At 28.4% G+C, this 120,703-nt stretch overlaps 27 protein-coding genes across 27 annotated transcripts; 9 read left to right on the top strand and 18 right to left on the bottom strand.

Annotated features, from left to right (window-relative positions):
* Nucleotides 1-2,640: 2,640 nt before the first annotated feature.
* On the bottom strand, nucleotides 2,641-2,901 carry OCT59_026374 (uncharacterized protein; the record flags this gene model as incomplete). Its single annotated transcript, XM_066143126.1, has 1 exon — nucleotides 2,641-2,901. The coding sequence occupies one exon, from the start codon at nucleotides 2,899-2,901 to the stop codon at nucleotides 2,641-2,643; it is 261 nt and encodes an 86-aa protein (XP_065992674.1).
* Nucleotides 2,902-15,312: 12,411 nt separating this feature from the next.
* Nucleotides 15,313-17,397, top strand: OCT59_026373 (uncharacterized protein). The gene is made up of 6 exons (XM_025314878.2): nucleotides 15,313-15,504; nucleotides 15,590-15,695; nucleotides 15,760-15,933; nucleotides 16,002-16,090; nucleotides 16,277-16,481; nucleotides 16,561-17,397. The coding sequence occupies exons 1-6, from the start codon at nucleotides 15,409-15,411 to the stop codon at nucleotides 17,202-17,204; spliced, it is 1,314 nt and encodes a 437-aa protein (XP_025184202.1). The 5' UTR covers nucleotides 15,313-15,408; the 3' UTR covers nucleotides 17,205-17,397.
* On the bottom strand, nucleotides 17,267-19,842 carry OCT59_026372 (T-complex protein 1 subunit theta; the record flags this gene model as incomplete). Its single annotated transcript, XM_066143125.1, has 8 exons — nucleotides 17,267-17,572; nucleotides 17,647-17,961; nucleotides 18,028-18,215; nucleotides 18,306-18,971; nucleotides 19,069-19,213; nucleotides 19,333-19,469; nucleotides 19,549-19,639; nucleotides 19,786-19,842. The coding sequence occupies 8 exons, from the start codon at nucleotides 19,840-19,842 to the stop codon at nucleotides 17,504-17,506; spliced, it is 1,668 nt and encodes a 555-aa protein (XP_065992673.1). The 3' UTR covers nucleotides 17,267-17,503.
* Nucleotides 19,843-19,954: 112 nt separating this feature from the next.
* Nucleotides 19,955-20,590, top strand: OCT59_026371 (uncharacterized protein). The gene is made up of 3 exons (XM_025314879.2): nucleotides 19,955-20,096; nucleotides 20,161-20,216; nucleotides 20,289-20,590. Exons 1-3 carry the CDS (start codon nucleotides 19,979-19,981, stop codon nucleotides 20,439-20,441), a joined length of 327 nt encoding a protein of 108 aa, XP_025184204.1. The 5' UTR covers nucleotides 19,955-19,978; the 3' UTR covers nucleotides 20,442-20,590.
* A 59-nt stretch (nucleotides 20,591-20,649) lies between these two features.
* OCT59_026370 (uncharacterized protein) lies at nucleotides 20,650-22,829 on the bottom strand (the record flags this gene model as incomplete). Its single annotated transcript, XM_025324821.1, has 2 exons — nucleotides 20,650-22,521; nucleotides 22,593-22,829. The coding sequence occupies 2 exons, from the start codon at nucleotides 22,827-22,829 to the stop codon at nucleotides 20,650-20,652; spliced, it is 2,109 nt and encodes a 702-aa protein (XP_025184205.1).
* Nucleotides 22,830-22,967: 138 nt separating this feature from the next.
* On the top strand, nucleotides 22,968-24,075 carry OCT59_026369 (40S ribosomal protein uS10). The gene is made up of 3 exons (XM_025323421.2): nucleotides 22,968-23,110; nucleotides 23,178-23,432; nucleotides 23,517-24,075. The coding sequence occupies exons 1-3, from the start codon at nucleotides 23,060-23,062 to the stop codon at nucleotides 23,568-23,570; spliced, it is 360 nt and encodes a 119-aa protein (XP_025184206.1). The 5' UTR covers nucleotides 22,968-23,059; the 3' UTR covers nucleotides 23,571-24,075.
* On the bottom strand, nucleotides 23,631-25,087 carry OCT59_026368 (uncharacterized protein). The gene is made up of 6 exons (XM_025314880.2): nucleotides 24,899-25,087; nucleotides 24,763-24,827; nucleotides 24,538-24,681; nucleotides 24,327-24,472; nucleotides 24,068-24,251; nucleotides 23,631-23,996 (listed from the first exon to the last, which is right to left on the bottom strand). Exons 1-6 carry the CDS (start codon nucleotides 25,038-25,040, stop codon nucleotides 23,784-23,786), a joined length of 894 nt encoding a protein of 297 aa, XP_025184207.1. The 5' UTR covers nucleotides 25,041-25,087; the 3' UTR covers nucleotides 23,631-23,783.
* Nucleotides 25,088-25,281: 194 nt separating this feature from the next.
* Nucleotides 25,282-26,898, top strand: OCT59_026367 (uncharacterized protein). The gene is made up of 4 exons (XM_025314881.2): nucleotides 25,282-25,495; nucleotides 25,603-25,828; nucleotides 25,903-25,959; nucleotides 26,031-26,898. The coding sequence occupies exons 1-4, from the start codon at nucleotides 25,352-25,354 to the stop codon at nucleotides 26,546-26,548; spliced, it is 945 nt and encodes a 314-aa protein (XP_025184208.1). The 5' UTR covers nucleotides 25,282-25,351; the 3' UTR covers nucleotides 26,549-26,898.
* Nucleotides 26,899-27,136: 238 nt separating this feature from the next.
* On the top strand, nucleotides 27,137-28,249 carry OCT59_026366 (RNA polymerase subunit AC19). The gene is made up of 4 exons (XM_066143123.1): nucleotides 27,137-27,234; nucleotides 27,319-27,422; nucleotides 27,485-27,561; nucleotides 27,636-28,249. The coding sequence occupies exons 1-4, from the start codon at nucleotides 27,145-27,147 to the stop codon at nucleotides 27,758-27,760; spliced, it is 396 nt and encodes a 131-aa protein (XP_065992672.1). The 5' UTR covers nucleotides 27,137-27,144; the 3' UTR covers nucleotides 27,761-28,249.
* Nucleotides 28,250-29,470: 1,221 nt separating this feature from the next.
* On the bottom strand, nucleotides 29,471-34,763 carry OCT59_026365 (uncharacterized protein; the record flags this gene model as incomplete). Its single annotated transcript, XM_025314883.2, has 21 exons — nucleotides 29,471-29,577; nucleotides 29,658-29,814; nucleotides 29,881-30,093; nucleotides 30,161-30,670; nucleotides 30,736-30,923; nucleotides 31,002-31,306; nucleotides 31,369-31,465; nucleotides 31,533-31,605; nucleotides 31,689-31,822; nucleotides 31,899-32,020; nucleotides 32,100-32,596; nucleotides 32,666-32,873; nucleotides 32,961-33,151; nucleotides 33,227-33,368; nucleotides 33,435-33,558; nucleotides 33,631-33,761; nucleotides 33,860-34,017; nucleotides 34,096-34,277; nucleotides 34,344-34,402; nucleotides 34,475-34,553; nucleotides 34,643-34,763. The coding sequence occupies 21 exons, from the start codon at nucleotides 34,761-34,763 to the stop codon at nucleotides 29,471-29,473; spliced, it is 3,798 nt and encodes a 1,265-aa protein (XP_025184210.1).
* Nucleotides 34,764-61,796: 27,033 nt separating this feature from the next.
* OCT59_026364 (uncharacterized protein) lies at nucleotides 61,797-63,651 on the top strand (the record flags this gene model as incomplete). The annotated part of the gene is made up of 4 exons (XM_025314884.2): nucleotides 61,797-61,871; nucleotides 61,946-62,254; nucleotides 62,326-62,389; nucleotides 62,462-63,651. 4 exons carry the CDS (start codon nucleotides 61,797-61,799, stop codon nucleotides 63,532-63,534), a joined length of 1,521 nt encoding a protein of 506 aa, XP_025184212.1. The 3' UTR covers nucleotides 63,535-63,651.
* On the bottom strand, nucleotides 63,539-64,464 carry OCT59_026363 (uncharacterized protein). Its single transcript, XM_025310251.2, has 2 exons — nucleotides 63,941-64,464; nucleotides 63,539-63,864 (listed from the first exon to the last, which is right to left on the bottom strand). The coding sequence occupies exons 1-2, from the start codon at nucleotides 64,364-64,366 to the stop codon at nucleotides 63,763-63,765; spliced, it is 528 nt and encodes a 175-aa protein (XP_025184213.1). The 5' UTR covers nucleotides 64,367-64,464; the 3' UTR covers nucleotides 63,539-63,762.
* A 1,050-nt stretch (nucleotides 64,465-65,514) lies between these two features.
* On the bottom strand, nucleotides 65,515-66,189 carry OCT59_026362 (uncharacterized protein; the record flags this gene model as incomplete). Its single annotated transcript, XM_025310252.1, has 2 exons — nucleotides 65,515-65,619; nucleotides 65,695-66,189. The coding sequence occupies 2 exons, from the start codon at nucleotides 66,187-66,189 to the stop codon at nucleotides 65,515-65,517; spliced, it is 600 nt and encodes a 199-aa protein (XP_025184214.1).
* A 28-nt stretch (nucleotides 66,190-66,217) lies between these two features.
* On the bottom strand, nucleotides 66,218-66,999 carry OCT59_026361 (uncharacterized protein). Its single transcript, XM_025314885.2, has 2 exons — nucleotides 66,634-66,999; nucleotides 66,218-66,561 (listed from the first exon to the last, which is right to left on the bottom strand). Exons 1-2 carry the CDS (start codon nucleotides 66,949-66,951, stop codon nucleotides 66,475-66,477), a joined length of 405 nt encoding a protein of 134 aa, XP_025184215.1. The 5' UTR covers nucleotides 66,952-66,999; the 3' UTR covers nucleotides 66,218-66,474.
* A 518-nt stretch (nucleotides 67,000-67,517) lies between these two features.
* On the bottom strand, nucleotides 67,518-67,953 carry OCT59_026360 (uncharacterized protein). The gene is made up of 2 exons (XM_066143122.1): nucleotides 67,725-67,953; nucleotides 67,518-67,634 (listed from the first exon to the last, which is right to left on the bottom strand). The coding sequence occupies exons 1-2, from the start codon at nucleotides 67,917-67,919 to the stop codon at nucleotides 67,614-67,616; spliced, it is 216 nt and encodes a 71-aa protein (XP_065992671.1). The 5' UTR covers nucleotides 67,920-67,953; the 3' UTR covers nucleotides 67,518-67,613.
* Nucleotides 67,954-68,124: 171 nt separating this feature from the next.
* On the bottom strand, nucleotides 68,125-68,762 carry OCT59_026359 (uncharacterized protein; the record flags this gene model as incomplete). The annotated part of the gene is made up of 2 exons (XM_025314886.2): nucleotides 68,125-68,282; nucleotides 68,373-68,762. 2 exons carry the CDS (start codon nucleotides 68,760-68,762, stop codon nucleotides 68,196-68,198), a joined length of 477 nt encoding a protein of 158 aa, XP_025184216.1. The 3' UTR covers nucleotides 68,125-68,195.
* A 599-nt stretch (nucleotides 68,763-69,361) lies between these two features.
* Nucleotides 69,362-70,696, bottom strand: OCT59_026358 (uncharacterized protein; the record flags this gene model as incomplete). Its single annotated transcript, XM_066143121.1, has 6 exons — nucleotides 69,362-69,696; nucleotides 69,779-70,037; nucleotides 70,122-70,259; nucleotides 70,331-70,385; nucleotides 70,457-70,561; nucleotides 70,650-70,696. The coding sequence occupies 6 exons, from the start codon at nucleotides 70,694-70,696 to the stop codon at nucleotides 69,362-69,364; spliced, it is 939 nt and encodes a 312-aa protein (XP_065992670.1).
* Nucleotides 70,697-70,930: 234 nt separating this feature from the next.
* On the top strand, nucleotides 70,931-75,810 carry OCT59_026357 (uncharacterized protein). Its single transcript, XM_025324823.2, has 12 exons — nucleotides 70,931-71,182; nucleotides 71,270-71,393; nucleotides 71,477-71,718; nucleotides 71,798-71,944; nucleotides 72,029-72,199; nucleotides 72,286-72,517; nucleotides 72,583-72,899; nucleotides 72,984-73,280; nucleotides 73,383-73,511; nucleotides 73,596-73,876; nucleotides 73,951-74,762; nucleotides 74,838-75,810. Exons 1-12 carry the CDS (start codon nucleotides 70,982-70,984, stop codon nucleotides 75,221-75,223), a joined length of 3,339 nt encoding a protein of 1,112 aa, XP_025184218.1. The 5' UTR covers nucleotides 70,931-70,981; the 3' UTR covers nucleotides 75,224-75,810.
* Nucleotides 75,811-76,732: 922 nt separating this feature from the next.
* On the top strand, nucleotides 76,733-77,820 carry OCT59_026356 (uncharacterized protein; the record flags this gene model as incomplete). The annotated part of the gene is made up of 3 exons (XM_025324824.1): nucleotides 76,733-77,085; nucleotides 77,171-77,371; nucleotides 77,457-77,820. 3 exons carry the CDS (start codon nucleotides 76,733-76,735, stop codon nucleotides 77,818-77,820), a joined length of 918 nt encoding a protein of 305 aa, XP_025184219.1.
* A 4,091-nt stretch (nucleotides 77,821-81,911) lies between these two features.
* On the bottom strand, nucleotides 81,912-82,788 carry OCT59_026355 (uncharacterized protein). The gene has a single exon (XM_025314888.2). The coding sequence runs from the start codon at nucleotides 82,720-82,722 to the stop codon at nucleotides 82,072-82,074; it is 651 nt and encodes a 216-aa protein (XP_025184220.1). The 5' UTR covers nucleotides 82,723-82,788; the 3' UTR covers nucleotides 81,912-82,071.
* A 1,316-nt stretch (nucleotides 82,789-84,104) lies between these two features.
* On the top strand, nucleotides 84,105-84,704 carry OCT59_026354 (uncharacterized protein; the record flags this gene model as incomplete). The annotated part of the gene is made up of 2 exons (XM_025329567.2): nucleotides 84,105-84,418; nucleotides 84,500-84,704. The coding sequence occupies 2 exons, from the start codon at nucleotides 84,105-84,107 to the stop codon at nucleotides 84,702-84,704; spliced, it is 519 nt and encodes a 172-aa protein (XP_025184221.1).
* Nucleotides 84,705-86,065: 1,361 nt separating this feature from the next.
* Nucleotides 86,066-87,013, bottom strand: OCT59_026353 (uncharacterized protein). The gene has a single exon (XM_025331664.2). The coding sequence runs from the start codon at nucleotides 86,997-86,999 to the stop codon at nucleotides 86,247-86,249; it is 753 nt and encodes a 250-aa protein (XP_025184222.2). The 5' UTR covers nucleotides 87,000-87,013; the 3' UTR covers nucleotides 86,066-86,246.
* A 6,320-nt stretch (nucleotides 87,014-93,333) lies between these two features.
* Nucleotides 93,334-94,674, bottom strand: OCT59_026352 (uncharacterized protein; the record flags this gene model as incomplete). The annotated part of the gene is made up of 3 exons (XM_025314890.2): nucleotides 93,334-93,953; nucleotides 94,033-94,200; nucleotides 94,289-94,674. 3 exons carry the CDS (start codon nucleotides 94,672-94,674, stop codon nucleotides 93,896-93,898), a joined length of 612 nt encoding a protein of 203 aa, XP_025184224.1. The 3' UTR covers nucleotides 93,334-93,895.
* Nucleotides 94,675-100,263: 5,589 nt separating this feature from the next.
* OCT59_026351 (uncharacterized protein) lies at nucleotides 100,264-100,978 on the bottom strand (the record flags this gene model as incomplete). The annotated part of the gene is made up of 2 exons (XM_066143119.1): nucleotides 100,264-100,435; nucleotides 100,512-100,978. 2 exons carry the CDS (start codon nucleotides 100,976-100,978, stop codon nucleotides 100,264-100,266), a joined length of 639 nt encoding a protein of 212 aa, XP_065992669.1.
* A 2,527-nt stretch (nucleotides 100,979-103,505) lies between these two features.
* OCT59_026350 (uncharacterized protein) lies at nucleotides 103,506-104,438 on the bottom strand (the record flags this gene model as incomplete). The annotated part of the gene is made up of 3 exons (XM_066143118.1): nucleotides 103,506-103,551; nucleotides 103,628-103,831; nucleotides 103,927-104,438. 3 exons carry the CDS (start codon nucleotides 104,436-104,438, stop codon nucleotides 103,506-103,508), a joined length of 762 nt encoding a protein of 253 aa, XP_065992668.1.
* A 7,698-nt stretch (nucleotides 104,439-112,136) lies between these two features.
* On the bottom strand, nucleotides 112,137-113,043 carry OCT59_026349 (uncharacterized protein; the record flags this gene model as incomplete). Its single annotated transcript, XM_025331665.2, has 2 exons — nucleotides 112,137-112,587; nucleotides 112,664-113,043. 2 exons carry the CDS (start codon nucleotides 113,041-113,043, stop codon nucleotides 112,137-112,139), a joined length of 831 nt encoding a protein of 276 aa, XP_025184226.1.
* A 4,355-nt stretch (nucleotides 113,044-117,398) lies between these two features.
* Nucleotides 117,399-117,693, bottom strand: OCT59_026348 (uncharacterized protein; the record flags this gene model as incomplete). Its single annotated transcript, XM_066143117.1, has 2 exons — nucleotides 117,399-117,444; nucleotides 117,521-117,693. The coding sequence occupies 2 exons, from the start codon at nucleotides 117,691-117,693 to the stop codon at nucleotides 117,399-117,401; spliced, it is 219 nt and encodes a 72-aa protein (XP_065992667.1).
* Between the last annotated feature and the right edge of the window lie 3,010 nt (nucleotides 117,694-120,703).

Genomic DNA, 120,703 nt, shown 5'->3' with positions numbered 1-120,703 from the left:
CAGACGCTACAACCAATAGCGTGAAGGTACAGGGATTAGTGTAGTTGGACTGCATCATGGTGAATTAGTGTGTACGGTTAGGCCGCACATTTCAACTAAGGGTCGTATGTGTTCTAACGTTCCCTATGAGGCCATTGGTATGTGCGCAGTCCTGTCTTTGAGGTCACTACTATACCTTTGGGGGGGACTTTCTGTTCAGGTGGTCACTACCCGATACCATCTTGGGGTCAGTAATGGCTAGTATGGTCGTCCATCAGATGGTAAAGCTGAGAGTGCAATGTCTTAGTGGTAGTTTGACCTTCTGTTAGGTCTTAGACCAACCAAGGTGTTCGTGCACAGAACAGGTAGTATGGTTATGGGGTTCGATTCCCCACTTCTTGGGTCCTGGTTGGTGATCCCTGGTGGTTGATACCCACCATAAGGGGTGATCCTGGACAGAAGCCTGCTACCTTCCCGTCCGAGTGGTCACTACAAAGTATACCACTTGGGGTAAACAACTGTACTATCGGTGCTAAGTAATCGCGGGCTGTAGTGGCCCTTTGAGTGAGACTTAGTACCTAAAATGGTGGTATGAAAAGTGCTTAGATGGTTGATGTTACCTGTCGAAAGTCCTCCATGAAAGTAGATGCTCTCTAAAGGTTGTTAAATAAATTAAGTATCAGTATCATACAATGAGTATAGGATGAGTAGGCAGCGTGTACCTAGCTTCAGATCAGCCTATAATGGCCCGATGGGGGATGTCTTCTATAGTGGTGCTGTTACCTGAGGAATTAAGTGCTCGGGGTACTAATGGTTGCTATTGAAGATGATAGGGCACATTGGCATTCCGTATTAGTCTCATAAGAGGCAATGGGGTGTCTGGCCGTAAACACTAGCAAAGGAAAGGATAAAACTACCACCATTCGATTCGTCTCAGTGAGACGATTCTAACAAGCTATGATATATCTTTGTACGATTATTAGATGCCAAGTTATTTAATATATTCTTTATATAACTGTGATTATAAACGGTTCTTTTTAATATAAGATTTTTAAGGATAGGTGTAATAGTGACTATAGATAGATTGTGACTATATAGGATAGATTTTAATAATAAAGTGTTTTGAATATTCAACTGGTGTGACTATATAGTAGAATGTGACTATAACGGGAGTAACTATAGAGGGAGTTGACTGTATATCTAAATATTACTACAGATTTATTAATATTTTAAATATATATTAACTAGTATTATAATTTTTTATTTTAATTATATAATAAAATTTATTATTATTCAATTAAATTTTGTATTGTTAAAAATAAATATAATATAATTATTATATAAAAAAAAAAATAATTATATAAATTAATTGTATTTATTAAAGAAAATTACTAAACTTAACCAGAAAAAATTTCTTTTTCTCTCCTTTTATTTCAATTTTTAATTAAAATATTGACTTGTATAGTAATTTAAAAATAAAATTATATATAAATTTATGAGAAAAAGGTTTTATTAAATTAAAAAAGGTAGTTGTTCAGATGGTTTTTGAGAAAATTACATAATTTTAATTTTTATAATTAAATTGTATTTTTCATAATAAAAATTTTTTTTAAAACCAAAAATTGCTAAATTTTTATGTGATTAATATCCAATTATATTTATTTTATATATTTCATAAAAAAAGTTTATTTTTTTTTAATTCTTAAGGAAGAAAAATTATCCCTTTGGTTAAGATTAGCAACATTATTTATTAAAATATATTTCTTTTTTATAAAAATAGTAATTATAATTATATAAAATTTTAAATATTTATTAGTATAACTAAAAATTGCAATAGTTATCCTATTTAAAACTTTTATTATTTAGAAAAATATATATAAATTACTATGGTGGCTGTCACCTATAAACTACACTAATATTATATAACTTCAAATTTTTATAAATTGTAAATTGAATAGTAAAAAGAAAAAACTAAACCAATAAAATGATAAAGCAACATGTACTGAATATTTTTATCAGATTATTTTATAGAATTTAATAAGAATTTTAATTAATATTATGGGTTAAAGTTGGATAATTTTATTAAGTAGCAATAATAAAAATATAAAATTTTGGACTAGTTTTCATGTAATTTTTATGGATTTTACAAAAATTCCATGGAAATCTATAAAAATTTCATGTAATATGACAAAAAAAAATTTTACCACTCACATGATAATTAAAATTTTAACAAAGTACTTTAAAAAATAAGTTACATTATACATGCTGCCCAAATTATTTTGAGATGTCATAATTATAATTTGGAATGCTGTAATTCATTCAGTTTATATATAATTTACTATGTAAAGTGCTAAAATAATTTGGGATGTTATAATTGAATTTGGAATTTTACTTATAATTACGGCATACAGCAGTCCAAAATAATTTGGATGGTATGTATAAGTTATACAATATAAATAAATAAAATTCAAATTTTGAACTATTTTTCAAAATTGTTATTTATAGATTGTAATTTTGTATTTAATATTTACAAATTATTTATTAGCATAAATCTTTCTACTAATTAGATGATATAAACCTATTCTTAAAACAATAAACATACAACTTGACTTTACATTGTGTTATTTTTTTAACAAATCTAAATATTTACTACTTTTTTTTTTAATCTTTAATTCTAAAGCTTGCTGAACTGTTTTTTTGGTTTGGATAATATCTATCATTAATTTCAAAACTTAAAATTTCATTATCTGATTTTTCTAATAATAATTGTGAAATATCAGTTACTTTCTGCCAACTACTTTGAATTCCATCCAATTTAACACTTTCTATCTTAATATTATCAAATTCAATTGCTATCACTTTTTTAGTATTTATCTTTACTAAATTAATTACTTTTTCAAAATTTGAACTTTGAGAAAACATCTGAAACTTTGGTTTAATATCTGTGTAAAGAGTAAGGATGGTGCCGCAAATATGTAATTGCGGAATAATTGCGATTTACGGTATTGCGAAACATTGCGAATTTTAATCTGCAAATTCGCAAATCCGCAATTATCTGCAAAACCGCAAATATTCTGCAAATCCGCAAATATTGCAAAGTATCGCAAATATTTTACAATTGAATTGCAGTACTTGCGATATTTGCGGATTTGTGAAATATTTGCGGATTTGCGAAATGTTCGCAAAAAAAACTATTTTTTTTTTAATAAAATATAATTACTATTTGAAATTACACAAGAAGACCAAACAACATCATGGCTGTCTAGCATATTAGATAGAAACACTCACGCCAATATAGTTATAGATAAGGATGGGTCTGCAAATAATTTCCAAAATCTGCAATATTGCGGATTTTAGAGTTGAATTGCGGTTAGTAACCCGCAATTCCGCAATTCTGATTGGCTGATAATTAAATTTTTTTTTAATGTCTTTAAATGATAATTTAATCAAAAAAAATTTTTTAATAAATTTATTTATTATTTATTAGAAACAATAAAACCATAATTTCTGAAATGGCGCAACTGCACCAAAAACTAAATCAAACACAGATAACAATGACGAACTTAATACTACTAATTAAAGTTCCAGCCAGAATCTACAAAAAAAAGTAGTGAAAGAATGTTAATAACGTTCTTTACATAAGAAAAAACACAAAAAAACGCTTATCCTCTAGAAACACCTACCGGTCTCATTTTCAAGTTCAGGCTGGAATCGCAAAAAAAAGAAGAAAAGAACGTTAATAAATGTTCTTACATAAAAAAAATAAAAAACCCGCTTCCCCCTTGAAAATACTCACCGGTCTCCATTTCCAAGTTTCAGGCTGGAATCTACAAAAAAAAGAAGTAAAAGAACGTTAATAAACGTTTTTACATAAAAAAAACAAAAAAAACCCCACTTCCTTTCCTTTAAAATACTCACCGGTCTCCATTTCCAAGTTTAAGGCCGGAATCTACAAAAAAAAAGAAGTAAAAGAATGTTAATAAATGTTCTTACATAAAAAAAACAAAAAAACCTGCTTCCCCTCCTTTTAAAATACTTAGTACCGGTCTCCATTTCCAAGTTTCAGGCCAGAATCTACAAAAAAAAAGAAGTAAAAGAACGTTAATAAACGTTCTTACATAAAAAAAAACAAAAAAAACCCACTTCCCCTCATTTAAAATACTCACCGGTCCTCCATTTTCAAGTTCCAGGCCAGAATCTACAAAAAAAAAAAAGTAAAAACATTAATCATTAGGAAGTCATGGGAAAAATATTCATCACATGTATATTTTTGCAAATCATTTACATCATAATTTTTATTATTTTAAATGTACATGTAATATTTAATATTAATAAACATCACCAATGAGATTTTTATCATGATATGCATCATTTAATAATGAAAATTCAATGTTTATCAAATATGATGTTTTCAAAAATAAATTTTTATGATATCAGCCCCTATTTATTATTATGTCACGTGAAATAATCTTAGCAACATGATAAACGAAACTTCCTCTTCTTTATCCTTTTATTTTTCCCTTTCCCACCCTTTCTCTTCCCCACATTTCCCTTCTCTTACTACAAGTTGAAAAAGGAATATTCGGCCTTAGTAAAATTTGGCCTATATTTGACTAGTACTTAAAATTAAAAAATTCGACCATGATCTACAATTAGATGTTGGTCGAATAATGCACTAATTAAACATCACGTCGTCACACATTACGCGTATCAAAAGTTTAAAAAAGGATCATCTTTTTTAAACTTTTTCCTTTCCCTTCCTTTTTCCTCCTTTACTCCTTCCCTATCGTCTTTCCCTTCCCCTTTCATTCTCCCCTTTTTCTCACACCCTTTTTCAGTTTTTCTCACACCTTTTTTCTCATACTTTTCTTCCGCCTCTTTAGTTTTCTTGAAAGTAATGTAAGTTTTGTTTCTAAACTTACATAATTTTTTTTTTTAATTTTTTTTTTTAATTTAAGAAACCACTTAACATTTCTTATTTTATTTTTTTGTAGGACACGTACTAGGAGGACGCCGGCTTGAATACGAAACCAGACTTTAAGGTAGTGATGGGAAAGGGTTGGGATTTTGTTATTTTTAATTTAAGAAACGATCTAACATTTCTTTTCATATTTTTTTGTAGAGTTCCGGTTTCTTCGGCTTTGGGACTTGGGTCTGGTAAGTTTCGATTCGAAACTTCTGTTTTTTTAATTTATTTTTTTTTAATTTATTTTTTTTTTTAATTTTCTTGTTTTTTTTTGTAGGTATGATTCTTTCGGCTGGAACTTGAATATATGGTAAGTTTCGATTTGAAATTCGAAACATAACTTTTTTTTTCTAATTTATTTTTTTTTAAATTTTATATTATTTTTTTTGTAGGTATCGGTTCATTTATTTTTCGATTAAATAATATAATTTTTTGATACCTTCTTTGATATCTAACTCATTAGATGAAACCAATAAACTAAGAATATCTTTACATGATGGCTTCTTGAACTTCTTCAGTTGGATTTTTTGACGTTGAATGGTTGGCTTTGGTGGTTTCTTTTTTGTAGAACGGTACCTTGCTGTAGATTAGCGTCTTGGAATGAATTGTTAAGTTTTGAAGCAAATCTTTGCTTCAGAACTTTTTTAAAATTTATTTATTTTTTTTGATTTTTTTTTGCAGGTACCGGTAGATTGAGTTCCCGGATTTTAGACGATATGATTTGTAAGTTTCAAAAGTAAAGTTTACTTTTGAACTTTTTAATTTATTAATTTTTTTTTCTTTTTTTTTGCAGGTACCAGTAGATTGAGCTTCCAGATCTTAGACGATATGATTGGTAAGTTTCGAAAGTTTAGTTTACTTTCGAAACTTTTTTCTTTAAATTTTTTTTTGGTATGTTTTGAAGAAACTAATCATTTCTTCTTTTGTCTATTTTGTAAGAATCATTTTTGAGATTTGGATCGGCTTCTCAGGCAAGTTTCGAAGTTTCTCTTCAAAACTTTTTCTTTTAAATTATTTTTTTTTATTAATATTTTTTTTTATCTTTTTATTGTAGGTTGTACTTCCTGGATAAAATCAGTTCGAAGAATAACTTCGAAACTTTTTTTTGTGGGTTCTCTGGAGTATTCAGTTAAATTAATTTAAAAGTGGTAAGTTTCGTTGCGAAGCTTACCATCTTTTTTTTCATTTTCTTTAACAGAAATACTAAATTTTCTTTTTCTTTGTTTTTTTTTTGTAGGTTTCAAGGGATTTAATTAGAAATGTTAAAATTTGAAAATGGTGAATTTCTTTGTGAAACTTTGCCATTTTTTTTCTTTTTTATAGAAACGTTGTTGTTTTTAATAGGATTAATTAGATTAATATAGCTTTAGTATAGATTGTTATAATGTAATTTAATAAAATAATTTGTTATTCAATAACATTTAACATTAACATATTAACATAAATAATAAAAGATTGATATGATATAAAATAATGTATATTGTAATGTACGGGCAATGAACATCTTGATTTGGTGATGAACATCGAATGTTGTGACATTGGTAGTACATTGCAGGGTCCGATGTTCAGCATTTCTTTATGATGTACATCAAGTGACCGATGTACGTATATTTGATGAACATTTTTCCCGTGACTTCCTGATGATAAACGTTCTTATATACATGCCACCCAAATTATTTTGGATTGCCGTAATTATAAGTAAAATCCCAAATTCAATTATGACATCCCAAATTATTTTGGCACTTTACATAGTAAATTATATATAAACCGAATGAATTATGGCATCCCAAATTATAATTATAGCATCCCAAAATAATTTGGGCAGCATGTATACGTTCTTACATAAAAAAACAAAAAAACCTGCTTCCCCTCTCTTTAAAATACTCACAGGCCTCCATTTCCAAGTTCCAGGCCAGAATCTACAAAAAAAAGAAGTAAAAAAACGTTAATAAACGTTCTTACATAAAAAAACTCAAAAACCCCCCCAAAAAAAAAACCCCCCGCTTCCCCTCTAGAAACACCTACTGATCTCCATTTCCAAGTTCCAGGCCAGAATCCACAAAAAAAAGAAGAAAGAACGTTAATAAACGTTCTTACATAAAAAACAAAAAACCCCGCTTTCCCCCTTTTAAAATACTTACCGGTCTCCATTTCCAAGTTTCAGGCTGGAATTTACAAAAAAAAGAACGAATTTTTTTTTAAAATAAAAAAAAAAATATTTAAAATTGCGCAATGCAATTAGTTGATTTGTACTATGCTGTCTGATAATCTAATCCAGATCATTAATAACTGTCGAATTAACTGGTCGATATGTTTCTTCTAAAAAATAAACTGATTTTTTTAAAAAATTTTATTAATGAAAAACTGAATTTTTTTTACTTTTAGTAATAAGAAGAAATTGGTTTCTTTATTAGTTAATTAAAAAATTACATTTATTAAAAATAATTATTCTTTTTTTTGCGGGCAATTCGCAATTTCGCAAATATTCCGCAATTCTGTAAAGTACCGCAATTCAACCGCAATTGAATTGTAATACTTTAGATCATTTGCGGAATTGCAGAATATTTGCAGAATTGCAGACAATTGCGAATTGCGGATTTGCGGATATTTAGACTTCAAAATTCGCAATGTTCTGCAATACCGCAAATCGCAATTATTCCGCAATTGCCTATTTGCAGCACCATCCTTAGTTATAGATAAGGTGTTAGTAAACGAAAAATCAGAAGGTTCGACTAAGAGACTGGCTACAGAATCGGGAGAAGTTAAGGAAGCAGTGGACAATGATTTCGCGAGTATGTTTAGAAAAAGGAACACACTTCAGAATTCTTTAACGCCACTTTGGCAACAAATTTACGAACCTGCAGGTAAATTCAAAGAAATAATGGAAGCTACAATAGAAAAGATTACTATGGAAAAATGGAACAATAGTACTGTTAAAGAATTAAATAAAAATTTGACTGCAGGGTTGTCCAGTATTAACTACAAAATAATTCTATAATTACCTGAGAAATTAGTCATCCTCTTAGTCAAGTTCAGAAATCTGACATTACAAACTGGACTTGTACCAAAGGCATGGAAAATATCGATCATTTTCCCTATTCCTAAGCCTACCAACTTTGAATATAATATTTTGAATACTCAACCTATTGCATTGCTGGACTGTTTTTGGAAGACCTTCACAAAGATGATCACGAACAGGTTGAGTTCAGTTTTGAAACGATATAACATACTACAGGAATACAATTGTTGTGGTTTACCCAGAGAATGTACAAATGAACCAATACACCTGGTTAATAATTTTATTGAGGATGCCAGAGAAAATAAAAAAGAACTATGGGTCCTCACATAGGATATGAAAAAGGCGTTTGATTCAGTTAGGTTAGAAGTACTAAATTGAGCATTGCTTCGTATTGACATTCCGGCATCACTGGTTGAATGGATTATAGCCCTTTTCAAACACAGATTCCTTAGAATAGCCACAGCATATGGGTTAAGTGATGGATTTATTGAAAATAACGGAATAGATCAGGGCGATGCACTATCTCTGTTGCTATAGCGAATTTTTTATGATCCACTTCTAGTAGAAATACAACAAACTAAAGATAGTGGATATAAAAGAAAGTTACTTGGCCAAATGATATTAATAACCCTACCACATGGACACATTACAGGCTTCAGGTTTAGGTATGTGCATATATGGATGATATGGTATTTTTAGAATCATCAAAATCCAGGATGCAAAAGATAGTAAATATAGCAAATGATTTCTATTTGATTAATGATATTGATATCAATGTTAAGAAATCAGAAATAATAATTATCAACCCGTCAGTAGAAAGGCATGATCAAATTATCGAATTAGGCTATGATCGCTCCATAGTTCAAGACACTAATAATGAAATAAGATACCTTGGGGTCTAGTTTTCTAACAAACCAAGTAGACGGTGATAGATGCAATGTTTGTCTATGATGGTCAAAAACTTTTGCGATACAGTTCATAGTAAATTTGTTCCAGCTGGACAATGTATTTACTTGATCAATAGAGTATTGATTCTCAGACTAATATATATAGCCCAAATCATGACACTGTCAGAACATGACTGGAATCAACTGTTCACTCCTATAATGAAATTGGTTAAAAACTGGATGAAATTACCCAAGAATACACCATCGTTTCTATTATTTCATGAGGGGTGTTTAGGTATAGATCACTCATGGAAAATCCATTGTATCAATATTATAACGGATTTAATGATTAAATTGAATAGTAATTCATACGTAGCGATAGCTACACAGATTAGGCTTAGAGACGCGCAACTTAAATCACTTATCATTGATCCAATTTTTGACTGTGATCTTCACGCAACGTCTTGGATAAAACTTCAAGCCCAGAAAAACGTCTCATTCAACGCATTAGTAATAGCTAAATTTCTTGACATTTCAATGGCGATAAACCTGATTGATAGATCAACTTGGAGTATATCAGGAGGGAAAGAGCTGATATTAAAGTTCTTTAAACAATATCAGCTTACAAAGTATATATATAGGATTAACCAAAGCTCACATTACCCAATATTTTATATTGATCAATTATTTATTAGGGGAACATATCTTATGACATGGAAACAATATCGTAGTTTAGCACTACTCCTGGTACAAGGAAGGACAGCTAGATGGTACCGTGATGTGGCCCATTTGTGCACATCAAGGACAGATAATTTAACAGTAAGCAATGATTTGGAGATTACAAAAGTTAACCATTAGGCCTTTTTATTAGATATTATACCAGATGCATGACACAAACAAGTCATTTTTGTTAGAAAGCCTTTGGCTAATTCAGATGCATGGTTAATTGGCAAAGTTAACAAAATACATCATCATGAACAGGGGATTTCAGTGAGCTATTGTCCAGGATTAAAGTTGTTTGTCGAAATTAGTGAATTTCGTCATATCGAAATTGTCAAAATTATTTTTCCATTTCGTCATTTGCATTTTAGTCAATTTTAATAATAAAATAATTTCGTCATTTCGTCATGTCGAAATGTCGAAATTATTTTTACCATTTCGACAATAGCCTTTTTATTTTTGGCAAGCAACTTTATCCAGGATACAATGATAATAGAACAATTGGATGGCAGGATACCGGACGAGTTATACTGACTCATTGCTGTAAGAGAGCAATTTTAGATAGAGTCTCTAATTCGCGTGGTTGGAGTTTTCCTAGTGAATGGTTATCTTCAACTCATCATCCTGACATTTTATTATCCAGAGATAGATCACCAACATCAACGCCAAGTCCTATAATTAACCTACCACTGGTTCAGGACATATGGATTCACAGATGGATAGATGATGATGACTTGAAATCAAAACTTAACTTATGGATATTAGAAATATATTAGAAGAGAGAACATCGGTAGAATATTACACAGATGGTTCGCTCAGGACAAGTATCCCTACATTAAGGGATAAACAAGATCCCAATTTAGTGTACACAAAAATGGGTGCAGCGTTTTGTGTCAATAATGAACCTGCCTTATCTGCCCAAGCAAATTTATCATTATGGTCCTCTTCTATACATGCAGAACTAGTGGCTATTTTTCTGGCATTACTCACAGGTCCTATGAATGCAAAAATTAAAATATATACAGACAGTCAAAGTGCCATCTATATGATTAATAATAGACATAATAAATCGGATAAAAAATTACTGAAACAGTTTAATTCTTTAATTTTACTTAAGATAGATATTCTTTTACAGGAAAAAAAGATGGATCTAGTGTTAGTGAAAGTTAAGGGACACAGTGAAGATGTTATGAATGAAATGGTAGATAAATTAGCTAAAAACACAAGTAACAACAGCGGTTACTTTAACAATAGATTTAACTATAGCAATAAGAAAGTCAGATTTTTTCCAATTTTTAAACAGATCCCTATTGAATACAACTTAAGGAAATTTATCAAAACTCTAATAAATACTAAAGTGGCAGCAGAATGGTCAATGTTAAAATCAAATGGACATGAAACTCCAATTGATTGGAATATAACTTGGAACTTAATTTATAGATATAAAGGGTTTAATTGTATTTCAATTAAAAAACAGGACCCCGGATATTTAATATAAAGGTCATAATGGACTTTTGGCCAAAAACACCCCTTTTTGCTGAAACTCAAAAATCGTTTTTTGTAAATATCTCAGCATCCAGTAATTCAATTTTAATGAACTTTTTTTATTTTGTAGCCCTCATTTAGCTCTACAATTTAAAAAAAAGTTCATCAAAATTGGACTACTGGATGCCGAGATATTTACAAAAAATGATTTTTTGAGCCCTGAAAAATGGGCCAATCTGCCGAAAGTGTGACTTATGACCTGTTTTGGAGATATCCGGGGTCCTTAAAAAACATTGGCACTTAATATTTATTGTTAAACTATTTGCTAAACTTCTTCCTATAGGTACTATTCTTCTACAGCGAAAACTAAATCTATACAAAGAGTTTGTCTGTCCAAGGTGCAATGCTAACAAAAAAGAAAACAAACATCATTTCATTGAATGTGAGGCCAATAAGGACTTATGGCCTATAATCAAAAGCAGAATGCAAAATGATATGATTTCCATAATTCAAAAATGGAGTAATACAACAGAGGATACACCTAAGATTATAAATAAGAAATTAAACCAGATACTAGGAGCACAACATGATGATAAAAAATTTTTTGATTTTTGCTTACTGGCCTTGGAAGCTAAGATTAACACTAATTTTTCCAAAATATCAAAACAAATATTTGGATTCTCAGAGTCAAAAAACATTTTATTTTTGGTTTCACTTTTGGATTCCTTCATCATACACTTTAAGGAATTAATTTGGTTGCCTAGATGTAATGCTACTAATGCATGGGAAAAGGCTAAAAATATTGGAAAAAAAGACAAATTAAATGAATCTGAAAATATGGATCATTATTTTAAATTCCCTCATCAATAAATCAAGCAATTAAAACAGAATAAACAACAATCAAAGAAGCATAATATAACAAATTCACAGGAAGATCAAATGGTAGAGTTTGGTGATACATCATTGGAATTGGATTCAGTACAGCTTGAAAACTTAAAAAATGAAAATCTCATATTATCAAAATGCTATAGAATGGGAAAAAAAGCTCAAGATCAAATGTGTTTATTAATTAATAATAACTGGTGGTTTAGTTGGGCTTATAAAAAGACAAAAAATGTTGTTAACAATGTTATAATTGATTTAGCAACAGTATAATTAAACTTGGAATTATACATAAATTTACCAAATTTGAAAGGAAAAAGGGAGGGAAAAAATAATAATAATAATAATAATAATAATAATATTTATAATAATAACAACAATTTCTATAATATAATCAATAGATATAATATTAATTATTTTTATAATCAATAGATACAACACTAATTATTTTTTATTCTATATTTATTCTTATCCATATTTTGATGATTGCATCCTACTGGGTGGATATAGCTTATGATAATTTGTTTGTATGGTATATAAACTACATATCAATAAAGCATATATAAATCATTAAAAAAAAAAAAAAAAAATATATATATATACAGTCAACTCTCTTTATAGTCACACATTTGGAACAGTTTATATTTGGTGATTATAATGAGATGTGACTATATAAAAAATTTCTTATATTAGTATATCATAATTCTGGCCAAAAATTAACATAATTTTAGCCAGAATTATACTTAAAACTTTATTGTATCATAACTCTGCCAATATTAATTGTAGAGAGATAATCTTTATATAATATTTGTTCTAATTAAACTTATATATACCTTTTTTATATAATATTTATAGGGTTTTGTTTTTTATCGCCATGGCAATGCATCACCAGTGTCACGTGATTTTGTAATTCCGGCCGGAATTAAAAGATCGTCAAAGAAATTTCCTTTTTTGAAAGTTTTGTGTAACAAAAACTTGGAATTTTGCTGAAAAATAAAATTGCTTTTTTTTGGATTGTGTAACATTACCTAAAGCTCCAAAAAAGGATATTTTGGCCAGCGTTATAAAATTTGGCCGAGATTAAGCATGTGATATATAGGGAGTGACAAATAGTATTTTTTGCACTGAAAAAATTCAAGTCCCCAGAATAAATAATAAAAATGGAAAACTAAAGGATGTGATGCGGGGTGACAAATTATTCACATATGTAAAGTCACGTGACACTTGCGACACATCGCAATGGCGATTTTTTATAAAATCCATATTTATATTTAATATTTAAATCAGATTTTTTGTATAAAATTTTAATATTTATATAGTACTAAATTATTTAAATAGTAATATATATTATTTCTTTTACTATATAAATAAATTAAATATTTTTATAGTTAGTACAGTTGGCCTCCTTTATAGTCACACCCCTTGGGACCAAAAAAAAAGGGTGTGATTATAAAAAAAGTCATATGTTGTGATTATAGAAGAGGTTTTTCTAATATATTTATTAGTACATTGGGCCAAAATATGGTGTGCTTATAAAGGGAATTTTATATGATATGATTATACAGGGGGTGACTATATAGGGGGTCGACTGTACTTATATTTTTATATTGAACTATTTGATATATAAATTAACTAATAAAATATTAATATATAGTTACTAGTTATTCTAAACATTACAGTTATACACAAAAACAATTATTATATAGTAGATTTTAATAATATTATTATAAAATTTTTTAATACTTCTATATACTTTTTTCTTTCAAAATATTAGCTATTATTAATTTTCCAATATAGTATTATTGTATAATGTTAATATTAAAAAGAGTTGGATTTTTTTGTAAAATTCATATTTTTATATATAAACAAAAAAAATTAATATATTAGAATTTTTTAAAAAATTTTCTATACTTTAATAAAAAAAATTATGATTAGTATAACTAATTTATATTATATAGGCGCTTTGCAGTAAAAAAGAATGAAACTACTGAAAAAATTCAAATTTTTTTTTATATGCCAAAAATATTCTAAATGCTATAATTTGTTCAGACTTTATATTAACTTATTTTTTATTTTTTTTAGTAGTTTCATTCCTTTTTACTGCAAAGCGCCCAATTATAATATTAGAAATATCAAATATATAGATTAATATAATTGTTTAATTAAAATAAATTTAGATGTAATAATTTTATTATATAGTTTATTAGATCCAGCATAATTAGTTATAAATAAATTGGATTTGTAATAGATAATTTAGTACAGTATTTAATAAAGTTTTAACCAAAATTTAAACATGTTTTAAATATATTAAAGGTTATTCAAAATCTATCCAAAATTAATAGTTTTGAATAAACTTCTCAATATTAGTTTAGTATATTCAAATTTTAATTCATTATATTCAGAGTTGACTGTAATTTCTTTTAAATGGCAATTGTTAAACTATATTGTAAAGTGTATATTTTTTACTTTTTAATCTATTAATTTAAATTTAAAAGAATCTTTTTTAATTGAGTTAGTTTGTTATTTAGCTTTAATAAAATTAGTAAACTGCTTTAATTATTAAAAAAAAGAGAAATAATAATAAAAATAAAATATATAAATAATAATTGTTTTTATTAAAAACTTTTTAAAAAAAAAAATAATAAAGAAAAAATCAGCTTAAAATATTTTAGAAAAAAGTTTTTACCCAGAAAAATAATTACTATAGAAAAAATAAAATAATAAAGCTAAAATAAATTCAAAGTATTCTAAAATGCAAAATAATGATATAAAAATATATCATTTAGCAAATAGGCAACAATTTACTAGCAAATAAATAATAATTTTAGTATAAGATATGAAATATTTTATATGGGTTTAAACTAAAATTAATTAAATTGGTTTATTTATTTATTTTTTTTTCATTTCATATTTTAAATTATGGATAAGTGGCAACATAGATATTAAAGAATTTATTTAGCAATGTCTAATATTATTATCATTTATATATTTATCGATATTTTATAAAACAGAACGTTTAATTTTTAATTTTAAAATTGAACTAGGCCTGATTGTCACGCCAATGCATGACATAAATAAAACATTAAAACACTATAAAGCCGGCATGCTGACATAAGAATGAGTATTTTCTTTGAATTATAAAGATAAAAAGTTATGTAAATATTGCTCAAATATAGTTGTATTTTCTCCTTTTCTTATTTGATAAAAAAGTGACTTGTATCAATTAGCTGCGAATCAAAAACGATATTTTGCTCTAAATTTCAGTCATAGAGACGCATTGTATGACAACATATTTGTTTACACGAGTGTCACACGCACGCAACAATAAACTCAAAAAACTCGTCTTCAACTTTTTTTTTTACATTGTTTCTTTTTTTTTTTGATCTCTTTTTTTTTGGTACTTGATCTTTTTTTTAGTTCTTCTCTCCTTTTGGGTACAAAACAACTTTTTTTTTAGTTGAAAAAAAAGTATGTCGAACGCTTCATTAAATGCAAACGGTAAAGTTCCTTCAACAGAAGGACGCGATCCTGCCTATTTTTCGTATTATGCCATGCTCCAGCATCAGGTGGTTTTCAAGAACTTAGTTCCAAACGCGTCTCAAAGAAAACTCCTGGTGGCTTGTTAAACAGAGAGTTTTGTTTTAACAACAGCAAAATATGCTTCAAGATACAGTACGAACTTCCACTTACCGTTCGGCAATACTTTTGAATGGTCCTGTATGTTTCCATGATAAACTGGTCTTAGACGTTGGTGCTGGTATGTATATATTTGAGCCTTTAATTAATACATTTTAAGCTTACATTTTTTTGGTATTATTTAGGTTCGGGTATTCTATCATACTTTGCGGTTCAAGCTGGAGCGCGTAAAGTATATGCCGTTGAAGCTTCAAATATGGCCGAGAAAATGCAAAAAATTGTCGATGCCGCTAATGCTTCAGGAAATGAAGTCCCGGGAAAGAATGCTTTCTTAAAAGACAAGATTGAAGTTGTTCAAGGTAGGCCCTTCCTGTTCTATAACCAAAGTATAGTATAAATAACTAATTCTTTTTCCTGGTTTCATTAGCCAAAATTGAACAACCGAATCTTCCGATTCCTCAAGTGGACACAATTATTTCTGAACCTATTGGAGTTTTGTTGATCCATGAGAGAATGGTAAGATAATATACGCAAGAATCTTTCTTAATATTAAGTTCTTGCGTAGATTAACACTATATGCATATATAATATACCGTAAACAAATAAATTTTTTTCTCTTAAAGTCAAGTTACTAACCTTTTGTAATAATTTCTTTAATATAAATATAATCTAATCATTGATTCTTATGCATGTAAAATGAAGCTTGAAAGTTATCTTTATGCTCGAGATCATTATTTAAAACCTGGGGGAACACTTTTTCCTTCAACTGGATCAATATTTCTTGCTCCTTTTACAGATGCTGGTTTATGGAGTGAGACTATGGGTAAAGCCAGATTCTGGGAACAACAATCTTTTTATGGTGTAGATTTAACTGCAGTATATGCTGATGCCAAAGATGAGATGTTTGGTAAGTGCACATTTTTTTGAAAGCGTTCTCTTTATGATTTAATTAATAATTTTCTCTGTAACAAAACGAATCGGTAAAGGCATGCCGGTTGTTGGAGGATTTGATCCACGTACCTTAATTGCGCCAGCTAATCCTGGTGGATATCTTGTTGATTTTTATACAATAACATTAGAAGAATTGCGAGATTTCACAATACCATTTATTTGGCAAGCATCATACACGGGAATTATTCACGGTATAGCAGGATGGTTTGATTTACAATTTTCACCACCGGCCACAATACAGAACGGTAACCCAATTACTATGACAACAAATCCAACAGCAGAAAGAACACACTGGCAGCAAGTTAGATTCTTGTTAAAAGAGCCATTAGCGGTTAATGCGGGGCAGACTATACAAGGGTGGATGAGATGTATTGTAAACGAAATGAGATCATATACTATAGAAGCTGAAATATTATTGAATGACGGTACTAGTCAATTGTCAGATCCATTATCGTCTCCATCACCTATACTTAATTTAGATTATAATAGAAGAAGAAATAAATGGAGATTACATGAACAAACTTACAATTATAGTTATTATCCACAAACTGGTAACGATAGTATTTTTAGACCTGAATATAGTTGTTTATATGAGCCCGAACAACCTTTAGATGTTACTGTTGTAGTTGAAAATAATCTGTTGGATGATGCTACTAATAATGGTCAATTTGTTCTTTAACTTTGCGAAAATTTTTTTGCAAAAAATTGAATTTGATGTTACCTATATAGAATTGTTATTTTAAGGAAGAATTAGAAATAATATTTTTATTATTTGAAGAAATATATTTATTCTTTAAGAATTAAAGTATATAGAATAAATATTCAACGAAAATATTTGTGAAATAAAATTTTTTCATTGTCGTCTGATTATACATGGAAGTTTTATCTAAGTGATATTGTAAAGTTACTTATAAATAAGTTTCACTTTAGGCATTACTAATCAATCAGTGTTATAATTAAAATAAAGCTATATACAAGTTAATCTTCATCCCAATTAGAGTTCTGTTGAGGAGGTTTAGGTCCACCAGCAGGTTTACTCATGATAATCTAGTTCCAAAAACAGTAATTATGATATTAGCAGGATATCGCGACAAAAAACCAATTATCGATATGTGAAATACCTGATCAACTCTTAAAACAGTCAGTGCAGCCTCAGTAGCAAATTTAATAGCCCAGTGTTTAGTTATTAAAACATCTAAGACGGGATTAGGTAATTTAGTAACATCAACAATATCATCATTTTCAATGTCAATACCAACACAAGCGCCGGATTTATCATCCTCAGTGGCTGAAGTGGATTCATTGTGGTGAGCCGAATAAAGTTTCGGTAAAATTTCTGTAACATCTAAACCACTATTTTCACTTAAAGTACGTGGAAAAGCTTCAAGTGCTTCAGCGAATGCTTTAATTGAATGTTGGTTGATACCGGGAGTTTTCTATCAAGAATTGACAATTTTCAATAAATTATTTTTTTTATCGCAAATGCTTTAATTTATATATACCTCTCCGAAAGAAGTTAATTGTTTAACTAATTCCATTTCAGTAGCACCAGCGCCAGGAACGAGGCGAGGATCTCTTGTAACAGCTTTAACATTATTGACACCATCGTCAATAGCACGTTCAATATCGTCAAGAACATTTTGAGTAGCACCACGAATAACAATAGTAGCAGTTTTTGATTTTTCGTCCTCTGTAAATTCGCGTAATTATTCGTATGCACAGAAAAAAAATTAAACATATTGTTTGAGAAAAAAAGGCCTCACAGTATTTGTTACCTCACCTTGTCTAAAGACCGTTACTCTATCACCACCAATCTCAACAGTTTCAACAACATCACAATGGCCCATTTCTTCAGCAGTAGGTACACCCAATCTAGCTAAAGCTGTAGCACCAACAACTCTACATAATCTTCTTAAATCAAATTTTGACAAAACCTTCACTACCATAATGTTAAATCTATTTAAATAATGTAAGGCCAATTCACCAACAGAACCCCCCGTCACTACAACTTTTATACCAGCTGATTCAAATTCTTTAAAAATTTTTTCGATTTGTTCCTCTTCACCTTTAGTAAAATTTAACATTTCTTTTGCATTATGAATTAATACTGTACCTTTTGTTTCAGTTTGAGCTAAGTCTAATGGGCATGTAAATATTGCTATTTTTGATTTCAATGATTTATTTACAGTACCTTCAGATTCTCTACCAAATACCATACCTTTTACTACTTTACTTTCATAAATATTACTACCCATAATTTTTACTATACGTACGCTATCTACATTAAAATGTTGAGGATTTTTTGGTAAAACCATTAATGTCGCGTCAATAACTAAATTAGTAAGTAAATTTTCATATCCTGATTGTTTTGATGCAATTGATGTTTTAATTGATTTCTCTAATTCACTTCTTGATTTACAATCGTTCACACTATCAACCGATAATCCTATATATGTTTTGAACAAATAAAGCACATAATTAACGTAAAATGTATCAAGTAATGACTTTAATAATCAATACAATAAGATCCCAAAATTCCTTACCATCTAAAATTTCAGAAGCTTTGTTACTTGCAAGTTCATACCCTTGAACAATTTCACTTGGATGAAGTCCCATTCTAAGAAGATTTGCGGCTTTTTGGAGGAGTTCTCCTGCAAAGATCAAAACAAAATTTGTACCATCTCCGATCTTTAAATCGAGATAAAAAATAAAAAATAAAATTTTAATTAAGCTCAAGTTTAATGCCAAGCATATACGCATATAAAAGGTGAACCATCAATACAATTAATTAGTTCCAGAAAACATACCTCCTGTTCTTGTTGCTGACTCGCCATTACCAATAATTTTGCCGCAGGATGTACAACTTCTAATTCACGAATAATAGTAGCTGCATCATTGGTAACAAAAAGTTTCTCAAGATGATTGATAACCATTTTGTTTCGCCCTATTAAATTTAAAAATTAACGATTTATAATGTTAAAATAAGCCTAAATACATATATACACGTCTTAACGTGGCCATACCATTTGGTCCAAAAGAGGTTCTAACAATTTCTGACAATTCATGGACAGCTTGAATATTTTTCAATACAGCTTCTTCAACACCTTGAAGGTTCTATTTTAAACCGAAATATGTATTTAATATTATAAAAATACGCGGCATCAAACAGTAGAGCGTTCTATATTTATTACGACTTATCGGTATCCTATCACTACTACTACCAGTATAAAAGTTTACTCGTGTCAATAAAACATACATACCTTATAACCTTCTTTAAATAATTGAGGATAGCTACTCTTCGGGACTTTTAAAGCCATCTTTTTTATGAATAAAAACTATCCCAATAAGATACTCCCTATATATAGGCGAAAGATCTATGATTATGTAATTAGATCCTCCAATAAAAAATGTTTAAAATTTTTCTGTTGAAAAAAAAAACCTCTTTTTTAAAAAATGGCACAAGGTCCTCTTGCGAAAAAGTTCAAAGGCTCAGTCAATAAAAGAATTATAAATAAATCAAAATCAAATAGTAATAATAGTTCAAGTCACGGACTTGGGCCAAAGAAAGGAGGTAAATTTATTCAGTTTATAAAAAAAAAATTACGTGTTTTAATTTTTATTTATTTATTTAATAGCAAGATCAATCGCACCAAAAAAACAATCATTAATAAAACAAAAAAAAATGCATAAGGTACGTAATATATATTTATAATTAAATAATCGTTGAAAAAGATTAGTAATTTTTAATTAAAAAAATTATTAGAAATTGACAGCTGCTATAAATAAAAATATTGAACAAGTAATCGCATCTAGAGCTGAAGCTGTCGATGGTGGCCAGAAATTTAGTATTATAAAATTAAATAGTGATAAGGATACTAAGAAACCAAATCAGGAAAAAAATAAAAGTAAAAAATAATAAGTAAATTACTTGAAAACATAATTCTGTTTGGTTTAATTATAATCACTTATACATTAAAAATTAATTGGTTATACTGATTCTATCGTAAAATTTATCTTAATAAAATAATCTAGGAAATTTGCTTCTAGAAAAATTTATGAGGATAATTAGGCATTAAAAATATCTAGTGTTACATATTAAATAGTTATCACTAAAAAGTAAATTTTCATTCATCACAAAATGACCAGACCTTAACTATTCCTATATCTTCCATACAATTTAATTGAGAATCAACTTTTGTTTCAGTTGATGATAAACCTACCCATCCTGGTGGAGGACCTATTGGCCCCTTTCTGGAACCATTATTTTTAATATTGCTTTGTAAATTGTTCTTTAAATTAGTACCGCCACAAACACTAACAATTCTTCCCTCGTCAAATCCGACCCATTTAATCCCTAAATTATACTTTTCAAATTCTCTTATATTATTTGAAGAATCATTTAAAGTCACAATACATTCACCATGTTTCTTTCTTTTTGCTGTTATTCCAACTGTTGAAAATTCAGTATCTCGATAAAGACTATGGTGATAATTTATATCTTTTGCATCATTATCATAATCTTTACTTCTTCGACGTTCATTATTTTTCACTAAATTCCATCCTAAATCCCATATCTTAATTGAATGATCCATAGAACCGGTTATTAACTTACCATGTTCATCCAGAGCAACACTCATAACACTTCCTGTATGTCCATATAGTGTACATTTATGTTTACATTCTAATTTTGTTCCTTGTTCTAGAACGTAATAAACTTGTAAAGTGTTATCGCAGTGTGCTGTAACTAATTGACCACTATTATACGTGATAGTCGTAATTGGAGCAAATGAAAATTGCTCTATATTATCAGTGAAATTATTTTCTGAAAGAATAGGGATAAAGGATGGTAAAGATGAACAATGACGTGTTGATATCAACCGTGTAGCTGAAAATTTTATTTCCTGAATACCCACTGTCCAACCACCACCATATAATGGAGCCGAATAAGCAACTATTGCTTTCCAAGAATCTTGAGGCTCATAATTCATTGAAGTACATTGCGTAGAATCTGTTGTAATGCACTCTACAGATATTTCTACTGGTGTCCAGCAAACAAAACTTCTTAGTTGATGAACAAGTCTACACTCGACTCGTCCAATCGATTTTTCATCGGAACTTAATAGAGTATTAACTTCTGACTTATAATCAATAAAGTATATTGACAACTCAAAATCTTCAGTACATGTAACTAAAACTGGGAAATGTAATGCACATGCAATAAGTGGACTTCGTGTATAAGGCAATCTATGCGAAGACATCGTTGGCAAAGTATAGATTTCCCGGTGCCTCCATTTTCCTATGTCATTATTTGACCTTTCTAATGAATCAATCTCCCAGATAGTAAAACCTCCACTTGAATATCCAGCTACTAATTTATGTGTTTCTGTGTCATCTTTCCCTTCATTACTATCTAACTTCAAACAAGTAATGGTAATTGGGAATTTAGACTTCTGTATTTTGATCTCTTTATGCAAAACTTCACTGCGCAGAGTATCTATATGTTCATTCTGTTTCCCAACACGCCAAAGATGTACTTCAGGTATACTATTAATATCATTAATACCAGAAAAAGAAGCGGTTAAAATAACATGCCTGGTAAACTGGACAAGAGGATTAGAATTAGTATTAACGGGAGGACTTGAATGAAATCGTGTAAAGAAATTAATAGGTGAAGGGATATCCCGCGTCTCTAGCGATTCTTCATGCGAAACTGAAGATGATGATGAGAAAACATCTTGTTTTCGATCTTTGTTCAAATTAACGTAAGGTTTGAAATCAATCACACGACAATTTCCCGTTTGCCAATTGTGGCTGACTCGATATATATTTTTCCAATCTTCCTCATCTGCCTTATTAGTGCATGTCTCATCTGGTAACATCTGGGATTTAGGAAAGCCATTAATTTGTGATGGGATCATTTGAAGACTTTCAAGGCGATATGTAAGATTGGGACGTTTTGGAGCTTTAAAACGTGATAGGAAAAGATCTTTCCATAACTTTTAAATGCGAATATATTACAAATTAGTATTTTTTTTCAAAATTACCGCATTTAAATTATTAGGCTTACTTGACGATCGTTTGTCAATCTCCACCATTGCCGAGAAACTAGTGCGCAAATACTTAAATCAGCAGCTGACAAATACTTAAAAACATGAAGGTTAAGTTCATCAGAGAATATTTTTACAAAATCTCGTTTATTTTCTTTAACACAGTCAATTCTTTTCTGAGCAACATGATTCTGTTTAGAACGTTTATATATTGGCTCATGCTGTGCTATATCTAGTTTTGATTTTTGGTAGGACATTTGAAAAAAATGAAAGAACTACCGACAGAATTACATAATTTACGTGTCTGTCTAACTTTTAAAGCTTGACAGTCCCACGTGGTTCACACAAGTATCCAACCAATCATTAAACAGACCAAAAGAATAAATTTTTTTTTTGATTCTGATTTCGGTAGTTTTTTTTTTAATAATTTCTCCCTTGGTCACCGCTGTCTTCCATTGGTTTTTTTCAAAAAAAATCACAAGAAACCATGAGTTACGTCGCTAAGGGTAAAGATGAATTTGTTGACGAAGCACCTAAAGTAAGAATCGTATTATTTTGTTGCCAAATCTAAATTAATTTTAATTTTATTCAAATTAAAATTCTAGGTGCATCGCATCCGTATTACTTTAACTTCTCGTAATGTTAAAGCTCTCGAAAAAGTTTGTTCGGATCTAATTGGAAGAGCAAAAGAAAAACAATTGAGGGTTAAAGGACCTGTACGTCTTCCTACTAAAGTTTTGAGAATTACTACTCGCAAATCACCTTGTGGTGAAGGTAGTAAAACTTGGGATAGATATGAAATGAGAATTCATAAACGTTTGATTGATTTACATTCTCCCAGCGAGATTGTGAAGCAGATCGTATGTTAATTTATATAACTTTTTTTTGTTTTTTATTATATTTACATATATCTAATTTATTGCTCTTAACCGTTATTTTTTTAGACCTCCATCTCAATTGAACCTGGTGTTGAAGTTGAAGTTACTATCGCTTCTTAAACTATAAATATGATTATTAATCTTGATTATATCAAAGAATGATATAGTTGAAAATTGAATAAAATAGAGCAACCTTATTTGCTTTTTTATTGATTATACATAGCATATTGTTTATTTATTGATAAATCTGTAAAGAGTTGATTAAATGCATTTATGATTAATAGGAATCAATTTCATGTAATTTGAAAATTAAAGAAACGCATTTTAATTGAATTATCTGACAAGCCAGTCACTTATGACGATTTTTATTTCATTCGCACTATTTCCACCACGTTGATTCTTTGAATATATGATAGATAGACGTTCTTTAGCTAGGCCATTCAAATCAGAAATCGTCTTCATATCAAGAGAAAATGAAGAATTCGTTGAAGATGATGCTGATGAAGTGATAGCACTGGTAGGTAAATTTAAAAGACGGGACGTACACTATAAAACAAATAAATTAATTTATAAAATATCAATAATAAAAGTTGACACGAAGAAATTTATATAAATACCAATTTAATTCCTAATAATGCTCTAACATTATCCTCGCACAATTCTACCACACGACAAAATTCTTTTAATGCTACGGTGATATTATCGCTAGTATATAAAATTTCAGCATATTTAAGATGATAAAAGTGATTTTGTGGTTGAAGTAAAATAAGTTCTTCAAGACAAAATCCTGCCTGTTGGTACCTTAAAAGAAAGAAAAGAAAAATAATAATATTAAATTAAAATATTCGTATAATTATTTTCTGATAATTTACTTACAAATGAAAACTTAAGTATAAAGCTGATAATTCTAGCCATGATTCAGCATCACTATAAAATGCGTCAAGGTATTTCGTTAAAGCTTCAATTGCTTGCTGATCCTGTCCCTTGGCTTTATATACTGCAATTCGGCGCTTTATCGCCGCCTGAATAAAAAAGGAAAATATTAATGATAATTAACAAATTTTATACTTCGGTTTTTGTTACTTACTACATTTGCATCATCGTCTTGTAAAATATTTTCGTACATAGACAAAGCAGCATCCAGGTTGTCTTCAGCTTCCAATTTCATTCCCTTCAAGATCTTTACGCGAGGCGATTCTGGAAATCGTTTATCTAAATTTTCAAGACATTTCTTTTGATTTTTCATAAACAACTATTTAATTTTCGTTCGTACTAAAATCAAATTTGATTTAAATATTTCTCGATCACGTACAGTGGCCAATGTGTCATTTCCTAAGTCAAGTGCAGCGATGAATATCTGTTCATATACCGCCCAAACTAATTAACAAATCATTCGATTAACTATAATAATAAGTGAAATATATAACTCTACGAAAATCTAAACGAACCTTCATCACCGAGTTTGCCAGCATAGCCTTGGTGAATCAAGTTTTCACCTAAAGTAACAACAAGATCAGATTTCCTCTCTCCACTTTTGCGTAGTTCATGGAGGGTTGTAACTGCTGTTTTATAGTCAAAAGACACCATCATTAAATTTAAGAGATAAGTATTGATTTGATAGGTAAAGTATCGTTAAGTAGATAATTGTACAATTTGTACAATTAAGCTAAAAAGGCAAATGGCGGGATGATGAATAAGCTAAATTCGGTCAATCAATAAATAATTATTAATAATAGATTGATATTTGTCGTGAAACTAATACATGCAGGGAAAACTGATAATTGATGAATCTTTACACGTTATTTAGGTTATCAGTTTTATATTATCAGATGGAATTTTACCTTGTATACAATCACATTTTTTTACTGAGAAAAAATAATTTTATTTAATTTTCTGAGCTTATGAATAAATTATTAGAAATGCCAGAAATAGAACATGATTATGAAACTTTACCCGAAAACTCTCCTTTGACTGCAAATCTGATCGCTGGTGCTTTAGCTGGTATAGGTGAGCATGCGATCATGTATCCTGTAGATAGTGTAAAGGTACTTTCATTTTGATCTCAAATTTATTAAATCATTTTTAGTCATTTCAGAGTATTTGTATGTATTCTTATAATTTATTTATAGTATTTATTTTGTACATATGACAGACTAGAATGCAAATCTTGAATCCAACACCGCAGGCAGTATATACGGGTGTTGGAAATGCATTTTCCCGTATTGCTTCAACAGAAGGCGTTCGCACCTTATGGCGTGGAGTTAATTCAGTGGTTCTGGGTGCTGGTCCTGCACATGCCTTATATTTCGGAACATATGAATTTTGTAAAGATCTATTTGGGGCAAATGCAACGCAAGGACATCATCCATTTGCGACAGGTATTTTTCTTTCGAGATCTTTATTAACTATCACCCTTAAAGAGTTCAAAATTGACGAAATCAACAATTTCTAGGAACAGCAGGAGCATGTGCAACAATAGCGAGTGACGCATTAATGAATCCATTTGATGGCAAGTATCATAAGTTCTTTATGTTTTTTTTAGTCAATAATTCATTTATTTAAAATATTGTTTTTTTACAGTTGTTAAACAACGAATGCAAGTCCACGGGTCAACGTACCGTAGTGTAGTTGAATGTGCCCGTACAGTATATGCAAATGAAGGATTGATAGCTTTTTATGTATCTTATCCTACGACACTTACAATGACCATTCCCTTTCAAATGTTTCAATTCAGTTCTTATGAATATTTTCGCAAGGTATTAAACCCGAAGGGGCAATACGATCCAAAAACTCATGTTATAGCTGGTGGTCTTGCGGGTGCAATAGCCGCTGCTGCAACAACTCCTTTGGATGTTGCTAAAACCTTATTACAGACACGGGGGAACGCTACAGATGTTCATGTTCGAAACTGTAGAGGTCTCTTGGAGGCCTTTCGAATCATTTACGAACAAAATGGTATAAGGGGTTTCATTAGGGGTTTAAGACCAAGAGTATTGTCTCACATGCCTTCAACTGCTATCTGTTGGTCGGTGTATGAATACTTTAAGTGGTTTATTAATTCGCATGATCGAAATAAAATACCTATAATATCCACTTGAAAAATTAGAATTCTAGGAAGTAAAGGAGAAAATGGAAAGGACATTTAATATTTCATTCACTTATTTTATTATTGTCTTTTGACCAATAGAAGATATTGCGATTTAAAAAGACAATTATTAATTATCCAGTTTGAAATTATTATTGTTATTATTATTGTTGTTATTATTATTATTTTTATTATTATTATTATTTCAAATTTTTTTTTTTAATTTTTTTTAATGTTCAAGAAGAAATCGGTTTATGGTTTGTTTAATTAACATTAACATATTTATACATAAATTTTGTGATATGATTTGATAATTCGAAAATCATTCGATTTTTAAATAAAAAAAAATTTCGATCATTGTCCAACAATAGTCGTGCGGATCGGATTCTTTTGTTCACTTACATGACAACCAATCGTATTTATTAATATTTTCCGGTACTAACAAACCGACCCAAGAGCCAATAATTTCGTGGAAAATTCAGCGCCGTCCAAATGATCGACATCTCTGGATTTCAAGCCGGTTGATTGGCATCCCGGGAACTATGGGTGAAACTAGTAGTAAAACCAGCTACTGTCTTTTTTTTTTCTTTACATTTTGACTGGACTGAAATGGACTGCTCAGATAATACAGACAATAATAGCAATAACGGAAACCCAGAAGAAAATTCTGATTTTGAAATTAGTGACATTTTGAACTTTGTAAGTATAAGTTTATATTTTATAATGCTATTGTATTGAATTTAATCATATTTTACACTCTTTTGTTTTTGTTATTATATTAAGTACACCGAAAAGGGGTCTGTAACTGACCCACAAAGTATGACTTTCAGCATTTCTGGCGAAGAACATACTTTGGGAAATGCTTTACGATACATCATTATCCAAAAGTAAGTGTTTATGTTATTTCATAATTTGTCTAACATAAAAATAACCTATCATTTATTAAAAGTCCTGAAGTAGAATACTGTGGTTATTCAATCCCACACCCATCGGAGGATAAACTTAATATAAGGATTCAAACAACAGGTAGGTATAATTGTTAACCATGTTCTATAATTTGTAATCATCTCTCATCTTTTACTGTCTGTGTTATTTATTAGAGAACACAACGGCAATAGATGCAATGCGTAAAGGACTTGAAGATTTAAAATCATTATGTGCCAAAATATCTGAAACATTTTATAAGGCTAATAGAGATTTTGATGAGAAAAATAATATTTCTTAACATTTTGTTATACTATTTTGAAGAGTCAAATTTCTAATAACTGTCTTTGTATTTAGCATAAAGATTCTTTCTTTAGTTCCGCTTATTTGTATTTGTTATAATTTAATGATTTACAAGATACTTTTGGTCTTTCCTGGAAACAATATTTTCGATTTATTTCTCTTATCTGTTCTCCGGGATGATAATTAGCGGAGGCTACCACCAGTGATTGGTGCAATCTTAAAAAAAACCAGTTTATTCTTAGTATATAGTACAAGAATGATAGCAGAATTTACATTATCATAGTAAATTACATCATCAAGCTTGGTACTTGGTACCTTCGGCTTTGACTCCAATATTATTAGTAATATAGCAGAAGATGTATTACTAGGCGGAACAGCAGAATTAGGAAGCTATTTATCTTAGGAACTTTGATCAGACATTTCTTGTAACACATCAATAATAGTCAATATAAGTAAAGTTACTATAGATATCTTATGACAAGATCATAGCTCTATCGAGAAAACCCGAAGGAATATCCGGGATCATTGACGTTTCTATCTATTTTTATGACGCAATTCTTGCATTTTACGTTTCTGATCTCCAAATACTCCGAATGTTTTTATACAAACTACATGTCTTTGGCGTGTAAGTCTCATAAATATTGAGCCTTACACTGATTTTCACAGGTTGCGGTCTTATGTGACTTGTTCAACCGCATTTGAAAACCTAAAGTGGGAATAACAATTTTTCTCTGTTTCAAATGAAACGGGCGCAAATTACACTTTAATCCATTGTATTTGTGATGATCATTTTTAAAAATGTCAGTTCCATAGACAAAATAAGACTTTAGTATTTTTATTTAAGTTAATAATCAATAAAATTATTTTTTAAGTTATTAACTTTCAAATCTTTTTTTATTAATACAATATAACTTCATGATATATATATATATATATATATATATATACATATTATATGTATTGCTATTCTAATCTTTCCGAGGTATTGTATGTCGCTTACTATAACTTTCAATGTCTTTTATCATTTTTTAAAGGCTTAAAATTTTACTTTTTTTAACCATTCGATATTCTCTGCATCCTTTTGCACCTTAAGGATTTTTGATGTAGATTCATTATTATTTGAATAAATTCATCAAAAGAAGGTTCTTTATCTATCTCCACATCATCTTTATTATTGATTGCATGCCGTGCCAAATGTTCCGTTGTTACTAAATGTTCATTTTCATTTGGAATTATCAAAAAAAGGTATGATTACGCTTAACTAAGGTGGAAAGAATTCGTATCTAGGATATTACCATTAAAATGGGCGTCCACAAATCCATTTAGAGTTTGAAGCTAACTTTTCTACTCTGTTTTAATTCCACAAATTAGTACGTTGCTCGCTTTACATGTTTTTTTTCCATCAAAAAGTCAAGAGAAGTACGTTTTTTAACATCCAGAACATGATTTTACTAGATTACTTGAATCCAGGTTTTTATTAAACTTTAAACTTTGGTAAAGAGATGAATATGAAATTTATTTTAGAAATGATCGACGTCACAATCACGTGAGCATTACATTTTTCTGCGGACTTTAACTTTATTAATCTTAGTAACGAGTAACCTTTGGTTAATGAAAATAATTAGTGATCTATAATTCCGATAATTACAAGTCTAGAATACTGAGATAACAAACACAATATATTTTTATTTTTGCAAAAAGGTTGAACCTAATGGTCAAGCGTAGAGGTACTTGAACCTCTGGAAGATCTTGTAGATTTTGTAGATCCTGTAGATCTTGTAGATCTTGAGGATCCTGAGGATCTTGAGGATCTTGCTATTGGTTAGATTACAATGAATTAAAAGGCAAGTTTTAAAGAAACTTTCATACGTTCAAACCTATCAATCTTAACTTACTTGATTTACTTGACTTTTTAGTCTTTTGTGCCGCTTCGGCCGCTTTTTGCATTGTCTCTTCTTGTTCTTGACTTCGCTTCCTATGATCTTCAATTTTTACTTCAAATTCTTCGATAATTTGTTTCATTTCCGGTCTTTGCCCTTTAACTGCTTTTGCCTGAAATTCATATTTTTATAATTAGTTGATAATATATTAAGTAATGTGTGCCTCAGAAGTACCAACCTTTCCTATGATTTCTGTAAAGTATTTGTACACATCATTTTCATTTAATTTATCCTGGTAATGTGCTAACCCTTCGGTTAACTTTTTGAAACTTTTTTCGGTCTTGTAAGGAAGTAATGAAAGACAATAAGCAATGTCACGCCACTGTCTTCTATCATCAAGATTTTTAAATCTTTGACATAACTTCTCCACCACATTTTCTGTTTGTTTTTCCTATTTAAAGTCGATATAAAGATAATATTAAAAAGATTTAGGAGTTGACAATTTATAAAAGCTTTACCTTTTCAATAAAATCAAATAAAAATTTCATAATTTTCTTAAATGATTCTTCGTTGACCGTATTTTCACCACTAGAAAGATTACTGATTATATCCGGTAAATTATTATATACCGCATTGTCTTTTGATGCGAGTTCAGTGAAAAATAGTTTTGCAAGATCACTGATCCTTTGCTCACTATCTTCTAAGCATTTAGCCATTTCTCCTAATTGGCCCTTAACCTTAATCATTCCGTTAAGAATTAAATGAGTGAGCACCATTAATGTGTTTTTCTTAACTAAATTGTCTGGATCCGAAAGACGATTATAAATATAATTAATGTTTTCATTAATTATATTATTAAAGCACACAGTCATGTCGCCTAGAGCTATAATAATATTACTACGGATTGTAGGTTCATTTGACCTTTCAAGAATTGTGAAAAGTAATTGCAAATTGTCTTCACAAAACCCTGAACTCACACACATTAATTTTGCTAAAGCAAGCGTTGCAGCAATTTGCAAATTATGATGCTAATAATTAAATAAATATTAGGAAAAAATATATAATATAAAAACGGAAATAATGGAGGACTTACATTATAAGTTTTATTGTTGGCGCATATGCTTATAATTAAAGGACCAAATACTGCTAACAACGAATTTGGATCGAATAACAATTCTTGTTCGCGAATTTGTGCTATTGCTTCCCCATACTCATCTTCAGTAGTTCCAACTACCTGCTCTAATTCATCATCCCCAGGATTCTTTGCTGATTTTTCTTTATCTATCCGTTTATTATAAAAAAACCCATAATATTCGTCATAAAGTCCTTTTCTTTTTTTAATATGTAATATTAATATACCTTTAGATTCGGCTTCAGCTTTACGTCTTTTCCACTCTGCTTCAATTACTTCCAAATGAACAATTTGCTTAATGGCTACATGTCCAACTATAAATATAAGTTGACTTAAATGGAGTGGATTTGCCAGGAATGGCTCTTGGCTCGTAAGAAGGCTTTCTTCATCAATTTCCATGTAATTTTCATTATCAGGTATCTTAAGATCAAAGACTAAAGTAGCTTTTCGTTTAATAATGTCACCACATAAAATATCTGGATGCTCTCCAAGCAAATATATTGCATTTATAGCTTGTTCAGTAACTCTAAACCTATAAAATAAAGGTAAACAATGTCATTATAGAATAGATTTACAATTATATTATATAATTACCATTCTTGTGATGTTGTCTGGAATTCAATAATTTGTTTTAGCCTTTGAAAAATCTGATGAGACATTGGTAAACGTATTGAATTATCGGATAAAGCTCCTATTTTAAAAACAAAGAAACACGTAAGATGTCAAATTTTTTGTACACCTCTGTTTGCGAATCTTACCTTTAACTTTAGTCTTATTGCCGGAAAGACGTTGTAAAGCAATGCAAGTATATTTTGCTAAAACCAAGTCTGTCTATAATTAGAATTCGCGCAAATTAATTATACGGATATAATTACTAAAAACAAATATTAAAATCTGGAGAGTTATTTTATTACTTTGCCAAATTGTCCAAGTCCAACCTTTAGAAGTAAATCGATTTTTTCCTGTACGATCTCCATTTTAGCTTTTGCAAGCATATTAAGTACTATGATCGCACCGCGTCTTTGCTCTTTAGATATTTCCCCCGTAGCTAAAATATTAATTAATTAAAATTAAACAGAATGACTAAAATGATTTAAATTAAGTTAAAAATTGTGAACACTTGCAATAAATGGACCATAATCTGTTGATAACATTGTCGCTTATAACAGCTTCTTCTTCTTCCATAATTGTACTTAGGAGTTGTTCAAGAGACGTCAATTCAGCAAGTGTAGCGTTATATGTTAAACTATACTCAACATTTACAACATATTAATTATTTGTTCAATACTCAACATATTTTAAAGTTTTTTTTTTATATCATGTACCTTATCAGATTTTTAGTAACTATATTTACGTTCTCTTTCTCTGATATCGAAGTGTCTGGATCGATATATAATTTTCGATAACTTTCAATCAGACGTTTTCTAATACTTTTGCCCTCATCATTATTGTCTTTTGTCCAGATTAAATGTAACATCTTTTTAATTCCTTCACCAGCTTTTTCAATCTTATATAATTGAGCCGTTTCAAAGAATTCAATCCCCTCAATCACTTCCGACTTTGTGGTAGAAGCAAGAAGTTGGCAAAGTGTTGGTATTGCTGTATGAATTTGATGAATGAATCGAACAGCGTCCGCATTAAAACGTTTTATCAGATGCAATTTCATAATTTCATCGGATGATGATAATTGAGGAGTTGCTGTTGCTTCCATCATTTCGATATCTTCACCAAGAGTCTCTACTTCACTATTCGTATCTTCATTGTCATTTTCCGTGAGAGCTTCAGCACCAAATTCCACAAGTTCTTGAGGTGGTTGAATTGCCTTAATAATTTAAAATATTCCGATTAATATTATTCGACTTACTTATTTTCGAAAGCGGCTAATTCATACCTTCAAGTCCTCTTCAGCTTTATTTAACCGCTTTTCCCATTCTTTAATAGACAATTCACCTCCGTGCATAATACCATAAGGATGTGTTGATATTAATTTAGTCAACAACTTAATAGCATTTTTACGGACTAAACTAGCCTTATCCTCCAAACAACGAATGGCCAGATTTGCGACTTTTTGCCGACGTTTTGGAAATTTTACTCTTAAGCTAAGTTCGTATAAATTCAAAAGTCATAAAGTTAATAATTAAATATCCTTTTTAAATAAATAAAAAAAATTGTGGATTATTACTTACTCCCAAATTTTAAAATATACTTGTAATACTTTAGAACGACAATAAGAATTCACATCAAGAAAGCGTTCATCAAGAATATCAAAAAACCCGCCAACTTGATGCATATTATTTGGTGCATTATCTTCCTGTTGTGCCAGATCATTGATGAGATTTCCAATTACTTCAATCAATCCACAGCGCATAGTATACGACTATAAAAGCATTAGTAAAATGACAGAACTTCCTTTTAAAATGCGAGATACCAATTTATATTCTTTATTACTTACATCACTATCTAAATGTTTTCTAAGAAGACCGATTTGTTTAATCACTACTTTTGGTGCTAGTGCAGACAATTTAATAAGAAATTTCGAAAAAGACTTCGGTCCGGTTGTATCTTGGCTATTAAATTCCTTATCACTTATTTCTCTAAAAAGTAAAAATTTCCACGGTTAACATAGATTAGATTCGGGTATGCTTAATATATTTTCATACCCTAATGTATTTTCCGCTAATTGTGTATGACCATATTGCTGAATAAGAACTTGAAGAAATTCTGCCATCGGTTCAGATAGATGTTCATAATATTGTAAATTTTGAATAATTGTAGTTTGTGCCCCTAAAAAAGAAATTTAACCAATTAATGTTTTGTTATTTCTGATATCATTTTGTGAAATTTATTATTATTTACCAAATGCATGATTATGCTCTTTGACACATATTGAAAGTATTGTATAAACGAGCGATTTTATGGATTTTATGGAAGATGGTTTAGTCATCGTAACATTTTCCAACATTCGATATGCTGATTTTGTAAATAAACTAACATTGAACCCGAAATTGACCCCGAAAAAAAGATCATAAAAGTCAATTATTTATCCAAATAAACTTTTGAACAACATAAATGAAACAATATGTACCTGACAAAAGTCTCTATTTCATGAGTTGAAGTCCAGATTTTTTTAATTCTAAGTTCCAACACCTTCGTCATTAAAGCTAGAACTTCCTCTCTTTGAGTAGACCAATCCCAATCTTCGTGATTATTTGATGTGGTTTTTGATTTAGGCTGTCTTGCTCTCTAATAAATAAAGAATAACTATGAATTCGTAATAATACATATTACCAATAGATCTAGCAAACAACTTGTTATAAAAACCTTTGTCCTCACGCCACTTCCTCCATTTGCATCATTTTTAGATACTGCTTTATCTTCTGCATTAATAATAAACCAATACAAAAAAAATCCATAAATTTCCAAGGCAACACGATGTTTGCTGTAAGTGCTTTCATCATCAGCATCTAAACTATCTGACGTATTTGCACATTCGCTTTTTAAGCCTATAATACATGTACAATTAATTAACTTATTTTTTAACTTAAAAATGTATTGAAATTATTTCACACCTGATAAGATTATATCAAGTACACGATTTAACGTAGCAGGTTTCAATGAATCAAAGTTTCTAGAAAAATAATAAATTCACTTATTAAATGTCTAATAAACTATTTGAAACAGGAAGAGATAAGGTCATTACTTTATGAAACTACATAAAACACTAAAAAGCTCCACATTTGCTATCGCATAAGAATACACGCTTATTTTGTCAACAATATCTGAATAACAATAAAAATAAAAGAAAGTTATAGCTCCAAGATGCAGTATGGTCTTATGCAAAAATTGAAAAAAAGATATTTTACTTTACCGTTCAACAACCTTTCGATTTCAGTGGCAGCCAAATTAGAAATTGGCAATTCATTTGAAATCGGATAAATGGTATCTTGTAATTTTACGATTTCCTCGCTTAAATCAAAGAAGTCAGCCATGAAACTCGTAAATGAAAATAAATTGCGAGTGAAGAAAAATCACGTTCTAAAAAAAAAAAATAACTATCGCGAATGACGTCATCATAAATCAATAGAGGAATGTGTGCCAGGTTGATGGCGCAGTGTGGCGCAGCGATTTTTCCAAAAAAATTAAATTACAATTTTTTTTTATTTAAAATAAACCCTTTAAATTCCTGCACTAGATGTATTTTCGTCCGCTCTGCAAATTTACTTAGAGAATATACAGGTGGTTTAGAAGGCCATTTTCGAGTTATTTAACAAAAACTGTTTTTTCAACAAATCCAATTTTGGAAATGATCGGCAAAGACGATAAAATTGGTTGTTATATACTAAAGTCAAAATCTACTTCCAAAACCTCCTTCCATTTATAAGTGAATTTTGTAAAACAGATGAAAATACATCTAATGCATAAAGTTGAAAGCTTTACATTAAAAAGAAAATCTTTAACTTAATTTTTTTTTGAAATTACTGCGTCACACTGCGCCATCAACCTGGCACACATTTCAGACGTGCATCAATAGATCACGATACTTACGCGAATAAACATAGAAAGTATACTTCTTTAATACATATCTTTCTTTTAAGTTGAAACCATTGATTTTGAATTCATTTCTTTTCTTTATATATACTTCTTCTATTGCTTTTAAATTTTTCTTTCTCATTCTTTTGAATATTATTTCCAAATTTACAATTTTCATTATTCTTCCTTTTTTTTTAATGATGCAATTTTGTTTAAAAGTTTGAAGCACAAATTTACAACAAAACACTTTAAATAAGCTAACTTTCTGAACAACAAAACCTTTATTTGATATTTTTAGATTTTTTATTTTTAATATATATATCTAATTTGTACTTCATTTCTGAATTATTTTTCTTATAATCCCAAAATTTTATTATTACAATTAATTTTCTAATTTTTTTTCTTTAGAATTCATAACTTAAACTTTAATTGTAATACTTAAATTATTATTAAATTAAATAGAATCCTAGGACACTGAATTTTGCTATCTAAAACTAATTTTAATAAAATAGTGATTTCAGATTTAGTTTTGGTTATTCATCAATATTTTTATATAAAAAAATACAAAAAATTATATTAATTAATGTATTATTTTTTAACTAAAAAATTCAAAAATAGTTTGGCCAGTTTTAGGTATTAATTTTTTTTTTTATTTATTATAGATGTGATCTTGTCCTAATATAACTATACTTACATATATTAAACTTATAAAAAATAAGAAAAACAAAAAATATATAAGAATTAAGCATTATGAAATAAAACCACTCCTCTAAAAAAAAAGTCAACCTGTTACCTAAATGATTATATCATCATTAAAAACAATGATACAATCAAAAAATTTTAAGTGACTATCTAAAAATTTGCCCAATAACCTTTCCAATAAAATGCTAAATCATTCCATTTGTTCCAATTAGTTTTATTACTGAAAATTTCTATATTCACATTTTTCTTATCATATTTTTTACTATTTGATTTCATTTTTTTATCTTTACTACTAATCTTATATTTTTTTTCTTTCTCTATCTACATGCTATAAATAGCATGCATGTATAATTCTTTCTTTATTAGCTGTATGTATATACTATCTGATACAAAATAATGAAAATATAACAAATAATTCAATAAAACAATATAAAAGTAGTTTATATATTTTTCTTTCAAATAAAATTTGGCATATATAAATATTATCAAATATGAAATAATGTGAGAAATAAAAATTCAGTAGATATTATATTTATATATTTTTCTTTCTAATTAAATAGCTTTATATAAATATTATCAAATAGAGAATAATGTAAAAACAAATTGAATTAATTATTTATTTTTTCCATTTTGATAATTTTGTTTTTTAAACATTAGCTATCTCATAAAAAAAATAAAAAACAAAATAAGAATGACTAATTATATATATACTTATCTATATTAATACCATAACCTAGCCTGGATTTTATGACTTTTAATTGTATATTGGGCAATTACATGTTTATGAGTAATGCCATTTACTCTCTTTTTCCTTCTAATTTCTTTACAATAAAATATTAATGTATTTAAATTTTTAATACTGTTCAAACTTCTATGAAATTCCAATTTTGATATTAGTACTATTTTTTCAGTATTTTTTGCCACAGAGCTAATTTAACTTGTTCTTTAATTTTTAAATCTTGTAAAGTATTTGTTACTTTACCTATTATAGTAATTTTACAGGACCCTGCCTACTACTAAAATAGTTTACTGAAAGAAATCCAACTTTTATATATCCATTTTTTTTTCTTACTAATTAATCTTACCAACATTTCAGTTACTTTTTTAGATTAATATATAACTTTACCTTAAATTTTACAGTTACATAAATTTTATTATTTTATTATTTATTAATCAATTATATTAGTTTAGCATTAGTAAATACAATATACAAATACAAAATACAATATAATTAGTAAAAAAATTACAGAAATTAATTATTACTAATGCTGATAAATTATTTTTAAAGTGTTCATAATTACTTCTTGTTGAAAAAAAGAAAAAATTCTGTATTCATTACTATCAAGTTTAAGTATCTTATGATTAATAAAATTAAAAGGTAATATATTACCAAGATAATAAACAATATTTTTGGCTGATAAGTGAATAAATAGATTACTATTATCTATTACAAGTAACTGACATGTAAAATAATTTTCAGATAAATAATGATAAAAAATAATAGAGATGAATAAAAGAGAATCTACTGAATTTATACCAGAACATACAAAGAAATGCTGATTACTAATCTTTTGATACTTGGCAAGAATTTAGCAAATATAAAGTCTTTTACTTATATATACAATAATAAGTCTATGTTATTTTCTAATAGGCATTTTTCAGATACACTAGCACTTTTTAAGTTTTGTACTATTGTAAGAAAAAATAATAATTAATCATTTTTTATTTAAATTAAGGTCAAAATAATAGTATATAAATTACCTAAAATTGTTCTAGAAATGCTAATACTTTCTGCATGTTTTTCATCTTCTAGCGGTTAAATTTTAGTCAGTTTTTAATATAAGAATCATTTTTTTAAAGACTGCATACAAGTTTATTTGCAGTATTTCTTTCAATTCTATTTTGCGAACCTTTATTCAAATTTACAGCCAAATGATTTCAGATTTCTCGTAAATGATCAGCTTTTAAGAATGCATTATGTGATTTATAAATATTTAGTACTTTTAATATATCTAATTCATTATTATCATAAGAGTTCTTCAGATTCAGTTACTTTTGATAGTAAATTTGCACTTCTTTAGTGATTTAAAAAATAAATAATTCATTAGAATTGATTTTATCAACATTATTACATTCATTGTTATTATCTTTTTAATTACTTGATCAGACGCTAAATATTCATTCAAATTATCTAATTTATTATTAAGAAGTTCATCATTATTACTATTAATATTAGAATTTTCAGTAAGTTAAAACTTTTTATATTAATTAATATATGCTACTCAAGCCATCTTTTTTGCTACATCAACTAGTTGATCATTTTCAAAAATTAAATTATTATTAATATTGAAATTAGTTGCAGGATTTTTTTTATATATTCAACTTCAATTTCTGAATGAAAATTATAAACATATATAAAAGAGTATAAATCTGCTCTAAATTTTAATAAAGTCATTAGCCAAGCAAATTTTTTAGCATTCGCATAAGTGATTTAAATTATTTAATAAATTTCATTTTATATTGACCATTGGCGTAAGAGTTTAAAAAACCTCAATACTCATGTTATTTGAATCAAAATCAAAAATATAACCTAATTATTAAGAGTATTATTAGTTAAAGTAAATAATATTGAAAAAATGATTAAAATAAACTAAACAAATCTATTGCTGAAATTTTTTCTTTTTTCATACTAAAATTTCCAGTTTAAAGAATTTTGTTATAATGTATAACTCGTTAGAGGATTTTAAAAAACTCATAAAAAGTAAAATCTAGTATTAATTGATATGTAATTCCAAATACATGTTTTAAAACCTTTATTTCATACTCCCATGATAGTAGCAAATAGTCTTCATAATAATTACGATATGAAATAATTAATAAAATCAAGGATTTAACAAGACTTTTAAATATATTATAACTCTGAATTGAAATAAAACTTCAATTTATAGAATACCACTCTTTAGAAGTTTTTTTACTAGTTTTTTCAATATAGGATTTCTAAAAGTTAAAAAAGAAATAAACGCGCATGGCAGGACCCTAAACAATACTAATATAACTTACATTTAAGTTTGCGTAAAGTTTATATTAAAATTTTTCAAAAGTTGCGTATTACATATATATTTTCAAAATTTTGTTATCCTACATACCCTTGTTTTTAATACAACCAGTGATTTAATTTTAATTAAATTTATGTCATTGGATTCGTCTTGATGAGAGGATTTTAATGACAGTAAAATTGCATTTCTAGCTTCAATATTGACAAAGTTATGTCATAAAATGTATTTTCACTTCAGTACTTAAAGTTTACTTGTAAGTTATATTAGTATTATTTGGGGTCCTTGCATGGTTATAATTATTCTAGTCTTATAACTAATTTTACAATTTAAATAAGCATCAAAGAACTTGCCTAAATAGAATACATTTAATAAATTAATTAATTAATCAACAAATTTATTAAAATACTAAAATTTATATCATCTACCTATCTAAGATAAATAAATACACAAATAAACTAAACTTTTCCAGATCAATAACTCCATTATCTTGGCACATCCTAAATAATTGTGAATAGAATACACAAAAAGCTGCACTATGATCCTGGTTGCCAACATTGTAAACATCATGAGTGCAGAGCACAGAATTTTCCCTCTTCACAATATTGCAGAGTTGATTATATATAATGAACTATATTATTTCTCAACATACTAAGTAATTGTATTCCATAATAAATTTGATTTCTAGTAGTTTTTTTGGCATGTTTATATTTTATTATACATATACAATTGGTCAATTATTAAAATTAGTGCTAGCACTGGTCAAAATCATTTATTTCGTCAATAAGACCTTTCGGCAATAATTTGGCAAATCAATCACATGATTCGTTACACATTCGGTTAATTATAAAAATCAGAAAAAATTTGGCATAAATCAACTGGTCGATTTTTTGTCGATTTTTGGTTGAGTTGTAATATAAAAAAAAACCATAAATCGACCAGTACTTTTTTTTATTGATTTTTTTATTAACAACACGATCGACTTGGAATATTCGGCTTTAATACAAATTGGCCTATATTTGATGATTTACAGTTGAATTATGTTACTAATTAAATGTTACACATTATGCGATACGCATATTAAAAGTTTAAAAAAGGATCTCTTATACATCCTTTTTAAAACTTTTTTAATTTCTTCCTTTCCCTCCCCTTTTCCTTCTTTCCCTTTTCCTTCCTTCATTCTCCTTTCCCTTCCTTCCCTTCCTTCCCTTTTTCCCTTTCCCCTTTCACTTCCTTTCGTCCCTTTTTTTTAATAAAATATAAATAGTTAATACAAACTATTCTTTTTTACTTTTTTTTTTAGTTTCTGCAAAGATTCGTAAGTACGAATTCTTTAGATTTTTTTCATTTTTTTTTAATAAAATATGAACGGTTAATACTAACCGTTCTTTTTTACTTTTTTTTTAGTTTCGCCACTCAGGTGTAGAGCTCCGCACGGTTCAGGTCAGATCGGGTTACCTGGTTAACCCGAACCAAAATTTTTTTTCAGGTCAGGTCGGGTCAGGTAAACCGTTCTGACCCGACCTGACCCATTTGACCCGAAAGTATTCGGGTCACTTTGGGTAACTCAGGTTACCTGAAGTTTTATTATTAAATATTTCAATTAAAAAAACGGTATGTAACATTTTTTTTTATTAATTATACAAAAAACGGCAGGTTCAACGTTTTTAATTTAAAAAAAAAGATTTTTATTGAAAAAACGTCAGGTCCCGGTGTTTTACTTTTATTTTTATATATAAAAACGCTGAAACTATTTGTTTCGGCATTTTTGTTTCGATCTTAGATGTAAAAATGCCAGAATCATTAGTTTCGGCATTTTTCATTTTGATTTTACATGCAAAAATGCCGGAATCATTAGTTCCGGCATTTTTCATATTGATTTTACATGTAAAAATACTGAAACTGATAGTTCCGGCATTTTTTTTTTCAATTTTACATGTAAAAACGCCGGAATTATTAGTTCCGGCATTTTTCATATTGATTTTACATGTAAAAATGCCGAAACTGATAGTTTTGGCGTTTTTTTTGATTTTACATGTAAAAACGCTGGAATCATGAGTTCTGGCGTTTTTCATTTTGATTTTACATGTAAAAATGCCGGAATCATTAGTTCTGGCGTTTTTCATTTTGATTTTACATGTAAAAACGCCGAAACTGATAGTTCCGGCATTTTTTTTCAATTTTACATGTAAAAACGCCGGAATCATTAGTTCTGGCATTTTTCATATTGATTTTACATGTAAAAATGCCAAAACTGATAGTTTCGGCATTTTTTTTTTGATTTTACATGTAAAAACGCCAGAATCATTAGTTCCAGCATTTTTCTTTTTGATTTTACATGTAAAAATGCCAGAATCATTAGTTCCGGCATTTTTTTTTCAATTTTACATGTAAAAACGCTGAAATCATTAGTTCTGGCATTTTTCATTTTGATTTTACATGTAAAAATGCCGAAACTATTAGTTTCGGCGTTTTTTTTCAATTTTACATGTAAAAACGCCAGAATCATTAGTTCCGGTGTTTTTCCTTTTGATTTTACATGTAAAAACGCTGGAACTATTAGTTTCGGTGTTTTTAATTTATTTAACCCAAATATATGTCAGATCAATGGGTCGGGTCAGTACGATAGACTCCGACCCGACCTGCGTCAGGTCATGAAATTGATGACCTGACCTGAATATTTCGGGTCAACCTGTCGGGTCACCCGATCTGTCAGGTCAGGTTGCAGAGCTCTAGCGATAATGCATAATTTAGTTTTATCACAGCATAATATCACATAATTTATAACTCCTATATTAAAAACGCATATTCTGCAGTAAAATACCAGTTTTTTCTAAAGTTTCTGCCGTTATCAGAATTATTTTGGTTGTAATTGTCATGTGATTACAAAAATAAATTCACATTTTTATGAATGGATGAAGCATTTTTTCGAATAATATGCACATTTCGTCAAATAATATCACATAATGTGAAGTTTTTTTGAAAAAAATTAAATCACATAATTTTGTTTTAGCACATAAATAATTTGTATTTTATCACATTATAAAATCATCATCCTTGGTACAAATCTTGGTTTTATTCTTCTTGTTTTTTTTTGTAATATTAACAAACGGTTATTAATAACCATTTTTTTCTTTATTATTTTAGGTTCAGATTGGAAGAATGGAAAAAACTAAGATTCGTAAATATATTTACGAATCTTGGTTTTATTTATTTATTTTTTTTTTAAAAAATATTATGAACGGTTTATACTAATAACTATTCTTTTCATTTTTTTTATAGGTTCAGCCGTTCAGGTGTACTTCCGAAAAATAGAAAACCAAGTTTTGTAACTTGATTTTTTTGGTTTTTTCTATTATATGAATAGTTACTAACTATTTTTTCTTTTTTTTTATAGGTTTCACTGGTAAAAAAATGGTCTATCCTACACATATCCTACACATATCTTACATATATCGGGTACTCAAAATGTAGAAAATCATACACAAATAATACACATATCATACACATATCGGGTACTTATATATATAGTATACCTATCAGGTACCTGATATATGTATGATATATATATTAGTACTCGATATGTGTATGATATGTGTATTATTTGTGTATGATTTTCTACATTTTAAGTACCCAATATGTGTAAGATATGTGTAGGATAAATCATTTTTTTACCAGTAATTTGGCTGTTCAGGTGTCTTTTAAGAACAAAAAAACCAAGTTTTATAAATACGAATACGAAACTTGGTTTATTTTTTTTTATTTTTTTTTCTATTATATAAATGGTTCTTTTTTTATAGGTTCAGCCATTTGGTAGGCTTCTGAAGAATAGCGAAACTAAAATTCGTAAGATTCTATTGTACGAATCTTGTATTTTTTTTATTTTATTTTTTTATTATTACGAACAGTTTACTAACCATTCTTGTATTTTTTTATAAGTTGGATGGACTTCTGAAGAATGGAAAAATCCAAAGATTCGTAAGGTATAAATCTTTATATTTTTTTATTATTTATTATTACGAACGGTTTACTAACTGTTCTTGTATTTTTTTTTTTATAGGTTTGGTAGGCTTCTAAAGAACAAAAACCTAAAGATTCATAAATACGAATCTTTATATTTTTTATTCTTTTATTATTACAAACGGTTTACTAACCATTCTTTCTTTCTTTTTATAGGTTCGTGGGCTTCTAAGAAACAGAAAAACCTAAAGATTCGTAAGTACGAATCTTTATATATATATTTTTCTTTTATTATTAGGAACGGTTTACTAACTATTCTTTTTTTTTTTATAGGTTCGTGGACTTCTGAAGAATGGAAAAACCTAAAGATTAGTAAGTATGAATCTTTATATTTTTTTTTCTTTTATTATTATGAATGGTTTACTAACTGTTCTTTCTTTCTTTTTATAGGTTCATGGACTTCTGAGGAACAGAAAAATCTAAAGATTCGTAAGTACAAATCTTTTTAAAATATTATTATGAATGGTTATTAATAACTGTTCCTTTCTTTTTTTTAGGTTTTGGGTTGGCTTTCAATCTTCAAAAAAGTGGAACCAAGATTTGTAAATCTTGGTTTATTTATTTTTTTTTTTAATATTATTATGAATAGTTACTAATAAACCATTTTTTTCTTTTTTTTAGGTTTCAGGTTGGCTTCTGATCTTCAGAAAAAGTAGAAACAAGATTCGTAAGTACAAGTACGAATCTTAGTTTATTTTTTTTCTTTTTTTTTATGAACGGTTACTAATAACCATTCTTTCTTTTTCTTTTAGGTCTCGGGTGTTTCAGGTGTTTTTTGAAGAATAGAAAAAACCAAAAATTTGTAAGTAAGTACGAATCTTAGTTTTTTTTCTTATTTTTTTTAATATTATGAACGGTTACTAACCGTTCTTCTCTTTTTTTATAGGTTCAGATGAATTGCCAAAGAACGATCAAAGATTCGTATATATGAATATATGAATCATATAATTGTAGAATTGTATTTGAATTAGCAATATTTATTTGTAAATTAAATAAATGCAACAATAATAATATAATTATAAAGTATTTAAACATTAATAAATATATTTATTTAATAAATTTGATAAAAAAAATTGAAATAAATTCATAAATAAATGGGTTGTTATTAGACTATAATTCGGCTTAAAGTTTTAATATCGAATATTGGTCAATTTAAGCCTAAATAACACTGGTAAAAAAATGGTCTATCCTACACATATCCTACACATATTTTACATATATCGGGTACTCAAAATGTAGAAAATCATACACAAATAATACACATATCATACACATATCGAATACATATATATAGTATACCTATCAGGTACCTGATATATGTATGATATATATATTAGTACCCGATATGTGTATGATATGTGTATTATTTGTGTATGATTTTCTACATTTTAAGTACCCAATATGTGTAAGATATGTGTAAGATAAATCATTTTTTTACCAGTGTAATGGTTGAATAATTAGTCCAAATTTGGGATGATTGGCACTCTAAATGCGTCCAAAAATTTGACCTTAATTTGACACAGATTAGATCATTATTCAACCTATATTTAACCTGGTTAAATTTAGGCTGAATTGTCCTATTTCAACTAGTGAATTTAAGTATAATTTAAATATAATTTAAGTATATGGACAAAAATTAAATATATTAGAAATATATTTTAAGATAATTTTAAATACATTTTAAGTATATTATAAGTATTTCGCAATTTTTAAATTAAAATATATTTTAAAAAGTTTTTAATTATATTTTAAATATAAATACTTTTTATAAAGATAATACTTGGTAATTTTCATATTACATAAAAATACATAAGTTTTTGATGAAATCACTCAAATTTTTTTTTATTTAAAAGATAATTCTTTATAGATTTTATAATTTAAATAAAAAGAAAAATGTTTTTAAGATATAAATTAGAGAAATGGTAAACCATTATGTAGTTCAGAGCTTATTAGTATACAGTCAACTCTCTATAAATGCACTCCCCTTAGGATCAGGTTTAAGAATGCATTTAAAGAGAATGTACATTTATAGAATACATATAACACAGGTCGAAAAGTGAAAAATCAGGCATCAATCAGTCACCAATCAGTCACTAATCAGATAACTGATTGGTAACTAATTGGTGACTGATTGGTGACTGAAAGATCCCAAAAGGACCCTGAACAATATATATATAGGTCAGATGAAAAATTCAAAATTTACTAAGGTCAATAAGCAAATATTTTTCATGTCTGCTAAGCAAACTTTTATCTAACCCATAAATTTTTTACACTGCTAAGCAATTTATTTTATGACATATATATATTTATATATAATTTTTTTTATAAAATATGTATATAAAAAAAACTAAAAAAACAAAAATTTTTGAAATAATGTATGGATAAAGCTATTATTATTTTTTTGTAATATTACAACTTATAAATGTTTCTTATTAATATTTCGTATATCTGTTCTGTGACTTCAGAGCGTAATTTAGGCACTTTAGTCAAAGGAAACATCCAAAACCGTCTTAAGTAAAGTTGTTCAGCAGTTTCGAATCTACATACATATAAATTTTTATCATGATTTAATAGATATTTATGGATTTATTCATGTTTTTTGTAACGCCACCAATACGCGGACAAAAAAAATATTTTAAAAAATTTTCTAAGTAAAAATGAAATAACTTTTATTGATTATTACAAAAATTATAGTGTAAAATTATAAAAAAACAGAAAAACACTTATTCTTCCCTTTCCACCAACCCGTTGCTTTTATTTTCAATATATATTTTTTTACTGTTATATGAACGCGTATATGATTTATAATTTTAATGTTATGCGGACGCGTATTTGTTTTATCAAATACATGTTACACAATCACGTCTAAAAATGATTCCTGTATTACGTATACAATTAACTTATTCTTTGTATTAAAAATAGTAAATTTTTTTTACACAAACATGTTTATAACTTTGTTTACATATTTTATTAAATTTTTTTAATGTGAAAAATGTAAATATATATTATATTATATATATATATATTAAAAAATTCTATCCTGCTATGCAAATATATATCTGACTATTAATAATTTAATACTCTGCTACGCATAATTAAGGACCCCAGATATCTCCAAAACAGGTCATAAGTCACACTTTTGAGCAAACATGGCATAGCAGTCTTTATCTTTATTAATTATTTATCAAACTTTACCAAATTACATAAGAGAAAAAGAAAAATAAAATAAAAACTAACTAAAAACAAAGCTATATAGTCTCCTAGAAAGAAATTAAAATTAAAAGAAAATTCAAAAGAAAAATCGCTAATACTAACACTTTCTAGATCTCCCCCCTTGATATATCCCAATCAAAGTAGAAGCAACTATGCTAACATAATAACAAATGATGCGCCCACTATTAAAATCGACACTCCATTCTGCAAAAGCGGTTATTAAAAGAAGCACGTTAGACGACCCATAAAACCCGAAATGTGATTAAACCAAGATAATCCATATTGCATCGAGTTTTTTAACCAATCAGTTCCGGAGGCACGTGAATCAATTTGGGTCAGAGGTGGCAAAGATGAGTAAGGTAGATAAGAAGATTTAGACAAACCTTTAGGCCTTGGAGACTGTTTAAGTGTTGAAGTAATGTTCATCGCATGTTCCCATAATCCTTTATCATACGAACGCGGATTCCAAATTCGTTTACGGAATTTGTTGATAAAATTGTTATGTATGGCGGCAACCACATTCATAGCAGCGAGGCAAGGAATACCTAAGGTTTCAAAAACTTCCAGAAAGGCGGTGGGCAAACAGCCACGAACCAGACTATAGGACGACCAGTTACGAGATGAGAAAGACCAACAAAGAAGGGAAGTGATTCTATCCACTAGAATAGAATAATCGCAATTGGCATTATCACCCGCTTCTTTGATTTTTTGGGTAAGGTGGTGAAGATAAGATATTAAGAGTTGATGTAATCTATCACGACGCTTAATGCATAAAAATAAATGCATAAAATCTTCTAAATGGTCTTCACAGGAACGACAAGTTAGAATTTCCACGTATAAATCTGGTCGTGTCCTTTTCAGTGATTCCAAAGTGGGTAGGTCTTCCAGAAAGATTTGAATTTTAACGTATGATGTCTAGAAACATTTTCTTTAGTGAAAGAGTTATCAAATTTGGGTTGAAACATTAACGTATGCCAAGTAAGGGCCCAGTCAATCATATATCCAGAAGGATCCGTTAAGAGAAAAATAAAACGAAAACGCGAAAGAGCTAAAAGGTCTTTCATATACAACATTTGATGATATTGTTTAAACAAATGTCTGGGGTTGGATTCGCAGACTACGTCATCATAGAACATAATATAATCATGAACTGCTGCGAGATCGAGACAGGAGATGAGAACAGCATCATCAGATGTATGGGCAGTATTGGCAAGAGAATCAGCAAAGTCATTCCAGTAAAAATTAGAGTGAGCTTTAACTTTGAAAGGCAAAACCGAGAGTTGTTTATCCACAATCAGTTGTTGGATGATGGCCCAAAGTTCAAAATTGGTAGTCTTATAATAAAGACGAGAATCTGAATAATCAGATAAGAAATAATGTTTCAAACCCTCAATGGAAGACTGTGAATCTGTATAGATATGAACAACAGAGTTGGCAGGGAAGGCTGATAAAGCAGCATAAATAGCAGCAGCTTTGGCACGTGAAGAGGAAGGCCAATCACGAATAATACCCCACTTATAAGTGGAAATAGAATTAAGAAAGCCAGAGTCTTTGACAATTTGAACCCAGCCCCATCCCATAGAAACATCACTAGTTCCTAAATTAATAAGAGAGCCATCAGTGTAAAAGGTGTAATGTGAATCTGGAGAAAGCACAACCGATGATGATGCAGCAACATCGCCAGCTGTAAATAAACATAGAGTAGGTAAAGCTATATCAACAGTGTAGAAAGAGGAATTGAGAATATCAACAGCTAATACTGAGCCAGTTGAAGGATTATAATTTGAAGTAACAAAATCCTTGATTTCCGCCCATGACACTGTAGCAGTCAAGCTGGAAGTATGACTCGTAATGGATGATTGCTTCATAGGTAAAATCCATGAGCGACTAAGAAGACCGAAGAGGAACGGCACAGAGCTAGTGGCAACAAATTTCTTTGAATACGAAGATTTATTTATATTCAAGTTGCAGCCAGGGCAAGGTTGTAGAGTGATCAAATCACTCGGACGAGGTAAGCAGTCTGAGATCCAATGTACAATAGTACAGGTGGAATGCTTGGGTTGAAGCTGAATCTGTTTACCGAATATGGGGGAGCCATCATCATGCAGCGTGACAATCCAATTCTTCTTATAACCAGAAGGAGGAGTACAAGGAGTAAGTTCTTTCGCGATATGGCTCACAGGGCATTGATTAGTCATAAATTGATCTTTTAATAAACCAAATTTATCTGGAACCGTGACGTTAACAAAAAGATTTTTGTACCAATTGGGAAGACGGGCATTACCACGCTTTTGGGAAGAATTAGCATATATGACAGGCCAAGAAAGTAAATGTGTACCCTGGGGTGTCAACAGTTGCGAAAGGTAGAAAAGGCAACGTTTTCAGAGTCTTGTTAAATTGGCCTTAAATACATCCAAAGAAAGACATTGATAAATGGGAGTATGGCCATTAGGATAAGTTAAATCAGGCACAGACGATAAATTAGCACGTGACAGACGGAAAGGAGTTGAGAGCAGTGAAGCTAAAGTATTAGCGATATAATCTTGTTTAAAAATTATAAGAGAAGACCAATAAGACCAATCCAAAACCATCAAAGGAGAAATAGGAATTAAACAGTAAAATTGAATAAACCTCAACCTATAATTAAAAAGTAACTTCATAAAAACAGAAGAAGAATTTGCTAACAAAAATAAATTAGTAAAATGACTTTGTTGTTGAAATGAAAATAAATTGATCAAACCCAAAGCTTGTGTTAAATATAACACCACATTAGGAACAGAACGTGATAGTTTGGCCTTATGTTTAACTAAAGCACGAATTGGAGAAGTAATAGTAGAACATTCAACCTCAGATAAATGCGTAACTTGCATACGATAATCCAATTTCAGGATCAAAACAGTATTATAAAGATAAACCACTTGTTGAACAGTCAATTTCGCCGGGCGGAGAATTGCAGAGAAAGAATTACATTCTCGTTTGAGTTGTTGTCGGATAAAATTCTTAGAGCCGTTAATATTAAACCAAACGCCCAAAAAACGGAAAGACGAGGACATAAGGATAGGGGTAACTGTAATATTGGTTGTAGTGTTAAGTGATGAAGTCAATAAATTAAAGGCTATAGGAGATAAATCTCGAGAAGTAGCAACTGCATTGGTGGCTAAAACATATTTGTTATGGTTGGCTGAGGTGTTGTTCAAACGATAAAATTCTTCAGTGATGGACAACATATGTTCCATTCCCTTTTTAGAAGAAGAAATCAAAGTAGAATCATCCATAAACACCAAATTATTAATCTTTAAAGCATCCAAAGAACGAGAGTTTGGTGAAACAAAATCAGAAGCCATAGGAGAAACCAAACAATAAGGGTCTTTCTTTTCATTTTTCAGGACTGTGAGCAAAGGGTCTAAATAAATAACCCATAAAAGCGGAGAGATAACTTCACTTTGGTCTATACCAATTCTAATTCTATAAGGCGGAGTAGGGCCATGTGCAGTAATGACACGATTAGAACGTAACATAAATAAAGAAAGTAAAAATTGAATAGCATTTTCTGGTAGACGTAAGCGTTGGAGAGCAAAACGCAACATGGATAGATCAACAGAATCAAACGCCTTTGAAATGTCTTGAGAGAGAATCCATAAAGGTTGTTTAGTGACTACTGAATCGTGGATAATAGATTCCAGTGTAATAATAGGATCGCGGCAAGAACCTCCAGGTAAACCTGCGAAGTTTCTTCCTTGAAGAACATGGTGGGAAGCGAGCAAAGGAGCAAGGCGATTGTAAAAGAGCTTAACCAAAGCCTTGCGAATCACTTCTAATAAAGTAATAGGACGAGTATTCTTGAGTTGGCATTTCCATTCATGCGGTTTCGGAATAGGAAAGACAGTAGCTTGTCTCCATAAATTAGGGATATTTGCATCTGATAGACAGGCACAAATTAAGTTAAAGAGAAGAGCAGAAGCAGAGGATCCTAAATGTTTCAACATCTCATATGAGATCATAGAAGGTCCGGGGGCTTTATCATTAGGCATGGAGGAAATCGTTGAAGACCATTCATCAAGGGTAGGAGGATCCATAAGTGAATCAAAAATAGCTGGAGAGACTTCAGCAAGCGGTGCATAAGCGTTAGACCATCGATCTGGCAAATCCTGTATGGAAGAAGGAGGAGTGGAGGTAATTGGAACAAAATTTTGAAAATGTTCAATGACTTCTTGATCAATAGCATCTGGAGAAGTTAATAAAGTAGGGCGTATTGGATGATCAATAAAGACACGATCAAGAACGATTCGTCGTCTGGTTCGTGACAAGGCAGATTCAATAAAAGTAGAGATATCATTGGTGAAGTTATCATTCCGAGCATCAATTTTTGCCTGAATAGAAGAAGCTTGAAATTCTTTTTCTTTAAGCAAAAGTAGGCTTCGCAAAAGCAAAGTCATATTCTCTAATATTTGAAGTAAATTAGCAAAATCATCAATTCGTTCATCACAAAGAGAGGAAGGAAGAACAGTAGAAGTAACAAAAAATTTGTTTATAACTAAAAAGGAGTTGATTAAGACGTAAATAATATGAAGACCATTTGGACTCAAAACGAACAGAATATAACGCAGGGTTTTTGTGAAGGGAGCGAATAGTCTTCGCCACTTTAGACAAAAATCGATAAGATTGACATAAAGTTTCTAGATCTTTAGGCTTCTTCGGAGCATAGGTATTGCCCACAGTAACTGAGGGTAGCTGGGATTTTGCAGCTTTAATAATTCTAGAATGAAGATATTCACATTTCTGATTAAGAGGCCAAGTATCGAAGACAAGTGGATCAATTGGGCATAACTTATCCAAGTCATCAGCAAAGGCAGTCCACTGTTCCATAGAAATAGAATCATATTTAAAAATGCGTCGAGTATTACGACCAAGTTGATGAGCACGAGCAGATTTAATAGCATCTGACAGTAAAGAGGCGTCAAAATAGGTGATAATAGGGTTGTGATCAGAAATGTGTAAATACATCGTAAAAATAGTTGATGTTAACATATAACGCGAAGAAGCGGGCGGGACGAAACAAAGTCAATACGGGTAATAGTGTCCAAGTGGTGATAAGTACCCAAGGTACTAGATAAATTAAGGGAAGTACAATCCTCATAATTATGAGAAAGCAAATAATGAAATAATTTATGAACTTTTTTAGCGGCAACCTGAGGTTGATGCAAAAATATGGGGTAAAATTTCTCCAAATTCATATTGAAATCACCACAAATAGCATGGTGGAAATTTTGTGAAGAAGTTTGAGAAATAAGAAAAATTAATTGATCAATGACTTCGTACCGAAGAACAAGATCATTTGTAGGAGGAATATAAACTACAAATATACGCAATTTAACAGCCTTTAAAAAATAAGTCTACAGAAAGAATTCGGGAAGAATGGGATTGATAAAACTGACATGGGTAGCTAAAGAGTTGTGTATGAACAAAACGCAAAAGCGAGGAAGAACGGCCGTGTTTAGGTAAGAATCAGATCAGAATGGAAAGAAGTATAATCACAAACACGCTTTAGATAAAAATTTCATTTGTTTAGGTGATAAATGAGTATCAACAATACCACAAAAGAAATATGGTTATGGGAAAAAAAGGAAAAAAATTTGGTCCATTTTAAACGAACCATGACCAGGAGTTTTTAGACCATTAACATTAAAGGAAGAAATGTTAAAGGAGTTGGGGATGGGTGAAATAAAGGATGAAGAGGAAAATAATGTATCAGATAAAGGATCATTAAAATTATCACTAAAATCAACGGGGTTGGGGATTTCGCACAAAGGTATCATAATCTATGTTATTATTCATCATCATTACACTATGATAGAAACTGCGGGGTGAAAGAGGAGGATAACAAATTAATCAGACGAAGTCTTATTGACTAAGTCCGAGGAAGAGCCACCAGAAATGGAGCTAATAAATCTATTAATAGAGCCAGATAAGTGATCAAATTTGTTATCTAAAGATCGTTGGAAGGAATAAATTTTAGCACGTTCTTTATTGATGGTAGCTTCATCGGCAGTTTCGGGATGGGGGAGGAGGAAATAGTAGAACGGGGAACAGGGACCATTGGTGGAGGGAGAACTGGGCCGGAAAAGGGCTTGGTCGAAGGAGCGGGTTGGATTGTGTTATATAAGGGGGGTGCGTTGATGATCGTCAACAAGCATATGTGAAGAATCATTAGGATCAGGTGGGAGAACATCATCTTGTATGTGTCTAAAAACACGGAGTTCCAGCCGAGACATCCTCTGATCAGCTAGATCAAGAGCATGAATTCTAGCACGTACACTAGCCATATCTTCTTGAAGGCTTTTAAGCATTAAAAGGATCTCTTGAATTTGGGAACAATTAGGATCTACCAAGGGAGGTTTATGACCAGATGAATTGGGAGTAAAGGTACTATTACGTTGGGAAGTGGAAAAAGAAACTGAACGCTCTTTGCCTTTATGCTCATTAGATCGAGGTCGTGGTGCAAATTGGGTAGAATTATTGGAGTTAAGAGAATTGGGCGAAGAAGCATTATTATTATAATTATTGTTTCGTCCAGTGTTATTGGCTGAATGATTACGTTGTCAAGAATTGGAACGATCTTTGGATTGAGAACGGGAATGACGTCTACTGCGATTAGCAGAAGAGTTTTGGTTGTTTGATTGTCCAATATTAAAACGTTCTTTTAAATGTGCAACAGGATTACGGGTGCGCGAGCGACTTCGAGAGTTGTTCAACGGGCAAGCAGTAGGAGCGCAACCAAGTTTACCACATCTGTGGCAAAGCTTGTTTGTATTCTCAGGAAGTTCCCATTGGAGCCTATGGCCTTGCAAAGCAATTGATTGTTCCATTGCATTGTCCATCATTTGCTGTGATTTGAAGGTAATATAAGCCCATCGTTTAGGTTTATAAGAATTAAGAGACAGGGGGATGTTAACAGCCATAGCGCCAATTGCTCGCACCAAGGGTGCTAAATGCACATCTTTAGTGTTAGGAGGGAGCTGAGATAGCACAGCGACGAATTCACGTCATGATTTCTTTTGATCAAGGGAGAGAGAGCACGGCGTAATGCGCAGACAAGTGGAATAACAATAGATCGCCCACTGTTTGTCCACAAAACGTTGAATGGGTGAAGCATCATCATAAACGATACGAGCCTGTTGGACCTTAGCATTGGCACGTGTATGGAGGCAACAGGATTGTATGTTACCATACTTTTTGAAAAGAGCAATGATATCATCTTTTTTGATGAAAAATGGGATGTCAGTAACTTGAATAGCCCAGAGATCTTCATCGATTCGGAGTTGCTGAAGGTTGTGCAAAAAAAATTTTAGATCAGCAAGATCATCATGTTGGAGGGAAAGGCAGGCGTTACGTTCAGTGGTCGAATTAAAATGAATAACCAATCGTTTAAGGTCACCAGAACCAGACATGCGAGCACGGCCAGTGTAAGAATGATAAGTTTCCAAAAGGAGATTGTTGACAGCATCAATCATAGCCCCGATTGGTAGGATACTTTTTCACAAATTCGGGAGAAGTATTAGGCGCCGCAGCAGCCTGATAATCATGCCTAAGAATAGTAATAGTGGGCGTGTCAGGGGGAAGAGGAGAAGTATCATTGGTATCCATAATATCCTTATTAGGAGACGCGTTTAAGGGGGAAGATTCTTTGTCTTTTGGAGCATGCATGGACGCGTCAGTACCAGACGCGACAGAACCAGGCGCAGAAGGCGCAGTATTATCTTCAGGAGGAGGAGACGAAAAATTGTCAGCATTATTTTGTTGAGGAGGAGTAGTATTGCTACCTCCAGCATCAGCCGCTGAGTCGGCGACGTAGTCAGAGCCAGAGTCTTTATTTTTGTTCCGTTTGTCTTGTCGCTTGCAGTGCAAAGTTAGGGTTATTGCCAGCCTTTTTGTTACCTTTGGGAGGCATTTTAATAGTAAAATAAGAGATGTGTTAATATGAAGAATAAAAATTTCTTTCGCGAAATTTTTGACCAAGGATCTACAAGAAAGAGTTGGCAGATCGGGATCAAGTCACACTTTCGGCAGATTGGCCCATTTTTAGGGGCTCAAAAAATCGTTTTTTGTAAATATCTCGGCATCCAGTGGTCCAATTTTGATGAACTTTTTTTTTAAATTGTAGAGCTAAATGAGGGCTACAAAATAAAAAAAAGTTCATTAAAATTGAATTACTGGATGCTGAGATATTTACAAAAAACGATTTTTTGAGTTTCAGCAAAAAGGGGTGTTTTTGGCCAAAAGTCCATTATGACCTTTATATTAGATATCCGGGGTCCTCATAATTATATCTGACTATTTAAAAATTATGTTATCAAATAAGCAATAATAAATCTCACATAGGAAAAATTTTTATATGTTGGTTAAGCAAACTCAAAACCTACCTTTATATATATTGTTCAGGTCCTACTCCGAATATTACTAAAAAACTCAGACCTGAATTTGTATAAACCTTATAATTAATTTCTATTCTAAATGTATAAAGTTATATGTAAATTTTAGCTTCAAATAAATCTATATAATATTAATCTAAAATTAAGGTAATACAAAAATTTTATAAGTAAACTATATAAAATTTTTTTATAAAGGATGCATTTACATAATATATACATATATAAACTATGCATTTAACATTAGAGACCAAGTTGGGACTAAATAAAAGATGCATTTATAAAGGGTGTGCATTTATAGAGGGTGTATTTATAGAGAGTTGACTGTATAGGTAGATAACTACATGCTTAATTAACTGATCAAGATAATTTTGTGTAATATAAGAATTAATTAAATGTCGACTCAAAAAATAAGCGGATAGATAATAGAATATTTTGTACCACTCACTGGTCGAAATAAAAACTTTCGGTCATGTGATAAATTGGCTGATCTATCACACATTTCGGCCAAATTTCGGAAATTATTAAAAATTGGCCAAATTTCGACATATATGATTTATAGTCGATTTATTGAATTATTTAATCAAATGTTACACGTTACGCATTATGCGTATTAAAAGTTTGAAAAAGGATCATCCTTTTTTAAACTTTTTTTAATTTTTTTCTTCCCCTCCCCTTTCTTTTCCTTCATTCCCCTTCCCCTCCCCGTTTCCTCTTCTTCCCCTTTCTTTTTTTTCTTTTTTTTCGTTCTCCTTCCCTTCCCTTCCCTTTTTCCTTCCTTCCCTTCCCCTCCCTTTCACTTTTTTTACTTTTTTTTTATAGGTTTGGTTTTTGGGTGGACTTCTGAAGTACAGTAACTCTAAAGATTTGTAAGTACAAATACTTTGGAGTTTGTTTTATTTTTTTTTAATACGAACGGTTACTAACCATTCTTTTTTCTTTCTTTTTTTTTTAAGTTCGGCTGTTCAGGTGGGCTTCTGAAGTACAGAAACTCCAAAGATTCGTAAGTACGAATACTTTGGAGTTTATTTTATTTTTTTAATACGAACGGTTACTAACCGTTCTTTTTTCTTTCTTTTTTTTAGGTTCAGCCGTTCGGGTGGGCTTCTGAAGTACAGAAACTCCAAAGATTCGTAAGTACGAATACTTTGGAGTTTATTTTATTTTTTTTTTAATATGAACGATTACTAACCATTCTTTTTTCTTTCTTTTTTTTAGGTTCGGCTGTTCGGGTGGGCTTCTGCCTTCTGAAGTACAGAAACTCCAAAGATTCGTAAATACGAATACTTTGGAGTTTATTTTATTTTTTTTTAATATGAACGGTTACTAACTATTCTTTTTTTTTCTTTTTTTAGGTTTGGCCATTCGGGTGACTTCCAAAGAATGGAAAAAACCAAGTTTTGTAAGTTCGGAACTTGGTTTATTTTTTTTAATATTATAAACGGTTATTAACCGTTCCTTTTCTTTTATTTTTTATAGGTTTGGCATCTCAGGTAGGGCTTCCGAGTTCCAAAAAATGAAAAAAACCAAGATTCGTAAGTATATACGAATCTTGATTTTAATTTTTTTTGTTTTTTTTAATTTTATTAATGAACGGTTACTAATAACCGTTCCTTTCTTTATTTTTTAGGTTCGGGTGAACTTCTGAAGAACGAAAACCCAAAGATAAAGATTCGTAAGTACGAATCTTTTCTTTATAATAAGGATACATCTTTTTAGAAAATGAATCAATGTTCCACTGAACTATGACCACTTGTCCCGAACTATAGCCACCGAACTATAACCACTTGTCCCGAACTATGGTCACCGCACTATGACCACTTGTCCCGAACTATAACCACTTGTCTCGAATTATGACATTTTTTTTTGTTTTTTCTTTATTACGAACAGTTACTAATAACCATTTTTTTCTTTATTTTTAGGTTCGGGTGGGCTTCTGAAAAATAAAAACCCAAAGGTAAAGATTCGTAAATACGAATCTTTACTTTATAATTTTTTTTTTGTTTTTTCTTTATTACGAACGGTTACTAAAACCGTTTTTTTCTTTATTTTTTTAGGTTCAGGTGGGCTTCTGAAAAACGAAAACCTAAAGGGTAAAGATTCGTAAATACGAATCTTTACTTTTTTTTCTTTTTTTTTGTTTTTTTCTTTATTAATGAACGGTTACTAATAACTGTTCCTTTCTTTATTTTTTAGGTTCGGGTGGGCTTCTGAAGAACGAAAACCCAAAGGTAAAGATTCGTAAGTACGAATCTTTACTTTATAATTTTTTTTTAATTTTATTAATAAATGGTTACTAATAACCATTCTTTTTTTTTTATAGGTTCGGGTAGACTTCTGAAGAACGGAAAAAGGAGAACCTTTAAGATTCATAAGTAATATACTTACGAATCTTTTTTTTTAATGTTATGGAACAGTTACTAACCGTTCCTTTGATTTTTTTTTATAGGTTCAGGTGGATTTTTGTCTTTCCAAGGAACAGAAAAAATTAAAGATTCAGTATGAATCTTTATTTTTTTATTTTTGTTTATTATTACAAACGGTTTCTAACTGTTCTTTTTCTTTTTTTTTAGGTCAGTGTCTTCTGAAGAATGGAAAAAACCAAGATTCGTAAGTACGAATCTTGGTTTTATTTTTATTTTATTTTTATAATATTAACAAATGGTTACTGATAACCGTTCTTATTTTATTTTTTTAGTTCAGTGAGCTTCTGAAGAACAACAGAAAACCAAGATTCGTAAGTAAAGTACGAATCTTAGTTCTTTTTTTTATTTTTTATTTTTATTTTTTATTACTATGAACGGTTTACTAATAACCGTTCTTTCTTTTTGTAGGTTTCGGGATCTTTAGAAAAAGTGGAACCAAGATTCGTAAGTACGAATCTTGGTTTGTTTTTTATTTTTTTAATATTATTATGAACGGTTATTAATAACCGCTCTTTTTTTTTCTTTTTATAGGTTTGGTGTCTCGAGTGGATTCCGATAAACAGAAAAAACCAAAGATTCGTAAGTAGAATCTTGGGTTTTTTTGCTTTTTTTTAATATTATAGAACAGTTACTAACCGTTCTTTTCTTTTTTTATAGTTTTGGTGGATTTCCAAAAGATCAAGATTTGTAAGTATATACGAATACATGAATTATGTGATTGTGGAATTGTAGATTAGCAATACTTATTTGTAATATGCATTTATAAATAAAGTTGTGATTTTATTGCGAATATCAAATAAAATGAGTTGTGGCAGAATATTAGTAAATAAATTTAGTACAAATTTGCAATATAAATTAAGTAACATTCGGAAAACTATTCACCAAAATTTGCTATCTGAAATTGTTCCGAATGTTAACTGAATTTTGGCCGAAATTTCAAGCCGAACTTTAGGCAAGTGACAGCGAATTGCAGCCAAAAAATCTGCTAAAGTTCGACCAGCATTAGACCATAAATCAGCCTAAAATCGGCTGGCTGAATTTTGGCTGATTTGGACTATTTTGACCAGTAACTACAGCTAGAACATATAGAGTCCTTTACTACACTCCAGACTAAAAAAATTATCTGATTATAAAATATGATACTTTTTGAGGTTATTTATATATTTATTTGTATATAGATAATTTTTAAAATTTCAAATATATCAACTATTTTTATTTGCATTTTTAACAATTACAATTGATTATCTTTTAAATAAAAAAAATAATTATTATAATCTATTAAAATTTGATAAACTTAGTTATATATATCTTAAAAAATGCCTATTTTACTATATTTTACTATTATTTTCAAATTTATTAGTAATTTTTATTAAAATTAGCATTCTTCTAGATATACAAAAATCTGTCAATTTTTAATAGATTTTAATAAATTTTTTGTTATTTGAAAGTTAATCAATTGTAATTTTTAAAAATGCAATTAAAAATGTTATATATTTGATATTTTAAAACCTATCTATATATAAACAAATATATAAAAATAATTTTAAAAAGCTGTCATAACTCATAATTAACAATTAAACAATTTTTTCCATATTATAAAATATCTCTTTTTTATTTAAAATTTAAAATCTACAATGGACTAGCTTTCAAATAAAAAAAATTTGAATAATTTTATCAGAAATTTATAAACTTTCATGTAATATGAAAATTACTAAACATTTTTAAAGAAATCCAGTAATTTATTGTAAGTTTGTGTATAAAAACAAATCTTACAAATGATAAAAATAAAACATAATATGGTGCAAATGCAATAATTACAATATAATCAGTAGTATAAATAATCTTATTAATAGTAAAAACAGTTAAAAAATAAAATTAGTAAAAGTTATTGGTCATTTAAAATTCAAAGAAAATAAGAAAGTAAATAGCAAAAAACAATATAAAGAAATTAACTTATATTGAAATTAAAGATTTATAATAAAAGGATCTACTAATATATAACATTTACTGAAATAGTAAAAGAGTTAATAGGTATATCAGAAAATTTATAAATAATCTTTTTTAACTATATATATAGATCAATATTTTCAAATATAACTGATATAATAGAAGAAGAAATCACTTAAACAATATTTAAGTAAAATACAGAATTTTTTTTTTTTTTTTTTAAACTTTATTATAGATGCGATCATGTTCTATTATAATCACGCTTACTTACATATATAAACTTACAAAATATAAGATAAACAAATACATATAAGAATTAAGCATTATGAAATAAAACTACTTTTTATAAAGAACAAGTTGACCTGTTACCTAAACGATTACATCATTGTTAAAAACCATGATGCGACCTTAAATTCAAAGGTGACTATTATGATCTACCTAAAAATTTGCCCAATGGCCACCTCGATAGAATGCCAAATCATTCCATTTATTCCAATTACTTTCTAACATATTACAGTCAACATCTTTAACACCCATTTCAGTGCGTTTACTATGTGACTTAGCTTTTTTATCTTTACCGCTAATACTGCACTGCTTTTCTTCTTTTATTTGTAACTCGTTTTTTGGTTCTCAAATAAGCACTTTGAATTCTAATAAAACTCTCCCAGTTATTTGTTTCAGTACCTTATATAACAATTTTTCTTCAGTTATTTTATAGCACCTTAATAATTCTATTAACTGACAACTGACTTGATTCTTCATTAAAAATGTAAAATCATATAAGCATCCAATATCCCACATACCAAGTTCATTAATTTTACCTTTTAATTCTTGTGTATCTATATCATCTCTTGAATACTCCCCGTATAATTTTAGCTAAAAAATTTTTAATCGTTTCGAAAGATATCTTGCACAACATTTTCAATCTTACTACATTTCCAAAATGATCAAAGCGTTTCTTCTTCTATTTTACAAAAATTACATCTCCAATCTTCATCATATAGATCTGGCTTACGCTTTTTTAAATTAGCACAAGTTGGTAATTTATTACAACAAATTTTAATCCTAAATGATTGTAAATAATGATCCTCAAACAATGTATCATATTGATTTATGTTATTTAACTTTAAAAATATATCAACCTTAATAGATCTGATTGTCTATAAACTTTATTACGGTGTAGCATTAGAAATTCTTCTATAAATTGAGTGTCCTTTATTCCCTTTATCATAAAAATGGAATTACGTTCTATAGGCATATCTCTCCAACAAACCATATCATTGTGTAATAACAATTTATCCTCTATTATTAATACATTATTTTTCTCAGCATCAGATTTAGCGACCTTATCTGCTTCCTTATTATAATCACAAACACTATGCGCTGTAAAATACAGAATTTAATTACACAATATCACTAATAAATAACAGATTTATTAAATATTTAAAATTCTTAAATTATTTGCTTTCAATATTAGAAATTATGAAAAAAAAAAATATGACTTATATAGAAATGTAAAGTATAGATCTTATTTTGAAGAAAATGAAGATGATGAATATATGATAGTTTAAAAATAAATGGACAATTATAATCAATAATATTATATGTAAATGTAATTAAATATTCAAAAAATTTTTATTATAAGAAAAACATACTTAAATTAAGTTAAGTAAGAAGATATATAATAACTATTTTCATGAAATAAAAATTTTTTTACCCATACAATTGATGTTAATTTTGATTTATTTATTTTTTATATCCATTTAATATTAAGAAGTTTCTTTTCAAAAGGAAATATAGAGAACTCAAAACTATTGTTAAGTTAAAAAGAATAGTATTAACTATTGCAGTTCTTTTTTTAAAAATATTTGTTAATGAATTTTACAATATCATCTGGCAACTACATTGTAAAACAGTAGTAAAGTGGAAATATATCAAAGGGATAAAAAAATAAGACTGCACATCAATACATTGTATATAAACAAAATTTTAACTTTACAGAAAGAGAATAGCAGTAGAATAGCATATATGACTTGGAAAAAAGAAAAATCTTAAAACATAATGAACAATGGCCAATAGCATTAGGAGAAGCAAGATAATATATAAACCAATTTATTAGAGAAGGAAATAGAGTATTGGAAGGTATATAATAATATTAAACTTTATTAAAAATATTCAGTCTATACTTTGAAGAGTACTATGTTAAATATATTTTTTTAGGTTTCCAAGCATGAGTTTCCAAAGAAGTAAGTTTTCTATGCTAATTATTTAATGTTGGGCAGAATTAAATTTAGCAAAAAAACTTCAAGTAAACTTACAGAACAGACAAAAATACCCATACTATATGTTTCTTTTAAAATTAATTAAATATTTATTTATTTATTTATTTTATATTATTACTAAAAGAGTGGTAGAACTAAAACTATTACAATAAAATTAATTAAATATATTTTAATATATTTATTAAATTTTTTTACATAATTTTTTTTAAATGTCATGTGATACATGTATAAATACCCAGTGTAAATTAAAGAAATTCTTTTTTATATCATACGTAGCGTATTAAATAAGCGTAAAGCGCAGGCTCGTTCAGATGTTGCAGATGTTGCACAAAATTTGTGTCCTAAATAAATTGTATATGAACAAGTATTAATTAAATATTACTACCGTAATATCTAATTTTAATTTTCTAATTTACTAAAATCATGGGAGAACTCACATTTTATTTAATCGCTGTATCCTTTGCGATTGTTTTAGGCTCATTTCAATTTGGATATCATGTATTCATCTTTTCATGTTATCAATATTTTAATCATTTTTGTTTAAAGAAATAATTTTTGTTATTTAAAAATAGATTGGAGAACTTAATACGCCTAAAAGTGTAATATCATGTGAAAATCTACCGACTCCAAATGATGATAGTTCTCTTATACGATGTATTCCAATGAACGAGGGAGAATTTGGATTGTTAACATCAATTCTTAATTTAGGTGGATTGATAGGATCATTACTTTCTTCACGCGTCGCTGATACTAAAGGAAGAAGATGGACTTTATTGTGCAATAATTTATTTTTATTTATTGGACCTATTGTAATGGGATTCGCTAATTCTTATTCCGCATTAGTTATTGGTAGAATGATTGTCGGTATCGGTTGTGGTGTGGTAAGTGTAGTTAATCAACAGATGTATTTATTGTAATATATGCACACTAAAAAAAAAAATCTTATTAATAGACCAGTGTAGTCGTTCCGATGTATCTTGCCGAAATATCACCTGCAGAATATCGCGGTGCTTTTGGTATGTGTAATATATTATACATAAATAATATTATTTTTAAAATATTTACAATTCTATAACTTCCAATTCAAGGTGTGATGAATCAGCTTGGAATTGTAATTGGTATATTGTTTTCACAAATACAAGGATTATATTTGTCAAATGTGCCAGGATGGAGAATTATATTATTATCTGCATCAGCCATGTCAATTATACAATTCATTCTTCTTGGATTTTCGGTAGAATCACCAAAATATCTTGCATCAAGAACAGGAGGATATCAATCAGCTAAGAGAGCTTTACAAAAATTAAGAGGTAAAACTGAAGTAGAAGAAGAAATTGGGGGATGGAAACAAATTGCAGCAGAAGAAGGGCTAGAAGGATTAATTGATAATCAACAAAATGAAAATCTACAACAGCAACAATCATTACCATCATCATCGCAAGACAATATCGAGGAAAGTATTTCTACTACACCAGAACCAGCCGTGGTATTCCATGCAAGGAATTCAAGTAGGGATGATATTAATATTTGGAAATTTATTGGTAGTTTACATTATAGACCAGCGTTAAAAGTTTTATTATTATTACAAATTACACAACAATTTTCTGGGATTAATGCGGTAATGAATTATTCTACAACAATATTAAAAAAAATATTACCAACGTCAAGTGATTTAATTACAGTATATATTAGTATTATGAATGCCATAATGACAGTAGTATCGGCATATTTAATAGATAAATCAGGTAGAAGAACATTATTGTTATATTCTATGTCATTAATGAGTCTAGCATCAGCTGTATTAGCATTTAGTATAACATATGATTTAGCATTATTATCATCACTATCAATAATTGGATTTGTAGCTACATTTGCTATTGGTTTAGGACCTATACCATTTTTAATTATACCTGAAATAGTTGATACCCATTCTGTGGCAACCGCATCTAGTTTAGGATTATCTATTAATTGGATATGTAATTTCTTAGTTAGTTCATTATTTTTGGAAGTTAGGGAAATTTTGGGAGGTAAAGTTTTTTATATATTTGCTACATATTTATTCGTAGCTTATATTATTGGCAATCGTATTTTACCAGAAACTAAAGCTAAAACCGTCGAAGAAGTTTGGCATGATTGGAGTGGTAAATATGTTAAAACTTAGATGTCCATTTTAAGAAATAATTTGAAAATTGAATCAAATTTTATTAAATAAATTATTCGCATGTAATAAATATAATATAAATTAATAAATAATAAATATAAAGTAAAGATACTATCAATAGCAAAATAACTTTTGAATAAATAACTGTTTTATCATCATGGTACCGACAATTTGCAAATTAGAGACTTACAATGAATAATTCATAGACACCAAGGTGATAAAATAAATTTAACCTCTATGTTGATAAACATTACCATCAAATCTACAATATTTTGCCATAATTTTCTCACAGTTAGGACACCTATGAATAGCGTCTTTAAAATCGGTAACCTATAATAGTCAAAGAAGCAGAACGAAACTTAGAAAACCTTTTTAATATTGTCAGCTTGAATGGAAATATACTTACACAGAATGGAATAAAACATAAAGGAGTAAAAAAGGATAATGCAACACAACACAACCAAGTACATCCACCACTTTCATATCGAACAGTACTTAATACAGAACGTTGACAATGAGGACAAATAGTCAATGCAGGCATAGTACGTAGAGCAGATAAAGGTACTACGGGTGACGATAAGATAACGGTTTGATCGTGTTGATAATACGATCTATCATTATTGTTAATCGGAGGATAAGTTAAATTTTGTGTTGGTGAGTATGGAGAAGTATATGTTGTAACTGTTCGGCTTGGGAGAAGTTGAGTTTGTTCTGTAGCAGTGATAGAAGTACTTCCATCGCTACCACCAGAATATGGTGGTGGTGGTTGTTCGACTGGTGGTTTTGAGCTATCTTCAACTGTATTAGATTTCGTATCAATATTGCTTGACATTTTGAATTTTTATTTATGAGACTGAGTTTGTGACAAAGGCCTTATATACTTATTTTTAATTAATTTTAACTCGGAAAAATTTTAATTTACGTTTTCTTGACGATCATCAAGTGTTACCGAGATTCAATTTTAACGTCACATGCTGAACGCTTATGGATTCGTCTCAAAATCGATTAAACGTGATCACCATCATTTTTTCTATTGATCAAGGAAATGTATTCCGTAATTATTTAGTACCGTAAGTGTATTTTTTATTATTTATAATGCACTTTTTAATGTTGGCGAGGGATGCCCTATTGTTTTTTATTTCACTGCTCTTTCGCTTTCTGTTGTTATAACAATTCTAAGGGGAAAAGTGTTATAACTACGTATTACTTCAAATTATGAGTAATCTTCCCTCTGATAACATAACTGGTTAGTTTAGATAATGAATTGCCCCAAAACCCTCATCTAGGCAAATAATTACGAAATTATAAAAATCAATAAATAAAGTTCAAATAGAAATTCTATCTGGAAATAATTAAATTTTCTTACTTAATGAAAAAATAATGAATCATTCTTTTTCTCAACCAAATTAATAACTAACCAACAATGTTTTTATATGTTTTCATTAGAAATCATTAAATATATCACTTCCCTTCATAGTTTCTATTCTTGACATGCGAGAGAGACTTAAATGTTTTGGTCAGTCCTCTTTTATTAGTATTCTGAAGATAGTTTCTGATTTACTTTCCTCCTAGTTTTCAACAGTCCATGAGAGTATATACTGTAATTAAAGTAAACAATTTTCGTTTCTTTAAATGAATATAAATGGCAACGGTGGTACTGATTGGTTTGATAATTATAACCTCTTGTTTCCTACAAATTAAACCAAAAAAAAAATCATTGGAACCCGAAAACTTTTTCTGTTGAGTCGATAAAAATTTGGTATACGCATCAGAAAGTCTCTTTTATTATTGGTATTCACGATCTCCCCCATTAAGTTACAAAAGAAAAATTCTAAACTTATCCTGTTATAATAATAATGGTAAATTACCTGAAAAAAGTGTAACTTAAAGAAAATCGAGTCGTATTTTTCGCGAATCATGATATTTTAATCTCAGTGATATTTTTATAAATAATGATCTTAATGTTTTAACATTTTTATTTCATGTATAACTATAATTATATGCCCTATCATTCAATCTTGAATATATTGCCATGATTTTATTACAATTAGGACAATAATGAACAACATCTTTTAAATCATTAACCTATAAATAAAAGATAATAAATGAATATAAGTAAATAAATAATATAACAATATAAATTTAAAAAAAATTACTTACACAAAATGGAATAAAACATGCAGCAACAAGCATATGACTTAATATAAAACAAGACAACCAAGTACAACTACCATTTTTATATTCAATATAACTTAATACAATATTATTACAATGAGGACAAGTAGTAATAGCTGGCATAGTACTTAAATTTGCTTTTGCTAAAGGTATCGCCGTTGTTCTAAATGCGATTGTTTCAGGTTGTTGATAATATCCTACGGGAGGAGTGTATGATAAATTTGGAGTAGGTAAATAAACATTCCTTTGAATCTTTTTAATGATTGGTTGTTTTGACAAATTATATGAAGTAATATTATTTGAGAGAAGGTAAGTTTGTTCTGTAGCGCCTCCGTAAAATATTGCACGAGAAGAATTTGAAGCACCACCTTCTTCTTGTTCAAGTGATGTATATGGTGGTGGTGGTTCTTGATTTATTGAATCATTATTCTGTAAAATATCTCTAGATGTATTTGATTTTGTATCAGAATTATTTGTCATTTTATTAAATTTATTTTTTTTATTTTTTTTTTTAAAGATTCAAAACGTTTATTATTTATCAAAGAAAAGTTTGAGATTTTATATGTGACACGTTAACCGATTTTAGAATCATTCAAATAAAACTGCAACTGAACGAATATAGATCTATTTGGCGCATTTTATACATAAAGGAACGTGAAAATTATATTGTTCAAAAATTCTAAAAATGAATAAATTCATTTATAACATAACATAAAATAATAAAATCAATTTATAGAAATAATAAATAATTTCGGCTGATTATCTTTAACAGATACCGCCATATCTCGTATATCTTTCAATTTCATAAGAACAACGAGGACAAGTATGAATAATATCTTTCGAACCACCAGTCTACAAAATTGTGGAGAGTGAGAGTTAAGTTTAATATAAAATAAATTTCATGAATAATCTTTAAGTACTTACACAGATTGGAATAAAACAATAGATAGAGTTACACAAACAACACCAACAAGAGCAACTAGGAGGACTACTATATTTAATCCTACTATAATCACTCTGTGAACAATTAGGACATTTAGTCCAATTAGGTGTATCACGTCCAGGTGGATTATTTTGTCCTGTCGCTTGGAAATTATTTATGGGTTTTGGTTGTTGGTTTAAAGGAGTACGTTCATTAGGACCTCCATCGTAAACTTCACGATTAGTACTTGTAGTTGAATTAGTTGTTAGTGTACTTGGTGGTGGTGGTTCTGGGAACGATGCATTATTATCTTCTGTCATCTTGATTAAATTCCTTTCTTTTTGATAAAATTCAAAAAGGGGATTTTTTTATAGTTGTTTTATCAAACCATTTATATATATATTTGTAAAAAACATTAAACCATATTAAATAAAGCATTAACCAAATATAGAATTAATGACACACTTTATACATGAAAGATAAGAAAATCTAAACAAATTGAAAATTACAATAAAATTTATAGATAATCTTTGGAGACTAAAGGGCGTCCATTTAATAAGAATATTTTTCAAAAAATTATTAGATATAGTACCATTTAAAAAATCATTTGAACAAAACTGACTTTACCAAATATAGAATTAATGGGCATTTGATTCATCAATTCATACTTTTATAATAAAGAAAGAAAGAAAATTTCTACAATTTAATTATTTAAATAAACTTTCTCTTGGACATATCCTGACAAGTTAATAGTTATATTTAACACAAAAAAAATATGTAAAATTATAAAATGTTATAGTTAGCTTTTAAACACTTACAACAAAAATTACACATTCATACAAGCAGACATCACGATTTGTCATTTTTATTAAATTCAACCCATTTTAAAAATCATTCAAACCAATATAGAATTTATTTGAGCATTTTATTTTATAAAAAAGAAATTCCATCATATTGACAAATGAACAAGTTGAAATTACAATTACATCGTATTACCACCAGTCTAATTGTAAAGTAAATTGTAGAGTAATAGTTAGTTATATTTAATAATTTAATACAAAATATGTAAAAATTATAATTTTTAAATACTTACAATAAACGTACAAAGCAATAAGAAACAGCATTCAACACATACTTCACAAATTTTACCAGCATCACAAGTATTAGTATTTCTAGGTACTGGATTATTATTCCATATCGTTCGAAAATTGTTTATAGGACGTGGTTGTTGGTCAATTAAAGGAGAACGTTCGGTAACTCCTCTATCGTAAGCATCACGATTGGCCATTTTATTAAATTCCTTTCAATTTTTATTTTATTTTTAATTTTAATTTTTTTTTATCAATTACCAACCTATTTATATAATATTTATCTATAAAAGCGCCAAACCATTTAAAAATTCATTCGAAACCGAATATAGAATTAATGGGGCATTTTATAACAGATAAGATAAAAAATAATCAATAACTTGTGACGTTACAGAATTAATGATTGGTGTATATTATACATGAAAGAACATTATTTTTTTATATACTTCATTCTAAATTTCATTCTAAAATACATTCTAACAACAGCTATCGAATTTTGTATATCTTGCAATTTTACCGTCACATTCTGGACAATAATGAACAAAATCTACCGATTTACCAATCTATATATTAAATAATAAATTGTAAAAAAAAAAATTAGTTAAACTAATACAAAACAAAATTTTAATTCAAGATAATTTTTAAATACTTACACAGTTAGGTATAAACCAACAGAATGAATAGCATATACAACAATGCCAAGAACAATTAGAATTACAACAACTAGTCCAATTAGGGGGGTTACGTTCAAGTTTAGTATCGACAGTCTTCGAACAACGAGGACAAATGACACGATTAGGGCTATCACGTAATTTATTCTTATGTATTATTGTTCTATTTTGTCCTGGCAAGAAATTGTTTATAGGCTTCGGTTGTTCGTTAATTAAAGGAGTACGTTCGTTAGCACCTCCATCGTAACCTTCAATTACTCTAGTTACTTCAGTTACTTCACGACTATTTTTTGTGTCTGCGTTGGGAGGAGGCGTATTTGGCGGTGGTGGTTCAGGGTTCGAAGTACCTACATCAGTACCAGAGTCGCCCATTTTTTTCTCAAAAAATTAGGAATTAAAAATTAAAAAAGAAATGAAAAAAGAAATTGAGTGCTATTTAAATCTACTGCAAAAATTTGTGAAACCGTTCAACAATCCTAATATAGTATTATTTTTATCTATGGCTAAAGTATCGGTTTTTATTATAGAAAATAATTTTCTTTGAAAAATTCTATATGTTCTGTACATTTCCGCCCTCTAAAAATTCTTAACTTAATCCGTTATAAACTCGATAATTACGTAGTTCCCATAATATGCTAATTGTTTCGAGATGTCATGCTGATCTAACTTAGATCAGTTGATGTTATTGATCATTTGATCAATTATAAAGATCTTCTTTATAGATGTTTTTCTTTGTTCTATGATATGCTTATCATTATTGGGTTTTCGTGTTACCCTTTGATTGCAAACTATTGTATAGCTATTGTGTAACTGTATGAGATGAAACTTCAAAATGCAATTAATAAACTGAAGCAAAAATTAATCTATTTCTTTTTATAAAAAACAAAAGGTCTATAATAAATCGTATTTATATAAGAAAAAAAGGGGGGAATACTAAAGAATGTTCTCATCTAAATTTTACTCTGTTATTTTCACAAAATAGGATTGTTACCATATAAAGATTGTTTACTAATTTCTTGTTGATTGGCTAATTCTCTTTTTCTTTGAACATAAATTTCTTTTGGAGGTGCAGAATGACTAATTGACGATACTGAAGTAAAGTTGTTTTCCGATGGGGAAGGGGAAGAAGGAGAGGAGGAGGAGAGTATCGGTGAAGAAGAATCGAAAAGTGAAGAAGGGTAATAATGATGATGTGGTGTAAGAGATCTTGTATGTCTATGATAAGTTCCCGTAGGAATTTTTTCATATGGTGCAGAATGTCTACGATTTGATGATGTATTAAGTATACGTGAATTTGTTGGTTTATCTAAACATTATAAAATTCAATTTTCGTTAGTATTCGATAAACTTTTTTTTTTTAAATACAGAATATATATACATCCCCATACCTTGTAAACCATATTCATCAAATATAACAAAATTATTTGGTTGAGGAACAAAATTTTCTAAATTATAATATTTTTTTAAGAAAGATTTAAATTTATCTGAAGGTCTATCAAAAGCTAATTTATAAGGATTTTCAACTTTTTCATTGATTAACATATATTCAAATAATTTTTTTCCATATCCTGATCTTTGACAATTTTCATGCACATAAAAATCTAATACACATAATGGTTCTATTTCATGTTGTCTTCCTAATCGATCCTTATAAAGTTATATAATTTATTAATAAGTTTGCTAAATAAAAATTTTTTTTTAAAAAAAAAACTATAATAAATTAAGTCGTACCATAACGAACAATTTTTTTATCCCGACTTTAAGTATTCCGACTACGGTTTTATTTTCTTGATCCTTCATTATATATAAAGTATGTAAAGATTCTTTAAATTTTGCTGTAGTTGTTATAATATTTTTCAAATCTTGCACCTATAAGTAAGTGAAAAATTTCATTATCTTTAATAAATAATTATTTAAAATGTTTAAAACCTCCTTCTTACCCTTGCTGACGCTTCACCCATTGCGTCAATTACTATACGAAGATTTTCCTGTTTACTTTCATATATTTATATATTAAATTTTTATAAAAGAATAAAGTTAAGTTTAGTCTATTATAACTTTTTTACCTCGTTTCCCCACGAATATAAACAAGGTCTTCAGCTGTGATGATAGAGATGTCACTCGAGAGTGCATTCAATATATTCTCTGAAAACTCCATAATATAGTGAGAACTGAAGTGATATTAATAAGAAAATAATAACAATAATAATAATAAATGAATAAAAAGGATAGTCTAATAAGTCTATTGACTTTAGATACTTTTTATGATGCGTAATTTTAACTTTCGTTTCTTTTTGTCGAGTCATTGTGTTCGTTCAAGTCGATCCGATCATTTGCATTTCCGGGTGTAACTTACTTTTACTTCTACGCCACCGTAGTTGCCACAATAACGTGATCAAATTAATCAAATATGGTAATTCCGGATTAGTCAGCAATTTTACTCGTGACCGTTGTTAAAGAGCCACACTTTTAAAAATATATAAAAAAAGGCACTTTTCAACACAAATTCTTTAATATTGTCCTTCCTTTTAATATAATACGCACCAAGATCTATAGAAGCTTCTTTACCTTTTTGTGTTAAAAAAAAAGAAATGTCAAAAAGAAAGCAAAATCTTTCTGATGACGACGAAAGTCGTCTTAATGAAACTGATGGAGGCTGGAGTGCTGGTGAAGAAGGTGAAGAAGCAACACAAGACCAACAAAATGAAGATTACGATGACTACGAGGATTATGAACAAGAATCTGAAGTGCAAGAAGAAGATGAAGACGATGATTATGAAGATAATAAAAGGGTATGCAGTAATCTATTATGGCATTTTGCGCTAATGTTCTAACAGATCTAGTTTTTTAATGCTTTTTTCTTTGTTTATTACAAATAGCGAGATAAAAAACGTCATAAGGGTAATAAGAATGACCCAAGCAAATTCATTTTAAATGAAGCCGATGTAGATGATGAAGAGGAAGAAGAAGATGACGATGAAGACGCGATTTACGGTAGAGAAGGTGATTAATTCTATTTACCAGTATCATAATCATTTTACTCTTATCAATTGATTGATTAATGCGAGTTAATTTTTGTTATTTAGATTTTATTGATAACAGAGAGATTGAGACTGAATTGAGTGCTTATCATCGAGATTCTACTAGGCTTGCTGATATACATATTGAGCGATCAGTATTTGCAGAAGATAATTTTGATGCTGAGAGAGTTGCTCAAGTACTAAATGAACGTTATCGTAGTACTGCTGGTAGATTAAGTGATGATGATGATGATTTAAGTAAACCAGAACTTGCTAGTGTTGATAAGTTATTTGCTGTAAAGTGTAGAGTAAGTATTCATAGTAATTTTTTTTTTGGAACTTTTTAATAAAAAATTAACGAAAATTTTTTTTTTTTATTTAATATAGAAAGGACATGTATACCATGCAATTGAAAAATTAGAAAATTTGAAGAAACTTCGATCTGATCCATTGAGAATTAAAAAAGTTATTGCCATTGATGGTATTGAAGATTTTGTATATATAGAAGCTGATAAAGAACAAGACGTTCAAAATGTAAGTAATAATTATTTCATGAATTGCTCTCAAACGTTAAAATTAACGTTTATTAAAATCATAACTTTTTACACAATAATACAGGCTGCTATGAGGTGTAATAAGTATTTATATTCTTCAAAGAAATTCATAAAAAGGCTTAGTCCAAAGGAAAAACAAGATTTAATGGCTCCAAAGAGGCCAAGATTAAATATTCAAATGGGTTCATTCGTAAGGATTAACAAACGTGATGAATATTTTGGAGACCTGGCTCGGGTAAATATTCATATTCATATTATTATTATTATTATCATTATTTTGTATTCTGCTTTGAAATGTAATTATATAAATTATTATTTTAGGTCACTTCATATACTGCCGATGAATTAATAGAAGTTGAGATCATCCCTCGTATACTTGTAGATCAAGACGGTGCCTCACTTAAGCGTAAACGCAAAGAGACAGATACATATATAAAAACATATAACAGAGGTTACTTGAAAGTCAAATATAAGATTAAAGATTTGGTTTATTCAAATATGGATTTGTTATTACAGGACGTAGAAGACTTTTTGAAGGCGAAATTTGATAATGGTAATTAGTAAAATACATAAACAGATATTGTTTGAATTACTAATTTTTCTTTTTATATTATATAGAAACAATTATGATGGAACTTTCAAACGTAGCTAGTAAAATTACTGTCTATGAAATACAAGATGAAATAAAAGTTCTTCAAGGATCTCTTAAAGGTTCTGTCGGTACTGTGACGTCCGCTAACGATGGTGTTTTAACGGCCACTGATAAAGATAATAGCAGTAAAGTTTTTAAAGTTAATTCAGAGGAATGTGTTAAAAATATTAATGTCCATGATTATGTACAAATTACGAATGGTCCTTATCAAGGACAGAGTGGTTTTGTTTTTAATTGTGATAGACATGTTATGACCATGTATTTAGATCATACCAATAAACAGGTAAATTTATTTTATATTTGCATTATAACTCTTATATAAAATTAAGATTTAATATTTATTCATTTTTTACAATAATTGTAATAGATATCTGTCTTTGCCAAAGATTTAAAAAAATGTGTTCAAAATTCAATTAATAATGAATTTGGAGGATTTAGATATTTTGATTTAATTCTATTAAAAGATTCTTCAATTGGAATCATTATTGATATTAGAAAAGCTCAAAAAAATTATGAATACGATGTGTTGAATACTGAAAATAATTTAATAAAAAATGTTACATCAGCAAGAATAAAGAGAACTTTGATTGATACTAAATCCCAAGCTTTTAAGAAAAGTGACCAAGTCACTACGACTAAATTTGAAAGTATTAATAATAAACAAGTAAGAAAAGAAATCATTTGATTTTATTAGATATCTGTGTTAATAATGCAATATTATTTGCTAAAACAAATATTTACTTTATTCTTTTTCCTCATATAACAGCAATCAATATATGAAGTTTTTCGTATATATGATAGTAATGTATTTGTTAGAACTTATGATGATGATACAAATCTAGGGTTTTCATGTTTTAAAGCCAAAGACTTAAAATTAAAATATGAATCCGCGAGAGTAATATGACATATATTTATTTATTTTTTATTTTTTATTTTTTTGAAAACAATAATATCTAATAATAATTTTCCCCCATCCCAGACCTCCAATAGAATTAATGATCCACTAATTAACATTCCCGGGCAAAGATCTCGTAGTAGTAATAATTACAACAGAGGAGGTCGTGGAAGGGATCGAGGTAGAGGACGTGGCCGACAAATGTATCAAAATCCTCTATTAAATAAAAGAGTACAAGCTTCACAAGGAGCACTTAAAGGATATCAGGGCACAGTTAAAGGAGTTTATGGTAATATGGCAGATGTTGAATTTGATGCTAAATTGACGACTATAAAGGTAGAACTTGGACAACTATTTTATGTCAAGTAAGTACTGCTTATAACATGAAAAAAAAAAAGAAATAGTGGTTGCTGTATATTAACCTATCTTATGTTAATAGTGAAAAGGGAGAGGCTTTAGACCCGGTTTTACCGAGAAATCATGAATCAAGTAGAAATTCTATGGATATGAGTCCTGGATTGGGATCATATTCTGAACCAAGTTGGACAACAGGATTGAGTAAACAACAAAAGAGTTGGGGATATTCATTGGGATCCGCCATGACGCCAAATTCACATTTGTTGGATAATACGAATAGTGGACTAAACATGGAAGGTAGTAAAACACCAGCATTATTACATAGCAGTGGATCACTAAGTGGTAGTAAAACTCCGGCGTTACGTAATAGCAGTGCGAATAATGGTAATAGCAGTGCTTCACTTGGCTCGAAGACTCCAGCATGGGATCTTGGTAGTAAAACTCCAGCATATGGAATAATGTCGGATGGTAGAGATGGTAGTAAAACGCCAGCATGGGATTCAGGAAGTCATACACCACATTCTTCTGGTATAGTAGGAAGTGGTAGTAGTACTAGTGGTAATAATAGCGTTAATAATATAAGTAACATATTTGGTAGTGGTGGTAATTCAACTACGAATGCTGCAAATTCAGCGATGAATATGACTACTGTTGAAACTCCTGGGGGATATTCAACTGTAGCTACACCAGCGGCAGATGCACCAAATTATCCTCCTGTATTTACACCTGCGAATACTGGTAATCTTATGCCACCTACTCCAAGACCATTTACTCCTGGTAATATACCTATGACACCCGCAAATATGATACCACAAACTCCATTTGCTACTCAACATTCTGCCAATCATGCTGTACATCCCGGTCGAGATCCTAAGAAACCTCCAGATGTTAAAGGTAAGAATAAATGTATTTTATGCACATATACCATATCATCATTTTAATAACACGTTTTTTAAAATATTTAAATAGATTTTGGAGAATGGCTCACACCAGGTATAGAAGTACGTATAGTACCAATAGATGGTATACAATCATTTGAAAATGGTAGATATGATAGCCGTGTTGGAGTAGTAGTAAGAGTAGATAGGCCTAATTCAGGATTTATTAAATTGGATGATAGTGATGGTATGACTATATCAGTAGAACAAAAATATTTAAAACCCACTGAAGTACAAAGAAGAGATGATATAAAAGTTATATTTGGGGAACATAAAGGAGAACTTGGTTTTTTGGCGGCTATTGATAATTTAGAAGGTGTTGTTAGATCCCAAGGCGGGGATCATTCTTTTATTAATATTTATTACTTAGCTAAATATAGAGGTAGCGAAATTGAAGATCTTATGCAAATATCTTAGTATTATTATCGAACCATGCTCATTATTTTAAATGGATAGAAATAATAGAAATTGGTTCCTTGATGTGCCCGCAAGATATCATGAAAAAGCCAATAAGCTAGATATGATTGATAAAATGATCGATAAAATGTTCGGAGAATTTATCTCTGGAGGCCTCATGAAAACAAAGAGGTTTCATGTAGATTTTCTTAGGTTCTTTCTTTTGTGTTTAATTTTTTAGAATATGCCCTAAACAAGACTTAAAATGTCTTGTGCTATTTTCTTTTTTTTTCGTAGCTTCCGAGTTCAATTGGTTATATGTAGATTTTGTTGGATAACATGTCTGACAACCAAAAGAATTATTACATCAAACTAAAACTCGATAGCTTTCTTAGAGCTGAAATCCACTCTAATGGATATTATATATTAATATTTCAATTCTAAGTATTTCTTTGAGGTTAGAAATGTTTGCACACACATATTCTACTTTGGGTAGGCCTATTGTTAGTATTATTTTATTAGATATCTTTTTTTTTTGAAAAATAATGAAAAAATAAAAATAAACAAACAAATAAACAAAGCGAAAAGTCATATTATTATTTTTAAGTAACAAAACTTTCAATAAATCTTTTGATTAATGTGTGTTTGTCTCAGACTCTCAGGTCGTTTACATTGAAATCAATTCCATAAATTTCCTTATTCAATATATCAATTATCAAAGAGCGTGGTTACACGTTAACATGATAATTATTAGCATCATGAATTTAAAATAAACTAACTAATATAATGATATAAAATTAATCTTGAACCGCATGTACAATAATGCATGTAAAAACATAAATGTAGATTTTCTGAATTTATAGTTAAACTCAGAAAAAGAAGTCAATGTGGCACAGTAAGAGAATACGCCACAGTCGCCACATTGAAGTGATTTAAAAAAAGAAATTGTGATAATTCCTTTTAAATTGCCTAACTATAAATTAGGAATCTTGTGCACATATTTTTTAACCACTATAATGCACATATTTTTTTAACCACTAAAATTTATCTAGACTCGATTTCTAACAGATATTAAGTGTTAAAACATATCAAAACTTTTTGCTATACAAAACATGTCTGGAGCGCCCAATTTACAGATATTCTGTTCAGTAACAAATTTGTTCAAACTATTAGTTCTTGACAATTTCAGTGGAATAGGCAACCGATAGGTTTGCTTAACACAGAAGTTAACGGTTTTGTACGACTTTGTACGCCATTAATTACAGATATAAAATCAGATAAAAGTATGAATTTATTGCTTTTTCCCTTTTTTCCCTTGATTAATTAATTTTATATTGTGATTTTTTAAAAAAATAACCAAAAAAAAAAGTAGTAAACATCTATTTTTTATTTACATTTCATTAAGCAAATCGATTCGAACTGAGCAGATAACAGATACACATATCCCATCTTTTTTTACCCAAGGTTACCTTCACATTATGTATAAAAAGAGGAGGAATTTAATTAAAATTTTCCCAAAATACGAAAATAATGAACTTTGGGAAGTGTCATCAATATCTTGACCCTAAAAATTCCACGAGTGGACTTCAATGTAAATGTTTTATGTTTCGCGCTACTGAAAATGGAAAATATTTATGTGCATGTTGCGGTCATGATAGAAATTATCATGAACCTCCATCACAACATTTTGATTCCACGAATAGAACTTCTATACCCACATCAATTCAATCCTCCATTGCCGCACAAGAACCCGATGAACTCAATGTTGAAAATTTTGAGATTAATGTTGAAGAATTAAATACACGAGTACGAGTTGATCGCAAAAATGTTTTTAATGTGATTAATTTATTTAATGTAGGACCTAAGCCAAAAATACCGAGAGGGTAATTTGTATTTTTATTTTATTTTATTTTTTATTCTTATTTTTATTTTCTTTGTTAATATTGTTAAATTATTTTTTTTTCTTAGTATTAAAAAATTTAAAAAGAAGGGTATTATGAATTCAATACAATTCAGCGAAGATTCAAGCAATGGAATAAAGAGTGTAATTGAAGCGGCTTTTCCATGGTTGAAAAATCGAAACTGGGTATTTTTTCGTTGTGATTCGACATCAGTTCTCGTAGTAGCCGATATACCGGCGAAGGGTTGGAATATTAAAGCATTAACAAAGTATTCATAATTTTATTTAATTATGTATTAGTACGTAATATAATATATTTAATAAGTAACTTAAAAATGTTTTTTTACTTTCTAGGATTTCAGGTTGTCGAAAGAAGCTATACATTGGGGTAGTGTCTTCATCTTCGGTCGAACTGGTCGACGAAAGTAATATGATCATCGACCAAGGTTCCTCAACCTCCGCATCCACGAGCTCCTCATCACAACCAGTACCGATGAATACCACGGATTGTGGTGCCTTTACTATGCCCTATACTGGCATCATCGCCCCAACAAACTTTATCGACCAAGGTTCCTCAACCTCCGCTACCAACTTTCAACCGATAACAAACTATCAACAAACAGAAATATATCAGGAAAACTATCAATCAGCAACAAATCTGGAGTCAAACTTATTTGATGCTTATCGAATCATGAACCTAAATCACCACAGGACTTAATGTTTAGTTTATTTGACGTATATATATTTTTTTTTCTTTTTCGTTGTAATTATTTTATATATATACTATATATACAGTGTTTAATTTATTAAAATATTGTACCTAAATTCATATTTTTAAATAAATCAATTTAAATTAATTTTGTTTATTTCATAATATCATTAAGGTTCAAACTTTCCGGGGCATCATCTCGAATTACATAATTCCAACCAGAATATTCTTTTTTTTACAAGAGCCATTTTTACGTGCATATTTTTTTTAAAATATATTCCAGTTAGCTCTCTATAAATGCACCCTTTATAATTCACCCTTTAATTCAACCCCGAGCTTTATACGTGTGTTTTCCAATCCCCGCGTACCTTCTCTCTTTAAATGCTTTATTTTGAAAATTATGTATATGGGGTTACATTTATATTTTATAAAGGATTGATCGTATATTGAAGGAAAAAAGAATTCATAATTTCCACATTATTTACTTATAAGTTTAGATTAAAAAAAATATCGATGATAATTTATTTGATTTTATTAGGTTTGTTTGATTGGCATTGATTATAGTGGTATAATCTTGTGATTTAACAGAAATAATCACGGCGAAATAGGGACGACTTCCAATCTGATTTTGATTATGTATCGAACTCATTTGAGATTCCACCACCTCTTCTGATAGTTCTAAGTGTTGGTGTTTGAGATCTGATTACGCATAAGTTCAAAGATTGGGTAGTGGTATTTCTAGCGGTTTATACTCTATGAGATTAGGAAGTACAGTACATCATTTTAAATAAAAAAAATAAATACGTTTTTCGCAAGAAAAACTTCTTTTTTTTCGAAATAATCATGAAAATAGGATATCACGTTCACATTATCCATTAACATTACCATTCTGCTTTTTGATTTCACCAAAACAAATTGGTTTTTGAAACATTCTTGTTTTTCAAAGCATTCAAAATTTCTGTCTTTACAGATTCAAGTGGACAAGAGATACGCCGTTCGGAAGTTAAAACGTTAACGTCAACAAGACCAATTAAAAATCGTGACTAAAAAGCTGAGATCTGCACTTTTTTTTTTTTAAAAAAAAAACTAGGAAGGTTTATTACTTACCGGCTACAAAAAATACCGGAATGGATTATTCTATAGATGTATGTATTACTATGATAAATAAATAAAAACAATAGAACTTAAAATTTTCTGTTAAAATTATCTGTCTGTGTCAAAATCATCCGTAAAATCATTTGTTTATCTGTCAAAGATATCTGTTTATCTGTCAAAATCATCTGTTTGTCGTGCACGCCATAAAAAAAGAAAATTAATTATCTTCGTTTCAGATTCTATAAATAATACATCAATCTCAAATTGTACCAGATTTTCACTATTTGAATTACAGTAAATGTGAATTATCACGAGCCCTTTGCATCATGAAGTTGATTTTTGACCGATTTGTCTGTTGTTGAACCAAAGCTAAAAATAACGGGAATAATTATGTAATTTTTATTTATTTATCTATTTATTTATTAGATCCATTTTACCGAAGATTAAAACATTGAAATTGAGATAGCTTTTCCATTTTAAATCGGACATTTTTTTTTTATTGTCATTCGACGTCAAAGATGACACACCGAAAAGAGATTAGAATATTCGCGAATTAAAAAGTTATAAAACTGATATTTTTATTTATATTATATATTAAGCTGAATTACGACAAAAATTTGTTGGATTATTGGTTAGAGCGGATACCGAGAAAGACTGAAAGAGCCCTTTTGAAAAACCGATCAAAATCTTGTAATTAGTATAGAAACTTCCATGTATTTTAGGACAAGTTTAAATATTATAATTAATTAATTGTCTTGATTAAAAGCTTGAATAATATAATTTCAGTTATGAAATTGTAAATTACAAAATATAAAAAATGCACGTAGTTTCTTTTATAAAATGAAACACAATTTGTTTTTGACCAATCTAAAACTCATAAAATTTGCAAAAAAACTTACAAAATTGCTACTTTATAATGATCCGTATATATTTGTTAGATAAGCAGAAATGGAATTTATGTGACCCTGTGATGAACATTATTTTTTTTTAGATAATTGAAACTTCATAAAGAGGTAAAATTATGTATCTCTTCTATTACTATTATTCCCTATTTCTTTCTATTCACATTTTAAATTCCTTCAACCTTATCAAATTCAGAATGTAATGGACAACCAAAAAAAAAGATTTACCCAAAATTCTCCTGCAGGTCTACGGTAACATTCTATGAATTAATTTTCAGCGAATCTGTAAATGCATCGCCAGCTAAATAAAAAGGTGCGCTTATCCATTATGTCTTATATTACTTACAATAAGCTTTTCTTTCAAGCAAAGATTGATCTACCATTCCAAAAAATGAAGATAATTCAAAGAATACGAATTGTACCAAGTAATTAAATAAATAAAACAAAAAGTTGTTAATTTACAAGACAAATTGTTAAATTGTACAGAAAATTATTAAATATCATGACCGCATTAAAGAAACGCAATAGTACGCACTAACTCCTCAAAAAATTTAAATATTTTAGTTGGTAATGTTTACACTTAAATTTCATCAAAAAAGTTATTTTTAAGGCCACATAACATTGTTCTTTTTTTTTTACATTTAGATCATATGCTATATGCTTTTAATAAATTTTGCTGAAAAAGTAGATTTATATTTAATTTATTGTTGTTATTATTACTTTTATGAAGTTTTTTTTTTTCTTTTTTATATAAAAGCATAGAGAAATCAAGTAAAAAAAACGTTAATATCAAAACATAATTAACATAATTGTAATTAGTATGATTAGAATTAATTATTATTTACAAATTGCATCTATATATAAAGAAAACAGAACTATATTACATCACATCTCAGGGTTTACATCGATCAATTCCGGGACGGCAAATTGTATTGATTGTATGCAAATAAAAAATACACAGTTAGGAATGTTAGTAGTTAACAATATTATATTTATATAATATTATTTTATGACAGTAAAAATTACTTCAACAATTAGTTGCCATCTAAACGTGAAAAAATCGTCAGTAAAGCCAAATTACCTTAGACATGTATAGTCCGTCTCCGTAAATGCGGTACAAACTGAACATAATAAGTAATTTTTAACATTTAGTGATATAATATATTATATTACAGTATAAAAGTGAGAAAATAAAACATATTGCATTCAATACGATAACCTCCTGAGCATCAAAATTAAGTTGATTATCACATCACGCACAGATTGAGATCTAGATAGTATTATCGTTACGCATCTGCAAATAACAATATCACAATGTAGAATGAGAGATTACATGCATGGTTGTAGGACAATAGCCACACTATAAAGAGAATACCAATTATTAATGTCAATTGTATCATGCATATAGGTGAACTGACAGACGGCAACACTATTCTTAGTAAATAACGTTTCATAGTCACGTATATAAGGATAGACGTCACTGATATTCTTTCGCAATGACAGACGAATAAGTCAGCTTCTACTATCAGTGTTCACAGCAATAATCAAGTATAATATCTATAAAATCACACACATAAACTAATAAGGTTTCAATTTAGCAACATAAAAAGAATATTGATGTAATATATGATTACATCCGGTACAATCATGTTATTGGATAATTTTAATATCTGGAAAAGGATCTGAGAAAGCTTAGCCATATAATTATGCGCAATCTAAAGTCATTTTACGATTTATTTTGTAAAGAGTTAGAAATTAATACTGGGTGTAGTATCGCTTCAAATAAAGTATTGTGATAAACGTTAGCCATTAATAGAAACGGGATTACATGCTTTGCTTGGTTAATGATTTCAACTTCCCACTTAATTTTGGAAATAACTTAGGTTTGTTATTCCTTTTATTTTAACTTTTAATGCAAATTTCGGGTTTACTATCTCAAATCAGCTTTTTACCTCATATATTATTATTTGGCAATGATTTTACTGTATATTTCTAACAAAATGCAAACGTAATTATTTAATATTCCATGTTTATTGTAGAATATTAACAACGCGATATAAGGCATGAGGCAAACGAAATTAATAAAACAAATGATACACCGTATATATTTATTCTCAATATATTTTATTTAAATGTCCAACATTGATACGTTAGAATAATTTTTTATAAATGTTATTTAATCATATTGAGAAAAAAAATTAATTTTAATGTTACTAAAAGTACAAATATTAAAAAAAAAAAATGATAATTACGTTGAGGATATTCAATATCCTTCATGACTTCCACCTAATCTATCTACGTAATTACGTGATATTACATCTCGATTTAAATTACTAAACATTTCTGAATCAAAAGAATTATGTTGATAAAATTGAGAAATATCACATATATTATTTTGCCCATAATAATATTGATTATGAATTTGAGTATTGTTTATAACATCTGAAGATGTAGGTATAATAATAATTTCGAAGCCTGGAATTTCAAATCTAAAGGATGCAGTTTGATTTGTTGGATAGAATTCGATTGGATTATTGATATCTAGAATATTGGGAGACTGAAATTGATCATCTTGATAACTTATTTGATTGAATTCACGTGGTTCATTGATATCATAATAATTTTGATCCAAACTTGGTTCATCTTGCGGAGTGAAAGATGAGGTGATCAAAGGATATTGATTACTAGAATGTTGATCGTTTATACAAGAGAACATAGGTTGTTGTTCGTAGGTTTTAGTTGTATCAATATTATCATTCACTATAGGATGGTTGTTATAATTGTAATAGTCATGAGAAGGATTTAAGATACTGTTTGATGAGTATTCTTCCGACTTGAATTTAATTTTCTGTGAATCATAGGGAACTTCATTATGAAATGATTCATAGTTGATGTTAATATTGCTTTGTTCCATATTAATATGTAAGAACCGTTTGTATTTTTTTTTTTTAGAATGTAGAAAAAAAGAGACTTGTGAGTTATAAATTCGGAAGAATAAGTTTGGCTTTAAATAATAATTTTGCGATTTGATCAAGTTTACAGATGCTGCGTTTCACAAATACAAACAACAGTTACAGATAAACAGATATTTTTCCAATTAGTCATTTAATTGTCATAATTATATATGAGTTTTTGGCATGATCATCACTCCGTATAATAATATCTGTGTTTCATATGGGAAAAAAGAACTAAAAGACTTAAATTATCAGATTATCAAGCACAAATTATTTTAATTTCTTTATTTACGGTTAGAGTCTAGAGTCAGTTAGAGTTCTTGTAATATCAAAATAGAAAACTTGTAATACAACTAAAATCATTTTATTTATCAAATAAAAATTATTTTAAGTAAATAATATCAAATATATTGATATTTTCCTAATTTAGAAATATTATTATTATTCACGGAACATACCGGAAAACATCTGTATTAAACAGATATATTTTTTTTTTATGTGTTTAGTTTTCCTATTTTAGGGTTAATTAACAATTGTTTTTTTTTCTTTTTATTTTACAATTTAATTTGAACACATAAGGTCATTTGATTGTTACATCATTTCAATTGATTGTACCGTAAAGAATGTGTTGTTCGTTATTCCTTCTGTAATACAAAATTAATTAATTGTTTGCAAATTATAATCGGTTAGTTCAAAAACTTTAAAAAAAAAGACGTAAAAAATAGGCGGGAACTTTAGGGGGGATTACAAACAAGAAAAAAAATAAAAATAAATGGATTAATAATTTTATAATGAAAAAATAAGGAATAGAATAAGAATTAGAATTATCATTTGTTGTACTAATTAACACTCATTTAATAAAAAAAATATGGTTATTCCTTTAATTTGACCAAATTAAAACTTAATCAAACCGTTAAAGATACATTATAGTTTAGATTAAATTTCTTGATTGTATGTACTATAAGATTTGGAACTTTTTTTGTTTCTGTTTTTGTTTCTTTTTTTTGATTGTACTTTTTTTTTTATTTTTTTGTATGAGAGAGGATGAGTCAGTCATTAATAAAGAATTCGATAAATTCTAATTTGTAAATAAAGTTATTAATTTAACCTTTAATATCATTAAAAATTACATTTTATGAGTTTTTGAAAAAAAAAATCAGATAATTTAAAGCAGATAACTTCAGATAAAATATTTAATTATGACAACAATTAAGCCTTTTAGTCTTTTATTATATTTAAAGTTTTGAAAAATCAAAACTAAAAAAACCTTATAAAAATGCAAAAAATTTTCTCCTGCGAAAAAAAAAGAAAAAAAAAATTTTTTTTTTAAACCCTCTCAAAAATGGCTTATTACGGAAAATGCAAATTTGAAGATCCTTTGACAGGACGTAGATGTGGATGTCAGAGACTTAGTGTTACAGGAAGCATCCAAGATAATTTGTGTAGATGTTTACATCATGAATGCTATCATGAATTATCATTTTATCCGTATACATTTGGATACGCAGGTCCATTAATCTCATACAACATAGATGAAATGGTTGATCAAATACCATCAAATATTTCAAATAATTGTGGCAATAGACAACGAAAGGCTTTCCTTTGCATCTGTTTACTTTATGAGAATTCGAATTCAATATTAAAAATTCCCAGGATGTAAGTTTTATAAAATACATGATGTACAGTATTCATATTTTACATCATTATAATAAATATCATTACACTTTTTTTTCTTAGAATTAAGGGATTGATTAGTGAAGGATTAGTAAAATCAACTCACTTCAATGATGATTCAGATGACGGAATTAGAAAAGAAATTGAAGCATTGTTTCCACGATTGAGAGGTGGAGAATGGCAATTCTTTCGTTGCGTATCAACAGCACATTTGGAAGCTGTTACCGCTCCAGAAAATGGTTGGACAATTGATGAATTGAAAAAGTGAATATTAATAAATTTATTTATTTTCGTTTATTTAATATTATTTCTAACGTTAATTTAATTATTAGTATTGCAACGACGAGAAAAAAATTGTATCTAGGGATGCAAGTCTCCGACCTTTCTTCTTGTCTTAATATGTATGTATCATAAAACTATATTAGGTTGGGATTAAGATTAAGGTTAGGAGAAGGAGATCAAAAAAATGATACACATTAGTGATACGTACATACATACCTACAACCTAATATCGGAATACAATAAATATTCTTGATATGTTTATATTATTCTTTTTTTTTTTGAAATAAATTTATCCGGAATTTACACTATTTACTTGATTACAAAATCTTTCTAAGAATCTCTAACCATTTTTAATTAAATTAACTTCCTAATATAGGTTCATTGAAAAGATGTACGCCACAAAAAAATGCTAGTGTCACATATTTTATCTGTTGCATTTCAACAAGCGATCTTATATGTACATCTAACAGTTAATATCTGTGAATAATTTTATTTTTATTTGTAACACTACAGTTAATTCAAATACATTTTGACAGATAGTTATTTTTTTTTTGCCCAGTTTTGCCCATTTTACCAATCTGATCACAATAATCTTTTTTTCTTTTTTTGTTTTTTAAAGATTTCGTAAGATAAATATTCATTTGATATAACCATTTAAAAAATACAGTATTCAAAAACATATTGTACACAAATATTTGTATAGCATCAATGATCAATCTAATCAGATTTTAAAACTTTTCATGTACGTGTAATTATTTTGTTTCGCAAAAATTAATAATATATTTTTTCCTAAAAAAAAAAATTTCTATTTTTTTAAAGAATTTTACGTAATCCTAATAATAATTTTTTTTTTTGCCCCTCGAGAATAACTGCTGAATACCCCTTTTTGAACTGTTGTGCTTGCGTGTAATTTATGAACTGTACCTACCTACAAGATTCTTGAAAAAGTCGCACAAACCAGGACTTCCTTTAAAAAATTTACATGAAAAAAAATATGCTAATCGTATTTTTAAAAAAAAAATAACTACCCTAATCTATTACATTCTAGATCTATGTATTACGGAGACATTCTGGTCGATTGAAACCTTCTTATGCGACGAGAGTGTCAAAGATCCAACCAATTTGTATTTTTATTTTTATTAAAAAGTCGCCTTATAAAACTGATCCCTAATTAAGTTTATCGTAATTTAACTCGACCGCTACAATATAAGATAGACGAATGATAAACTCTCACGGCTTTAAAACCTATAAAGTTTGTCGGTTGAAATTAATAAAAACAAATTTGTTTGTATTTGGTACGAAATTATGCATTTATTGAATTCTACACAAAATTAATAAGCTATGCATTTACACTGATTGGTAAAAACGCATAAAAGTATATTTTTTATTATTTTTAAAATTGATTATAAAACATTTAATTCTTTTAATTCTAAATAAAGAGATATATTTAACCTATTCTAAAAAAAAAGAGAAAAAGAAAAACTTTGCTAAATATTTTACAACATGAGAAAATATATGTATATATGTATTAAGAATAATTAAATGATTCGTTTAATTCAAAAGAAGAATTTTGTTGTTGAAAATGTTGATATTGTTGATTCTGAGGTGGTAAATCATCTATTACAATATTTGAAGAATGATTATAATTTTGATAATTTTGATAATTTTGATCATTTTGATAATTTTGATCATTTTGATCATGATTTTGCATGTCTAAATTATCTAAATTTAGAGGAAAAGTAGGTATAATGATAATTTTATATCCAGGAATTTCAAATTTTAATTCAGGAAATTGACGATAATTTTTTTGAGGATAATTAATGTCATACTGAGGTGAATCTTGATCCAAAATCCGTTCGTTGACATTTTGATCTATATACTGCGGCGTATATTGAGAGGAAAATTGTTCATTCACGTAAGATACTGGCATAATATTATCATTCGGTTCCTCATAAGAACAATTAAAATTATCGCATGAAACGTTTGAAAGTTGTATTGCTGCTTGATTTACGTTAGTTGTTTCTTGAAAATTATTAGGATAGTAATAATTATAATTATTAAATTCACTAATATCGTTAGATATATCTAGAAAGTTTACAGAGTTTTGTGAAGGGTTATTATCCATTATATATCTGATTAATATTATAACAAATGGTTTTTTAGTGATGGAATTTTTATTTTTATTTTTATTTTTTGAAAAATGAAAAACGAAAGACAAAAACTCTCCATTTTTATATATAAAAAATTTCACAGATAGCATATAAAATTTCACAGATAGCATATCCTTTCAAAAATTGCATTAAACCAAATTTTTAATAATCATTTTGCATATTACTTGCATATCATTGCATATGTCATTAAGATTTTACTTTTTTTGGTATTGCAATATTTAGGGGCGTAAATAAGTATTAGGTCATGAATATCCGATTGTACCAAATATGTATTAGTAAAAAAAAATTAGTTTGGAAAAACTAGATTTGAAAAATTAGGTTAGAAAAATTAAGTTAGTTATCATAGGTTTACCAATTTTATATTAAGATTTTATATTAGTAAATCCATAGCCATTCGTAACTGATAGTAAAATATCACGCCAGTTTACCTTTATGTAAAGAATAATAAATTTTAAATCAAAAGAAAGAGGGAAAAGAGGAGTTCAAATAAATGGCACTATATATATATATATATATATATATATTTTATTCGAAAAAAATATATTAAAAAAAAATAATACAGTCTAACCTCGATATACCGATATTCGATATACCGATCTACTATTAAAAACTTGTTATACCGATAAAATTTTATTTTCCCACTATATGTGAGGACATATAAATATCGGTATAACTTTGATATAACGATATTTTCTAAAAATTTCATATATGTCCCGACATATCGTTATATAAAGGTTTGACTGTAACTCTTTCCACCAATCGTAGAAATTAGTGAAGAATATTAATTAATAACAGAAAATGTTGATTTCCTTCAGGTATTTAAACTCTTAAAATAGAATTAAATATGTAATCATAAATGAACATGCAGTAAAATAGTGTTGCTTAAAAACAAGTAGAGAGCAAGAAGCTAGTAGAAGAAAATACACAATCAATAAAATCAACTGGTATCACAATTATTAAGAGGAGATGGGACAATGAAAATCTGGAAAAAAAAATAACTGCTGAGGAAGAAATAACCAAGGAAATTAATTTTATATTCTATCATCAAGAACCGTATTATGTGATGAGGATAACAGAAAGTAAACAACGTATTGAATAGAACGTAATGAAAACATAATAAATGGGAAAATTCATTTATAAAAAAAATATTACATAGAATTAATAGGTATTGACAGTACATTAGTGAATAAATGAATTAATGAATTAGAATCAATTCAGCAATATTTTTGTACGTAAAATACGTAAAATGCAATAAGACAAAATAAGGGATATCATTAATATTTATATATATTCAGCCGGAAGAACCAATCTCTTTATATTATTATTAATCTTGGTACAAACTACAAAACGAAATTTTTTTTTAGCATATTTCATACATGCATAAAATATGATATAAATTCTTTATTCATTATTACTCGGCTAAAACTTTTATGCTTTAACTATTAGTCTGTATATATAGTACCTCCTTTGAATTTTAAAATACCCGGATACTATCTATACACAGAAATTTCGATTTTAAATTTTAAAATTTGTGAAATCCGGGATATAATACTAGGAACTGATATTATCGCTCGCACTTGTACTATGCCCATGATATAGCATCCACCCATGTAATGTACCAACCTAAATTTGCAGGGGTATTATGACGCTAACGATAGTGTAGATCCTATGAATGTTCTAATAAAATTTTTAATAGAAGTTTCGTCTCAAATAGCAATATTTTTCTTGTAAAATTCGTTTAAAACTGAAATTCTGATACTTTAAGCCAAAAGATAACATTAGAATTGCGAAAGAATGGAAAGGATATACGAAAATGATTGAATATGAAACGTAAAATGGAATAGCACCCTCCATGCAATCATCATCATTAAAAGGTGAATGACAACTTAAAAATTATTTGGGAGTACTGGAATTATTTAATTCCTATGAAGAAATATGCTTGTAGTGAACTTACTAATATATTAATATAACTTTTTTTTTTGCCTTGAAAACCAGTCAGAATAATTTCTAGACAACTGTCTATATTTTGCGTATGGTTATTATAGAGTTTTTTCACTTTTATTTCAAAGATGTAATGAAAATAACTTGTTAAGTGAACATGGATCTTCTGTATTTAGTGTATTATGACAATAAGTATTGCGAAGTAAAATTACCGTGAGTTTAGTTTGGCTAAAAAACTTTAAGTATTTAGGCTACGGAATTATATTATCACTGAACTATATACAGTCTTTATTGTTTTAGAGCTATATCAACTGAATTCATCAATTCTCTTTAATTACCGACTAGAATATCTGATAATCTGATTTATGTTACTTATAAGAGATATTCAGTCTTCGAGGGGAGTTGGTTAGATCGTCCCTATAAACAAAGTCGGTCCGTGTTTTATATTCCATCTTTTTTCCGTAAAAGGCTCACATATTTCCGGAATTAATAACCTTATATCACGGAACTTATCGAATAATTTACATTTTCTGTGAATGGATCCGTGAAAGGCTCATTTTTACAGAAATAACGGATAAAATTTTTATAGGGTGTTGAGAGCTGTTCAAGATCTAAAATAATAAAAGACTCATCATAAATTTCATTTTTTTTTTACGTTGCTTTAAATATAAATTAATTACTGTCGTATTTAAAACAAAAAATTCTATAAATGCTAAGCATATATAATGAAACAAATTGTACCAATGATTCTTCCAATATATAATTATATTTATATATTTTAAATTGAGTGTAAATATGAATTTCACTTCCAACGTTTCTACTACTAAGATATATACCCTATAAAAAATTTGGTCCTTTTTTTTTATTCCATTGTTATCTCCGTAAATATATCATCATATTCACGGAATTTATATCCAAGTTGCTTAGATTTTTAGTTATTTTTCCGTAAATGTATCATATTCGCGAAGTTTTTACAGAAATTACGGATATATTTTTTACGGAGATACCAAAAATATTATGAAATTAACCCATACTAAGGTTAATCTCATAATGTGAATTTTCTATACTAACTAGTATGCACTTATCTATTTATGTTGACGATAATTATCTTTTAGATATTAAAAACTTCTTCCATATCTCTAATTTCTCATCCATTATTATTTCCATCTTCTATGTTAGATCTTTCTATCGCTTTTTCCATAGATTTCTTGGTCCGGAAAAATATCACCATTTGCCTTGCTTTTGCCGATCTTGAAACGTACCCAGCTTGGTACTTTTTCATAAGTTCAATTCACGTATCACGTTCTCATCTTCCGAATTGAAAAACAACTTCTTTAATCAATTGCCATTGATCTCTTTCGTGTCTTTATGGTAGCGCTCATTTTCTTTATAACATCTGATTATAAAGCCACAGAAAGTGCATTAGCAAACCCACGCTTTAATATGGTTTATACTCTTACTGTTTGGTACAATTAACCACATATTTTATGCGCAATGATCATACATACCAAATTTATGTAAGGAACAGGTGAAATCAGATGCTGATAACATTAATATATAGAGTTGGCAAATATAAATAACTCATTTTAAAAATTAGTTTTGTATAATCCTTACTTTTGATCTACTCTTTATCATATGGAATTTTCCCCTTGTTATACAAAGATGGTTAGTCTGTATACCTACAATATGACATTGAAACAAAGAAATATGCAATCTTCAATTATTTAATATTTAAATAATTGACCCTCATTTGTAATTTCATCGCACCAAACACATTGTTTATTCGGCTAAATTTGTTACCTCTACAAATCATATATAAAGAAAGGTTAAATGAAATTCTATCTGGAACTTTTTTTTTCACTGTTGTTATTTTTTTTTTTTAAAAAAAATTTATTTTACAAATTATTTCACAGAAATATCTCACATTCAAAAAAAAACCACCGTTTACCAAAAATAAGTGAAGCGAATATATTCAATATAAATATATAAATGTCCATTTGAGTTCAGACGAGCTGCGCCAACGTCACACCCACTATATTCCCCTACTTTATCGACGAAAGAAGTAATTCGATTTTTTAGTACCGGCTTATCGATTATAGTGTCCTCAGAAAGAGGTTCCCGTTGAGTGGGATGTAGTTTTGATCTCGTATTGAAGTGTTAAGGCAATAACGGGTCTGTGATACGCATTAATTATTCCCTATAAAAAAAAAAAAAAAAAAATTTATATATATAATGTATGAACAGTGTGGACGACACGGGACAGCTAAACCTTCACGCATCTTCAACGTTGATGGATTAATTTTATTTTATATTCTGGTTCTTTAAATTATTTTATTCATTTAATTTTCTTATTATTTTATTCATTTTAGACATTTTTTTTTCACTTTGTTTCACTTTATGTGAAACAAAGTTATGGTGTTCTTTTTTAATTGAATATATTCAGTTTGTTCTTTGTGTTCACTTTATGTGAAACAAAGTTATTGGGAACGATGGTGTTCTTCTTTTATTTTATAAAATCAATTCATAACTTTGTTTCACTTTTGTGAAACAAAGTTATAAGGAACGATGGTCTCCTTTTTCAAAATTTTATTATAGATTTATGTTTATTAGATTTCATTCGGCCCCACTTTAAAAAGACTTATTGTCCAATTTGTTATATTGGCACAAAACGTGTCCTCTTTTATAAGAAGATTTTCCAATTTGTTATATTGGCACAAAACGTGTCCTCTTTTATAAGAAGATTTTCCAATTTGTGATATTGGCACAAAACGTGTCCTCTTTTATTAGAAAATTTTTCCAATTTGTGATATTGGCACAAAACGTGTCCTCTTTTATAAGAAAATTTTTCCAATTTGTGATATTGGCACAAAACGTGTCCTCTTTTATAAGAAAATTTTTCCAATTTGTGATATTGGCACAAATTGTCTTATTTTATTTTATCTCATTATAGATCCAATTTGTAGTATTGGCACAAATTCACGTCAATTATATAATAGTTCATAGTTCATAGTTATAGTATTTTACGATTCTTTATCCTCCCTTATTTTTTTCTATTCTCTTACATATTTCTATCTATTCACCCTTTATTTTTTTCTATTCTCTTACATATTTCTATCTATTCACCCTTTATTTTTTTCTATTCTCTTACATATTTCTATCTATTTACCCTTTATTTTTTTCTATTCTCTTACATATTTCTATCTATTCACCCTTTATTTTTTTCTATTCTCTTACATATCTCTATCTATTCACCCTTTATTTTTTTCTATTCTCTTACATATCTCTATCTATTCACCCTTTATTTTTTTCTATTCTCTTACATATCTCTATCTATTCACCCTTTATTTTTTTCTATTCTCTTACATATCTCTATCTATTCACCCTTTATTTTTTTCTATTCTCTTACATATTTCTTTCTATTCTCCCTTTAATGCGGGTAGTTTTATTTTATACATTATTATAATATTCTTATATTTCTTATTTTATAATAAATAAATATTCTCCTGAAATTTTAACTTATAAAACTCTTGAATTTTATAATTTTATAAAAATATGATTGTAAACGTGACAATTATATAACATTGTGAGTGCGTGTAAACTATCTGCTATGTACTAACTTCTTAATAAAGCGTGTGGTAGGAGTCAAGAATTTGGCGGTAAATTTATCAAATTTAATTCGAAATTTACGTACCATTAATATATTATTCATTTTTCTTTAATTTTTGAGCTTTTTCACGTGCTTTTCAAGGTCCCAAAATTCACTGATAATTTTTAGTTTAAAGTAGCGTTGAATACTCGAATTAATACATATATTATTGGATAAAAGATGGATCTTATAAATAACTTCAGAAAAAAAAGGTTACTAAATGCCAAGATTATATACGTGAAATAGTAAAATTTTCGCAGGATTCATAATTAATTGTAGTATTTTTCTCAGGGCTAAGGCGATCACTTAATATGTGACCTTAGAGCTATCAGCAGATGAGTAACGCTCGGGAAGGCCTCAGGGCAGGATTCGTAATTAAACCTTACAGTAGTATATAACTTTAAATGAAAACGAAAATTTTCGCTCCACGTGATTTTTAATATCAAAAGTATTTATTTAATTACAAAATCTGATGTTATGTTGATATTTGACCAAAATATAGTACCCCTCTCCTATTCAATCTAACTAGAATAATACCTGGGTACATTATTATTAGCGTTTATACGGTAATTTTAAATGAACAACAGACTTTTAATTAATTATTAACTAAACCTTTTAAAGTCTGTCGCTCAGTTGAAGGAAAAAAAAACAGGGGGATAGTCCTAAATTTATGTGATACCATCATACCACGGTATGTAGTCGGTATCCTGACTTTTTCGCCAAAGTTTATTTCACCAAAACACAATTCACCGAATGAACATTTCCCCGAAGGATTTTTTACTGAAGTCATTTCGCTCGAAAATTTCAAATCATATTTTTTTCATATGATATTTTATGTTTATTTCTATTTATAGTTTAATATTTATTAATGAAAATCGGGTAATTGGATTGATAAAATGTCAATCGCTAACATTTTTTGCGGAATGTCCTATTCGGTGAATTAGATTTCGGGGATGAACTGATTCGGAGAAAAAGATTCGGCAAATGTCTATTCAGCGAAATTCCATTTGAAGAAATGTCCCTTCGGTGAAACATCCATTCGAAGAAATGTCCCTTCGGCGAAACATCATTTCGATGAAATGACTTCTGTGAAAAGTCCTCCGGTGAAATAGACTTAGGAGAAATGTACCGTAACTTCATACCACTACCATTAATAGTCCTACGCTACTCTCCAATCAATTAATTGATATGACTTACAGATATTATAAGAAAATTATATTTGAGGATTATTGTTTAAAATTAATAACAAATATATCATATATATACAATTAATTTCAATGATTTAACAAGAAAATTTTCGAGTTTTTTAACTAATAAACTAAAAATAAATAACAAACGAGGATTAAATATTACTAAATGATTTCTAATAAATTTGTAAAAATGAAAAGTGAAAAAAAATAAAATCAAAAACTAATTTTCTCATGAGTAGGGTCGTTTTTTGTAACCTATATATAACTTTTTCCTAGAACCCGATATTCTATGGTAATATATAAATTTGTAAGTTATTTTTTTTTAAAAAAAAAAAAAAAAAAATCTCATAAATAAGTAATATTTACCTTTCTAATTCTCCAATAGTCCATGGAATATTAGCGGGTATTAGTTTAAATGATTCACACCTAAGAAATTCCCAGTCCTTATCTTTTAGTTTAGAAAAAATTTTTTCGACAGATTTTTTGATTTCTTCTCTAGAATCAATCTCAAAACAATGTTTTACTATTTCAGGTCTGGTATTTTTTTTTAAAAAAAGAGAGGAAATTTAATTAAGAGAATAAAATATATTTATTAATCATAAAATATAAATAAAGTAATTACTTTTTAGGTATTGGTCTTTTATCATCAATATCTTCAATAAAAATTAAATCAAAACTAATAGGTTTTTTGTTTTCATTACGTGCAAAATTTGAGGGAATATTATATGGAACATGCCTATTTTTATTATTAATAACTTTTCTTTGATGTTCGTTAGTTGGAGTAAATGATAATAATGAAGGTAAACTTGGATAAGTGTCCCGTGTTGGTTGAAATACACTTAATAAATTTGCGAAATATGATTCACCACAATAAAGAAAATTCACACAATTTTGACCCGGATATGTGACTTTAGTAGTAGTCTCTGATATTGTTCCATTTGGTAGTGTTAATAATTCATTGCATTTAAGACATGCTATAATATGTTCGCAATGGGAATGATTATTCATTTTTATTTTTTTTTTATGAGAGAAAAAGAATTCGTGATAGCTCTATTTAAATAATTTTTTATTTTTTCCGCATCCCTGTAATTCTAATTCATAGTTTATAGATAATAAATAATCCAATAAATTCAATGTCCATTCTTTTTATAACGTATCATACAACAAATCATCTGTCAAAATATCTTATGTAAGATAGCAGTTAGTATGACTAATAAATGTACAGTATCAACATTGTGTACAACCAGATACTATATGTAATGGGATACTTATTTTAGTATTTTGAGTATCTTCACTCAAATGAAAAAACAAATTATCTGATGAATGATAATGTAACATTGCGTTATTTTTTAATTGAAAGAAATTCATTTTTTTTTTATATTAATATAATAATATTTTAATGTAAGGTTTCATAAAACAACAAATTAATAAAATTTAAATTAAATTTTAAATTTTAAACTTTAAAAAAAAATCTCGGCCTCGAAAAATTATGGTATTGGCTTAAGAATAATCACACAACAATGCATAACAAAGTTACATAATACAATAGTTATTTATTTTTGAATATGTTTAATATTGTAATCTTTTTTGGAGTTCAAAATTCTTATTAGTTAAAATAATTGAAAATATTTTACTTAACTTTTTTATCCATTTAAATTTCTTTTTGTTATAATTATTTGTTTCACTATATTGTGAAAATTGATTAATATTTTATCATATAAAAGAAAATGTTCATTTGAATATTTATCTTTATTATCGTTGAATTGTATTCCTTTAAACTATTTTTTTACACGCTTTAACCCGATTTTGAAGTTTTATGAACTTCTGTATACGGATAAATAATAATAAAAAGAGTATGTTATACTAAAATCACAAATTGCCTATCAATCTCCTCATATTACCAAATTTGGTAGTCATAATTATTATATTTAGTTAAATTGTCCTGTATGCATTTTCGCGAAAAATGAGATCTAATATTACTTCGCCGAGATTATGTAATTACATTATGTAATAGATTATAATTTAAACGTGAATGCTTTATACATCATTCTGCCTATCACAGTAAAGGGATATTTATTTCGTCCTAAGTGTGACCATGTGTTTAATAATCGTTGTACATCGATGACGTATATTTAATAAAGTTTATATGATTAACAGTAACTGATGAAACCGCCATCGGTTTTATACAAATAATATACTTTTTATTACTATTAATTGTCGTTTTCAAAAATAGTGTGCGCCAGTTATATTTGATTATTAAAAAAAAAACAAAGAAAGAAAAGGAAACCGAAAATAGTTCAAAAATCGGACAAAACCGGATAAAAAAACGAAAATGGTGGAACCATTTTTGATTGTATTGATTGCATTTAGTTATTTAGTTCACGGATGGTAGACTGTGAGTGACAACGTTCTTTTTTTTTTATTGTAAAACAATGCTTTGCCCTTTAAAGTTAATAAAATTTACCGCGTGATAAAATCTTTGTTATTTTTTATCGGAGACATTAATTTGTAAAGATTCTATTAATAAATGAAATAAAAAAATATTTTATTAATTTTTAATTTAAAAAAAAAGAAAAAATATTTTTTGAAAAAATTGATTTTTATTGGTTTACCTGAATATTTCGTGACATTAGAATTTCTTGGTTCAGGAAGATTATTAAATTTGAGTAATCTACTTATATAAATAGCTCCAGAAGATGTATGTGATAAACTAGTAATTAAAGGTATACTGTTAATTGATTCTTTTTCTATTTCATCAACTTGTATTTGTAATCCTTGATTATCAGAAAATTCGAAAATTCTATGAATTTCTTTTGCTGATGGTCGATTTAATGGATCTGCATCTAAGCATCTTTTAATTAAATCTACAATTATTTGGGGTACTTTAATATTAAGACTTGGTCGAAGTCCGAGACAAATTTTTATTGCCAAATCTTTATCATGTCTTACATCATTATATGGGGGTAATCCGGAAATTATTTCATATATAATTATCCCAAAACTGTAAATATCAGCAGCTTGGGTATAATTTTGATATCGTAAAATTTCAGGGGCTATATAAGGCAATACACCATATACACAGTTTTGTTCTAAAGTATTATTATTGTAATCTGCAGGTTTACATAATCCCATATCAGTTATATACGTATTACGACCTTCCATATCCATATGAAGTATATTACCAATATGTAAATCTCGATGAATTAATCCCTCTTCATGAATAAGTTCAAGTCCAAATGCAATGTTATGTAAATAATTAATTTTAGTTCTCCAATTTAAATTATGATGATTTTTATTTAAATAATCTCTCAAATTTCCATTTTCTGCATAGTCCAATACCATCATAAGATTTTCCGTTTCCGGATCTTTGGTTATTCCATAAAGCCTTATAATAAAAAAAACGTTGTTTACTTTATGATGTAATATGACCTAAAAAAATAATAGTACAGTACAAATCATATTTTAGTAAAAATAGGTTTCAAAAAAAAAAAAAAGGTCACTAAAATTTATACCTCATTCATAAATTCTAATGTAACATTTTTCGAATTTTTTAAACTTTTTAGAGCCACAAATTTATTTTGACCTTTTCTTTTCCAATTTTGATTTTCATCATCCCATTCATCTATATATCCATCAATCCATTTTGCTCTATACACTTTTCCAAATCCACCTCTTGCAATATATTTTATATCATAAAGTCTATCATAAGGTATCCATTCTAATGGTTCATGTCCAACATGTGATGATAATTGAGCATTTTGAATAAATTTATCAATATTATTATTCCCACTAGTCCAATTTTTGAAATTTCGTTGAAAATATTTTACTTTACATTTAACATCAAAAAGGTCACATATTTCACATTTCTTGTTACTACTATTACTATTATTATGTAATGATTTAATTAGTTTTTTTATTAAATTAATGAGTAATTGTATACCGTTCTTGATACTTTGAATAAAAGAATCCATGAATTAATTCAGGATAAGTGGATAATAAAATAGAAAAAAAGTGAAATTAGGACTCTTAAATAGAAAAGTTGGAAAATAAATCAACATTACACGCTCATTTTTTTTTCATTTTACACATTCAATTTTTTTTTCGTTTACATTTTAATAGAAAAGTTGGAAAATAAATCTATATTACACGTTCATTTTTTTTTTCATTTCATTTTACACATTCAATTTTTTTTTTCGTTTACATTTTTTTCTTTTATTTACATATTCAATCTTTTTTTCTTTCATTTCACACATTCAATCTTTTTTTCTTTCATTTCACACATTCAATCTTTTTTTCTTTCATTTCACACATTCAATCTTATTTTTCTTTCATTTCACACATTCAATCTTTTTTTTCTTTCATTTCACACATTCAATCTTATTTTCTTTCATTTACGAATATGTTTCTAACGAAAATTTCTTTTTATGTAATAAAATATAGATAAATGAGATATTTTTTTGGTTCAGTATCCTTTTAATGGCGTAGTAATGAAACCTATTAATAACCGTAAGTGATACGATTCAAATCATATCCATAGTTTTGGAAACTTCTAATGGAATCTAAGTTAATAAAAAAGGACTTCTAGAGCTAATGATATTGGTTACTTTCATTGCTGAATGGTTGAATGGTAAATCTTGTTTTATCGTAGTGTCAATATCCTTGGAATTGTGTCACCTTACTATTTTGGCCTGTATTAATGATATTAATGATTAATTCAGGTTATTATAGACAATCATACAATCAATGATAAGTAAATTTGTAAAGTATACAAATTATTGTAATACCCGATCAGATCACAAATGATAAATGTTTGTTTGTAAAGTAATATTTAGGATTGTTTAGTTACAGAGGAATATGGTAAAAATTTTAGTTAAAGTACTTCTCAATTTATATAATTTAAAGAAACAATTAATTTCGCTTCTTCAGCACATTATGTTTTAAGAAGTAGGACTTCGAACAATCTATGTTTAGGTTACACACGGGGATCATATATAAAATTTCAAAAAAATTTCCTATTTTAGGTGGGCAGGTTGGGGGCGTCGAAAGTTTATACCGGCAGGATTTCATAAAACGTAATCCCATAAAGTTTATTACGTGCGTGTAAATCTATATAGACCGGAGTGATGTTTAATCCCGTTTCCAGGTATTTGCCAGATACGAGCAGTGGATATTTTGAAGCTGATTAAACGTTGCATGTGGTACTGTAGGTTATTTAGTATTAACTATTTATGGTTCTAAATTTTATTTACTAGTAAGTAGTACGAAATTTTTATTTTATTTTTATGACGCCGGTTTATTTCACAAAAATCCGAGAGCATTCAAAATCCCGACGATCGGAATCCCAACTTATAACAAATTCGACGTTCACAATTCTGACAAATTATAATCCCGAAGATCCAAAAATTCCGAAATTTAATTATTACCATACTAATTATCTAAATCTTTTTTTTTTCTAATGTTATATTATTATACTTTGCATAAAATATATTTTGTTTTTATTGCACAATTAATGTTTTTATTTAATATATAATAATTTTTTAAATTTAATGTTTTTATTTGTAACAAATTTATATTTATTATTAAATATGTATAATGTTTTGCAAAAATTAATGTTTTATTACAATAATTAATATTTTTTTTTTTATTCTTATGTAATGATTTTTATAATATTTGCAGATAATGTATGTGTTGGGATAATGAGTGTCGGGATAATGAGTTTCGGGATAATAAATATGAGATAATGAGTGTCGGGTAATGAGTGTCGGGATAATGAGTGTCGGGATAATAAATATGGGATAATGAGTGTCGGGATAATGAATATGGGAAATGAGTGTCGGGGTAATGAATGACGGGATAATGAATATGGGATAATGAGTGTCGGAAGGAATTAATTTTGTATTTCAGTTTCGGGGTTATAATCGTGAATGTCGGTTATAATGGGATTTAGGTAAATCAAGTAAATCCGTCCGACCGACCCATATTGAATACAAAAATAAACAAAAATAGAAATCCGTATACGTTTATGTTTAAATCATTTTGATATATATATACACCTTTTATTAAAAAGGAAATAATCAAATAAAGAGTTATTTTTTTTTTTGTACAAAACTATCAATTACTTAAAAAATAAAAAAAAACTATATATATAAACTAAATATGTACTAGTTATACAAGATTTTCGGACATTTCCGACATTTTGGTGCGTTCTCAGGATGCGGGGTAAATATGATATATAATAATAGGTGCGTTCTCAGGATGCGGGGTAAATATGATATATAATAATAGGTGCGTTCTCAGGATGCGGGGTAAATATGATATATAATAATAGGTGCGTTCTCAGGATGCGGGGTAATTATAATATATAATAGGTGCGTTCTCAGGATGCGGGGTAATATAATAATAATAAAAATAAACCTCCGAAAACCTGCTTAGTTTGTGTCACGCGTTTATACTTTTTAAACCTATGTACAATCTCTTCCTAGAACCGGAAATTCTAAAAAAAAAAACAATGTAACAATATCACAATTAATAAATTTTTATTAATTTCCATTTTCCATAACAGGTAAAGAAAAAAAAAAATTTTAATTTTTAAAAATTTTACCCTTCTAATTCGCTAATAGTCAATTGGATATTAGCGGGTACTAATTTAAATGATTCACATTTAAGAAATTCCCAGGCCCTATTTTTTAATTTGGGAAAAATATTTTCAACAGAATTTTTTATTTCGTCTCTCGAATCAATTTCGAAACAATGATTTACCCTTTTGGTTCTAATTTTAATATAAAAAAAGGTAAGGAAACTTATTAAAAAAAACAAACAAACCAAGAAAAATACAAATACCATACTTTTTAGGTATGGGTCTTTTTTGCTCAATATCTTCGACAAAAGTAAGTCCAAAATTAATAGGTTTCTTTTTGTTAATATTACGTGCAACTTTAGTGGGAATATTATACGGGTCGTGTCTATTTTTATTCTTAGTAACCTTTCTTTGTTGAGGATCTACAGCAGGCGTAAACGATGGTTGAGGCGTGGTTAGTATCGCTGGATATGTGGCTTGTGGCCCTTCAGGTTCGTTTACGATATTTGGCATAGTGTATTCAAGTTCGTCTAGTGCGAAATCCTGACGGTACACGGCTGATGGTAAAAAACTTTGATTTGGATAGTATGTTGCTGCTGTTGGTCCATTATGGTATATTTGATTATTTGAAAGTATAGTTGGTATATATACTATTTTACAGCACTTAAGACATATATAGTACGCCACGATCGTATATTCACAACTGCATAAATCGGGGTATATACAATTATTCATTTTTTTTTATGTGAAGTGATGAAGCGGTAAAAAAAAAGATTCTTGATACTTGTTAAGCTGTTTAAATACTTACGTTCCATTGTAGGTTATTGCTAATTTTGGTGAAATAATAGTTATATAGTTATCTGCTCAAAACTACACATACTTCAAAGATGTAAGAAAAAATAAATGTTCATTAGAAAAATCTGAACAATAATTTTAATGATTACTAAGATTTGTAAAAAGACTTTTAATTTTTTTGGCAAGCCATTCCATATCTGTTGTGGCGCGTATCATATTATCAAAATATTTAAACTCTTGTTGTAAAAAAAGTAAACATAACGTGAAAATTTCCAGATAAATTTTTTTTTTCTTCTTATTTTTTTGCAAATAGACATGGCTAGTGCATTTATATTATTTATATTTGAATAGGAGATTATGAATAAATAATAATAATAATAGCAAAAACAAATGAGATCATATGGTACACAATTTACGTAGGGCATTAAGACATTACATTTAGCCTCAATATTATTGGTGTTATGAAGGAGCCACACAAAATAAAACTTAGTTTTTTGTTTACACGAATTTTACATTCGTTATTAAGATTTACAAATGCTGCCGTATTAGCCACAATCTTGTCACACATTAAGCATCATAATTCATGAAGGCAAAAAATTTTTTTCCCACAGGCACTCCCAGCTCTTATCATGATTTACAGCATGTCATTGATGAGGAATTTTATTTGTTCGATAAAAATTTGTAAATTGAAAACTGGAATGACTCACAATTCTTCAAAACGAAATATCGGACATTACCCAACAAACAGGCGTTTCTGATGATTAAATAATCAAAGATATTCTAAATATTCTCAAAAAAGAATTTTTATCTGCCTGTTAAAAGAAATGAAATAACTGCTAATGATTTTTATTATTTACATTTATTAAAAATTCTTATCAGTGTTACACTTCTGTCGATTTGTCGATTTGAATAATGGATTGATTTTTTGTTATTGTAGTTATTTTTTTTTTGTTTCACCATTTATCTGTCAATTAGACAATTAGACAGTTATGGGCACTTTGCACCTAAATGACCCAAAATGTTTATATAAAAATAGTATTAATATATTAATATGCATTACACAATATAACATAATTGGTGTTGTGCCGTGAAATTTCAGTCAAATAATTTATCATCAATAAAATGAATTAGTTGTTGTTATAGAGATAGAAAAAAATCAAAGAATATTCTTTTAATCACGCAGAACAAAGAAAATTTATGCGTTTACTATTAATAAAGAGTTTAGCTTAGTCATGTTATCTTGTACTCTTCTCGGTCCTTTCCGAATAGATATCAGTTATTAAAAAAAAAAAAATTTTTTTTACCTAAAACGAGTTTTTTTTATATAGTGCATAACATTCTAATTTATTTTTTTTTATTATTATTAATTAATCAGGGATCAAATTACAAAAAAGGAAATTTGCAAGAGTAAAAATTGTGAATTAAAAAGAATTAAAGAAGCATGAAAAAAGAATTTTTTTTATCTTTTTTATCTATAAAAAATGATCGACGCCCCTATAAAATAAAAACAGTTCCAAAAAAGGAAATAAGAGGAAATAAAAGGATTTATTGGCGGAATGAAGATTGATTTGGATTATCATTCAAGAATTTTGGGTCCTTGCATATTTTCGCATTATGATAATTTCCATTTTAGTTACGAAAAGAAAAATGATTAAAATTAAATATTGTTTAAATTAAATCTCCCTATTTTTCAGTTCTTTATACTAACCGTACGTAATACGCATGTAAATAATTGTAATATCCTATGACCTCATCTTTATTGAGCAATTTTATTTAAATTTTAAACACCAATTAAATCTTGATATTTTCAAATTAAACCTGTTGAATGTTATATAATATTACTTTTTATGGAATAAAAAACAATATTTACTTTGTAAATTTGATACAAAGTATACAAAATAACTACGGTAACAGAGAATTCTCAAAATATATAATTATAATGATTCAAGATTTACTAAATATAGATTAATTATATTGTTATATTGTATAAAGTATAAGGAATTTAATGTACTTGCTTTTCTTCGTTAAAATATTCATTTTAAAAGGGGTTTCGTTGAAAACCTGCACATTTAATTAAAAGTTTAAAACTTTCCTTGTACAACAATAGATAATAAATTTTTTTTATTTGGCCAAATAAACATTCGTATTTCAATCCGGTTTTTATTATAATGTTTCTCAACCGATATTCTTTAAATTCTATAATATTTGAAATAATGCTTTTTTCAACCTATTGTTTAGTTATTAATGACAAAATAACAAAAGAAAATATTTGTTTACTATTAACACATTGTCACGATTTTTTTTATATATATTTTTTACATAAATTATTATTTTGCAAAATTCAACGGATAAAAGGTAACGTGAACAAAATCTTAAATAGGAAACAAGATGGCTCATCGTGTGTGAATTGGTGTGAATTGTAACACTAAGGAGTTTTAATAACTACTGTACTACTTTATTCATAGTTTTAAATGATCGTTCCTAAATACAGCTTTTTCCTGACACCCGAAATACTAATAAATTAAATAAAATGTAAATTTTAATTCCAAATAAAATAAAAATTTTAATAATTTATAGTAATTACTGTACATTTTTAATGCACCGGCATTCCATCCGATTTCTGGTTCGTTGGCGACTTCAAGGTCTGATGTTGTCTTACAGCGAAAGAATCTCCAGGTTTTACCTTTCAAACATGGGAATAATTCTTCAATCGCATTTTTGATTTTGTCATTTAAATCATCATTGGAAATGGTTAATCCCTTTATTAAACCGGCGCTACGCAATTCTGCAGTCCTAATAATTTTTGAAAAAAAAATCAAAAATAATAATAATTATTGATATGCTGCAACGAATTAAATTGTGTTACGACTTACGTACACATCACTTACTTTCTTGGAATCTTTGGTGATAAATCCCCATAAGGTAAACAATACAAGTTGAATGTAAATTGCTTTTTTTTAATATTTTCGGCACGAACGTTATAATATGGATTATTTGGATTATTTAAGTTATTTTTATATTTTTTTTTTCTTTTGTTCGTATTTGCTCTGCCATTAAGATGATCATGATTTAATGATTCTGCAATAAAATTTGAATTTGTATTGATGTTGGTCGTGATCGTTTCGTTTGACCATTCGTTATTTTTATTCATATGATGATTATTATGACGATTTATTTCATTATATATTTGTAAATTAATTTGAGCATTTATTCCATGTAAATCAATTTCACTGATTTCACTGCTAAAGTTTTGGTTTTCATATCCAACATTCGACTGAACGATAGTTTGGTAAGGTTGATAAGACGCTACTGGAAATAGTATCTGAGGATTTTGTTTACAACCACAAACGCAGCAGCAACCGCATTTACAACCACATTGAAATTTTTCGAAAACTTCCATTTTTTTAAGAATTTTTTTTATGAAAGATGAAAAAATAAAATTGTAAATTTCTTTTGAACCCTTTAAATATTTGAAATTTAGACCTGTTTAATAAATGTTAGAAACCTGATATATATATATATCCATATTAGCATTACCTTTAAGTGTTATCTGTCATAAAATTATTGATTGGAATAAAAAACATTTGTTTTTTCAAATAAAATTCGCCAAAGGTCACGTGAGACTTGCTGTTTATCTGGTTATGTTTAACTGTCAATGAAGGAATTGTCAAACTTGAATAATACCTTTTTCGCCAATGAGTACCTGATGTTTATCATTTAAAAAGTTTAATTTTAATAAAATGATTGATTGGCTTCCTTACGTCATTATTTAGTTTCTTCCCCAATATCTAACGGACATAACCGAAATCTGTATTCTGTATTTGGTATTAAGGAATCACGTGATGATATAAATTTTAACTATTTTTATATTATTCATTCAGAGTTTATTTGGTTTGGTTTAACTTTTGATACTTAATCCGAGAGGTTTTTTTAATTTAAAGTAATTATCTACAGAAATCTCATCAAATACAAGTCCGAATTAATAATTGTTTCAATACTGCCGTAATATCGTGAGGGCACGTGAGATTCCACCGATTTATCAGAACCACAAATTGGAAACATCAATTTTGAATAATACCTTTTTTTTCATACAAATATCCAAAATCAGATACGATACGTGGTGAATTCAAATTCCGAAATTTTATCGTTAAATAAATTTTACGTCATTATTTGTCGGAATTTACCGAAGTTTTTATTTACAGTGATCAATTGTGTAAATATCATCTGTTTTTGAATTAATTTGATATTAAAATTTAACTATTTTTATATTTATTATCTTTATTTGAAATATGAAAAATATTATAATCTCTCATTTTTATTTTTTGATACGTAAAAAAATTAACTTTCAAATTTTGCCGATCATATATAGCAAATATTCACGCAGAGACTTTTTATATGAGTAGTACGCATAATTGACACCTGATATTGAAAATCCTGCAAAAATACGCAATTATTAATTATTTTATCATGGCTTCTATATTATTTATAAAACAAAATACTAATGTGAAAAAATAGAATTTACCATTTTTTTAATAATATTTTTCTAAAATTTCACTTTTTAACCCTTAGAAATTTCTTACAATTCGGTTAATTAAATAAGTACGTACAGTAAATATATTATATATATAAGATTAGCCAAATTTAGGTCAAAAATACGCAAACTAATTTTTTACATATAAAAATTTTGATAAAAAATACGCAATCTTGATGACCTAACTATAGATGAAAAATTCTAAAATTTTACGCAAATCAAAACTTTACTCCGTCTAATTCCACTATGATGGCGACGCATCTGTGTACCCTACCCCTGTATATATATTTCTGGGTCCTATTTAAAACGAAGTGAGAAGAAACAAAAAAAAAGATTATAAACTTAATTGTACTATAGTAGTGTTATTAACTTGATAGTTATTACTATTTATTTATTGGGTGTTACTAAATATCACCAGTGGTGACGGTGAATTTATGATGTAATGCCGGTCAGTATTTTATTAGATTTTAATTCTAGCCAATCCCTATAAAAAAAATGTGTCCGGAAAGGAAAAAATTGCACATTTTCATTGTCCAGAAAATGTCCAGGACATGTGACATTCAGGTTTTGTCCAGTATCGCCCAGAGACCCGGATTTATTCCGATATTAAATCGCAAATTTTTATCACGATAACGAAAAAAATTCCGATTTTATTCCGATAAAAAATTACCAATTATAGGGGCGGGTAGAATCACGTGATTTAAAATTATTATGATTTGATAAATTTTTTATAAACTAAAATTAAAGTGAACTTGAAAATCATTAGATAAGTGTATTTCGGCCTGCTCCACAAGTTTACTTAGGGAGAAAAAGTGGAAAAAGAACAATGTTTTTGACTTTACATATGAGCAAACGAATTTTGCTGATCATACCCAAAAAAGGATAGATCAATTTTAACGAAATTGAAAAAGTTGAATAAATCGAAAACGGTGTTCTAAACCTCATTTTGTGCTCTAAGTAAACTTGCAGAACAGGTCAAAATGCACTTAGTATATGTTTATTTGGAAGGTTTTATATATAATAAAGAGTTTTATTTAAAAAAAAGAAAAATTTCGAAAGTCACGTGATTCTACCCTGCTTTAACGGTCCCCCAATTATAGTAAGAAACATTTGATAATTCTAGCCGGCCTACATCTTAATGCAGGCCAACTTAGGTTGCGCTAGTGACACGACAATAATTTTTAGTCAAAAACTGTATAGATATTACAAAATTGCAAAATCACATTTTTTAGTTAGACTTCTATCACGATATAGTCAATAAAATATGCAATAATGATTGGCTAGTTGTCACGTGCCGGAATAAAATTGTTAAAAATCATAAAAATTCCATAATACAGCAAAAATTCTGATTTATTCATTTATTATAAAAATGGAATTTTCCCGGGTCTCTGGTATCGCCCTAAAATTCTACCCCCACGTGATCAGTGATGTTTAAGGGGCGTGAAAATAATTTTTTTCACCACTAGAAATTTTCTGTCCCCAGAATACTTATGAAAAAATGAAAACGGTGGGGTGTGACGCGGGGTGACATTTTATGCAGGTCACGTGGGGTGAAAATCTTGGGGCGACGCTGGTCTGTCCAGAATTTAGTAACATCACAGATATATAGTATTTTTGCCTGCTCAGCAAATTTAATTAGTATGTTTTGAATGTCAGTTTCTTGCTTTTTACATTTTTTTGTAAAATTAATTTATCCTTTTTTAGAAACTAGCATCCAGGAATTTTGTTATGTCCAGAATTTGTACAGTTCAAATTATTTGAATTTTACTATGTTCGGAATTTGTCCAGTTTTCTATGTCTGGAATACATCCTGAATGCCTATACTAAACATCAAAATTTTAAACATCATGTTTGTGTCAAAAAACCGGACAATTTCCAGACATATCAAATGTTTTCTGGATATTTTCCAGACATTTTGATGGTATTTTATGGACATTTATTTTTTATAGAGCTATACTAGCTACAAACTGACCAAGATAGAAAGAGATCCTAAAGTTAGAACTGAAAGAGGATCCTGAAGCAGGGCCAGGTCCAGCAACTCAAACACATCGCGAAGGAAGAAGTGAAATATAATTTGTGAAAAAAGGTCATGTTCCTGCACGTCCACATAAATCATTTATGAAAAATATGTTTTTCAAGTCCGGAATTTGTCCAGACATGAAAAATTCAGGACAAATTTCGGTTAGACAAAACTGGACAAATTCTGGACACAAAAAATCCTGGACGCATTTTGGACAATCTGTGACAAAAAAAATCAGACAAATTCTAGTAGTTGGACAAGAAAATATTCCAGTCAAATTCTGGACAATAAAAAAATCAAAGCAAGCAATGACTTGCCGATCATTTTAGAGAACAGAAAATCATTTTTCCGGACAAATTCCAAATCCGGACAAATTTCGAACAAAAATCAATGTCCGGAAAATGTTCCAAATCTTGCGCGTTTTCGGATGTTTTCAGGACACTCATTTGTCCGGAATTTGTACAATTATATTCTGGACAATTTCAGAATATTTTCCGGACGCATTTTTTTTCGTAGAGCGAAATATGATGATCCATAATAGGATTAAACGTTAAAACGTTCAGTTAAAATATATTACAACTTTTTAATCATTTTTTGTTGTTTATTTGCTCTTTCAACAATTTTATCAATTCAAACTTTATCAAATGAATATATTTTTTTGCTTCAAACTGGAAATGGAATCAAAATCTTTTTGTGTGGTTTCTTCTCCCAGTAAATAGTTTTTGTATAATTTATACCAAACGGGCTCATTGGCTCGAAATTAGCTCATATTTATGCAAAAAATAACCCAAATTTAAGCCAATCTAGAGCCAATTATATATGGATGAGCCCATTTGGTACAATTTTATACAAAAACTATTTACTGGGTCTTTTTTGTATTATACTGGTATATACTGGTATATAACCTTTTCTTTGTAAGCGAAACTGATTAGAAATTGTAAGAAAAACGAGAAGTAAAAACCGCAGTAGCAGTATTAAAAACGGGATTTTTTTTTATTTTTGTTGTTAATATAAACAGAATATTTATTATTGGGTAGATCTAAGACTATTTAATTTTTATGATTTTAGTTTATGAAACCTGTATGTGATATATAACTAAATGTATATATAAACTATATGTGATATATGTGATTTATTCGAATTAAATTTGAATTATTTTTAAACCAATGAAAGATTTAGGTTAGAAAGTGGTTAGAATAAATTGTGATAAACTTGAACTATGACGTCTAAATATTTCATCACTTCTAAATAAGTATGATTTACAATGTGATCGCCATTTATCCTGAGTCCTGACACATGCTGCGTCATCATACATTCTGTATAAAACAATATTTTGAAGATTTTTTTTCTTCAATTAAGATTCAAAAAAGAGATCCTTTTTGTTCCATGTATAGTAATAAATAGTAACTGGACTGATATTGATATTATTTTAAACTATGATTACTTTGGAAAAGACGAAAGAAAACTTTTATTTTTGGCACGATTTTCTTTATTCTTCATAAAGTGACACAGTTTTGTAATAATTTTGTTATTTATTTTATACGATTAAATTGTATGCATCAAATTCACTAAATCCGTCATACAAATTTATTTCGGATCTATTTACGTTTCAAATCTTCAATGGAACTACTTTCTGATTATATAAATTCGATATTCCTTTCGTTTTTATAATTCGAATTTCGTTATCAATTAAATAGAATGCAAAGTCTGGAAATCTGATTATGACAAACAATTTCTTCTGAATAAAACGAACAACAAAATTACGATATTTATTTTTAATAACTTTATTATAATACTAAATAAAATTACAAATCATTTCCTGCGCAAAAGATTAAATAAAAAAAAATCAATCTTTTGTTCTTCTTCATACTGTATCACCCCTTTTTAATTTTTATTATAAATTAAATCGTTATATGGAACCTTTTATCTACCATTAATAGTATTTAATAACGCTTTTTCGTTTTTTCTTTTGCGTTGATTGAATTCACTTTTGCATCGATCATTCTCAATAGAATAATATACTGTATGTGCCGATCGATTGCCAATCCGTCCGGCTGCGCCACTGCCGTTATGCGTTACTAATGAAATTCGGGGATAATAACAATAATAAAAAAAAAGCGTTTTTTACCCATTTCACAAATAAAAGTACCCTTCAACTTTTTACTAGTTCTATAAAGAAAAATATTTAAAAGTCTTTAAAAAAAGCTTAGAAAGCCAAAAACATATATTTGCACGTGTATAGTAAACTCATTATTTTTCATATGATACAAATTCTTTTATACATAAATCTGGTTGTATAACATCACTAGGCAAAATATTTTAAATTTTAAGAGCTTTCTTACGTCTGGTTCTTGTAGTATTTTGTGTTGAATCGGAGTGATTAAAATTAAGTCATAGATGATAATGGTTAAGGTCGAACGAGAGATATATCCGGCTAATAGTGTATTAATGAAATGAGATATGATTACATGAGTAACAAATCCTTTGACAACTACAGGCTGCCGTTTGTCCAATAACTGATGTTCCGTAAAGACTTTAACAACAATATACTTTATTATCAGTTGTTTTCTATAGTTGCAGATGATATTTCACTACGCACTTTAAATAAATGAAGTGCAAATCTATTGGATTTTCATTCAAAAAAAACCACCCCAAAAAATAATAAAAATATAAAGTAAAATAAAATAAAATAAGAATTTAATATATGATAAATATTCGTATATAATAATAATTATAAAAAAAAGTAAGCTTTTTTGGTTTTTATACATCTGCCTTTATAATTTTAAACATTAGAATTTATCAAGAGAATAACCAATAAATTACCTGTGCTAAGTTGGGTAACAAACAGATATAAAGATTACGTGTGATATGTGTTAATCGAAAGCATCTATTCTATTTAATACAATATTACTGCTTTACAGTATTATTCTTTTACTGCTTTGCAGTATTATTCTTTTCATTAATCATGAATTGACATTTTCATAAGAATTAACTTTTTTTTTATAACTGTTAAGTGTACTAAATGATTAGGTCAACCGTGTCGAATTGTTGCAGTATTAAGCGGAAATATTTAAAAATTGCAAATTGAAATTTTTTTTTTATTCTATTCTTATTGTTCCAAATAAAAAAAAAATTTTTTTTTATTTTCAAATAAAATTTTCATTTATACCAAATAAAAAAAAAATTTTTATATTTACAAAATTTTACCGATTTGTTACTTTATTTTACTTTATTGCTTTACGCAATAAGGTCACAGCTAGTTTATAATAAAAAAAAATTTTTTTTTAAAAAAAAAAAATTTTAATTCTGAAAAGTAATGTGGTAGTACGAATTTATTAATACAGGCTAATCTAAAATCAGAAAGTGATTTCTCTATACAATCACCGGGTTTAATGATTGATGTCATGTGACATAATGGTAGTACAGTTGTATAAATTTATTTATACAGGCTAATCTAAACGCACAATAATGGTGAAAAACACTTTTTTTCACTTCCTGAGTATGTTGTGTTTGAAACTTTCAATGAAAAAAATATTTAAGTATCTCACTTCACTTTTTTTATGATAAAAATTTCAAAAAAAATATTTTTTCTTTTTTTTATTTTATTATATTAAGTCCATGTTAAATAATACATATGCGCAGCTTTATCACGTGTGGGTTCCAATCAATAAATTACTTGTCAGTCAAAAATGTGTAATACCTGAAAAGTTAGGGCGTGACAAATAGGATTTTTGCTACTCAAAAGGGCGTGACACCGGTGATGAAAAGTATTACTACGCTGGGATAATCACGTGAATTTGCGAAATCTATATTTGCCCATATTAGTTTATATATATGAAAGGACGTCGCACATTCAATCTAAAATATGAAACAAGCTTTCAAATACTACTTATTTTGGGACACAAGGATTTCATTCAAATTCATTGAATTTATCCTATTTTAGATAGCATCTTCATGTTACATGAAACTGAATGTAACTTCTCCTGCATTTGCCAAATAAAGATTTCTCTGAGTTTTCTCTGAGCCATAAATCAACGTGATTTTGCAAACAAATCTTTAGAAGAATGACGTGACGGAGTCAAGTATAAAACTAACATGTTTCGTAATAAATAAACAGAGATCTAAATATTGTAAATTTAGTTTCGTTAAACTTGCTCAATTAGTTACACTACTATCGTAAATTATTTAAGATATGAAACGAAATTTTCATATATTATCGTAAATTTAATAAATTTTTATCCAAGAAAACTGTCCCAAAATATTTATTCTTTTTTTTTTATTTATAAGAAACGTTAAATTTACAACATATTAACTAAATTTCTATTGATAAGTTAATAAACAGATAATTTGTAAATACTGTATAAACCCTAAATGTGTTTAAGTAATTTTCTCAAAATAATATAAATAAATTTTTAAGAATCATTATAACCTCATTTTTAATCTAAATTTATAAGTTTTTTTTTAAAAAAAAATAACTGCATCAAATTGGAGTAGTAATATCTTAGTGATCGTCGTGGGGCATGGCATTATCGAAATATTTTTGATTATCAGTTATCGAAACCGTTTGTCGTATTGCTTTCAATACTTCCTTGAAAAGAAATCGTACTATTTCCATCAGAATCTGATCTCATTTCTCTCTCAGGAATGTAAAGAAATAATTTCTTCAGATTTCGCTCGAGATTTAATTTTTGTTGCAAAGTTAATTTATGGTTGCGTTTCAAGTCGTTCACATCAAAATCAATTCCATAAATTTTCTTGTTCAATATACTTATAACCAAAGAAGGTGGTAAAAATTTACATGTAACATGCCTCATATCATTTGAAATTTCATAAAAGAACTCGTAATCATAATTATCATCATCATTTTGATGATAATCTTGCAAAGTAATTTTACAATTAACATTATAAATGTTAATGTCGTTTGGTGGTTGATAAAATAATCCAAGTTCGTTCGGTTGCGTAGTTAGAAATTGATCTACTGAGGTACTTGAGAAATCCCTAATAATAATAATGATGTCAATCAATCAAGATTCAAATAAAGTGATAATAAAGTTTGAAATTTTAGGACACGAACCTTTTTAAAACTTTTCCTTGTAAAAAAGGAATTAAACTTTGTTCGAGATTAATCTTTTGTTTCAAAATTAGTGCATGTTTACATTTCAGGTTGTTTACATCGAAATCAATTCCATAAATTTCCTTATTCAATATATCAATAATCAAGGAGCGTGGAAATAGTTTACACGCAACATAATAACCACCATAAAAGAACTCAAAATCGTAATCATCTTCCAAATTTTCCGAATGTTGTAAAATCGGTTTAAAAGTTACGTGATAAAAATTATCATCATTTGGTGGTTGATAAAATAATCTAAACTCATGATAGTTTTGTATAGGTTGAACTTTTATTGTTGATTGGTTTACCAAATCCAAATCAAGTGCTGCGGTATAAGCCATTGTTCTGCTCAAAATTTTTTTTTTGTTATATAGATAAATGTAAAATATATTCGTATTTACTTAAAAAGAAGCTTATGAAATATAAAATAACTTCTTTGCAGGTAACAAAATTGTGAGGCTACCAAAAATAGAAGTTACGAAGGAATTTTTTCTTGAAAAAAATAAAAATAAATAAATGTATATATCACGCTAGCGAAACAAAAAAAAAATGAAAATAAAAAACTGATATAACTCATATAAGGAATATAAATATTGATATTTTTGAAGGATTAGAAAATTAGGCCGTTTGATAAGTTTTATATTTTCTTTTTTATACAAAACGATTTGAATAGGATGTAGAGTTAAATTTTTATTAGATAACTATACTTTAAGAAGCTCACGTTTAGTGAGGAAAAAAAAAAGAAAAATAAATAAATTAAAAAATAAAACATTAAAATCTCATATGAAAGTAAAAAGATTTATTGTTTTTGAGACTTTTTTTGAAAATGCGTCGCGGGTCTTTTTATAGTTTGTATAATGTAAGACAAAAAAAAATTTTTTTTTTTATACAACGATAATAAATTAAAAAATCATAAAATTCATGTGACTATTGAGAATTGGAAATTATTCATGTATTCCAGTAAGAATGAATCCTGGCGGATAAATATGGTTCAAATTTTACGGAACATTAGTGTAATCTTTTAAAATATGTTAAAAAAAAAGTGCGTTCAAAAAAAAAAATTTTTGTTTTATTATGTAATTCCCGAATTTGAACACAAAATTCTGGTAATTAAAAACCAATCAAATAATCGTTGAGCACAGAGAAGTTCACGTGACCTTTTTTATAGTGGAATTACGTATTTCCGGATGAAGCAAATTAATAATGCAGACGAACAAAAGTTCTACAGGTTGTGCGTGTATTTTTCTAAGTTAATCTAATTAATTAAAATAAAAAAAAAAAGTTTAATATACAATTTAGATCATAAAAATTATTTAAAGTTATGTAACCATAAAAGTTCAAATAATAAGTTTACATTTCTATGTTCATAAAGGAATAAATATGTTTGAAAATTTTTGGTCTCGATTTTATAATTTTATTGCTATAATTGTTTTGATCAACTAATAAAGCAGGAGACTATGTAATCAATAATAAAAAAAATAAGATTTTTTTCACATTTATAGTTATGCAAAATTTAAAATTTTTTATACGTTTGTACGTTTGCTGTTGTCGGTGTCGGTCATTCGAAGTGTGTTTCGTTATTAAACGTTGAAATCCAATTATCAACTAGGAAACGAAAACCGTTGTCCGGTGCGAAAAAAGAGATTTGGACGGCGTCACGTGAGGACATAGAAAGTCACGTGATTGATCATTTCATAATATATAGTCCTTCGCTTCGCTCCGGACAATTAAAATAACGGTTTGTTACTGATTTCAAGCGTAGTAACGCTCTAATTCCGCCGTAAATAATCTCGTTACTGAACTTGTGGTTTAGGAACGAAAGCTATGGTCTTAACGTTGTTAAGTTCCGGTCTTCCGGACCAGACCGTAGCAAAAAATTTCACGTGATTTTTTAAATTTAAAATCTTCAAAAATTCTGGCCAAAATTATTGTAATTTTCCTACCAATCATGCACGTGACTCATCCTGAGGGATTTTCCACACGTTTTTTTGTGCTTATATATTTACGTTTAACGTCTAGAACTGCCTAAAGTACCCCGGGTCTTTTATAATTTATTCGATTTAAAAATGAATAATACCCGTAGGTGATACCGGGTATTATATAATTATAATTTTAACAATCATAGAATAGAATTAAGGGGGTAGTAGTATTAATTGACGCGTTTCTCATTTCAGACATTATCAGACATTAGTGTATAATGCTTAATAAAATAAACAGATATTAAATTAAATAAAATTTTCACATTGTTTTATTTAATAATTTATATATCTTTATTTGTTTTATCAATTTTATTGGCATTTAGCCAGGATCACTTGTCGTATCCTGGGAGCATTTAGCAAAATTATAAATAAACTGGGAAACGGGAGCGAAAAAGCTAAATTTGCGAATTATTGGGTGACGATCACGTGGCGGACAGAGAAATTCACGTGATCGATTTTTTTTTCATAGTGCGTATATTGTCCTTCGCTTCGCTCCGGACAACAATTATATTTTTATTAAAATATGGTCAAAATTTTAAAAGTATGAAAAATAATTTTTTAAAGTATGAAAATTAACTTCAAGTTTATTAAAAGCAATATTCTTTAATATTTTAAAGATGCGAAAATTTTTTTCCAAGATATTATGCAAATTAAATGTGGGCGATAGCTGGCGATAGAGCCAATCAGTGTAATATACAAAGTTGAAAAAAATTCCAGTGATAAGGAAAAAGGTATTATGTATTACAAATATAACACTCAGTATATAGTACTATTTAATATTAAATTGCATAATTGTTTGCAGCTAGTAGTATCAAAAGAATCGTCGACCATACTGTATATACGCACGAACGTCATTTAAGACACAAGATGTTTATAATGCTTTTTTGTAGTATACAATACTGTATAGAAACAAAGTTTCTCATAATTTACAAAATTATTTTATTACCACATTACTCGCCAGAAATCAGCTGATTTGAAAGGGGGTGAACTCAATAAGCACAAGATTTAAAATTTGTTATCTTGATGTAATCTTTGTGGATAAACTATGACTATAAATATCATTTGATCCAAATTTAGAACCGACCTATTGGTAAAAAGATTACATAAAAAAATTGCATTGAATCAAAATAAAAATTAGTTCGTGATACGTAGACGGAACAAAAACAAAATTCACTTCTATATATACATATTTTTGAAAATTGCTAAAGTTCACCATCACCTTACCAGCATTATGATGTACTTTAGGCCGGAATTAAAAATCTAATAAAATACTGGCCAGCATTACATCATAATTTCACCACCGGTGACCATCACAACCGGTGATGTTTAGCAATACCCAATATTTTTTTATTTTAATGAGTAAATTTTAATTCGTCTTTTGGATTTTATAACCATTCTCCAACATTCAATTTGTATTAAAAAAAAAATGCTTTCAATAAATATTAAATGTTGTTCCGTATTATACCAATTTATTTTTGAACGAAATAGCTGAATGAATACATAAAAACTATTACATTTAAACATTTTTAACAACAAATTTTACTAATTGAAATAAATTATAAATTTAAAAATAATATAAATATACCGTAATAATCAAAACTATGCGCCAGACAACTTTCGATTTTTAGAAGACCTATAAGCAGAGAAAAGGATGCATAGTTAATCCAACAGGTTGGTTGCAGAATAATATACCTGACAATTTCAAAAATATTTATGAGTAAATTAATTTTTTGCGTCATCACATGGCGAATTCCACTACATTTAGTGACATAAAATTTTGTTGTAAGAATTGTTTAAAATCGATGCCTGATACTTCCGAAGTTATATTATCTGGTCGAATTGGTTGATAAATTAACGAGGAAGTCATTTGAATCGGATCATGTACAATTCCTACATACAATTTCCTCCTAGCGCTAGAGAATGGAATCGATTCTAGCAAAATCGAATTAATCGAAGATCGAATCTAAATCGATTAATCGAAAATCGAATTAAATAATCGAATCTTTTATTGTGGCGCAGTAATTCGATTTTTTTTAGCTTTTTTTTTAAATTAATTAATTTTTTTTTATTATTTTTACATAAATTAATTTATTTTCCTTTAGTTAATGCACAATAAAATTACTTTAATTTATATATTAATTGAACATAAAAATTAAATATGGCGTTGCTAAATCTCACCGCAGGTGATTCTCGCCGCTTAATTTCGGCCGGAATTATAATTTGGCCGGAGTTAACTGTATAACCTAATAAAGTTGACTTTTTTAGTTAATGGTTAAAAGTGGTCTAAATGACCTAAAAGTGGTCTAAATGACCCTAAAAGTGGTCAAATATCCATCAATTAAGCATACCAAACTTAGCATTTTTAGGGTTATTTAGACCACTTTTAACCATTACGAAATAGATTTTAGTGATTTATACAACTTTATATATATATATATATGTATACAATTAACTCCAGTCAAATTATAATTCCGGCTGAAATTAAGCGCCAGCGGTTGGATTTAGCAACGCCCAAGCAAAATTACTGTAAAAAAAAATAGATTTTTCGCCTATTAAAATTGTTGCGGCACAAATTTAATCACAAATGATGATTATTATTTTTTTTTTTTTGATGCATAGAATCGATTAGAATCGATTTAATCGAAATAGAAAATCGAATCTTAAAATCGAATTTCGAGATTCGATTAATCGCGATTAATCGATTCTTAAATCGATTCTCATTTTGAGAATCGATTCCAATCCCTACGGCTAGCACAAGCAATACTGATAAAAATTATAGAGTTTTAAATTTTAATAAAATAAATGACAGCAAAGACAACAAAAATTTAATTTGGTTTACCTTTTTAATGCATCGACACTCCATCCAAAGTTTGGTTCACAAGCGATCTCAAGATCTGATATTGACGTATGACGGAAAAATTGCCAACGCTTGTTCATAAAATGAGGAAATGATGATTCAACTGCATTTTTTATTCCAATATTTGATACTTCAGTAAAGCGAGTTGATTTCATTTTACCCGATTTTTTAACACTTAATTTTATATTATGGTAAATTTTAATAATAATTGATAAAGAAAACAAAAAACAAATAAACCAATGAAAATTATATGTATATTTACTCTCTAGGTATTTTTTGGTTTGGTTTTCCACCGACTATATCGATCAACTTGAAAGTAATAAACCTTTCGTGTGAATAGATTTTATTTTACGATTATTTTTCAAGTTGTAAAAATTTTTCGATGATTGGGGTTGATTGATTTCGTGATAGTTCAGATCGTGTTTACAGGCTTTGCATGAATGATCATTAATGGACTGGACACGAGATCTAAGGCATCCACATTTAACACCAGTTTGTAAATTTCGGTTATTACACTTTCCATATGTCATATTTCCTTTTTTTTTAAATGACGGAATATTTTGTTAATGTTAAGTGAGACAGAGGGAAAAGATTTTCGATGTCTTTATATTTTAAATTTTTTACGGGGGGTTTTTTTTTTTTTGAAATACTTGATTTGATAAAATAATTTTTCAAACGTTCAGTTAGCACTTAACAGTAAAACAACTTGAAATAATATAAACATTTAACATATGAATTCACTTTCGTAGTTTCATGATGTTCTGCTAACTTCGAAACTTTATAAAAAAATTTTATCCATTATTTTGTAAAAACTCCGTAAAAATGAGCCTTTTACGGATCCATTCACGGAAAATGTAAAAAATTTGATAAAATTCCGTGATATATTCCGGAAATATGAGCCTTTTATGGAAAAAAGATGAAATACAAAAAAACGGAACGACTTTTTTTTTACACGAGAAAACGAAAACAAATTAATTAAAGTAATGGAAGTGTTTAATCACCAAATATGAAAACACAATTTTTTTGTCATTCATTGTAATTTTTTTTATTTTTTTAGTGACAACAACATTAAAGTAATTTTTATATTATAAACTCAGCGCTTTCATTTATTTGAATGTTGTTAGAAATTTATTCACGAAAAATATGAGAAATTGGGAAAAATAACAAAAGTGCTAAAAGTTAACATTCCGATCAGAAGTGGATATCTGCCAGATATCCACTCATTCCACTTAATTTCTGCTGATCTGGTGAAAACTATCCGTTCAACAAATTTAACGGACATATCTGACGGATCAACAGATTGTGTTCACCGGTTCAGACCACTAGATTGGAAATCATCTGGATATTGTCAAGGCTATGCATATATATGCTTTGTATATATCTAAGAATGATCCCCTTCATTGGACTATATTATTGCTTTTAGTGACAATTCCTCTATATCAATCAGGGACCTTTCATATACTGTAAGATCACTTTCAGTTCTTAATAGCTTTAGTTTCTGCTTGTCGACTTTTTGACTTATACAAAATTAATGCTGAGGACTATATAAAGACTCGTCACTTTATTTCTTTTAAGTGTATTGCACCAAAGGAATACAATATTGCGATTGCTCATTCCGGTTCAACCTTAATATCTAGAACTAAGATAGTATATATCGGATCCTTTCCAAATGAAACTCAACTCTGCTCTTATAAAATAATAATTTTAAAAAAAAAGTTTCTAAACAAACCATTTCAAAACTTACTGATCGATCCTTCGATCCTATCATCCAGGATTCAGAAAGCTGAAACCTACAAAAAAGAAATAAAAAAAACTTTAAAAAAAGGTAACGCTTTAAAACCTATCAATTCGATCCAGGAAGTGCAATCTGTTGATATCTACAAAATAAAAGATAAAAAAATTAATAAAAAAATTTAAAAAACCAAAATAAATATAAAAAAAATAAACTTACCAATTCATTCCAAGACACCGATCTACACATCCTTCAAAGAGAATCACTGAAATTAAAGAAAATTTCAAGGAACTGTCCTACAAAAGTATGAGAGAAAAGGTAGGGGAAAACGAGAGAGAGAAGAGTGAGAGGGGAAGAGAGAAGTCATATACAGATTTTAATTAAATTTACTTATGTGAACGTAAAGCGAGCGAATACAATCATGGGACATCATTAGTGGAACATTGCAGAAACTATTCAGTCAAAATTTATCGTATCAAGATTTGGTCATGGTATGGTATTATACCATCACGATAAGTTTAAGTAAGTCGTATGTATAAAGTTGATGCATATTAAGGAAATTGGCATCTGTTTTAGTAAAACGTCAATTAAAGTTATGGTAACGGTTAAACGATATCGAGTATACCTCCGATGTTGTATAGTGGCGATGACGAAAATCATTACAGTATAGTTTTTTAAACTATACTATACAGGTATTCATTTTTTGTTTTTTCGAATAAGAGTATTAAAAAGAAATACACCCAACCTGAATAAACCAGATAAGGATATTGTAAGAACAAGATAGATAAAAGGGAAGAATGAAAGAGAGGTAAAAGAGGAAAGAAGTTTTGTTAAAAAAAAAATCCAAAAAAATAAAGTTAAAAATTTAAGTTAAAAATTTAGTTAAAAGTAAAAAAAAAGAAAGTTTAAAAAGTTTACAGTCGTTAATAATAATATATCATGTGATACACATGATATATAATAAATAGCCAACTACTGATGTTTCTACACTTTCCTATACTGATACTGAACCCTATTATGTGTTTTCATCGTCAACAATCGAATCACCATCTTTGGACTTGTTCACATACTTACACAAAAATATTTTTATTAATCATGAACAAATTTTATTAGACATTGGAACAAAAACTTTCAATCCGTATAAAAGACAATTTCAAGAAGTCCGATCTTTAGATGGACATTACAACCTACGTTTCATAATGGAATGATTACCCGAGTTCAGTGTTGGAATTGGACTTTGTCCAATTCCCAGTAATGGACTATTGGACTTTGGACCTAATGGAGATGTCCAGTCCAATTCCAAATCTAAATGGACTATGACTTATTTTTTTGGCTAAATTATAATTTTTATTTTATAATTCCGGCCAAATTTATAATGCTGGCCTAAATTAAAATAAATATATGCTATTTGGCAAACCGCAGCTTAAAAAAAA

The sequence above is a fragment of the Rhizophagus irregularis genome, chromosome 6, assembly GCF_026210795.1.
Source record: "Rhizophagus irregularis chromosome 6, complete sequence".
Classification (NCBI taxonomy): Eukaryota; Fungi; Glomeromycota; class Glomeromycetes; order Glomerales; family Glomeraceae; genus Rhizophagus; species Rhizophagus irregularis.
This window is presented reverse-complemented; position numbering and strand designations above follow the sequence as displayed.

Bases quoted from the DNA above. Each gene is read 5' to 3' on its own strand.
- OCT59_026373 (XM_025314878.2), top strand. From the start codon at position 15,409: ATGTCGAACGCTTCATTAAATGCAAACGGTAAAGTTCCTTCAACAGAA. The intron at 15,934-16,001 runs GTAGGCCCTTCC...TGGTTTCATTAG, and splicing joins CAAGATTGAAGTTGTTCAAG to CCAAAATTGAACAACCGAAT. The intron at 16,482-16,560 runs GTAAGTGCACAT...GAATCGGTAAAG, and splicing joins TGCCAAAGATGAGATGTTTG to GCATGCCGGTTGTTGGAGGA.
- OCT59_026371 (XM_025314879.2), top strand. From the start codon at position 19,979: ATGGCACAAGGTCCTCTTGCGAAAAAGTTCAAAGGCTCAGTCAATAAA. The intron at 20,097-20,160 runs GTAAATTTATTC...TTTATTTAATAG, and splicing joins ACTTGGGCCAAAGAAAGGAG to CAAGATCAATCGCACCAAAA. The intron at 20,217-20,288 runs GTACGTAATATA...AAAAATTATTAG, and splicing joins AACAAAAAAAAATGCATAAG to AAATTGACAGCTGCTATAAA.
- OCT59_026369 (XM_025323421.2), top strand. From the start codon at position 23,060: ATGAGTTACGTCGCTAAGGGTAAAGATGAATTTGTTGACGAAGCACCT. The intron at 23,111-23,177 runs GTAAGAATCGTA...TTAAAATTCTAG, and splicing joins TTGTTGACGAAGCACCTAAA to GTGCATCGCATCCGTATTAC. The intron at 23,433-23,516 runs GTATGTTAATTT...TTATTTTTTTAG, and splicing joins GCGAGATTGTGAAGCAGATC to ACCTCCATCTCAATTGAACC.
- OCT59_026368 (XM_025314880.2), bottom strand. From the start codon at position 25,040: ATGATGGTGTCTTTTGACTATAAAACAGCAGTTACAACCCTCCATGAA. The intron at 24,473-24,537 runs GTAAGTAACAAA...TTTTTTATTCAG, and splicing joins AAGACGATGATGCAAATGTA to GCGGCGATAAAGCGCCGAAT. The intron at 24,252-24,326 runs GTAAGTAAATTA...CTTTCTTTTAAG, and splicing joins TTATACTTAAGTTTTCATTT to GTACCAACAGGCAGGATTTT.
- OCT59_026367 (XM_025314881.2), top strand. From the start codon at position 25,352: ATGAATAAATTATTAGAAATGCCAGAAATAGAACATGATTATGAAACT. The intron at 25,496-25,602 runs GTACTTTCATTT...TACATATGACAG, and splicing joins ATCCTGTAGATAGTGTAAAG to ACTAGAATGCAAATCTTGAA. The intron at 25,829-25,902 runs GTATTTTTCTTT...AACAATTTCTAG, and splicing joins ACATCATCCATTTGCGACAG to GAACAGCAGGAGCATGTGCA.
- OCT59_026366 (XM_066143123.1), top strand. From the start codon at position 27,145: ATGGACTGCTCAGATAATACAGACAATAATAGCAATAACGGAAACCCA. The intron at 27,235-27,318 runs GTAAGTATAAGT...TATTATATTAAG, and splicing joins TTAGTGACATTTTGAACTTT to TACACCGAAAAGGGGTCTGT. The intron at 27,562-27,635 runs GTAGGTATAATT...GTTATTTATTAG, and splicing joins TATAAGGATTCAAACAACAG to AGAACACAACGGCAATAGAT.
- OCT59_026363 (XM_025310251.2), bottom strand. From the start codon at position 64,366: ATGTCAAGCAATATTGATACGAAATCTAATACAGTTGAAGATAGCTCA. The intron at 63,865-63,940 runs GTAAGTATATTT...TGACTATTATAG, and splicing joins TATGTTTTATTCCATTCTGT to GTTACCGATTTTAAAGACGC.
- OCT59_026361 (XM_025314885.2), bottom strand. From the start codon at position 66,951: ATGACAGAAGATAATAATGCATCGTTCCCAGAACCACCACCACCAAGT. The intron at 66,562-66,633 runs GTAAGTACTTAA...ACAATTTTGTAG, and splicing joins ATTGTTTTATTCCAATCTGT to ACTGGTGGTTCGAAAGATAT.
- OCT59_026360 (XM_066143122.1), bottom strand. From the start codon at position 67,919: ATGGCCAATCGTGATGCTTACGATAGAGGAGTTACCGAACGTTCTCCT. The intron at 67,635-67,724 runs GTAAGTATTTAA...CTTTACAATTAG, and splicing joins TATTGCTTTGTACGTTTATT to ACTGGTGGTAATACGATGTA.
- OCT59_026357 (XM_025324823.2), top strand. From the start codon at position 70,982: ATGTCAAAAAGAAAGCAAAATCTTTCTGATGACGACGAAAGTCGTCTT. The intron at 71,945-72,028 runs GTAAGTAATAAT...ACAATAATACAG, and splicing joins AAGAACAAGACGTTCAAAAT to GCTGCTATGAGGTGTAATAA. The intron at 73,512-73,595 runs GTAATATGACAT...CCCCCATCCCAG, and splicing joins TAAAATATGAATCCGCGAGA to ACCTCCAATAGAATTAATGA.
- OCT59_026355 (XM_025314888.2), bottom strand. From the start codon at position 82,722: ATGGAACAAAGCAATATTAACATCAACTATGAATCATTTCATAATGAA.
- OCT59_026353 (XM_025331664.2), bottom strand. From the start codon at position 86,999: ATGCTATCTGTGAAATTTTATATGCTATCTGTGAAATTTTTTATATAT.